The sequence below is a fragment of the Adiantum capillus-veneris genome, chromosome 12 (assembly GCF_014529385.1).
Source record: "Adiantum capillus-veneris isolate H3 chromosome 12, ASM1452938v2, whole genome shotgun sequence".
In the NCBI taxonomy this organism is placed as follows: domain Eukaryota; kingdom Viridiplantae; phylum Streptophyta; class Polypodiopsida; order Polypodiales; family Pteridaceae; genus Adiantum; species Adiantum capillus-veneris.
In genome coordinates this window covers 14895404-15039582 of record NC_140942.1, presented here as the reverse complement: position 1 = coordinate 15039582, position 144179 = coordinate 14895404, and the positions used below count along the sequence as shown (strand labels likewise).

The window sequence follows — 144179 nt, the reverse complement described above, 5'->3', positions numbered from 1 at the left end:
AAGAAGGATCAAAAGCACGCGCCACCAACAACAAAAAGAGAAAATGTGCCGCAGGCATGCCCCAGCCGACTCCGAAAAGAAGTACGCTCGACATCAACGCACCTGCAGCACACCATTCGCCGGCAACACGCAACTACAATGCCATTCCAGTAATTTATAGGTTATTTTCATCATTATCTTCAGTTTTCACCTGAGCCATTGTAAATTTTCATTTTTTGTAAATATCCTCTTTCTAGGTGATGGTCACAAAGGCCCACCTAGAGATTCCCATCTTTTAATAACCTCCCAAAACAAAGCAAGGGTCAACCACACCAGGCTCACCACTTGCTTTGTCTCCCCGATTAAGCTTACCCTAACCACATTGGGATTACCATAATCCAAGCAGCCAACACCTATAAATTGGCACTGAGAGGTCACTATCAGGGGGGGCAATTCATGAGGAGCCAAGCATTTGGTAGACTGTAGTGGGAAGGATTGACACTATCACCATCACGGGGAGGGGGGCTTGTGTGTTGGGTTTTCCTTGGGAATTTCACCATGCGAAGGGAACCACATCCATCTCTCAACTCCAATGGTCGATGCACACACGTAGACACGCTCTTGGTAGTAAGTATTCACAATCATTGAGTCGTCTTAAAGAACGCACCAAGTAGGTTTCACCACCTCCTCTCCCTACCTCTCTACCACCACGGCATGCCATTTTTTAAATATTGCAAAAATAATTCACCCTCACACCCCCGAGGGTTTTCATCATTTGCAAATCTCTCTCTCTCTCTGTGTGTGTGTGTGTGTGTGTGTGTGTGTGTGTGTGTGTGTGTGTGTGTGTGTGTGTAAGTTTGCGGTGTTCATATCATCATGGTTTGCGTCCTAGCCGCTCATAGCTAGGTGGTGCCCCCTGTTCACTTTACCGTGGCAGGCTTGAGGCGCGCCATTCGGCCCCTGGTGTTTTAGAGGTCGTTGGGGTTCAGGGTCCGCTTTGCGTCCGTCAGTGCTTAAAAGGAACATCAAGGTGCCTGAAGTAAAAACCCTACCCTTACCACCACCAAGGCATTTACCTAATGCATTCACCTTGTTCTTTGATGGAGTGTTTAAGAAGGCTACAGGAAAAGAAGGGGGAGGGATTGTGTTGCTTAATTCAAATGGTGAGGTTGTTATGAAAGAGCATGTGAATTTGCCCAATTCCACGAGAAACAATGAAGCAGAGTACGACATACTAATCCATGGTTTACAGATGTGTGTTTCTCAAAAGATACCGCGTCTCATGGTAAAAGGGGATGCACTTCTCATTGTGAAGCAAATTCTAGGTATTTGGGCTTGTAAGAATGAAAGGCTAAGGCAAAAGGTTCATGCCATCTGTAAAATCTTCAATCAATTTGAAGAAGTACAATTGTATCATATTCCTAGGAAACAAAATGAAGATACTGATTTGCTTGCCCAAAAAGTAGTTGCATGTGTTGAGAGTGAAGTGCGGGTCATCATGGCAGCAACAGTGATAAAGCAACCAAGGTACCAGGGGATGGAGTCATTGGCTCCCATTGTGAGCTACATTTTAGAGGGCGAGTTTCCAGAGGGCTTTACAAAGGCTCAAAAGCAGAGGCTCATTAAGAAGGCGAGTTCGTATTTGTTTTTGGAAGGTTCCCTCTACCAAAGGGGAAAAGATCAAGTTTGCAAGAGAATACCGACAACCAAGGAGATTCCAGCCATTCTTGAAGGTTTGCATGAGGAAACGTGTGGTGGTCATTTTGCACAGGAACTCACTGCAGAAAAGATTTTGCTTGCCGGATATGTTTGGCCAAGCTTGCACATTGATGTTCAACATTGGTGTAAAAGCTTCCACAATTGTCAGATTAATGGAAACAAGCGCCTGTTACATGGTTCACGTCAGTTAGTCCTTGCAAATGGTCCGTTTGAAAAATGGGGCATTGATGCTATGGGTCCATTGCCTAGGACTAAAAATGGAAAATTGTATATCTTGGTGGCCATAGACTACATGACTAGGTGGGTAGAAGCTCAAAGTGTGGCAAGAGTAAATGAGAGGACAGTTAGCAAGTTTGTGTACACTCACATTTGTTGCAGATTTGGCACACCTTTGGAGATTGTTTCTGATAATGGTCCAAGACTTAGGAAGGGCTTGCTCACGGATGTTTGTGATGAGCTTCACATTCTACATCGGCATAGCACACCCTACTATCCTCAGTCAAATGGTTTGGTAGAGAAGGCTAATGGCATCATTGTAGGAATCATCTGAAAGATGGTAAAGAACAAGACAAAGCGATGGGATGACTTCTTGGATGGAGCATTGTGGGCCTATTAGACTACCTACAAGGAAGCGACAGAGTTCACACCCTTTCACCTAGTCTATGGTCAAGAAGCTTTGCAACCCATCAAGCTCAACATTCCAATGATGCGACTTCATGGAAAGGTGGCACAAGGAGAAGAAGCACCATGGGAAGATTGCCTTCTCACCCTAGCAAAACTAGAATGGAAACGGGAGGCGGCTTATGAGTGCTATACAAGAAAGGCTACGCAAATAAAGGACAAGCTCGACAAAAAGGTCAAAGACAAAGGTATCAAAGAGGAAGACCTTGTACTAAGGTATGACAATCGACTTGATAATCGGTTCGATGCCAAGTTTGAAACCAGATGACAGGGACCATACATTTTCAAGAAGATATTCAACTCTAGCTACTATCAGCTCGTGGATTTGGATGGAAAGGAGCATGCTAAGAAGGTAAATGGCTACCGATTAAAGCCATATTTAAGCCGCCTCCTTCCAAAGGACTTAAAGAACCAACAATGCAAGGAGAAGTCTAGGGAGGTATGCTACTACTATTGCTCTCTCTCCCATCAAGAAAAATCATGCTCTTCATATGTGAAACATCAGAATGAAAAAGTATCAAGGGACAAAGGAATGATGGACGAAGCACTACATAACCACCCGCAATTAGCATTCCAATGTGCACCAAATGATGGTACATGAATATACCATCACCCAAGGGGAGCGCTGAATGATAGCCGTTTTTTGGCTCTCAAAAATTTTGTTTAATGAGCCACTTGACACCATAAAAACACCTTAGCACGATGGCTAAGCTTGCTCTTGCATTGTACATAGGCGTGTGTGTGTGTGTGTGTAAGGACTCTTTTCCATATTTTCTAAAAAATCTTCATGGAGCTAGTCATCAGGCTAGGTTAAAAAAATAAAAATAAATATATATATATATATTATGGTCCTATTCGTGTATAATATATTTCCTATAAAGGACCTAAGTATAGCATTATTTTCTCAATTTATTCGGTAATTGTGTAAATATGTAGACTTAAGTGTGCATTTTTTCTAAATCTCTTTGCATCCTTTCATGGCATGAAATATTTCTATGTTAGTGTGTACATATCCCATAATATTTATTTTTACAAAATAAACCCATGCATTTCATCCCGCACCCTTGTGGAAGTCGAAATTTGTTTCTACACTGTCACTCACTTTCACTAGATATTTTGTCGCTTTCATATTTTCCTCTTTCACCCAAAAACAAAACAAAATACTCCTATCATGATATTCCTTCATGGGTCATGCACATATTGTTTTCCATACACCATGTGCTCATAAAGACAAGGGTTAGGAAAAATCCAAGCACTAGGTCTATCATGTGCAATTTTTTTTTATTCTTCAAAATTCATCATCCATGCATGTGGCAAGGGCCACTTGGATTCCTTAGGTCATGGCATGGCTCATGGGGGGCTCACCTTTGGATGTATAAGGAGAATTCAACCAAAAAGGGTCCCACATAAGCACCTTTGCAGTCCCACAATAACACCTTTTTGGCGAATTTTGGCACCCTTCTATCATCCGAATCAGCAGAAGTTGTAAATATAAAAAATGAAGCTCATGAGCTTAATTATTTTACATAAATATTTCAGCTTTTTTGGAGAAAAGCACGAATTGTGGTGAGTTGTTTGCTGTGACCCAGTCTCCCATTCTATGCATACAAGGATCCCCTCACTCTTCTCTCACATTTTCACACTCCCACCCACATACACACTCATCCCTCTCGATAATCCTTTCAAATTTACAAATTTCCATGCCCCTCTTACCTTCATCACCATCTCTCCTTCCCCTCTTACCACCATAGCCTTCAACATACACATATGCTCTCATACCGCTCTCTACTACCCCCAAATTACAATTTCATGTTAACTCCTCTAAAAGGCATGAATTTTTAGCACTTTATCCTTGCATAACCTCTGCAAATCAGAAGTTTTTCATCAATAACCCTTATCTTCACCCTGGAGATCAATCGTGAAGGCGGCACAAGAAGCAGAAGAAGAAGAAGAAGAAGAACCGGCGGTCATTTTCATAAGGGTGAGTCCATAATTCTTGGAGGTTTCACCAATCTCAAGAGCTCATCCACCTCATTCACCGTTGGTTCCTCGACAATCAAGTCATCATCACTTTTGTAAATATGCCACTAACATTTTCTAGTGATCACTAACAACTAACCCTTCTTGTAAATTGCACCCTCTACTATCTACTAGAGTAGGCACCTCCACGTTACTCACCTCTCTCTCCTTTCACTCTCAATAATTCTCCCCCCCTTGAGCCCACATCCATGTGGCTTAAGGGATAAGGAAGACCCACTCCCATTTAAAAAATCAAAATATTTTCTAATCTCTTGTTTTGTCAATAACATTGATTAGGACTAATCCTAATCAAAGCTTCCAAAAACCTAACTGGAGAGTTAATCTCAACCACTACTGTATTTCATACATTGCTGATGTTCTGATTAGGTCTGTTAATCTGTAACAGTATTGTCCTCAGATGTTGGTCAATTTACGCAAAAAAGTATGAATTCAGTCTTTGCTTTGTCAAATGGGCAAACAAGGTCCAATTTCACTTCTGAAAGAAGTTCTGGCACCCTTAAGCCAAATGGAATCTCACTGTCTATTCCATGTCAAATTTTCTTTGCAGTATGCCCCAATAGACATCCTACGCGTAGGATGTCTCCTACTGTGTTTTTCCTGGATCTTTGCACTGTGGTTTCCCCTTGTTGTGCTGAGCTTATAGCTGCTTTTACTTTTTGAATTGGACACCTATTAGCTGGTCAATGAGTCAGAAATCTGTTCCGACAGCCTGTTGCTGATATTGATCAGTCTAATCAACTCCAAATTGGACCAAAATTGACTAGGAGGCTTGCCTTAGGCTATATAACACTTTACTATGCTCAAAGTCAAAGTCTGGCTTCAATTTCTTGCTTTAGACATCCTACGCGTAGGATGTCTTTTTCATCAGAATGTCTTCAAACTCAAAGCCCAGGTTCCCCTTGAGTTCCTGATCACTTTGGTATACTCAAAATTTAGTTTGGAGTCCAAAATCACTCGTAAGACATCCTACGCGTAGGATGTCTTTTTAGCCTGTTTGACCCCAGACTTGTCCCATAGCTTCCCCTTGATGTCAGTAACTCAGTGGTATGCTTAGATTTTGGTTTGGATGTCAAAAATCCCAAATTTCAGCTGTTCTTGCCTTTTTCAGTCAAAAGTACTAAAGTCCGCTTTGAATCCAATTTTCTCACCCCAATGAGGTGAAACCCCTTTCGGTCACTCAATATATTATGCACGACATGCTCATGCAGCCATCTAATGGTTTTGGTCTCAAAATAATATTTTGGCACTATTTGGGTAGGATGTCTGGAAATTTCAGTCTATTTGGCCTTATCCTGTCAAGATATGGCCAAATTTCCACTTTTCAGTTGAAATTAGGGTAAACCCTACCTTCTGAACACACTGGTCAACTCAAAATCCCAAAATTCCTCCAAGATTAGCCTGTAGACATCCTACGCGTAGGATGTCTCCTGGCTTAAAATTAATTTTTTTTCTGACAGAAATGCTCCTGATGCTCTATAGATCTATCAAAGTAACTTTTGTACTTCAATTAGGCCTTCAAACATACTTTTGCGTATTTTTGCATCTTTTACAAACTTGTAATGACTTTACCAAGCAAGTGTACATGCATGAAATGCTCTAGATCCTGAGTCATGATGTCCTACTTACTCTACTCCTACCTATCATGTGAAATGGTGATAATGGTGTTTTTGGTTGCTTTTTGGCCTCCCCGGACTCTCAAGCTCCCCTCTCATCGCTTCTACCACTCCAACTCCTACTCTAGAACTTGACTACCACCTAAAACTACCTAAGTCAAAGGATCTAGGCCAGACACACTCTTCCTAGACTCCCTCTAAGACCTAGAGAGTCCTCCACCCTCTGATCCTATCTAAATGTAAAGCGAGACTCTTGGCAAGAAAAAAATCCCAATCCTCAAGGATTAGTCTCGGTCACCTACCTAAGGTTTTCGTCCCCGACAGCAGCGCCAATGTTGGACGGATACGCCGCGACGGACGTCAGCACAGCGAGAACTCACCTAACATGTAATGTCAGCTAAGGACGAAGCTCGACCCACAGGCGCGTGGAAGCAAGCATAAGGTGTCAACCTACACTCGACCGACTCCTAACTAATTCCTACTGAGGTCTCTACCAATTGTCTAAGTCACAGCCTTCAAGAGTGCATAAGAGGAAACTTCCTACAATGCTTTCTAGAGCCGAACACCCATTAAACAATCTTGAAACACCATAGAACTTGAAGGAGACCCTACTAATACCAATAGGTCGATCTCCCTAAGGACTATGAACCAAAATCCCAACCCAAAACACCTGGTGCAGAAACACGTAGGATGTCTGGTCGAAATCTGCACGTCTTCGTTTCCGAAATCTAAAGTGCCTAATGTGTAGTTCTACTCAATGTGAACGCATGGATATGCTGCAATGCAAAATCGGACAATGTATGCTCACCCAAACATCCGATGAAGCTCGTAGAAGGAGCTCGCAAAACCGGACCGTACGCGCGTAATGTAGGTATTGGTGCGTAGCTCTCGTCGGGGGCAACACGCTGCACTTCTTCGCACTCGATTCTGACAACCGGAGCACACGTAGTGTCAAGATGAAACTCACACTCTCTCTCTCGTACACAGTACGCTCACTCACAAACTTCAAAACTTATTTTAAAAATGACAAAAGGTTTTTCCATTAAGGTCAAAAAGTGGTACATATACCTTACAATTTCTCAAACCCTAAAGTTCCAAAATCAACCATCTACTCAATCTAACTATCAAAACAAGGATACAATCTGGAAACTTTTGTAAGTCCCAATAATTACAAGGTGAAAAATCAGGTTTTCCTTAATGAATGAATAATTACAAAAAATAATAATCCTCCGAGTAGTTACTGCTGTGGGGTGTGTCCAACTTCTAACAATGGATCGCAACCCATGTACCCCAGAGACCAATTTTGTAGGAACGAGTTACATTGTACATCAATGGGATATCGCTCTGATCAAGTTTTCTAGAAAGAAAAACTCAAAAATCACATCAAAATTGGCTGTTAGGACAAAAATAGTGAAACAAACATTGCAAACAGAAAAATTGGGATTTTTTAACTTTTTGGGATTCAAATCAGAAAAAGGGGTGAGATTTGGCTTCTACAGGGAATAGAGAACCACCAGAACAAAACTCATGGAAAAGAATGCTTCCAAACATGGATCGCAATCCATGTACCATTTGACATTTGGGACTAATATTTGACAAGTACATCCCTGATAACTAGTGAAACAATTTTGCCAAAAGGGACCATAGCAAAAAATTGGCAAAAGTTGATCAAAACACCAAAATTCTACGAGATAGCCAAAAACCATATGGCAAACAAAAAAACTCACTTTTAACTAGGAAAAGTTGTGCAAATTCAAAAAGAAGTGGAGTAGACTATTGACACTGCACGTAATCATCAGGCCAAATCTGGTGTTCAGATATGATGAAACATGGATCGCGATCCATGTACCTCGTCATGAATTTTGGTGAGATTTGCACACTAGGTAGCTAAGACATAAACAAAAACTTTTCCCAAAAGAACCTTAACTTAACATAATAATTTCCACGACACCTTTTTTCTAATTTAATTAATATCATTTTTCAAGAGTCTAGGTTTTTTTTAAGGATTATAATATTATAGGTAATATTTTTAGGTACACCATTATTATCCTAGAATTTAAGTACCTTGATTTAACCCAAAAATTTATTACCTAAATTTTTGAGCTAGTTTACTAGTTTTTCCTTCTAATTATTAGTCAAAATTAGTCAATTTTAGGCATAATAATATTCTAAATTAATTATATGATATATATTTATTTATTTTTCATGCATTTTTAATAAAAAATTTAGTCAATTTACTAATTTTTCTTTTTCCATGAGTGCACCCTACAAAACAAAATTTCATGCAAGTGAGGTGGGATGTATCCTTGGTGCTACTGTGCTTGCAAGGTTGGGACTAACCAAGCAAGATGTGACCCAGTTTTATTGGCTATCCAAGACAGTGTTCTGCTACAAGTTCTAGCAAGTGAGGTGGAATGAATTCTTTGTGCTGTTGGAGCTATATATGGCTCACTCTACTGAACTTGGTCTCACCTATATATTTGTATCTTGTCCTCAATATGAATCAGTCTTTGGGAGCATATATGGTGTGTCTCTTGTCTCATCTCTCTCTCTTTCTCTCTACATATCAACATGGTATCAGAGCGGTAACAATCATGCGCCGATTCAATTCATGGTGACACAACAGTATGTGTATGCGATTCGCATGTAAGATTCAAAATTGCTACAAATTTTATTTTTGAGCGTTGATTCTTGTTAACTGTGGTTGTTTTGTGTTAAGAAGAATATGATTAGTGTTTTATGTGGCGTTTATTTCAAATCAAGCTAATCGTTGATTACGTTTTCTTGTTGATGACACCCTGAACTTCATCTCAATTTTTCTTGCTGTTCTGCTCAAAATTTGGAGAAACGGGAAAAGTGCAATGGCAGTTTTCATCCAAAACTTGTTCGTCTCCTCGAGCTCTTCGATTTGAGTTCTAGGTTTGCGTCAATCGGAGTTCGCAGCAGAAAGTTATGTTGTTTTTACTACAATTGCGCTTGACGCAGCTTTCTTCGTCCTACTTCTTCGTGAAGCGTCCACGATTGTTTTTCTTAATTTGGCATTAACTTTTTCGAGAAGATTTAGCTTTTTTCTATTCGTATTGTGGCCGTCAATCTTGCGTCTCACGCCACTCTATTTTGAGGACTCGTTTATTATTAACGTCTCCTTTACCCTGCCTTTTTTGGGTGACGTCTCTCACATCTTTGGACGTTCCTTGAGCATCCTTCTTACGTTTATCGTTGACAGAACGCAGTACTCATATCTCTCTCATTATCAATTGTGGCCTTCATCATATATGGTGTGCAGATTCTGTGATCTTATCTTATACGTCTTCTCGCAACAAGATATGGCTATGAATATTCTCGTCAACGGCTTTCCTTCTGGCCAGCGTTCTGTTCCTCCTTTCCAAGGTCAAGGATTTCCAGGCTGGAAAGCAAAGATGTTGTTAATTCTTGAAGGCGATCAACTCTCCGATGTTGTTCTTGGAAATCGTGTTTGTCCGCCTCAGCCTGTTGATACGGATAATGATAACGTGCTTATCACTGAAGGACCTATATTTGAAGATTGGAATGTTGCCTATACGGATTGGCAACGACGTGATAAAGCAGCTCGTCGGTATATTCTTTCTGCTCTTACTGATTCCCTTTTGCTTGATATGTATGAACTGCCTACTTCCCACGACGTATGGAAGTATCTTATTGCAAACTTTCAGAAGAAATCTGTTACAGAAATACTTTATTTCAGAGGGTTTCTTAACAAGTTACAATATGAAGTTGGTACTGCCATGACGGGACATACTGAATCGTTCAAATCTATTATTAATCAACTTGCTACTGCCGGTGATCCTGTTCCACAAAAGCAACTGATTACACTTCTCCTTGATACGGTGAAGGACTCTTCTTATGATAACATTGTTACTATTCTCTCTAATAAAGATGGTCTTGATTTTGACCAAGCTTGCATGTCTTTAATTGAATACTCTCAACGTCAAGAACGTCGAAATGCTGGTCACGATACAGCTATGATTTCACAAGAGGAGACTGAGTCACAACAGATGGAACGTGCTTTTTATGCTTGAAGGCATCCATTTCAACAAGGAAACCGCAGAGATGGCCGTCGCGGTAATATTTTCTCTCGTCTCAGATTTCCTAATAAGCAATGTTCTTACTGCAATAGAAATGGCCATACTGAAGATGATTGTTGGGCACGTCAATATGATGAAGAACACAATATTACCACAACACAACCACGTTTATCTAGAGACTCTTCTTCTTCTTGTTGTGAATATTGTGGACGATCTGATCATCCCACTCATATGTGCTATAAGCGTCGATTCGACACAGATCGGAATAGAGCATATACTACTGAACATTGAAACAACATTGTACCAGAAACAAGCTGTGTCCTATGTTCAGTTGCTCCAGACAGAATACTTCATGTACGTGATGGATCACTTTTTATTGTCAATTCTGGTGCTACAGGAAATATGACATATCAGTCTAAGTGGCTCCATAACTATCATCCACTGCCAGTTCAACGTATTGTTTATCTTGTTGATGATACTACTTGTCAAGTAAAGGGTATTGGAGACTTATATCTTGGTACCTTATCTTCTTCCACTCGAATTTTGCAAGGAGTATTACATGTACCAGATCTTCAACGTAATCCTCTTTCAGTTGCTAGATCACTTGTTGATCTTGGTCTGTTTGTTGGATTTGATCATACCAAATGCCGAATTGAGAAAGATGGACAGACTATAGCCACTGCTCCTCGGAACGGTAATTTGTTTGAACTCTCTCTCAACGATGGTGTAGCAAATATTTTCACTGCTCCAGGTGATCATGATTGCAAAGTATGGCATCACCGTTTTGTTCATGCTGATTTCTCAAAACTCCTTGATCTTCAACGTCGTAATCTTGTTCATGGCATGGATCTTAAAGCCCATCCCCATATGGGAATTTGTGAATTTTGTGCTCTTGCGAAACACAATCGTAAACCCTTTCCGCTTTCAAATACAACTCATTGTCATGACATATTGGATCTTGTTCATACTGATATATGTGGACCTCTACCTTCTTCGAGATCACAATATCGCTAATTCATTACTTTCATTGATGATTTCTCAAGGTATACGACTGTATTTCTACTTAGACAAAAATCTGAAGCCTTATCTGTTTTCAAACAATTCCACAAGGCTGCGGAACTTCAAACTGGTCGTCGCCTTAAGAAGCTTCGTAGTGACAATGGAGGCGAATATGTTTCTCGAGAGTTTGTGAGTTATTGTGCTGACAGTGGAATTCATCATGAATACACTATTCCATATTCGCCTCAATAGAATGGTGTTGCTGAACGAAAGAATCGTACTATTCTCAATGCTGTAAGATGTATGTTGATTCATTCTGGCTTATCTCGTGTTTTCTGGGCTGAAGCTACTTTGACAGCAGCATTTATTCAGAATCATCTTCCTACTACTGCACCCTCTGGTAAGATACCCATCACAGCATGGATAGGTGACATTCCTTCTGTATCTCATTTTCGAATCTTTGGATGTATTGCTTATATTCATGTTCCCAAAGAAACACGAACAAAGCTTGATGCTCCTGGTCTTAAAGTTATTTTTATTTGATATTCTGACACTTCCAAAGGCTACAAATTCTATGACCCTTCCTCCAAGAAAGTAATTGTGAATCGTGATGCTACTTTTAACAAACAGCTTATGGGAGGCTCATGGTCCATGGATGATTCTGATGATACTAAATCATTGCTTCAAGCTTTTCCATTTCTTTCAGAAGATGAAACTCTTCCTATAGAGCAACTTTCCTCTTCACAACCATCCATTCCAAATGTTGCGAATGATGATATTGATATTTTTGTTGATCTGCCTATTGATTTTGAATATGGCTCATGTCATGTTTATGATGACGATATTGCTGATAATGCTTTTTCTACTTCTGAAGATCCCGTTACTTATGATGAAGCTATCTCTTCACCAAAAAAGGATCAATGGAAAGAGGCTATGGAAGCAGAGTACGATTCTCTTATCTCTAAAGGTACATGGATACTAACTGAATTACCTCTCCTGGTCGTACAGCTATTAAATGTAAGTGGGTGTATAAGACAAAAGTAAAAGCAGATGGATCTTTTGACAAGTTCAAGGCGCGTTTAGTTGCAAAAGGTTACTCCCAAGTAGCTGGTGTTGATTATCAAGAGACTTTTTCACCAGTTGTTCGCATTACAAGTGTTCGAGTTTTATTGGCATTTGCTGTTCAATTTGATTTAGAAGCTCAAATGGATGTGCGAACTGCTTTTCTTAATGGTGACTTGGAAGAGGAAATTTATATGGAACAACCAGAAGGGTTTGTTATTCCAGGTAAAGAAGACCTTGTTGCTCAACTCCATAAGGCACTATATGGTCTCAAACAAGCTTCGCGAGCCTGGTATACAAAATTTGATCTTTTTCTCACCTCTAAAGGATTCATCTCTTGCTCGTCAGACCCTAACTTATACATAAAACGCCAAGGTAGAAGTTTTGTGATTCTTGCTCTTTATGTGGATGATACCATCCTTGTTTCCAATAATTTGGGATTTCTTTAGCAAGTGAAAAAGTTATTGTCTTCTGCATTCGATATGGTGGATCTTGGAGAGATTCACTCTTGTCTTGGCATTCAAATCCAACAGAACCGTACAAAAAGTATTTTATTCCTTCGACAGTCAAAGTTTATTGCAGATACTATTCAAAAATTTGGTATGGAATCTGCACATTCAGCCAACACACCTTGTCTTGCGAGCTCTACGAAGAATACTTCTGACAATGGCGGTCAACTTGTCACAAATCAACCTTATGCTAACTTGATTGGATGTCTTCAGTTTGTTGGCATGAACACTCGTCCTGATATTCTGTTTGCTGCTAATTATCTTGGACAACATCTTGCATGTCCTTCTCTTAAGCATTGGTCTGCTGCAAAGCGTGTATTGAAATACTTGAAAGGCACTACAGATTTTGGTTTAGTCTATCGACGACAACTCACATCGGATTCTATGCAATCTCTTTCTCTTTTGGGTTACACAGATGAAGACTGGGCAAGCTCACATTTATCTATGCGATCTACTAGTGGAAATCGCTTCTTTATAAATGGTTGTCTTGTTTCTTGGACCAGCAAGAAACAACGTTGTGTTGTAGTTTCTACGACTGAGTCAGAATATGTTGCGGCATCACTTGCAGCTCGTGAGTTGATTTGGCTTCAACAAATGCTGGTTGATATTGGTCACTCTCCTCTTTCTAGCACACCCTTGCGGTGTGAAAACCAAAGTGCTATTAGTCTTGCAAAAGACTATGTTCAACATAATAAGTCAAAGCACATTGTTGTCCATTATCATTATGTCAGGTATGAAGTACGCAAAGGAACCATTATGGTTGAAAACTGTCCAAGTGACCAGATGATTGCAAACATTTTGACCAAAGGCCTCAATGAGTCACGTTTCATCCTCTTGCGCTCGGAGCTTGGAGTTGCTTCGGCCTCACTCTTTCTAGATTAGCTTCTTTTCTATTGTAATAGCTTTGTACATATGACATTGTAATCTTTTAGGTACCATGCACTATGCACACTCCACATTTGCACCTTGTGATATCTAAGTCACTTGAATATTTGTACATAGATGCACAATTCACTTTCACATCATCACCACTGGTTCATATTTCACATTGTATAGGGGCTTGGGTTTTTCCCTTGAACTCCCCAAGGGTTTTTTCATCCAAAGTTAGAGACCTTTGTTTGAGTGGGGGTGTTAGAGCTATATATGGATCACTCTACTGAACTTGGTCTCACCTACATATTTGTATCTTGTCCTCAATATGAATCAGTCTTTGGGAGCGTATATGGTGTGTCTCTTGTCTCGTCTCTCTCTCTTTCTCTCTACATCTCAACAGGTGCTACTGTGCTTGCAAGGTTGGGACTAACCAAGCAAGATGTGACCCATTTTTATTGGCTTTCCAAGACAGTTTTCTGCTACAAGTTCTAGCAAGCTGGTTTGGGGATGCATGGGCACTCCCAAACTTTGGGGAAGATCATACTGAAGTGTTTTTCTTTGGGGTGATTTAGAAATTCAACACCAAAATAGTCAAATTCACTTGTAGATTTGAGGGTGATTCAAAGTTGTACCCTACAACATGGGATTCTCTTATCAACAGTGTTGTTCAAACCTCCATGTGGATGCTTTTACCTCAAAATCCACAACAAGTATGTCAAAATTACACCATCATGCAATGTTGAAGCACATCATGCAAGTGGTTGTGAAATTCTTAATTTGAGTGTCGAGGATACTTATAGGAAAAGGGGTAGACCTAACGCTACTCCTATGCATAATACTGAACAACACTCAAATCCCTCACCTTAATTCAAAAGAAACATAGGAAATCCATGCAAACAAAGACCAAACACACTCAGCAGAGAGACTTGGAACCTCAACCAACCCATATGAAGAGGCTGAGGTTGATGATGATGTTGATGAACATGCATCAGAGGGTGAGGATGTGGAATGTGGGGATTACAAGGTCTTAAGGATAGAAGGGCATATCCTTGATGATTCTTCTAAGGCCAACTCTACTCTTATTGATGTTGTTCCTCCCAAATGGAGGAGTGGTGATAGAGTGGAGCAAGAGCCCCCGGAAATTTTGGCATCTCCCTACCTTCAATGGTTTAGTTGGTCCAAATTTTGGCACTTCACTATATTCCCAATAATCCACAGTATTGGAAGGATGACATGATGGGATCCTTGCACTTTCCAAACTTTGGTGAGAAGATGAGCCTCACATATTTCCAACAAAGTAAGAGATTCTTGCATCTTAATTGATTTCAAGGATTTGAAAGAAATATTGAAATATTGCTTTCAAGGATTTGATTAAAGAAACACTATAACTAAAAATTGAAAGGAACCTTTAGCTTAAGTGATAAAAGAATGTCATAGTAATTAGAAAATTAAAAATCATGTGTAATTGCAAGGTGGTAAGTGGGGATCAACTAAGGTTGTCGATCATGTGGATGGGTGGACTTGATTGGTCATGTAACTATGCATTCTTGTTGCCTTAACATTTAGTTGACTCCTTAGCCCATTTGTCGAGGTTATAGGGTCAAAAATAGTTTAGATATTTTAGATTTTTTCATGTCTCTGCTTGCAGAGATAGAATTAGGTCTTTTTCTAGGGTTATAGACTCAAGGCATTGCCAATGGTAAGGGCATGTTCCCTAGACTTTACCTATCAAGGACCCCATCACGACTTTAGAGTCAGTGGGTTGGAGAGCTCTCAACCCAGATAGGATCTCATGTCCCTTCCTACCCCAAATTTGAGCCAATTTGTCATTTTAAAACCTTGGCTAAGGTATAAATGGCATTTTTTGTAAAAACATTATAAGTTTTGGATAATAAATTGTACCTTTCTTTCTCTACGCATTGTGTACTCTCCCTCATTCTACCAATGCTTGTATCTCTCTCGTGGATTGTTCGTTTGAAGTGTCATATGCTTGTATGTGTTCACAAATGAAAGTTGTATGTAATGATGTTATTCTCTCATGACGGTCCTTTGACATTTCTATTGTTAATCCCCTTGCTAATTAGCTCATAAATAAAAAATTAAGCATAAAAAGAGCATTTTGAATATAAGAGGGGTATTGGGACATCAATGTTAAGCTTTTGAGCGCATCTATGCCAAAATGGGTTTAGGCCAAATCCTCCTTCTAGATAATAAGATTTTTTTTACAAGTGGATGAAATGTGAATTTGAGACTTTGCGCACTTGTGTTTAGACTCTATCTACTCTACTTATGAGTTTGGTGATGTTTGGAACTCGTTTGCTTGGTGAGCTATCAAGATTTCCTTACCGATGTATGTTAACACCATTTTCACTACGAAGCTTCTTAAGGTGACGACCAGTTTGAAGTTTCGCAGCCTTGTGGAATTGTTTGGAAACAGATAAGGCTTCAAATTTTTTTCTAAGTAGAAATACAGTTCTATACCTTGAGAAAGCATCAATGAAAGTAATGAAGTAGCGATATTGTGATCTCGAAGAAGGTAGAGGTCCACATATATCAGTATGAACAAGATCCAACATGTCATGACAATGAGTTGTATTTGAAAGAGGAAAGGGTTTACGATTGTGTTTCCCAAGAGCACAAAATTCACAAATTCTCATATGGGGATGGGCTTTAAGATCCATGCCATGAACAAGATCACGACATTGAAGATCAAGGAGTTTTGAGAAATCAGCATGAACAAAACGGTGATGCCATACTTTGCAATCATGATCACCTAGAGCAGTGAGAACATTTTCTACAGCATCGTTGAGAAAGAGTTCAAACAAATTACCGTTTCAAGGAGCAGTGGCTATAGTCTGTCCATCTTTCTCAATTCGGCATTTGGTATGATCAAATCCAACAAATAGACCAAGATCAACAAGTCTAGCAATTGAAAGAAGATTACGTTGAAGATCTGGTACATGTAATACTCCTCGCAAAATTCGAGTGGAAGAAGATAAGTTACCAAGATATAAGTCTTCAATACCCTTTACTTGACAAGCAGTATCATCAGCAAGATAAACAACACGTTGAACTCGTAGTGGATGATAGTTATGGAGCCACTTAGACTGATATGTCATATTTCTTGTAGCACTAGAGTCGACAATAAAAAGTGATCCATCACGTACATGAAGTATTCTATCTGCAACAACTGAACATAGGACGCAACTTGTTTTTTGTACAATGTTGTTTCGATGTTCAGTAGTATATGCTCTAGTGCGATTTGTGTCGAATCAACGCTTATAGCACATATGAGTGGGATGATCAGATCGTCCACAATATTCACAAGAAGAAGAAGAAGAGTCTCTAGATAATCATGGTTGTTTCGTGGTAATATTGTGTTCTTCATCGCATTGACGTGCCCAACAATCATCTTCAGTATGGCCATTTTTGTTGCAGTAAGAACATTGCTTATTAGGAAATTTGAGACGAGATAAAATAATACCGCGATGGCCACCTCTGCGGTTTCCTTGTTGAAATGGACGCCTTTGAGCATAAAAAGTACGTTCCATCTGTTGTGACTCAGTCTCCTCTTGTGAAATCATAGCTGTATGGTGACCAGCTATAACATTTAATGGCCTAATAACTTGTGTGTAGCAGAAATTAGCATGAACATAGTGGGCATTATTTCATTAGAATAGATTCCTAATGAGAATTACAAGAGTGCTTGGGTGGAGAGAGCAACAAAAATCATAAAACCTAGTTAGATAGCATCAACAATACTTTCAAAAGAGAGAGAAAGTAAGCTATTGACAACAGTTGAGGACTGGATTTGCATGGAGCCGGTCCCCCCTCCAAAAGCCTTTGTATTATGGTTTCTCCCATCAAAAGAGACATTGTATAATACAATTCTTTGTGTTCCTTCAAGACTAGCTAGTGCAATGAAGATGAAAGCTTCATGCACCAAGCAAAACACTTAGCAAACACAACTTAAATTATCCCCGTTCTCAGACCCAAGACCTCACACACCTTCGAAGATGGTGAGAGCTAGCAGGGTATGAGAGTAGATTGAGAGGAAGAAGGAGTATCTTACGAGAAAGATGTACATCTCCTCACATAATCACTCATATTAGCATAGTTTTAGCTTAGTAATTAGCTTGATAGAGGAGATGAGCATGCATTGAATCTTGGCTCTTGGTTGGATTTGCATCTACATGCCAAGAGTGGGTCGATGTAGGCTTCTATCTCACAAGCTTAGAGTAGGTGATGAGCTCTCCATTAAAGCTTGGGAAGAGATAGTCTTCTTTTCTTCACACATAGACTATGTGTGAGTGTGTGTGTGTGATAATGCCTTGCAAAAATCAGCCCCCTCTCTCTCTTGGGAGAGCCCTCTTGCTATTTGCTCTTGCTTTTCCCCCATTGGACCTCCCCAAGTCAAGCCAATGGCTATTAAGCAGCATAAGTGATAGCCTTATGACACGTGTCCCCCTTTTCCCTTTTGTGAGAGCTTTAGGTAACTTAATAATTAAACTAAACTCTCATTGGACCCCTTTGCCTCCTGGCCAATAGGAATCAGGCAAGCCATTAGGATCCTGAATTCTCATTGGACCCCTTGGGAGACTGTCCAATAGTTTTCTAGAAGACTTAATTCTCACTGGTTCTTTTATTAAGTGTTTTTAAATTAATTAAACTAGATTTACTCTAGCCTAATTCTCATTGGTCCACCTCCAAGGCCATCCAATAGGAATTGGGCACACCTTGTGGGCATCTAGGCTAGGGAGTTGACATGTGTCCCTCATTCCCTTTGTGTAAAGGGATCTTGTGTGTGTGTGTGTGGCTTTCTCTCTCATCCCCTATAAGAAAGGCTCGCCCCCTCCTATGTCGGGATATGCAAGACTTTTTTGGTCACACACAAAGCATCCAATTCCTTAAGGTTGACCTTTGGACATAACCTTTGAATTTTGGAACCTTAGCATTCTGGAAGTCTTCATGGGCTGAACCTTAGGATCTTTTTAGCCCATTGTTTCACATGGATCTTTTACAGATGGCCCCCCCTTTGGATCCCTATTTTCCCTCCTTTGGATCCCTATTGTGGTCGGTCTGCTAGCTTAACCAATATTCCAGCTTTTTCTCCCCTGGCACTTTCCCACATTAAATGATCAGTTTAATATGAGAAAATCATTTAGGAGAATTAGATATTGATTATTATGACATTAACTCTCTCTTGAAATCATAGTCGTCCTCGACTATGGTGTAGAGAAGATAAAGCATATTCATGAGTCCTTTTCTTAGAGGGTACAGGATCCCTATGTTAACCTACGACATCATTCCACAATGGATGACTAGTCCATTTGGCGCTTGAGAGCCTGAGGCTGCCCCAAGCATGTCTGCACATTAGTCCTCTCAATCTTCCATAGTAGAATGACAAGCTCTACTTGGTGTTTGGGAGACGTCGTCTCCGCAAACTTGATCTAAGCATGCATACTACTTCATTTTTGTGAACAATAAAGAAAAAGAGAGTCTTATAAGACAAAAAATTTGTTCACTTTTAACATTTTGTACATTTGCTTACTCTTGGGAAGCATTGTAAGCATTGACAAGGTTTAGGTTATCCTTTAATTGTATGCCTTGCATCCATCTAGCATCTTCAAAAGGATAATTCTTAAACTTAATAAGATATCATCGGATAGTCTTACCGCCTCTTAGTACCTTGTCTTCATGTTGCAGAATGGACTCGGGCTGCAGCACCTCCTCTTGGTCCTCGATCTCCGGTGGGTCTTCAATAGTTGGTTTTTGAGGTGGCTCTCCTTTGTAAGGCTTTAATAGGCTCACATGGAAATCATTGTGTATGAGCCAATGATTGGTCAACTTGAGTTGATAGGCCATCTCATTGATTGGCCTAAGAATCTGGAAGGGACCATAGTACCTTTTGCTAGTTTAGCATAGTACTTTTGGTGGCCCGTAGGATTCTTGCCCGTCGTGTGCCTTAATCGAGCCTTGGGAAACTTTAACAAGACCTAATCGTTTTCTTCAAAGGCTTGGGCTCTTCTATGCTTGTCAGCAGTAGCCTTTTGCCTTTGCTATGAGATAGAGATAGCATCCTTAATCTTTTGAAAAGATTCTTGTAGGTCTCGGCTATACTCATCTGCAGCGAAGATCTTCCCATGTACCTTAAGTAGCAAGGGACTTTTTGATCTTCCCTCAATTACCTCAAAAGGTGCTTTTCCCATGGAAGTAATGTACAGTGTTATTGTAAGCATACTCCACTAAGGGTAAGTACTTCTCCCATTGGGATCTTTGATCTACTTCCGTTGCATAGGCCTTTAGTAGATCGAGAATTGTTAGGTTAGCTATTTCACTTTGGCCATCCGTTTATGGATGATAGGCCAAAGAGAAGTTTAGCCTTGTTCCTAAATTCTCAAAGAGACCCTTCCAAAAATTACTGGTCATTCTAGGATCTCTATCCGACACTATAGACATTGGCAGGCCATGGTACTTGAAAATTTGTGAAATGAAGAGGGTTGCCATTTGATGGGCTTTGATAGTCTTTTTGACAGGTATAAAATGAGCTTGTTTACTGAACCTGTCTACTATCGTCCATATTCCCATATTCCCATGGATAGACTTAGGCAATCCAAAGATAAAATTCATGGATATGCTCTCCCATGGTGAATTAGGAATTGGCAAGGGTTGAAGCAATCCAAGTTGCTTCCCTCTATCAAATTTTGTCTTTTGGCAAACCACACATTTAGAAACATACTCTTGTATGTTCACTTTCATGGTAGGCCAATAGAAATATGTTTCAATTCCCTTTAAGGTAGACTGAATCCCTCTATGCCCCGCATACGGTGGAGCATGAGATTCATACATTACTTTCTCACGTAGTGAGTTAGTAACGCATAGTCTATTGCCATAGAGAAGATAACCATCTTGTAAAGTAAATGGTTCTTCTTACTTCCCTAATGCAAGGGTTGAAATCACATCTCTAAAATCGGGATCAATAGCGTACTCATCTATCATTGAAGATAGATCATTGTGAGTTGCTATGGAAACCGTATTCACTCTCGGCCATCTTGAGAGTGCATCAGCTACTTGATTATGCTTGCCAACAATGTGAGCAATATGAAAATGAAATTGCGAAAGGAAATTTGCCCACCTCATTTGTTTGTCGGAGAGCTTGGTCTGTGTCATGAAATACTTAAGACTTTGGTGATCCGTTCGCAGAATGAAAGGAGTCCCCAATAAATAGTGCTTCCATGAGTCTAAGGCATGTAGAACTGCAAGGAGTTCCTTTTCATATATTCCTAGAGCTTGCTCAACAGGGTCAAGCCTTCGACTCTCATAGCCTATGGCGTGCCCTTCTTGGAGCAAAACAGCTCCAAAGCAATCACCATAAGCATCAGATTGGACCTCAAATGGTTTTGAGAGATCCGGTAGTGTAAGCACAGGTTGAGAGATAAGATTTTTGAAAGCATTGTTCTCCTTAGCAGACCATGTATACCTAACGCTTTTCTTTGTTAGGTCATGTAATGGTCCCACAATTTGTGACAACTTTTCTATGAAGCGTCTATAGTATGCACACATACCTATAAAGCTTCTTAGTTCATGAAGATTCCTTGGTTTAGGCCATCCTTTTATTACCTCTAACTTGGATGGATCCATTTGGATGCCATCTTGAGAGATAATGTGACCTAAATATTGAATCTCTTGCAAGAAAAATTCACTTTTCTTTCGATTAACATAAAGTTTATTCTCTTTCAAAACTTGAAATATTACCTGCAGGTGTTGCTTGTGTTCGTCTAATGAATTAGAATAGATGATAATATCATCAAAGAACACTCCAGTGAAGGTTCGATGAGGCCTGAGCAGCTTCTCCATCAAGCGGTTGAATGTGGCCGGTGCATTGGTCAAGCCAAAAGGCATGACAATGTATTCATAAAGACCAAATGTGGTGCAAAATGCGGTCTTTACAATATCTTGATCAACTATCCTTATTTGATGATAGCCACTTTTTAGGTCAATCCTATTGAAGTAGGTCAATCCTTGTAGCTTATCAAACAGGTCTTGTACCCGCGGAACGGGAAACCTATTTTTGATAGTGATCCTATTTAGTGCTCTATAGTCGACACACATACGATATGTGCCGTCTTTCTTTTGCACTAATAGCACAGGTGAGCAAAATGGAGATGAGCTAGGCCAAACCATGCCCTTCTCAACTAACTCATGCACTTGCCGCATAATCTCCTCTTGTTGAGCTTGAGAAACTCTATAAGGAGGTTTGTTAGGCGGTGAACTTCCTGGAAGAAGTTCAATTGCATGGTCATCATTACCTCATTTAGGAGGTAGCTCACAAGGGATGTCGTCCATAAAAACATCTTGAAACCCCTTGAGAAAATTGGATAACTCTAATTTCTTTTGGTTGCTTTTATTTTCTTTTGTTATAATATTAGGTTCATTTTGAGAATCTTTAACAAAAATCATGTACACGGAAATAGAGCTCTTTATTGACTTGTTGAAAGCTGGTGTATGTACAATGGGGATAGTGTTACCCATTTCCTTAGCATCTATATACATGTCTTTTTCCCTGAACTTAAAGGAGATTCTCCTTTCAGGAAATTTAACATCGACAGTCAGGCGGTCAAACCATGGTGCCCCTAGGATTACATCCTCATGCTTGAGAGGAGAGATAAAGAAGTCCTCTTTGTCCACATAGCCTTGGACATGAAGCCTCATTTTCCCGATTAACACTAGGTTGGTAATGAGACACTTTTATGTCCTGTTAAGTGACCATTTTCCTTGAATTATGTCAAGAGTTTCAAAATGGATTTTGAGGTGCTATCTATCTAGAAAGTTGTCTCGTGAGCTGAAAAAAACTCGACATTTTTTTGGAATATCAATTCCATCTTTAACCTTGTCCTTGCACAACATTTCACAACCTAAACTGTGTGAAAAAACGGGTCCAATTTTTGGCTTTTTTCAACGTTTTCCAACTATACCACTCTAGAATTCATTTTTGTGAGGTCTATAATGCTAGAGAGCTATCTTTAGTAGTCTTCAACATGTCTTGATGCTTCTAGGGAGAAATAAATATTAAATTTCTAAGTTATGACCAAATTACAAAAATTGTCAAATCCTATTTTTTAGCCAATTTTAGCTCTTCTATGATTTTTTTGGTGGATTTCATGATATCCAAATGCATTTTTGATTTTCTATGTCGTATATTGTAACATAAAGCTAATATTCCTTGAGTTTTGGGGCACCTAATACCCTATTTTTCATAGTACACAACGATGGTTGATTTTTTCAATTATAGTATAAAACGAAACATTCTAGTATATCAAGTATAGCTTTTTCAATATTGTTAGTTTCTTGTGACAACTAGATGCATTTGTAATAGTAACCATATCAAGTCATAAGGATCAAATTTGGCTAGATATTGAATAGTTTCTATGGGATTCTACAACTCATAATGTTGAACCCAGTTTTTTCATGTTTGCTGTATTTAGCACTTCATCTTTGTCCCCAAGATTCCCCTTGGTAAGAGATGTATTATTCTTTTGACATGCTCCATGGCTCCTTATGAACCTAAAGGACAATAGGGAACTAAGAAAACATGCATATATTATTTGTATTCAGCGTGACTATAGAAACTTTGATGATAGGTTTGCAGAATGGTAAAAATTCAACTTTTTTGTACCTATTTCTTTTGGCAAAACAAAAAATAGTGAGTGAGAAGAAATCATATGTTCTGATCACCAACCCATTGAAGTTAACTAAGGAATTTATATCAAATCCTACAAAAATCCCTAATCTTATTTTTAAACAAAAACACGTAAGAAATGACTGTTTTGATGAAAATGTACTGGTCCATCAACTTTGGAGGCTTGGTGTGACCAAAAGATGAGAAATTTTACAAGTCTCTTATTTTTTCAATGTGTAGTAGGCCTTGAACTATAACCTCATGAAAGGATTTTACAAAATGAGTGGATCTACTATGGTTTTGGAGGTTTTTTTCAAAACCCTGAAAGGACACTTTTATGTCCTGTTAGGTTACCAACCTAGTGTTAAGGGAGTGACTGAAGCTTCTTGCCCCTTGAAGGCACTGTCTGCGGGTAGGACGTCTCCCATCTCATAGGATTGTATGCCTAGCTTTGTGGCCCACTCTATAGATATAAAATTGTGAGTAGAACCAGGGTCAAAGAGAATAAAAGCATCATATTCTCTTATCTTTCCCCAAGCATGGCATAGAGGAGATTCTTTGTGATCAGTTTGGTGAGTCTCCTCCTCTTGGATTTCAACCAAGGAAGCTCTAGGAGGATCTTGGTGGTTGTTCTTTTGGGGACAAGCGCGGTACGCATATCCTTCTTCGCCGCACTTGAAACACCGGTTATCCTTCTGATAATGCTCAAGCTCTTCAGGAGAGAGTTTGTTCTTACCTTGGTAAACTCCCTTCTCTTTAGCTTTGTTGGAGTTTCCCTTAGGAGACTTTTGGACATTTTCCTTCCCCTTAGCATTTCATTAGAATAGATTCCTAATGAGAATTACAAGAGTGCTTGGGTGGAGAGAGCAACAAAAATCATAACACCTAGTTAGATAACATCAACAATACTTTCAAAAGAGAGAGAAATTAAGCTATTGACAACAGTTGAGGACCGGATTTGCATGGAGCCGGTCCCCCCTCCAAAAGGCTTTGTATTATGGTTTCTCCCATCAAGAGAGACATTGTACAATAGAATTCTTTGTGTTCCTTCAAGACGAGCTAGTGCAATGAAGATGAAAGCTTCATGCACTAAGAAAAACACTTAGCAAACACAACTTAAATTATCCCCGGTCTCAGACCCAAGACCTCACACACCTTCGAAGATGGTGAGAGCTAGCAGGGTATGAGAGTAGATTGAGAGGAAGAAGGAGTATCTTACGAGAAAGATGTACATCTCCTCACATAATCACTCATATTAGCATGGATTTAGCTTAATAAATAGCTTGATAGAGGAGATGAGCATGCATTGAAGCTTGGCTCTTGGTTGGATTTGCATCCACATGCCAAGAGTGTGTCGATGTAGGCTTCTATCTCACAAGCTTGGAGTAGGTGATGAGCTCTCCATTAAAGCTTGGAAAGAGATAGTCTTCTTTTCTTCACACATAGACTGTGTGTGAGTGTGTGTGTGATAATGCCTTGCAAAAATCAGCCCCCTCTCTCTCTTGGGCGAGCCCTCTTGCTATTTGCTCTTGCTTTTCCCCCATTGGACCTCCCCAAGTCAAGCTAATGGCTATTAAGCAGCATAAGTGATAGCCTTCTGACATGTGTCCCCCTTTCCCATTTTGTGAGAGCTTTAGGTAATTTAATAATTAAACTAAACTCTCATTGGACCCCTTTGCCTCCTCGCCAATAAGAATCAGGCAAGTCATTGGGCTCCTGAATGCTCATTGGACCCCTTGGGAGACTGTCCAATAGTCTTCTAGGAGACTTAATTCTCATTGTTTCTTTTATTAAGTGTTTTTAAATTAATTAAACTAGATTTACTCTAGCCTAATTCTCATTGGTCCACCTCCAAGGCCATCCAATAGGAATTGGGCACACCTTGTGGGCATCTGGGCTAGGGAGCTGACATGTGTACCTCATTCCCTTTGTGTAAAGGGAGCGTGTGTGTGTGTGTGTGTGTGTGTGTGTGTGTGTGTGTGTGTGTGTGTGTGTGTGTGTGTGTGTGTGTGTGTGTGTGTGTGTGTGTGTGTGTGTGTGTGTGTGTGTGTGTGTGTGTGTGTGTGAATTTCTCTAGATGAGAGGCTCGTCCTCTCCTATGTAGGGATATGCAAGACTTTTTTGGTCACACACAAAGCATCCAATTCCTTAAGGTTCACCTTTGGACATAACCTTTGAATTTTGGAACCTTAGCATTTTGGAAGTCTTAATGGGCTGAACCTTAGGATCTTTTTAGCCCATTGTTTCACATGGCTCTTTTGCAGATGGCCCCCCCTTTGGATCCCTATTTTCCCTCCTTTGGATCCCTACTGTGGCCGGTCTTCTAGCTTAACCAATATTCTAGCTTTTTCTCCCGTGGCACTTCCCCACATTAAATGATCAGTTTAATATGAGAAAATCATTTAGGAGAATTAGATATTGATTATTATGACACCAGCATTACGATGTTCTTGATGTTGAGAGTATTCAATTAAAGACATGCAGGCTTGATCGAAATCAAGACCATCTTTATTAGAGAGAATAGTAACAATGTTATCATATGAAGAGTCCTTCACCGTATCAAGGATAAGTGTAATTAGTTGCTTTTGTGGAATGGGATCACCGGCAGCAGCAGCAAGTTGATTAATAATAGATTTGAAATATTCAATATGTCCCGTCATGGCAGTACCAGCTTCATATTGTAACTTGTTAAGCAACCCTCTCAAATAAGGTATTTCTATAATAGATTTCTTCTGAAAGTTTGCAATAAGGTTCTTCCATACGTCGTGGGAAGTAGGCAGTTCATACATATCAAGAAAAAGGGAATCAGTAAGAGCAGAAAGAATATACTGACGAGCTGCTTTATCACGTCATTGCCAATCCGTATAGGCAACATTCCAATCTTCAAATATAGGTCCTTCAGAGATAAGCACATTATCATTATCCGTATCAACAGACTGAGGCGGACAAACATGATTTCCAAGAACAACATCAGAGAGTACATCGCCTTCAAGAATTAACAACATCTTTGCTTTTCATCCTGGAAATCCTTGGCCTTGAAAAGGAGGAACAGAACGTTGCCCAGAAGGAAAGTCGTTGACGAGAATAGTCATAGCCATATCTTGTTGCGAGAAGACGTATAAGATAAGATCGCAGAATTTGCACACCATATATGGTGAAGGCCGCAATTGAGAATGAGATAAATATGAGGACTACGTTCTGTCAACGATAAATGCAAGAAGGATGCTCAAGGAACATCCAAAGATGTGAGATACGTCACCCAAAAAGGCAGGGTAAAGGAGACGTTAATAATAAAAGAGTCCTCAAAATAGAGTGGCATGAGACGCAAGATTGACGGCCACAATATGAATAGCAAAAAGCTAAATTTTCTCGAAAAAGTTAACGCCAAAATTAGAAAAACGATCGCGGACGCTTCACGAAGAAGTACGACGAAGAAAGCTATGTCAAGCTCAATTGCAGTAAAAACAACATAACTTTCTGCTGCTGCGAACTCTGATTGATGCAAACCTAGAACTCAAATCGAAGAGCTCGAGGAGACGAACAAGTTTTGGATGAAAAGTGCAGAAGACCCCCAAAAATTGAGATGAAGTTCAAGGTGTCATCAACAAGAAAACGTAATCAACGATTAGATTGATTAGCAATAAACACCACACAAAACACTAATCATATTCTTCTTAACACAAAACAACCACAGTTAACAAGAATCAACGCTCAAAAATAAAATTTGTAGCAATTTTGAATCTTACATGCGATTTGTATACACATATTGTTTTGTCACCATAAATTGAATAGGTGTGTGATCGTTAACGCTCTGATACCATGATTAGATGTAGAGAGAAAGAGACAGAGAGAGACGAGACAAGAGACACACCATATACGCTCCCAAAGACTGATTCATATTGAGGACAAGATACAAATATATAGGTGAGACCAAGTTGAGTAGAGTGAGAGATATATATCTCCAACAACTGTGAGGTGACCTTCTGTTGTGTGTGTGTGTGTGTGATGGAGATGGTTAGGCATAGGGGGCGGGACAATCGCGTCGAAGGTATGGCCGCCCTAGAGAGAAAGCAAGACTGAGAGCCTGTCGAAGCTAGAGAAGATGATGAGGCCCACATTGGCATCGCACAGAACCAAGAGTTCACGTGCCTTTTTCACCAGTCCCACATTGGAGAGAGAGAGAGAGAGAGAGAGAGAGAGAGAGAGAGAGAGAGAGAGAGAGAGAGAGAGAGAGAGAGAGAGAGAGAGAGAGAGAGAGAGAGAGATTAAATTATCATCCACGGAGGTCATATATGACCCATGGGACCAAAAAGCCCAACATTACAACAATTCCTTCCCAGTCAGGATGATACATATCAGTTAGGGACCAAGGGTCCATCAAGTGGATAGAGTAGGGGAAAAGGGAGAACAAAAACCTAAGAAGGGTCGGCTGAGGGGAGAGCCAATTTGGGATTTCGAAACTCCTCGATGATCGCTTTGCCACCTCGGTAGACTGCCCATTTGCCTTGGATAAGTGCTTCATGCATCTTCTTGAGCTCGCTCACTTTACTCTATAGTTGATTCATGGTCAATTCTTCAGCAGTCCAAATCTTTTTGCCATTGAGAAGTCGAGATTGACATGGTAGCTTCATACACTGTCAAGAAGTGCGCAGTGCGACCAGGAAAGCGTCAAGCCTCTGACTGTGAGGATTCGTAGCAAAACCAAGCAAGGCGTAGATGATTTGAAGCTAAAAACACACTAAAAAAGAACAAAAATCCAGCCATGAAATCTCCACTTTGAGAAAGAACCAATACTAACTCAAAACTCGTGTGTGTGTGAAGAGTAGGTGTAGCCTCGCTCCCAATTGCACAGATGCAGTGCTCATTCGACCTGTTAAAAACCCTAAATACACGCTTCAATTCTTTGTAGTGATGATTTCATGGAAGCTTTAGTACTTAATTGGAGAAGCCGAAGTAGTTATTTGAGGAGGGGAAACCCTAATTGGAGGCCTCACAGCCTCAACCATGCAATGGAAGCAGCACGGGACTGCACTAGCACCCTGTAAAGCAATGGTTGTATCTCCTTGCTCATATGTCCAAATGAGCTCATTCTTGGCTCTAAAAATTCCCACACAACTTGAGCAACGACATCACCTTCATTGATGTGGCACTTTGAGCTATTTTTTATCATTTTAAGGACATTTTTAGTCATTTTTGTCCAAAAATGCCTTTTTTGTCTGTAAAAGCCCAAACGAGCTTGGAAAAATCCCTAAAATTGTGGAGAAATCCCATTGGTCTCAAATCTCATGTTGAAATTCATTTTTCCACTTGGTAAGCACTTTGGATACGTCTTTTACGCCAATGTACGAAACCTGCTATTTTTGACCGAGATTGCCCGCATTGAACTTTCTATGCAAAACGAGCGTGCCACTTAGAAACACTTGACATTTGTACATTTCTAAATCAAATTAAGCATATATTTATGTGAAAAAGCATTCCATAGCGCCACGTGTAGGGCCTTGCCCGCCCGGTAAGGTATGTACACGGCTGCAACCGTGGCATTCATTTTCGCATATATCACACTATGTACATTATAGCATTTGGTCCCACACAACATAAACATTAAGAGTGAGGTAGATATTTTAATTTCACATTATGAACGTGCCATGGCACGACATCCACCCCCTCTAAACCTGAACATCCCCCGGCATGTGCCACAGATATCTTTTGCAAGTTCAGTCTTCATTTAAGTCCACATACATGTCGACTTCATCATTGTTTTCAACAAAATCTAGCACATCATCCTCTTGTTATTCATCCACATCTATACCATTTTCATCATAGCCTTCATCTGACCTTCCTGTGAATCAAAGGGATATGTATCACCTCTTCTTTTGAATAACTTGATTCTTTTCCCTACGATGGGAATCTTCATTGTTTGTCCCATCTAATTCATGCAAGGTATAAATTGCATCCCCATGTACATGTTGAATCGAACCACATAAGGACCAAACCATCTCTTTGAAAGATTTATTATTGTTGAATGTTGGTTTTCAAGAATACTGTCATACACCAACACCCAATCACCTTCCTCAATAGCTTTAGGTCTAAGCCTATGCCTCTTATCAAATTTGTCCTTATTCTTTAACCTTGCATCTTTCAATCGTGTAATTGCAATCTCAATATTTTGGGGCCTTCTTTCTAATTGTTTTACGCACAAAGCAAGAAGGACTTCCCTACTCATTTCATCTTCCCAAGGCAATACATTCCATGTGGGAATTACATCCTTAATTGGCATTATAGGTTTTTGACCATACATCAACTCAAAAGGCATATAACCAGTAACTAAGCTATGAGTCATACGATCAACCCATAAAGCATAAGGAAATAACCTAGGCCACTCTCCCATTTTACCATTGCAAGCCTTAGCCAAAGCTTTAATGATAGGAGGATGCCCACGCTCCGATTTTCCATTTCCCTCAGGATTATATGAAGTAGTGAGAGCCAGTTTAATGCCCAATCTAGAGAAAAACTCCCTTTCTTTATCAACATCCAACTCATCCTTGTCCTCTATTATTTTCCCAACACAACCATAACGGCTAATTACATCATCCAAGAGGAACTTACATACCCCTTCTGTGCTTTTTTTTCTTAGAGCACGACCTTCAACTTGGTTTATTAAGTCTTCTCGTGCAAGCACTATGTATCTCATTGGCCCGGCATAAGCCCAATGGCATTGTAACCACATCTACTACCCACTTATAGCGCATGGACAATGGGCATGTAGGGTGCAACCCATCACGATGACGTACATTTGAATACCTTTGACAGGTTTCACAGGATTCCACAAAGTGAGATACATATTTATACGTACATTTCCACAAATACCTCTCTTTCATTTTAGTAAAGGTGGCCCATACACCTCTGTGTCCAGCATAAAGACTCTCATGAAACTTTTTCATAAGCTCATTTTGAGCGTCCTTATCATTCACCACTCTCATCGGCATTCCATTTCTTTGTTTTGGACGCTTTCATAAGTACCCATCTTTCAAAAAGTATCCATAGGCCTTTCTTCGTATTCTTTTGAACTCTTGATTAGTCCACCCTTCTTGCCTTCTCAAAGTGCTTAAATAGCGTCCAATGAGCAACCAATCACCTTGATATAGGTCCTATGTAAATGACTCAAGTGCATTTGACTAACAAACATGATTGCCCTTGGCATGAGAGATACTATAGAACTGTGTGCCTACATCATCACCCTCGACAACCATGTCTTCTTCATTTTCATACCTTGCTCTTAAAAGCATATCCGCAATTGGTTTTTTTTTTTCTACAATATGCTTAAATTCTGGATTCAAGGACTTCATGTAGGCAATCCATCTCAACATAGAAATGTCAGGAGTTGAGCAACTTGTGATCATTCCAAGAAGGGGTAGACAATGAGTCTTCACTATTACATTTGCTCCTATCAAATACTCTTTGTCACATTTCAAAGCTATGACTACTCCCCATATCTCTCTTTTTACCTGTGCATAGTTGCGTTGATGAGCACTTAGGACTTTTGCTCCAAATCTCACTACATATCGCTTGCTGTCATCATTATCTTGCCCAATCTCCCATCCAATTCCTGTGGGGCTAGTAGCCAGTGTCACAATTACATATCTTCCACATTCATAGTTTGATTTCCTCAAAGTTGGAGACATACGCAACAACTTCTTTAAATTTCCTCATGGCATGTGTATGCATTTCTTCCCATTGAGACTTTTGGTTCCTTCTTAAAAGTTGATACAAAGGTTTTGCCACATGCTCATAATGTGGAATCCAGATAACATAGAACACACATGCACCCAAGAACCTTCAAACCTCAGTTACATTAATACATGTCTCTTTCATTCTTTGAAATACATCAATCTTTGCAGGACAAGGTCTTCTACCATATGGCCCGCACATATGTCCCACAATAAGAACTTCGCTCATACCAAACACTGACTTTTGGCTAGACAAGATAAGGTTCACCTCTTCCAACCTGACAAGATATTATCACAATCATTGATATGGTTTTCCACATACTTGCGGCACCCCCTCGAGTCTAAAGCCACATCGATCTATATCGCTTATATCACATCCTTTGATTGGCACATCATCAAGGAAAGGCATTGTAGTTTGTGGTATGAAGTCACGTAGGACTTTGTTCATACCATTCATCATATGTGCAACTGAATTAGTTTCCCCCTGAGGTAAGGTGCACATCCTTACTAAACCCAAGGGTGTCCTTATGGTAGTCAGGTCCCTACTTGCCATTGCTAGTTGGAAGTGATCATACCATGAGTACAAGTCTCCCATAGAATATATTGCCCTTCCTGCAAATGCCTTTGCAAATTCATCTACAATTGGCCATGTACCCACATCTCTTATTGTCACCTTATTTATAGGTTGCATATCCTGAATAAAGCGTACAGAACTATTTTTCTTCGGAACTGTGAACCACTTGTTTGAATACGGAGCACAAGAAGGCTCCAAGATAACCATCTTGATCTTTTCATTTTAAGCAACTCAATGAGTTTTGTCAAATGAGCCTTTGGAACAGGAATAGGCCTCAAGTTCCAAGGTACATGAGGGATAGTAAAGATCACCATAGGAGCCACAATGGATGGATCAACACACCCTATCTCGTAAGGCTCAAATGGAAAAGCTTTTCCGTGTTTGGCAAGCATGTCTTCAAAGCATAACTTTTCAACTTTTGTCAAACTGTCCTCGCAACCAACCTTTAACACTAGGTTGGTAACCTAACAGGACATAAAAGTGTCCTTTCAGGGTTTTGAAAAAAACCTCCAAAACCATAGTAGATCCACTCATTTTGTAAAATCCTTTCATGAGGTTATAGTTCAAGGCCTACTATACATTGAAAAAATAAGAGACTTGTAAAATTTCTCATCTTTTGGTCACACCAAGCCTCCAAAGTTGATGGACAAGTACATTTTCATCAAAACAGTCATTTCTTACGTGTTTTTGTTTAAAAATAGGATTAGGGATTTTTGTAGGACTTGATATAAATTCCTTAGTTAACTTCAATGGGTTGGTGATCAGAACATATGATTTCTTCTCACTCACTATTTTTTGTTTTGCCAAAAGAAATAGGTACAAAAAAGTTGAATTTTTACCATTCTGCAAACCTATCATCAAAGTTTCTATAGCCACGCTGAATACAAATAATATATGCATGTTTTCTTAGTTCCCTATTGTCCTTTAGGTTCATAAGGAGCCATGGAGCATGTCAAAAGAATAATACATCTCTTACCAAGGGGAATCTTGGGGACAAAGATGAAGTGCTAAATACAGCAAACATGAAAAAACTGGGTTCAACATTATGAGTTGTAGAATCCCATAGAAACTATTCAATATCTAGCCAAATTTGATCCTTATGACTTGATATGGTTACTATTACAAATGCATCTAGTTGTCACAAGAAACTAACAATATTGAAAAAGCTATACTTGATATACTAGAATGTTTTGTTTTATTCTATAATTGAAAAAATCAACCATCGTTGTGTACTATGCAAAATAGGGTATTAGGTGCCCCAAAACTCAAGGAATATTAGCTTTATGTTACAATATACGACATAGAAAATCAAAAATGCATTTGGATATCATGAAATCCACCAAAAAAATCATAGAAGAGCTAAAATTGGCTAAAAAATAGGATTTGACAATTTTTGTAATTTGGTCATAACTTAGAAATTTAATATTTATTTCTCCCTAGAAGCATCAAGACATGTTGAAGACTACTAAAGATAGTTCTCTAGCATTATAGACCTCACAAAAATGAATTCTAGAGTGGTATAGTTGGAAAACGTTGAAAAAAGCCAAAAATTGGACCCGTTTTTTCACACAGTTTAGGTTGTGAAATGTTGTGCAAGGACAAGGTTAAAGATGGAATTGATATTCCAAAAAAATGTCGAGTTTTTTTCAGCTCACGAGACAACTTTCTAGATAGATAGCACCTCAAAATCCATTTTGAAACTCTTGACATAATTCAAGGAAAATGGTCACTTAACAGGACATAAAAGTGTCCCATTACCAACCTAGTGATAACTCTTTCAAAGAATCCTTTGTGAACTTGTGTCCAATCTGGATTGGGTCACAAAGGCTAGGTTGCAGAGCAGCTTGTTCCATCTTATTTGTGCACTCTTTTGGTAGAGGTAATGCCATTGGTTTCACTTTCTTTGCCACGGACTTATACTTAGTCTCCACTCGTACATCAACACCTTGAGCATTGTTGAAATCCTCAATGACCTTGTACATTTCTATTCAGCATGCTTTCATGACCTCACTTCCCATACACAAATTGCAATCCATTAAAGACTCCAAATCTTGCATAGTATCCACAAACGAACACTCATCAAACACACCTACAATGCATTCATCATCTTCTAGCAAACCATTCATCTTCAAACCTCTTTGTACAATATTTACATGTTGTCGTTCACCCCGCTTTAAGTCCTCATACTTTGTAAAAGCAATAGATCCATAGTCTGCTAATCCTACAAAATCTACAAAAAATGTTTCCTTTGCGTATACATCATGAGATAACTTTTCTCTTCTTGTACCACTGCAATCTCGCTCTACAATGGTACATGGCCAAAACCCCTCATATCCCTGTAGTCCTTGAATTCTTTGTTATGTGTTTGGCAAGGGTTTCACTCTAAGACTTTCACGATTCCTTTCATGGTCCACACAAATAGTCAGGAACTGTACTTCACGCTTCCCATCCCTGCTCCTAATCCTTGCATAAGCTGACTCATCATCCATCACCTTGGTTTCCATGCGAGTAGAGGTGATGTATGGCTGCCCAAGGATAAGAGGGTATGTAGACATCTCATGTACAAAGAAATTTTGGTCATCTTTCACATATCCTATAGTCACCTTAGCATTTGGACAAGCTACGTACAGCTCCCTTGATGAGTTGCTTGCTGCACACATCATCCATCCATGATTTATATCAATTGGCCATTTTCCTTTTTGATAAAGACTATTTGACATGAGGTTAATTTCCGACCCATGATCTATCAACGCAATGTATGGATCTTCCAAGTCTCCCACTTTTACCAGGGTCTCAGTAGTTGCTCTTCCAAGTCTCCCACTTTTACCAGGGTCTCAGTAGTTGCTCTTGCCCAGTGACTCTTCAAGTAGTAGCTCTTATGAGTGGTCTCCACTTCATCTTCATCATCCAAGAAGTGAACGTGTTTTACTCCTCCCCTAGACTTGTAGCATCCAACAACAGTTTCTTCACCTTGCTCGCCATAGACCTGTATGCCACGTGCATTTAAAGTCTCCTTTTCACCCTGTACATGGATAGATTCAGTAAGAGACTGCCACTTCTTCTTTATGATATCAATTATTTCTTTGTGGAATTCCTGCTTTGTTATACCAAGGGCCTCACCCAAGGTAAATTCCACCTTACTGTTTAGAACCCTCTCTTCCAAACCTTTTTGAGATCCGTTGTTGCCTCTATATTGGATCAGAGTCTATAGGTCAGACCCTTTTCTTTGGATTTTGTTGCATCCTTCTTCTTTTCTTTAGAGGCTTCTTACATAGGCACTTCGGGGTCAGGCATTTGTTGCGGGGAATGTGATCTAGGAGGCACTGTGTCATTTCTACCTCCACTCCTTGTAGCCCGCTTTGAAGGCCCTTCATCCCCATTCTCGCACCTACATTTCTCTTCAACAATGGCCTCATTTGCTTGACATTTGGCAATGTATGCATGCACTGACGAAGAGTCCACAACGTCAATCCAACCTGTTTCAAGTCGAATGCAATCTCCAACTTCATCATGTAAAACCTCTTAGTCATTTTACCCTTCATAACAGACTCTATAGCGCATGGCCATAGCTCTCCAATACCATTAGATTCCTCTTCTCCAACCTTGACTAATCCTTTTTTCTTAATTGGATCCACCTTCAACCCATAGGCGGTTGCCTCAACCATCGAGATGGCATGGCTAGTAGCCATGTCCTCAACTAGTTTCTTCATCCCGCCTTTGCCAAAGTTTGTTCCCAAGATCTTACCTGTTTCACTTAAGTGAATTTTTCCATCTTTAGAGAACACGAGCTCCTTTGTCAAAGCATCTTAAAAACTTTCACAATCCCCCCTTCCGTGGTCAGTACTATCGCACCATATGCATATATTGACAAATCCTTCTCTGGTTTGAATTCGTTTCCCAGTAGATGGACCTAATGGTTACCCCTTTTCTTCTAGCCTTGTAAGATTTACCTTGATCTCTTGCATTCCCTTGACAATATCATCTAGAATGGACTTGTCACTCTTTGGAGCCACAATAACAGGCTTTATAGGACTCTCGGAAACACTTGGGACTTGAGTAGGGTTGACTATCATCTTGTCTCTTTGTCGTTGTTGCTTAGCTAGCAGTGAAATGGCGTCTTAGACCTCATTCCCATTGTTCTTCAAACCTTGTTCCGCATACTTATCCTCAAGTAGTAGCTCTAACTTCTCTTGAATCTCCTTACTTACAACCTGCAAAAATATCTTTGTCCTCTCTGAGTTTAGGGTATCCTTTTCAATCCTTGAAAGTTGATCATAACGGCATTCAAATTCCCTTAGCAGTTCGGTAGTCGAGAGCCCCTCTTTTAGCCGAACTACCCACTCTAAAAAAGTCCTCTTTGTTACCCTTTCGGAGTCCTCCATGAAATACTCTTCCTTCAAGTATAATTTAAATGCTTCCCAAGATGCCCCATGCTCATTTCTAATTCCCCTTACATGCTCTCTAATCTCAGGAACCACAGCAAGTTCAAAAGTTTGCACCATCTCTACTTCGGGCACTCAATGAAGCTCCATCTCCTTTACATATCCACAAAGATACGTTGTTACATATTTACCTTTAAATTGGTCCATTTTCCTCACCACAGATTGAAGCACTTTGGTTGAGGAGAGCTCCCTCCTTTTTGCAACCTGTTGTTGCTGCATAAAAACTGCAAAACCTTGAAACATTTGCATTGTAACTGGATCAAACCGAACCCCTTGTTGCTCTTGTTCCTCCATAGCTTTAAACCTTGTTTTGAGACCTTCAATGAAGATTTTGAACACTCACCCTAGCCTACTTCGAATCGGGTTCACCAAAAATGTGTCAAGAAGTGTGCAATGCAACAAGGAAAGCGCCGGGCCTCTGACTGTGAGGATCTGCAGCAAAATCAAGCAAGGCGTAGATGATTTGAAGCTAAAAACACACTAAAAAAGAACAAAACTCTAGCCATGAAAGATCCACTTTGAAAACGAACCAATACTAACTCAAAACTCTTTTGTGTGTGAAGATTAGGTGTAGCCTCGCTCCCAACTGCACAGATGCAGTTCTCATTCGACCTGTAAAAAACCCTAGATATACGCTTCGATTCTTTGTAGTGACCATTTCATGGAAGCTTCAATACTTCATTGGAGAAGCCCAAGTAGTTATTTGAGGAGGGGAAACCCTAATTGGATGCCTCACAGCCTCAACCATGCAGTGGAAGCAGCATGGGACTACACTAGCACCCTGTAAAGAAATGGTTGTATCTCCTTGCTCATATGCCCAAATGAGCTCATTCTTGGCTCCAAAACTTCCCACACAACTTGAGCAGCAATGGAACCGTCGTTGATGTGAAATTTTGAGCTATTTTTAGGCTATTTTTTACCATTAAGGCCATTTTTAGCCATTTTTTTCCCAAAACACCCTTTTTTGTTCGTAAAAGCCCAACGAGCTGGAAAAATCCCTAAAATTGTGAAAAAATTCCATTGGGCTCAAATTTCATGTTGAACCTCATTTTCCCACTTGGTAGGCACTTTGGACACGTCTTTTACACCAACACACGAAACCTGCTTTTTTTTTGCCGAGATTGCCTGCATTGAACTTTCTAGACAAAACGAGCATGACACTTCGAAACACTTGACATTTGTACATTCCTAAAGTAAATTATGCATATATTTATGTGAAAAAGCATTCCATAGCGCCACGTGTAGGGCCTCGCCCATCCAACAAAGTATGTAAACGACTGCAACTGTGGTATTCATTTTCGCATATATCACACTATGTACATTATAGCATTTGATCCCACACATCATAAACATTAAGAGTGAGGTAGATATTTTAATTTCACATTATAATAGTTCCATGGCACGACAACGCTCATCGTTTTCCTTGAAAGTGAGTATGCAATGCTCGGGTGGCACATGTCTACGTGTATCGTTGATCCAAGCAACAATTTCGGGCTTGACGTAGATAGGTTGAAGAATGTCATTGAGCTTGGTGATTGCTTCCTCAAGGGTGTCCTCCGTGGTACACCACGGTGAGTGTATCCCCCCAATCCTGACCTTGAGGCCAAGAGATTCTTCTAGCCGGCATTCTCGTAGGGTTGCCTATATCTTGGTGTCAATCTTCGATTCTTATGTGTTGCTTCATGTGATTCTTTCTACGCTGCCATGATAGTTTCAGTGAGTGGCTTCGTTTGCGTGTGTTTTTTCAAGAAGAGATTGGCTCTCTACTTCCTTTACATCTTCAAGCTTCCGTAAACATCTTTGAGACTCTCATTCTCCTTGACGAGTTCTTGAATATGAGCCTAAAGGACTGTGATTCGTGCTTCCTGGCGGGCGACGGGGTCCTTCCTTGGTGCCGCTGCCACTGCAAGAAAGCGTTTGCGCATAGTAGGGGTACCAAAGGACCCCATCGAGCTAGAAAAGGGATTTCTGTTGAAGCTATGTGAGATCCAGGGCTTACTTGAGTTTAATTTTTGAAATAGAAGCCTTAATCCAAGCTCTCTGTAAGTGGGATAACAGAGAAGGAAGCTTGTGGACAAGCTGAGAGAGATGGGGAGAGCGAGAGTCTCTTGAACCCGGGCCCTTGGTGTGCTGACAATCAGGCACCAAGAGGTCGCATCAAAAGCACAGCAGGAGATCGTAGCAGAAATGCAACAGAGTTGTAGTGAAGACACAACAAAGTCGTAGTAGCGCTCGAAGGTTGCAACAAAGTTAGGCTTGGCAAGGGTGCACAACTTGTGTGTTAACGCCCCCCACAGGGCCACCCTCGCCCAGGGGGACATGCAGAAACAAAGCTAGGCTAGGGTAGAAACGCTGCCGAGAGAGAGAGAGAGAGAGAGAGAGAGAGAGAGAGAGAGAGAGAGAGAGAGAGAGAGAGAGAGAGAGAGAAGGAGAAGAAGAAAATCTCAACGTCTTAGGAAACTATCCCAAGAGACATTAAAGATCTATTCGACACAGCCCACATTGGGGGGGGGGGGGGGGGGGGGGAGAGAGAGAGAGAGAGAGAGAGAGAGAGAGAGAGAGAGAGATGAAACAAAATGAAGTAAAATGTTATATCCATGTCTCCAAAAAGGCCATTATGACGCAAAGTACAGAGAGAGAGAATACTTTTCTTGATTTGCTGTATGAAATTTGCGACGAGAAAGGGGTTTGAGGGTAAGAGAGGCCATGCCGCCGCAGAAGGCGGCACCGTTTTACTAGTAATCTTAAAGGCCCTATAAAAATTCCTTTGTATACCCATAAGAAGCCTTTCATGCGGTGAGTCTCAAAAAGGTGTTTCTAAAAGGACTAGTATGTGACTCGCGCGTTGCTACGGCCAAGGAAACAACGCCTCTATTCTCATAGGGCTATCTTCTCTTCCAAGTGGAACACTGTCAATACTCTCTTCGTACATGTATAGTCTATCGCATTGATAAAAGTGATGCATGGCGACCTCTTAATAGATGTTGCAAAGCATTCTTTGATACCAAGATTGGAAGCTTCTCGTAGACATTATTTTTCATGAGGTGCTAGCCCTTGTTCAACAATGAGTACTTGCTACTTACCCATCACTTTTAGATTTCAAACTAAATGACTTCTGACTTACCCTTCACTTCCAAGTTTCTTAAGGTTCTTGAAATGAAGGAGAGAGTGACACATGGATGCCCTCTCCTTCCTTTAAAATTTTAAGCTCAACGTTCATCGGCTAAAGGTTATAGGTCTCTTGTGATCTTCTTGTTCTTCTTCTTCTTCTTCTTCTTCTTCTTCTTCTTCTCTCTCTCTCTCTCTCTCTCTCTCTCTCTCTCTCCTAACTTGCTATGCAACATGGCGACCTGTTGCCAACAATGTTTGGATTGGATAAGGTTTGCCTAAACTTAATAGCTGAGAGTCAATATTAGTCGATCTCAAGATTAACGGGTCTCAAACCACGTCAGTAGGAAGAAAAATCTATCTCTCTCTCTCTCTCTCTCTCTCTCTCTCTCTCTCTCTCTCTCTCTCTCTCTCTTTTGTCTCTCTGTCTCTTTGGCTGCATGTCTAGTTTGTAGTAATAAAATGAAGCATGTGAGAGGCTAAGAGCCTGGTCGCGTGTACCAGCAAGCCTGCTTTCTGCCCGGTCACGAACCGGCTCTTCTCTCTCTACCTATCTAATCGTGTTAGTTAAGAGCCTCAAAATGGGCATAGCATTTCACATGGTTGACTTTTGAGGCCCTCTCAATTAGCAGGAATGTGCTCAAGATCTGTCTCATCACTCAGTCAAATCAAGCATTTATCTTTGAAGCCACCAGTTTTCTTGACTTGCAAACAAAGCTGGAAGGCTATTTAGCCGTTCCAAGGTGATCGGGCTCTAAATGTAATCAAAATGACAAGGAGGTAGTCCTACAATGGAGGCACATGCATCGAGGCAGCCCTATTGTAAGAGATCGAAGATATCATTTCTAGGGGAGTCAAAGGGCCCACATTAGGTATGCAACACCAAGGAGGATCCAAATGAGCAAAGGATTGCTAACTCCAAGACCAAGCCCAATACCCTCGACTGGCAATGATCATCCTCCAATGCAATCACATCAGTGTTCTAGAAAAATCATTTTTTCAAACATATAAAATTTCTTTTCTTTAATTTTTTAAGAGGAAATTTAGAAAATTAGGTTTAGTTTGCAGGTTTTTAACTATTTTTCTCTATTTTGGGGTGGAATCTCTCCTTTTCTCCTTGCCCTCAACCGGCATTATCGAAATTGAAACTGGCATGATATTATGCGGAGACACATTTTTCCCAAACACTGAATCGGAGACCCGCCTTGCACGACCATTGTCGTGAGCAGTGTAGCAGGAGGCAATGCCATCTGTCCCCTTGCAGAACCCCTCTTTTCTTGCCTATGTCAGGAGTTCAAGATGTGAAAAGTTGGGAAAGCTAAAAAGCCTAAATGGTCACGTTGGAGCTCTCAACATTGTAGCATCCGGCTGACTGACCAAAAAAGGACAAAGAAAGTGTGGAGACGGATGTGGGACTCTCTCTCTCTCTCTCTCTCTCTCTCTCTCTCTCTCTCTCTCTCTCGTGGTGTGGAGGGCTGCAGCTAGGCAAAAATGGAGCTTGTCGGGATCAAGGGAGCCGAACAGGCAGCGATCGAGGAGTAGGTGGCTCAGCAAGCGCTTGTGAGGAGTGGGACATATATTGGATCCATAGTCTTGACGTCCTCAACTGTAGAGTATTGAGGTTGTATAAGGGTGTGGGGCTCATGGCGGATCAACTGTTGGCAGCTAGCGGTGTCAATAGAGGAGACTACATGAGGTTTGTTGCAGAAACATATGGGAAGTTGTACATGAAGTAAGTGATGGGTTATGTTCATGATTGAGTTTGGGGGGGGGGGGGGGGGGGGGAGGGGGGATTCTCTGTCAAGCGCCAAGGCCAATCAATGGCAATCTTTCTCTCTTTCAAACAGAAATAGACACATACTCCTCAACAAGACTGAATGGGATTGGACCCCTCTCTCTCTCTCTCTCTCTCTCTCTCTCTCTCTGACCTGCGACACACATGGCGGTGCCGTAGAAAATAAAACCTGACCTCTCTCTTTGAGACGTGCAATGTGTCGCATATTTCTCTCTCTCTCTCTCTCTCTCTCTCTCTCTCTCACACACACACACACACACATGTACGTGTGCACACACACATGCGTGCACGTGCACACACACACACATGCACATAGGTTTGAGGTGGACCAACTTATCGACGCATGACACATCTCACTGCTTGTTATTTTCCCAAGCTGCGAAGTAGAGCCACCCTTTACAAAACAAAAGTAATCACCCTTCAAAATTAAAGGCGGGAGTAAAATTCCATGGCCTTGCTTAAAAGTTTAAATAATATAAACATATATATAGTACTAAGTATTGTGACTTTTTGACCGAATTGAGAAGTCAAAACTAAGTCTTTTCATTTTCTACCATTTAAAGTACTTGGTACTTACCCATCACTTTTAGATTTCAAACCAAATGACTTCTACTTACCCTTCACTTCCAAATTTTTTAAGGTTCTTCAAATGAAGAAATATGTCCCCTCTAATCTTTTCCGCGTTTCTTTTATAGAGAATCTAACGTAAAACTCAAGTATTGCAAGACAATGGGTTTTCATTATAAAGAAATTGACATTTTTAAAGGGTAAACATCGTGAAGGCGATAGATGGACGAGAGAGAGGAAGACGTAAGCATCACTCATCGCTCAATGGTAAGGCAGGAGCAGACGAAAGAGAGGAGCGTCCCTATATCCGCGCTATCAGACGAGATAGCAGAGGGTAATTCCTGAGTCGATCTCTCTCTCTTTCTCTCTCTCTCTCTCTCTCTCTCTCTCTTTGCATGCAGGATCTGTCATGCTGATGTCCTGCTCTTCTGCTTCGCCTACTTGCTGTCCTTGTCCTGTGCTGCGCGTAGGGCTCAGTTGAGCCTATCCTGGTGTTGCAAGTGCCTCCATGGCCAACTTCTGTTTGCGACATCGGCCGGCTGCTCACTATCGTCCATGACCTTGGAGCTCATTGCTAGTCGACACAGTGAGTGTCTTGAGCAAGGATGGCGTGAGAGGTACGACGATGCTCACCATGAAGAGCCTGTGCGACAGATGGCGCACACAACAGACAGAAGGTAAGTGGTCGGTATGGTAGACGATGCAGGCAAGGCTGCAGGATAAGGGAGCAAAGCAATCACCAAGCATCCCTTGTCGTGCAGGAGTGATGGTGGGCTGCTTTTCTCAGGCTTCTTAGACAGAATGTATGTAGGCTTTGTGAAGAGAGACGCAGACAAGCTAATGGCGGGGCGCTCCCCCGGGCGAAGGGGGGGCTCGATGGCGATAGCTGTTGTTCTTTTCCTTTTGAATTTAGAAGCATGATGCGAATTTTGTGACTTAATTAATTAATGAAGTTCAAAGTCAACCCAGTATATAATGAAGGAGAAAGTGACACATGGATGGTCTCTCCTTCCTTGAAAATTTTAAGCTCAATTATATATACTATAGATATAAATATAGATAGAAGTAGTGGAATGTTTGTGAAAAACTTAGCCAACATATTGTTCATATTCTTATGTATCTTCTCTATCTTACTGGCTCTACAACTTTTGTTTTTCATTACATAGAATCTCCCCAAGAACCTTTAGCATCTCCAATTAGCATGTCTATGCACGTCACCATTTAAAGCCAATGTTAATGAGTAGCATTTGAACTCATCACGTACATACTATGAAACTCAACCTAAACCACTAGGCTATATACCTGCGCTCATCCTTGAATTCCCTTTAAGCCATTAAAAAAAGGATACAACCCCCCCTCCCCACACACACACACACCCCCTCCCCCCTTCTTCTTTCGCTTTTTTTTCTCGCCCTTCCCTTTTCTTTTTCTTCCCTCCCTTCCCCCCCCCCCCCCCCCCCCCCCAAAAACTAATTAATTAATGACTACTGAAAAAGTAGTTTTGACTCCCTACCTAGTTTGAGTAGATAGAGTAAAAGTAGTGTTCCTTTTCATAAAACTTTTACAAAATGACAAGAGTTTATGAAAAGGAAAGAAGCTTGACTTTCTCTCACAAGTATAACACCTGATTAAAGCAAAGATACCTAATTTTTTAGTATTGGATATTTTAAAAGTGGAGGTTCTATAACGGAAGGGCATGTGCATGAACGTAACACTATTTGTAAGGACTCCTTTAGAAATAGTTCTGAAACTCATTGTGTGGATGTCCTCTAAGCCCTTCAAAAACAAGTTTCCAGTAGTTTGCGCCTTAAAATTGGGAGGGAACTTTCTCTTTTTGACTTATTGACCTTCTATACCAAATTACTAAGGAGTTTCTCAAGTGTAGGGGGTGGTAGAAGACTCCTTAGAGGGCTCCCCCATAGGCCCCTTAAAGGGTGGTCCTATTAGAGGGCCCTTGGCCATTTAGCGGGCCCTTCATTTGTACAATTTTTTGTGAGACATTTTAGGTGAAGGGCCTTTCACTTTTGTGAAGGCCTATGAGACATATTATTTTTTGAACGGACCCCTTAATAGCACCTTTGGAGGGTCTATGGAGGAGCCCTCTTAGGCCTCTATCCCACACATTCGCTCTAACCTGTGGGGATGCCGTGGCAAAAGATGGTTGGATATAGAATGTGTTCGCTACTCTCCAAATAGGTTCTGTTCAAAACCCTCGGCAATCTACCCTCACTGGTGGATGTCCGCAAAATAAGTAACGCGAAGAGTAGCGAGAGAACTTGAACCCGACACGATAGCCACAAACCACGAAATGCGTACCACTTGGGCTATGGCCATTACATGATGATGTGCACATAAAATATAAGCGTGAAGTGTGTATGCCTTGTGTGACAAGCAAGATGTCCAATTTGAACTTTTACAACCCTATCTGTCACCCTTGGGTGACACGGGCCTCAATGTCTTGCACCATAGAGGGACCTGGCTCTAAGGTCCTTTCTTGATATAAAGGGTGCATCCGCACGATCATAATTGAACCCCCGTCGACATGTGTCTTGTAAAGCTGCCCTCCTTTTTCAAGTTGGGATAGTTGAGAAACTCCCTTATATACCCCCATCCTCCTCAAATGGCGCTCCCTCTTGCCCGCTTCATTTTACAGCTCCATGCAAAATCTGCTAACACATAGTAGGGGAAGAACCCGCGCTTGTGTGAATCCGCCCTAAAGTAATCGCTTTTAAATTTCTCCTTTTCGTTTGGAATCTTGGATTGACTCTAGAATCCAACCGTCAAGAAGAAAATGCCAAAAGGGAAAATCCACTGCAGTAGCCTGTAGTGGCCCTGTACAGTGTATTGAAGAGATGCTCATTGCTGATACACTTTGCATGGCAAACATGTGAACGTGTGCATGCAGACTCGCAGACTCCAGAGTCCAGAGAGCTGACAACAGTTGGGACTCGGGAGTGGCGGCTCAGTGGCCCACCGTCTCTCTCTCTCTCTCTCTCTCTCTCTCACACACACACACACACACACACACACACACACACGCACGAACTCAAAGTCGCACCCAACTTGACACAACTTGACACAACCAAAGATCAGAAAGAGTCATCAGTGTAGGACTCTCTACCTGCAGTGGTCCTGCACTCAAGTCGCACAAAAGTAGGGAATGACGCCTACAGTGCACACACACACACGCACGCGCGCGCGAGAGAGAGAGCGAGATCAGAGAGAGTGTGTTCACAGAAAACCGGCTTTTAGTTGCTTATAATACACTGCACAAGAGTACTTGTGCCTTAAGACAGGCTCGCGCCATTGTGTTTAAACCTTCTACAACATGTTTGCAGTTCCCAGCTATCAAAGACTCGTTACTGCACAAGAGAATTTCATTACAATTCAAACACTAGCCAGAATATTTGATTTCCCAGCTATCAAACACTAGCCAGAATGTTTTGTGTGCCTTAATCAAGATCACAATAAAGTACTCGCGGTAGTTGCTTATAATATACTGCACAAGAGTACTTGTGCCTTAAGTACAACAGTGTCCTTAATTACAAACATGTTTCGTGTGCCTTAATCACAACAGAGTACTTGTAGTCTCATACTCCTTGTGCCTTAATTACAGCAGCATCCTTGGCATGATTCTCGACCAATCAGTACTTATCAAATGACAATTGAATCGGGATTAATGCCAGCTATAACCAAACAAAGCCTCATACACCTGAAAGCTGGCTGTAGGCTACAAACATTGTCTCATGTGGGGAAATGGAGTTTAATTATTAGATGTGAGTACCCTCATGGTAAGCATCAGAAGACAGAAGCTGGGAATCTTATTTGGTGGATGTTCTGTGGAACGTCTGCAGCGAACGGGAATCTTATATAGTGGGTGTTCTATGGAGATGCGGAAGAGGGGAGCTCATATAAAAATATAGTTCATAGGGGTGGAAGGAGGTCTGGTTGCCGGTGAGGCGGGGCTCCCGCGGAAGCAGCAGCTGAAGAGGGAGCGGAAGATAGCGAGCTTGACACGATTGCGAGGAGCTGCGAAGCTATGAGGGATCTTTTTCTTTTGCTGCCGCTTCTTCTCCTTGTACTGCTTCGGGGCGAGCTTCTTATTAATAATATGAGAACGGGCAGGAGGCTGGATAGAGCTGGGTGTGGGCCGATGATGGTGTCCTTCTTCTGTTGCGTCCATTGTTTGTGTATACTATAACTGCTGCTGTGTGGTGTTTGGGCGATGTCGGTGGGTGGATGGTGCGCGTGGATATTTATGAGGGGAGGTGACGTGCCGGCTTCCTGGAAGGCACCTGACTCCTGAGCCGCTTGTTTCTTGAATAATGCATCCTATATTCCCGCTAGAAGATTGACGTCAACGTCAAGACTCAAAATAGATCAAGCCGTCAACGTCAAGACTCCAAAATAGATGTGTGGGGTACATGTTGTACGTTGCACGTGTTTTTTTCCTCTCTTGGCTCAGTTCCAAGTACACTGTCAAAAGCTCCACGTGAACATGAAGACAAATGGAACCAGGTGCAGAGTAAAAAATCATTTCTCCAAACATACACAATTCCCTTTTTGAATTTTCCAAGAGGAGGTAGCGCCACTAAATTGGGTTTATTTTTTGGGTTCTTACACTAAATTGTCTCTATTTTGGGGCGGAATTTCTCCTTTTCCCCTTCCCTTCAACCAACATTTTTGAAATTGAAAACGGCACGATATTAAACTGAGACACATTTTTCCCGAACACTGCGATGGCCTCAAGGAGGCATTTCTAATAAATAATTATATAACACATTTGACATGTTAATGGACCTGTGTTCATGAAAAATGTGATATTGTGTTGTTTTCAATTTCAAAAATGTCAATTGAGAGTAAGGGGAAAAGCAGAATTTTTGCTCCAAAACAGATAAAAATAATATAAAAACCTCAAAAATAAATCTAATTTTAAAAAAAATCTTCTAAGAAAATTCAAGAAAAGGAGTTTTATATGTCTAAAAAATTGATATTTGTTGAACATTTTAAATAGAGAGAGATTAGAGAGAGAGAGAGAGAGAGAGAGAGAGAGAGAGATGCACGTGGACACACACACATGCTCATTTTCATAATGAAAATATTCAAATGAATATAGTAAGGCATGAAATGACTTGAAATGTCACCTAGAAAAGCTAATGTGAGGGTGACCATTTGATGGTGAAAAAATTGCACGTTTTTTTCTATCACTTCCCTATGGCCTTCTTGGCCAAAAAGTGTCCCTCGTTTGATTTGGAGTAAAACAGTCCCCTCTTTTCTGTCTCACTTACTTTTCCCTTGCGAGTCTCTTTAAATAGAAATTTCTTCCTCCCTACTTAAAGAAGGCGTTGTAGAAGGAGAAAAAGGGAAAGAGAGAGCGTGATTTTCAAACCCTAGCCATGGCGTGAGCAGGAACTGACGCACCCTGTCTTGTCGAGCTTTACTCAACCTAAGGGGAGATCTCACCTTCCTTTCGGGCGGCCTCCCTCATCATTCGTTGGTACAAATTAACTCACCAACCGACCTTGGCACTGGAGTTGGTGGCTTCATCCAGAGTCCGTATTCGCTCCATAGTCCTGCACAACTGCAACTTTTCTTCACGGAGGTGAACATCTTACTGGCTACGATAGCATCGACATGCTTGATGTTGTGCAACTCCTACGACATGGCGTCGTGTGCTACACACAGCTCCCTCCTCCCCTCCCATCGGCAGGGGTACATCCTGGGCCTTTTGAGGGCTCTGCCGGCCCTGTTGATGTGTCAGTCTCTCAAGCAGAAGGAAGCGGTGGCTCTCCTGCACGAAGCTCTCACCAAGCTCCAGGCGGTAAGCCTACTGTTATATTGCCTGCTATTCAGATTCATCAAACTCAGAAAGATCTTCAGAATAGAGCCCTCATTGGCTTAGTGACTGGCCATAAACCACCGGCTGAGGTCCTTAGGGGTTGGATTTGAAACCAATGGGGGGCCATCGGGGCTGAAGTCGAGACTATCCAGGCTCTCCCAAAGAATCAGTATGTATTCGTGTTTAGGACCGCAGACATGGCTTTTAGGGTTCTCAACACTGATCAATGGCTGTTGCGCACCACACCGCTGCGCCTTTTCAAATGGAACAAAGACTACAACCCAGCGAGAGATGCACTAAATCATTTCCCTCTTTGGGTAGAATTCCCCATTAGGGCCAAAAACGACTCAAAAAGGGTTGTTTGTTAATCTAAGGATTAAGGAATAGTCCAATAGTTATTTGACACGTATACAAATGTATGGTACTCTTGTCTCCTCTATTGTGGGTTTTGGTGGTCCTATTTTGACGGAGAACCACTAAATGTCTTGATCATAAGGCTGAAACTGCTATATTTGGGTGCTTTCGACGAGAGAGCTCATTAAATTTGCGGCTCAAAGTAATGAAGTCTCGCCTTTTATTCTATTTTATATTTCACAAAAGCATTGTCAAAAGATACGAAATCTATGTCAGAAGGCTCTAAAAACAAGGGCATATATTGATGACAAATCACCTACTTTTTCCAAACGTATATCTTTCTCGCTCTCTAGTTTGTGAGAGGTTTTAAGTCTTTCCGTCTATACTTTCTTTCTTCTTCTCTAATCTTTGAGTTTCCATGGCGTCTTTTGCACGTCGTCCTTCACATAACATAAGTTCTTGTGACTTTCATAACGTTAGAGAGGATGGTCTTTGGAAGCCCATATCTTTTCGTGTGAATGACTAGGTAACAATGCTTCCTTCATGCAAAGGTGTACACAGAGTGAAGAGAACTAAACGCGATAAAGTAAAAAACCATTGGAAAGGTCGTGTTCTTGCTTTCAAAGTGACCGACGATGGCTGGCTAGCTAAGGTTCAACATGTATACATGGCCAAAGATATGGTGTTAGACTGGGAAGAACATCCCACACTGCATTCTTACTGTAAGTACAAAAAGACTATTTGATACAGTGAATTTTTTTCATTATCCCATTGTTTTTCTCATTTTTTGATTCCATTCCAGATATATTTCCTTCAACAGTTGTGGAATGGCAGCCTGTGGAGAGCTAAGTGGGACGTTCAAAGCAATGCATAAAGGGATTGCATATGCTATGTATGCTGACAAGCCACCTTCCTTTTACAAAACAATGGATTTGTTTGTCTATTTTGGAGAATACAAAGTTCCATCACGAGAAGGTGCATATGGAGAACTACATCAGTTACCCGTTCCCACCATAGGTTCACTTGACTGGGAAGCTCCTGATGCATGGACTAGATCAAGCTTCAAATCCAAGATCAAAGAAGACATCCTTAAAGCTATGTCTCCCGGCAGGATATCAAGAAGGATTAAAGTTCAATGGTTCTTGCCTATACATGTCTTTAAAGCATGTTTCAAAACAATGGATTTGCAGAGGACAAAGACGATGTGGCTTAATAGAAGACTTTCTATGACTGAACTGGATAATGTTCTTGGAGACGGATGGAGCACCAAAGAAACTTTCCATATTGGTGACAATATTAGTTGTAGAGTAAGCCCAAATTCTATATCTATCTCATATCAACTATGTCGTCAATCATTAGTTCTAGGCTACGACTATAGGAGATGGAGAAGAAAATTAGGTAGCTAGGTTCCCCTCGACTCTGAGAAAAATTGTCCAGAGTTTGAACTAAAGGTCACAATCCATCCTCACACCGAGTATAGAAGACTGATAGTAACAACAAATTGGAGACTAAATGATGTTAGATATTCTCTTGAATTTCTTGATGAAACATCTCCCGAGTATAGATTCAAAGTGGATGAAATTGTGGTGAGCACAAGGATGGAGAATTCAACCTCTTGCATCACATGCCTTCCCCCAAAACGAGTTGTATTTGAGCCACTTGCAAGGACTTGAAAAAACAAGTTCAATATTGTAATCATTTTGCAAATATATTTATCTTTTCTCTACCTTATTGTGAACATTACTTTTTAAACTTACATGACATCATGATGGACATTTAAGAATCGACAGTTGGTATTAAGTATTTGAAGTAAAAAATTATGAATCACCAAAGGGTATATATATATGTTCATATGGACAAAATGAAAAAAAGTGTATATAGCTTTTGTGGACTAATCAATCATGAAATTCCACTTTTCTTTTTGCGTGAGAGGATTCTACATCCTCAGAGACCCTTTTCCTTTTGTGTTCAGAAGGGGGTGAAAGTTCAGGAGTGGGTGGTGGTGGTGACTTGGCAGGGGTTGGTGCTTTGGGCCCCTTAGGGATTGGCATGGGTGACTTGGCACGGGTTGGTGCTTTGGGCTCCTTAGGACTGGCTGGCTTGGGTGATTTGGCAACATGAATGGTAGCTTGAAAGGTGAGCTAGGTACCTCCCCCTTACTGTTCTTAAGTGTACGACGCTTTTGAACCTTGAATTTCAATGGTGAGTGGAATGGATGGCCCTTTGTATTTGCTCTTTTTTTGCAGGGCTCTTAGTGGGACTCTTCCCCTTGGGACTCTTCCCCTTGGCAGGACTCTTCTTGTGATCCTTTTTCTTTGTATGCATCTTCTTTGCACGACTTTTCTTCTTTTGATCCATTTTCTTTGCATCCAAACCTTTGGTGGCTCTACCTTTCTTTGGTGGCAAAGGAGATTCTGGATCATTTGGATTTATTGATCTTTCCAAAACCATAGAAAAAACCTTCTCTCTCACCCACGTGACCCAAGACTCTGGATAGTCATGCAACTGAAAAAAATAGAAAAAGGAACTAAAGGACATGAGTACATACATACATAAAACATCAAAATAAATACATGAGCCACACTTACAGTGAGTGTAGTCATCCGGAACCTTGACTCAAGATATGTCCATGCATTTGCAAGTACCCTCCATCCACAAGATGTTGAGTCTGTCTGTAAAGGCACTTTTTGATTGTAGTACTTGAAAGCTTCTATATTGTAATCCTTATTTGTGGTACTCCGGTGACCAACAAGAAGTTTGGCAGCACTGCAAGAAGACATTGAATCAAAAAGCTACTAATAGAAAACAATGGGCGATGCATCATCAAGCATAGATTATGCTTCATACTTACAGTTTACTTTTCCCATAAATACTTGACAATGAATTCATAAATATAATATCTTTCTCCAAAATATTGAAGATAATAAGACTCCAATGTCCTCTACAAAATAAAAAACAAATAGCTAAGAATACCAAAAAATGTTAAAAATAACATGTAAGGAGTTAAGAATTACCCTTCAACATAGGGGTATAATATGTAAGTGCAGGTCAGCATGTTAAAATCATCAAAAAAACTTGAAAGGGTGGTTCCTTGCTTGTTAAAAAGGCACTGTGTCACTAGAGGGTCAAGTATGGAAATTTGCATAGCTAGAGCCTCTGGAAGATCCCTCATAAGACACCTGGAAAAGAAAACACAAGTCCCAATGAGCCCCTTGTGCCTGTCTGCCCTGCACATGCACTAATAATTAGCAAAGGAGCAACACATACCTGAGACAGATATAGAGCACAGTGTCACCAAGCTCAATGTTGGGATTTACAAGCATACTTGTGTCTTGAGGGAATATGTCCAAATACGCCTTAGTATCTCCAAACAAGGAGACATCCACCACCATTTGGCCTGTGACTTTCTCATAAAGAAGAGAGTTGGATGCTCCTGGGCCTTTCTTGTCTCGTACTCATGTGTAACATCCTCAATGACAACCCCAGAATCTTTCTGCTGCCTGGAAGGAGGGATGTTTAAAATTTGGAAGGCTCTAAGATCCTCACTAGGAATGAGCTCAAGAGCCTTATCAAACTTGTACCTTAGCCTTGACACAAGCACAAAATCTTTGCTTATAAGTGTGACCCTGTGAGAAAATGCAGCTACAATGTAGCTATCATTCATAAAGTCTATGAGAAAATCCTCAGCAGCTTCCTGAAGGCACATCACAGCTTGAGATTGCCACCTTACTGAGACAAAAGTTTTGATATTCATCATGCTTACAAGTCTATCTGATATCTCTTTGACAACTCTCATGAAAGAGAGCTTTGGAATCAGTAGACAAGTAGACTTTTGTGCTTTTCTTATTTCTCTTAGGGATTTCACATGATAATTCAATCTTTTTCTAGCATTGGGCCTCTGACGAGGTAGTGGAGGGGGTGCTTTCTCTGCATTTTTCTCAACATCATCTATTCCTGGATCAATTGGGGCTTGATAGACCTTCCTTGCAGTCTGCTTAGTCCTCGCCATTTGGGTAAAAAAACACAGCACCACGCGATAGACGCGTCACCCACAACCTACAAGATGTTTCTATCATGCCGTGTGTAAGGAGAATGGCATTGGGGAGAGATAGAAAGGTGACAACAACACGACGCGATAGAAGGGTGACCCACGCTCTAGAATATGTCTATATCGCATCGTATGTGAACACCGGAACCTCCAAAGAAAAACTCACAAAACATCCTGTACGACGCGATAGAGGGCACACCCACACCCTAGAACATCACCGTATCGCGTCGTATACGAGCTCTGGAAACTTTTAGTAAGCCGAGAAAAAACACCCGCAGGATGAGAGGCTCACCTAGACTTTGCAACATGCGCGTATCGCGTCGTATGGGATGCTTAGAGCATTTCAAGAAATAAGACCTTCACGAAGCGATAGAAGGTGCACCCACATGCTTGGGCACATCCGGGTCGTGTCGTTTGAGAAGAAGCTTGGCTTGGCTTATTGGACGTTTACGCACAGCGCGGAAGAGTCAAAAGTGCAGGTAGTTTAGGACGACACGACGCGAATGTGGAGTATGGGCGAAATCAAAGAATGAGCACGTAACAAGGCTTTATATACATAAGACCGTCTGTATGGCGACCGTTGCACGCAGGCCACATGGCACGTATGCATGGCTGACACGTGTCAATAACGGTCACATTTTGGATCCTATATAAAGCTTGGTCTCCAATGTTATTAATGTTGCACGTTTACTTGTCCCATACGATGCGAGTTATTACTAGTTTTTGTGTACTAATCCTCTCGTCCTGCAGGACGCGCCTGTTTGCATTTGCACATCGGTGGTCTGTCCTCTATCGCATCGCTCGGGGTTCTTGTTCGCTTTGGTGTGGCTTTGTCCCGTACGACGCGCAGGTAGGCAGTTCCACAGTCGGGGTCCAGCGCATATTGAGTGGTTCGGGGTTCTTGTTCGCTTTGGTGTGGCTTCATTCCGCATGACGCGCAGGTAGGCAGTTCCACAGTCGGGGTCTAGCACATATCGCGTGGTTCGGGTTTGTCATTGGCACTAGTACTCATTTGCAAATGTTGGGTTCAGCCTCTCATTGTCACCGACACAACGCGATATGAGCAAGTTGCTAGTCTTGGAACCCACCCCTATCGCTTCGTGCTAGTGAGGTTCTGAGACCCAATGTCGGGTGCTCTGTTCTCAGTTTAGCCCTCACCCTCCTCGCTCTATATTTCTTTGGGCATATTTTCGGACTTTGTACCTAGCTTCACTTGTCGACTTTTCCTCTACCATGAATGTCGAAGGCCGGGAGGAGATTTTGGAGGAGAGTCCAAGTGAGAAACTATTGGTGGCTGTGATGGATGGTGGTGACATGGATGTGTACACCAAAGCGTATGAAATATTCAACCCTGTGTTTGATCTTGCAGCTTTGTTAGACCATTTGAAGGACTTCTTGGCAGAAGAATTCAAAGAGTTTGAAGATGCAGTTGAAGGCAAGTGTTTGGTTTTAGATGGCAAGACTTATTGTCATCTAACCGAATATACTACAAACTCAATTGAGAAGAGCAAAGTAGTAAGGAGGTTTGGAAGATTTTCTAAGAAGACTTCCTTTGTTTGTTCACCTACCATTTCTTGTCAATTACATTTAAAACCTTGTAACCTTGTTCCAAAAGAAGTTGCTTTTCTTTTGTTTTTGTTCCTTAAAGTTGACATGCAAGGCAAAGCCGATGAAGTGAAAGATACATTTGAGGCAACAAATAAAAATGTTTCCACAGTTTTGCAGCTTGAGAGAAGTGAAATTTTAGAAGAGGAGGAAGTTGATGTTGCAGATGAGGAGCAGAAGAGTGCAAATTTTTAAGGTGGCTCAATTTAGAGCTAGTACTGTCATTGATGAGCCAACAGATGAGGTAGAGGTATTTGAAGCTTCCCTTACTATTCAAAACCTTGCCTACTTCTTTATCAATGGGAAAGAGTATATCCCTCTCCATCATATCCATTGTCTGCTTAATATGAGGGAGGACTACTATATTGCAACCATTTTTGAAGCTTCTGAGGTTGCCAAAGATTTTATTGACATAGAAGAAGAGTCAAAAGAGGAGTTTTTGGCACTTGATCTTCATACATCCAATAAAGATTTTTTGACTGCTCCTGATGCACTTGCTCTATGCATGAGAAGAGTGGAAGAGGAAAAACCTTCCCTCAAAGATGAGGATTTTGAGAAGAGGCTTGTTAATCTTGGCATCCAATCTTTTGGCAGAGACTTTAAGCTGAAAAAATTTGGAAAGGAAGTTGACATAAGAGAGATGACCGGATCATGCAATCTCCTTCAAGAAAAAGTCATTGCCGAAGATGAGTTGCAAAAGGTGATCTCCCTACTGAAATCTTTCTTTTTTTTCAAGTTTGTTTTAATTACTCATTGTCTTGTTTTGCAGATTGAACTCCTTGACAAAGACAATTTTCTTGGGAGAGCTAAAGGCTCGAGAGGGAAAGCAATAGAGGGCTCTTCAAGAAGGGATGCCTCCTCTCTCATGCACTACATGCCTACATTGGATAGTGCCACCTTCTGTGCTTTCCACATGCAGTATTCTGAAGATCCTGAGTTGCCAATGTAATTTGCACTGAAGATATTGTCACGGTTTTTAGGGTACACTCCCTTCAAATCAATGCAAACAAGATCATGCTACTTGAGAGAGCAGGAGCACTTCGAATGTTTGGATATGCTGCAGGATTCAATGCCTCAAGAGCAAGATACTTTCTTTGCTACTCTAGCTATGCAGCAGCAGCTGAGGAGACAAATGTTAACCTTCTTGGGGGCTATAAAAGAAGAAAGTTTTTGAGATATAGGGGTGACATGCCTAGAGATATTAAAAAAATAAAAAACTGATGTAAATTTGACAATTTTTTGCACCAAAATATCTTTCTTGAATTTGGATCTCTTTAGAAATATTCAGTACAAAGTTTCAAAGTGAAGCATTAATCTCCATCTGTGGTTGAGCAGCATGGTTGTTTGATCTCATCCGTTGTTGTAATTGCCTTCTATAGAACCAATTGAATAATTCCTTTAGTGCATTGCTCCTTCTTTGTCCACCTCCCTTTCTCATACATTTGAAAAAAGAAGTCCTCGCTTGATAGTGAGATTTTTCTATTCCCTGAGTATTCCATGTTGCAAGGGGTCCTTGTTTTGAAAAATATGGTCCATGCAGGTACAGAATATGCTAAAAATAAAAAAAAAATTAGTTGAACTCAATAAGATGCAAAGTAAAATACTATCCAAACTTTAGAAAGTAATTGAATACTCACCAAGTAATATGTGATGTCTTTCGCTCCCCAAGCATCTGTAATAGCAGCTATTAAAAGCTTTATTGTCTTTTTAAAGTCATCTGCATAAGTTGTTGTCTCAAAAATTTCAAAAAATTGTCAAGCTTCTTCCACACTTCCATGCGTTTGTTGGCTACATCTGGTCTACTTTTGACATTGGTTGTTATAACACAAAGATCCTTCCAACAGTTCCACATAGCATCAACTTGTTTGTTGTCATGGTTACTCAAAAATCTTCTGGATTTTGCTCCACCCATTGAAACATCTTGCAAAACATCACCGGTTCCTTTTGAAAGAGTGGGATCTTTTTTTAGATGCACTTGACCACCATGAAAACCCATTTGAGAGAGCAAAGCCTCGCATTTTTCTATGCACTCGTCTACAAGTTTAGTTGGCTTAATAGAATATGCATAGTCAAGATGGAGTCGAAGCAATTTGTCCAAGATTCTAATCTCTACATGCATTGTGCATATATGTACATTTTTAAATCTATTGTTAGAATTGGATCCCAAATCATAGAAGACGATGGGTAGTCGTTAACGTTAACACTACTCCTCGATGGTGCTTTTCCAACCTCGTGTTCTGCAAGCCATCCTTTTGTTCTAGTGCTTGCCATGCAATATAGACATGGATACTTGGTATTGGCACCTCCACATACACCAAACATGCACTTTAATGCTTTTAGGTCGGCACTCAAGTTCCATTCTACAAAAAAGTCACCCATGTCATCTACACAAAGTTTTTCACCTGCATTTTGGTCCTGTATAACAAAAGGGATATCGGTCTGCAAAAACAGTCATTTCAATGTATCGTGATTTTCTATTGATATTTGAGCTGCTCCGATCCACCAAAGTTCCATTTCTGATTGAGTTTTGTGGTATGGGGAATCAAGCTTACCCTGGCTATAGTCCAATGCTCTATTCATAAGGGATATGGATACTCTTTCCATTTTTTGACATTTTTGAATTTTAGCTTCATCCAATTTCAGAACAAATATAAGTTTTCCTTCACAATCTACTTCTTGCATATTATAGTATCTCACCATAGCAGATTGAACATTTTTTATACTCATCCAAATGTTATTAAAAACATTATACTCAAAAGAAGATTTTTTTTTCTGTTTTTCATATGGCATCGTTCCTTCTATATGATAGTACTCTCGAAAATGTTCGGGTATTTCTTCGTTTAATAGAGTCCTAACTTTCCCAACATTATGAGGCCTAGGCAACCGAAAAGCTTTAATCTTGTAATACTTTAAAACCTGAAACCAGGTTTTAGAGATGGCCTTGTAACCCCTTCTACTCACCCCCACTGTGTCACAAACTTCTTGCATTTGAGAAGGTTGGACCAGTAAACCCATATCTTTCAGTAAACTTTGAAATGCCAATTTTTTTTTAGTTTGATTTTCAAGAAGTTTCAAAAGTTTAAGAATATCACTTTTGTTCATTACCTCATTAAAAAATCTCACCCTTTCTTGAACATTGGACATATCAAATCCTAAAAGACTAGTGACATGTTCTCTAGTAATCTTTAATCTTTTTTTTCTTTGTTTAGAACCTTCTGTTAAGTTTACTACATCTCTCATTCGTTTTACTCATGCTCTTAATCCTATTGGAGTTTCTTTTAAAGTCCGAAGTTGGTGATCTTCTTGTTTTAGAGATGCTATTTGGTTTTCAAGTTCTAAAATTCTTGTTGCATTTGAAGACAAAATAGTTTTGAGATATTGAATGTAATGTGTATGATCAATGTGTAAATGAGATAACCTAGAACTATATCCTAGTAAGCCATCAACCCCATCACCAACAAATCTCATCAAATCATGAGGTGTGTGAAAATATGGATACCTTCCAGTGCTAGGATCCGGTGGATACAAGCTCCCATCTATCCATATATCAATGTGTTTCTTTCCCTCGTTGTGAAGTTGTTGTGCTTCATTTGCAGTTGTAATTGGTCTTTGATAGACACTCCGTGTAGTAGCATATTCCTGGCTTAGCTTAATGTTCAAGTGAAACTTGCGGTTATCACTAATGGAAGATGTATTAGTCATTGTAAGTAATGAAGGAGAAGAAAGTATAATGGAAATAACGTAGCAGCAGAACAAGGTGCATCAGAGAAGAAGAGATAAAGCTTGTGAAAGGTGAGAGAAAAAAGAGAGATTCAAAAGTGGAAACAACTATTTGCCGCCAAGTGAAGTAAATGAAAACAAATTTCGAGGTGAGCCACAAAGGAATGTGAAGAAAACGATATCTTTTTGAATATTTAGAGATATGTACCTAGATACACTTTAGATTGCGTAGATATGCTTTAAATGACCAAAACGGACAAATTTGGAGCCGTTTTGACCAGAAATGGCTCTGCTAATTACTAATTTAACCAATTCCTTACACAACCCTTTTGAGTCGTTTTTGGCCCTAATGGAACCTGCCCTTGCATTTCCATAACCACCTGAGGGTCATTGGTTCCCAGCTTGGAAAGGTTCTAGGAGGCCGTCCTATAGGGGACTATATCCCGTCTTGGCACCCACTGGCTTTAATCAAGATGGGCATCTCGAATGGCCTCCCCATAGGTATGGTTATCGCCCTGGATGACGGAGAATGCTTCGGGCAACAACTGAACTACAAATATTTGCCTAAGGTCTGCTTCCATTTCCGCACCAAAGGGCATTTTGATCGAGACTGCCCTTTCAAGAACCCTAAACCACTGCCGAGACCCCCTAGCCAGACACCACATGAGGACGAGCCTCAGCTTGAAACTCAACAAGCCCCACCCCATCCTGCAAGAGCGGAAAGGCATACAGCTAATAGAAACAACATAGAATGAAGCCGCACTCGGACCCCGAATAGGTTTTCTTGAGTGGGAAGACTCAGAGGTAGCTACGTCCGTGGGGTAGGATTCAGATGAAAAGCTGGACAACGAGACTCGACTAGAAATCAAGGTCAACAAGGCAGACCTAGAGGCAAGCACTAAGCTAAATAAGACCACTACTAATCCCGAGCTCAACAAGGAGAATGAGGCACCTAACCTAATCGAATGTGCAACTATATGTCCAACTCCTATGGAGGTGCAAAAAGACAACAAGCGCACACACCAATCAATTACTCACCTCTCCCAGAGGTTTCAAAGCAAGCAACGCAAAGACCGTCAAAGTAACCGATGAGAATTCTGACATGGAATGTAAAAGGGTTATCAGACCCTTCCAAGACTAGTAAGAGGATGGTTGGCTAACTACCCAATAGATGTAATAGGGCTCCAAGAGGTGAAGACAATGGGGGATGAACTCACCCAAAGACTCCAGGTGGTCTCTAAAGTTCACCAATGGCACACTTCCTCCCACTCCAAATGCTTGGGGGGCAATGTGCTAGGGATTCCTCAGGATTGGAAGGTTCACCTCCAGGATTCCTCAGGACTGGAAGGTTCACCTCCAGGATTCCTTCATTAGTGAATATTGGGTAGCAGTACGTATAGAGTCCCTTATAGAATGTACGCTAGAATCGGTCTATGTTGGTGGCTCAGTCAAAGATCGATCTCAACTCTGGAGGCAACCTCGTTCGATTTGTGGACCAGTAATTTTAGTTGGGGACTTTCACATGGTGGAATCACTGGACGACCGTTTTCGATCTAAGGGCCAGACCTTATGGGGGACTGAACTGCAGGAGTGGGAATTATTCAGAACACACCTGGACGTGTGGGACCCAGGCAACCCTAGGGAATTTACATAGCAGAATTACTCTGCAAGCCCTAACGCCAAGAAATCTAGGTTGGATAGGTGTTACATTAGTGTTTGCCTTGCCAACAATTTTAATAGAGTGAAAGAGAAATCCAGAACTTCATGCGTTTCAGATCACTATCAAGTGGTCATCACACTGGACGACAAAAGTAGCAAAAAACCTCAAAAATAAATCTAATTTTTAAAATATTCTTCTTAGCAAATTCAAGAAAAGGAGTTTTATATGTCTGAAAAAATGATATTTCTTGAACACTTTAATGGAGAGATATTAGAGAGAGAGACAGAGAGATGCACGCGTACACACACACACATGCTCATTTTCATAATGAAAATATTCGAATGAATATAGTAAGGCATGAAATGACTTGAAATGTCACCTAGAAAAGTTAATGTGAGGGTGACCATTTGATGGTGAAAGAATTGCACGTTTTTCTCTACCACTTCCCTATGGCCTTCTTGGCCAAAAAGTGGCCCTCATTTGATTTGGAGGAAAAAACTCCCCTCTTTTATGTCTCACTTACTTTTTCCTTGCGAGTCTCTTTAAATAGAAATTTCTCCCCCCCTACTTAAACAAGGTGTTGTAGAAGGAGAAAAAGGGAAAGAGAGAGTGTGATTTTCAAACCCTAGACATGGCGTGAGCAGGAACTCATGCGCCCTGTCTTGTCGAGCTTTACTCAACCCAAGGGGAGATGACTTCATCGGTCATCTCACCTTCCTTTCGGGCGGCCTCCCTCATCATTACTTGATACAAATTAACTCACCAGCTGACCTTGGCGCAGGAGTTGGTGGCTTCATCCAGAGCCCGTATTCGCTCCATAGCCCTGCACAACTGCAGCTTTTCTTCACGGAGGTGAACATCTTACTGGCTACGACAACATCGACAAGATTGAGACTGCGCAACTCCTACAACATGGCATCGGGTGCTACACACAACTCCCTCCTCCCCTCCCATCGGCAGGGGTACATCTTGGGCCTTTTGAGGGCTCTACCAGCCCTGTTGCTGCATCAGTCTCTCAGGGAGGAGGAAGCGGTGGCTCTCCTACACAAAGCTCTCACCAAGCTCTAGGCGATAAGCCTACTATTATATTGCCTGCTATTCAGATTTGTGAAACTCAAAAAGATCTTGAGAATAGAGCCCTCATTGGCTTAGTGACTGGCCCTATACCACCGGCTGAGGTCCTTAGGGGTTGGATTCGAAACCAATGGGGGGCCATCGGGGCTGGAGTTGAGAGTATCCAATCTCTCCCAAAGAATCAGTACATATTCGTGTTTAGGACTACAGACATGGCTTTTAGGGTTCTCAGCAGCACTTCTCAATGGCTATTGCGCACCACACCGCTGTGCCTCTTCAAATGGAACAATGACTACAACCCAGCGAGAGATGCACTAAATCATTTCCCTGTTTGGGTAGAATTACCTAACCTACCCTTGCATTTCCATAACCACCTGAGGGTCATTGGTTCCCAGCTTGGAAAGGTTCTAGGAGGCCGTCCTAGAGGGGACTATATCCCCTCTTGGCACCCACAAGCTTTAATCAAGATGGACATCTCAAATGGCCTCCCCGCAAGTATGGTTATCGCCCTGGATGAGGGAGAATGCTTCGTGCAGCAACTGAACTACAAATATTTTCCTAACACCTGCTTCTATTTCTGCTGTTCGAGACTGCCCTTTCAAGAACCCTAAGCCAATGCCGAGACCCCCTAGCCAGACACCACATGAGGACAAGCCCTAGTCTGAAACTCAACAAGCCCCATCCCGTCCTCCAAGAGCGGAAAGGCATATAGCTAATAGAAATAACAGAGAAAGAAGCCACACTCGGACCCCGAATAGGTTCTCCCTTCTGTCCACCTTGCTTGAGTGGGAAGACTCAGAGGTAGCTGAGTCTGTGGGGCAGGATTCAGATGAAGAGTTGGACAATGAGACCCGACTAGAAAGCCAGGTCAACAAGGCATACCTAGAGGAAAGCATTGAGCTGAATAAGACCACTACTAATCCCGAGCTCAACAAGGAGAATGAGGCACCTAACCTAATCGAAGGTGCAACTATAGGTCCAACTCCTATGGAGGTGCAAAAAGACAACAAGCGCACACACCAATCAGCTACTCACCTCTTCCCGAGGTCTCAAAGCAAGCAACACAAAGACCGTCGAAGTAACCGATGAGAATGTTGACATGGAATGTAAAAGGGTTATTAGACCCTTCCAAGACCAGGAAAGTAAGAGGATGGTTGGCTAACTACCCAATAGATGTAACAGGGCTCCAAGAGGTGAAGACAACGGGGGATGAACTCACCCAAAGACTCCAGGTGGTCTCTAAAGTTCACCAATAGCACACTTCCTCCCACTCCAAAGGCTCGGGGGGTACTGTGCTAGGGATTCCTCAGGATTGGAAGGTTCACCTCCAGGATTCCTTCACCAGTGAATATTGGGTAGCAGTACATATAGAGTCCCTTGTAGAATGTACGCTAGTCTCGGTCTATGTTGGTGGCTCAGTGAAAGATCGAGCTCAACTCTGGAGGCAAATCCGTTCGATTTGTGGACCAATAATTTTGTTCCGAACACATTGGTGGTGTCAAAAGCCTCAAAATCTATCACTATTTGACAATTTGTGACTTTTCAACTTTCAGTGATGACGTAAGCTGCATTGAATGCGCCGCACGTGCCTCCTGAAAAAGACGCTCACATTAAATAAAAAAGTGATCGTTTTCAAGGACGATTGGGAATATAAATCTACTTTTTAGAGTGTCTAGTTGTCCATTTGGACGTACTCACAAGGTGCAAGTGCATTTTAAAAAAAGTTTTTAGAGAGAGAAATAAAATTTCTTACAATGCCCTCCAAATGACCTCCAAAATTTTCTAATGTTGGATAGGTGTTACATTAGTGTTTTCCTTGCCAACAATTTTAATAGAGTGAAAGCGAAATCCAGAACCACTTCATGCACTTCATATCACTATCAAGTGGTCATCACAGTGGACGACAAAAGTAGAAAAATAAAAAATCATTGGTTTCACACAGATAACTCCGTCTTTCAACTTGGTGAGGTCCAAGCCAGTGTAAAGGCAATATGGATGCAAGCCTTCTCTAAAGGCTTGACCCGGGCCAAAGCTTGGGAGCATTAGGAAAAATGTAGACTCTCCTTGGGCCATATAGGATTAATGTTAATTAGGCTCCAGCCAATAGAAAGAGAGCAATGTATATAAGTCTAGAATCTAAGAAAGTAGAGGGAATAATAGGGTTGTCCACTCATTTATTGCTTTGTCTCCTAGAGGGAGGTGGATGGATAAAAGGGGGAGGGGGAAAGGGGCGGGGGGGAAGTGGTGGGTCCACAAATACGTTTTTGCAAAAACCCTAAAATTTCAAAATTTTCAAAAAAACTTAAATTCAAAATATCCCATCCAAAACTCCCCCCAAACCTACCCTATGATCAAAAAGTCATTTTCTCACTCTAGAACCTCTTTCCCAAGACTCCCTTCCTCCATAGCCCCTTTCCATAACACAAAACTCCCACTCTCTCTCTAAACTCTTACACCCTCCTCCTTCCTCAAGCTCTCCATTGCAACTTTAAGCTCCCATTCTCTCTTTAAACTGTCTCTCTCCTCCTTCCTCAAGCTCTCCATTGCAACTTTAAGCTCCCACTCTCTCTCTAAACTCTCTCTCCCTCCTCCTTCCCCAAGCTCTCCATTGCAGTTTCAAGCTCCCACTTAAGCATCCATGGCCAACAATGGTCAAAATAGATGCCTCAAACCCATCATTCAAAGTATGGTTCTCCACAACTCGAAGAATGAGGAGCAGCAATGGGAACCTTAGGTTTTTCAAGAAGGTGCTTGGGTCTACATGCAACCTTCCGCAATCGATCCCCATTGTGTTCGTGAAAGAACAAACATTGATCTCCATTGGAAGGGAAGACTAATAGGCTTCAAGCAAGTAAGAGACAAGGGTACGGTGGCAATCGTTCAACATGTCTTCATGTTTGGACACATGCGTCTACGAGGGATCACCAACCCAAGGGATTTTCCTTGTAATTGTATGTCCCTTGCACTTCAATGGTTTTGGTGGTAAAAAAAATGGACTTTTTATATCTCGCGGACTGTTTTCTTTCTATGTAGATGTTTTTATTTCTAGCCTTGTGGAGGAGCAACCACTCTCGTGCCTTTCAGGCACATTTACGGCCATGCATGCAGGTCTTGGGGATATGATCTTCCCCAACACAACTTCATCAAACCTTGCACAACAAAAAGTGTTCTTCTACACCCACAAATACATTGTACCTACAGATGAGCAAGGCTACGGAGAGCTACAAGCTGTGGAGGCTACAATCTTGCGTAGCATGGAGTGGCCAAAGCCAGATGCATTCACTGTCATGTCTTTGAAAGCCAAGATTGTAGCTGATGTGAGAGCATCATTAAAATTTGGAAAATCCTCGCGTTCCGTTGGGCTTGGATGGTGTTGTCCTGCTCATGTCTTCGCCTTTGCCTTTCGGATCTTTGCCTTTCCATCATACAAACACTATGTATGTTTGCAAAGATCTAAATTACGATACATTAAGAGCCATCCTTGGAGAGAAGTGGGAGTATCTTGAAGGAATTCACAACGGAGATCGCTTTCGGTGTCAGGTTGGAAGTTTCCGCATTGCTATCCGTTTCATCAAGGTGCGCTCCACCCTTTACGTGCGTTACTTCTATGAAAGATGGATGTGCAAGCTTGGTGAATGGATTCCATTGCAATCCACCGATGCTACAATTGAGGTATTTGAAATTGCAATGAAATTGTTGAGTGGTGTTGTTGAGACCGTCCAAGTGAACAAGCATTGGAAATTGGCCAATGTGTGGGAGCACTAAGTGATAATGGGTTTAGAGCATGGAGAAGCTACAAAGTTTTGCATTGGACGACGTAAGTTGAATGATCTTTCTCTCTTAATTATGCAATCTTTATGTTCTTTGGAGTATTCCTCACTCATAGGTGGGTATGCTATTTCTTTTTTTTTTTGCTAGACTGGTAGCCGCATGGAGAGCACGATTCAAATTGAAAAGGTGTGGATGACGGAAGAGAATCTGATTTTATCATTAGAGTAGTTATGTTTTGTACTTAAATTTTCTATAATATCACAATTGTAAGTTCAAACAGTTTGTATCAGAGTTTGGCAATGCACATTATCTTAAAGTCGTAGTGATGTGTTTTTCGAGTTAAATGATTGTAATTTAATTTGAAAGTTTTTTATAACTTCTTGTTATTTGTGTTACTGTGTGAAAATTGTTTAATATTTTAATTATTGTTATTATTTTATTTTATTTTTTGGGGGGGGGGGCGCTATATAAAGCCTCCTAAATCCTACCATTTTCATAATTCACCTACATAGCCTGCTCACACTCTCATTTGAGCTCTAGCACTCTTTGCATTCCTACCTTAGCAGCTAGCATCATGGCATCCTCCTCCACCCCTCCCGAAGCCACGGTGTTACAACGCTTTCAAGCGTTTTTACAAACAACCGAGTGGCAAGATCGTGACGATCTCCACAATTTCTTCACCCAATTCCCTGATGTGAACGCAACTATTCACCTAAACATCCAATCTTTTCAGCCTATCTTGGAATTTTTTGAAATTTACATCGACAAGTATGCAGTACCAATTGTCGGACAAGAGGAATTGTGGATTCCATGCGATTTGCTTCGCTACATACACAAAGGCGATGGGCCTTTCACCCAGCGGCTACAGCGATTTTGTGTAATTGCAGGTGAGGCAGGTCAGTATATTGAAGATTCACGTTTGATAAAGAAGAAGGTCGGCACCCAGTTTCTAAGTCTCTTGGCGACTTTTGTGTTTCTTCTTGCAGAGGAACCTGAAAGATCTGAGGTGATTTTGCCTCATTTGCGCCTTGGGGTGGTCGTCAGGGACACAAAGGAGCCCACTACAGCGCCCTAGGATGCAAGCAAAGAGGGCAATATTCTTCCCCTAACCTACCCAAGAGGTGTCATGGATCCCGCAAAATCCATGGGTGATAAGGGTGAAGAAGCATCCTTCAAGCCCGCTGCAGATGCGATGGAAGAGACATTAACTCCGGAGGTTTTTTTTGAACACCTCTCCCCAATTGTCATAAATGGGGAGGAATATTTGTTTTTACATGATCTTGAAAAAAATTTTGACATCCGCATGGATGAGTGCCTATCCATCCTCTGTGCCACTGTAGAGTCCTCTGCCATTGACCCCTCCTCCAATCCACTGGATCGAAGCCTCCTACCCCTTGGAGAGAGTGTGGTAGATACAATGGAGTTGGCAATGGTGGCAGTAACAGATGCACAACACTCATCTGTGTCGGAGGATGAGTTTTTAGCTACACGCGCATTCCTTGAAGCCCAACACACTCCTATGCCTGTTCATATGGATGAACTTGATAGTGTCGCTATGGATCCCAATTCATCCATTTCTTTTGACAACAAAGGTATAAACGATGAGGACGACGAAAACAAGAGGTATCAATTAATTTTTCTTTTGTGATTACGTTAATTTTCATTGTTGCATTCTGAAATCTTATTTACCTATTGATTTCTTTGTAGAATGTTGTGGAGCTGGATGAGCATGCAAGTCGGAGAGGAGATGGTAGGCACCAAGCTTTCGGATGGCAGTCATCCCTTGCGCATTACCTTGGCAAGCTCCCCCAGGACGGCTTTGAGATAATCCACAAGGAGTACACTCCTTGTGGTCAAATTTGGGTGTCAATGATGAAAGCAATGAGCCACATCGTATGCTTGTTAACCATATCTCAAGCCTCCCAAGTCATTTATCTTGTAAATAAATCTCTGGCCAGTGCTGCATTTGCGACACACATTCGTGGTCGTGTACTTTGTAACATGGCCTTAAGCCAAGCTGTAGGTCTAAGCAATGTGGAACAAATTGCTTGGGATGTGCTGCACATACAGCTTCCCTATGCCCAAGAGCGACGAGAAAACATTGCTCGCCATATCTTAGATGGCTCAAGCACTCAATAGATGCATATATCTTGTAATTAACTCTTTCAATTTTGTAATGGGATATATCACATCTTTGTACTTTGCTATTTCAAATTTGGAATGGGACTTGATTTTAATTGTGAAATTCTATATTGAGTTTATGTACGATAGACAGTAGGTGATTGGCTCTATATTGTGGTATGATTGTGCAATTCTCTGAACCAAGATTAAGAATTTTTTTTTCATATAAATAATAAAAAAAGTCATAATATCAGTGCATCCTGATAAACCTATCCAAGAAAAGGTGAAAAAAACTATCTCGGAGCCTGCCGCGCAGAGGCGCGTGGGAGGGCGAAAGTAATTGTTACTTTTGCCCCCCCGCGTGCCTCTGCGGCGGCAGGCCCCCAGACAGCTTTTTTTCACCTTTTTTGGCTAGATTTGTCAGACTGCATTGATATTATTCCTTTTTGGTTTTTCAATTAACCACAATCGGTTATTTTATAATCTTGAAAATCTCAATCGATGAGAAAATGCAGTTGATTCAATATTCTATCTATGTATATGCAGCGACTGGATACAATATTTCATTTTGCTAAGACTCAGGACATTCGCCAGGCTGACAGATCTTTTAACTACCTTCTATCGACATCTCTCTCTCTCTTTCTCTCTCTCTCTCTCTCTCTCTCTCTACCTAGTTCTACTTAAAATCATTTTTTCTTTGAAAGCCATTTCAACCACAAGAACTCACTTTTGAAAGAAACAAACGACATCTAGAATAAATCTCACAGCATCATATCACTTATAAACACAAATGTTGAGTACGATGGAAAAGAAATCACTAAAGCCACAACTCGTTATATTTGAAAAAGATATCTTTACATTGCCAAAATTGCATAAAAGTCAAATTCAGTTTCTCTCCTTTGATTCGACGTGCAAGAGCTATATTCTTGGGCATTATTGTCACCCGTTTTGCATGAATAGCACAAGTTTGCGTCTTCAAAAAGAGAAACTAGTTGATATTCTACCGCTTCCTGCAGAGCTTCTATGGCGATACCTTGAACTCGCTACGTCATTGGATAACTTTGCATGATCTCTTTTACCGAACATGCGAATGGTGCCTTGCGGATGAGAAGGTCTGAAGTCTTTTGATAGTGACGAATCTCTTGCAAGGCCTTTGGAATGCGTCACTTCACAGCAGGAGCCCGTTGTTGAGGGATGGTAGGATTTGGGACATGGGCCTTGCGAGGGCGAACCTTGAAAAACTTTTTCTTTCTACGAGAGGGCTTGCGATAAGGAGCTTGCGCATATTCAAGCCACCGTGTGCTCCGACTGGCTCTTCAACTCCACCGTGCGCTCCAACTGGCTCGTCTTCTACATCCTCAAAATCCTCTGGATTTAGTAATCCACGATCGCGTCTAGGCTCATCTGATGGCAGAGCTCCGAAGCCACGTGGCAATGTCTTCCCAGCCAGGACTCGATGATTGCTTGGGATCTCCTGTCCACTCCATGGTGGGCTTGGTGCTTCGCTATCCGTCTCGGTTTCAGTGTCTGAAGTCACTACCCATTTCTTCTTGCGTGAAGGTTGTCCATCTTGTTGGTCTTCACCTGACCATTCCCTCTCCATCTCTGCTAGGAGCTCTTGTTCGTGTATCCAAGGTGGTTTTTGATCACCTTGGACGGATGAGAGAGGGAAAAAAAAGGTTGATCTTTTCTTGTTGTTTGCTTTGTGCGTGCCATTATGTAAGAAGGGGCAATATTGAAAATGAGACTCCCTCTTCTCTAAAAGCTCCCTATTTAAAAAAAAATAGGTCTCTTCACACTTGAACAGGCCACTTAAAAAAACTCTTAATATCATCAAAATATAAAAAACAAAAAATGGATAAATGGAGAAGTATTATATGCAACTCAACAAAGACATCTACAAATATAAACATTACATTGGATAGCATCATTTGTTTTACATGTTGGGTAACCAACGTTTGCCCACTCTATGACGATTTTCACACCACCTAGCATGATTAATGGGTCCGGTGGAGTTTCTCCATTTCTCTTTAGCATTAAGTCGAGATTGTCTCCTAACCTCCTTGGCAAGAATAGAATTTTGCGCTCGCTCTATGGCATGACATCTCCCCAAAGAACAACGAAAGAACCAATCAAACATCTCCTTCATGTAGTTGGATCTCGTAGTTCCACCACCGTGATGTGTATTTTTAAAGTAAACACCTTTGTCTCGATAATGTGATTTCTCCATTCCTTGAGTGCTGCACATGTCTAATGAACCATATTTTGACATAAAGAATTCTCCATGCGCATACAAAATATGCTGCATCAAGAAAAAATGCTTAGATCAAATGAATGTTTATGTATAGCATCAAAATTTGAACTGAACAAAGTAACTTACCATGTAGTGTGTGATATTGCTCTCTCCCCACGCTTGCACAAATGCTTTAGTGAAATTAGAAATGTGATCTTTGAACAAATTTTGTTGCTCGCTTGTGGTTTGGGGTTTCCACATGATTTGCAGCACTAACTCAAAGTGGTGCCACACTTGCCTACGCAGATACACAAGCACGGGATTTGAATCTTGATCGGTCGTACACTTGCAAAGCGCTTTCCATAACTCCCATGGAGCATCCTCCTCACCCCTCTCCTTTCGCATCTCTGGTTTCTTGAAAAACCTACATGCTTTCACACCATTCATAGATACTTTTTGTGGCACTTCATGCATATTTTTCACCTCACTGATGATAGAAACATTGCCACCATGACATTCAATCAAATTTAGAATTGCTTCCACTATTCCAATGGCTTCCACGAATCTAGAAAGTAGTTTCATTGTGAAAGCGTACTCTATGTGAAGCTTTTACAAGCGATCAAATATACGCATGAAGGCATGCAAAGTGCAAAAGTGTACATTTGTAAGTAGAAAATTGATAATGGGATGCCATGTTCTATCTTTTGTCGACTGATTGGGGACCTCCATGATAGGAAACTTCAACACCGAGCACACCCATTCCCTTGCATCATCATCCATTGACCTTGTTGCCTGATTTCCCTTGACACTTTTCTTTGAAGATGTGGAGACACGAGTACTCTCCTTGTATCCTTGTACACAATATGGACAAGGAAGAAGTGATGAAGCACCTTGTTTACACCCAAGTATACATTTGATTGTTTTTAGATCACCTCCTAAGTGCCACTCAACATCAAATGTACCTACTCCATCTACTTCTAGCTTTTCTCCCTCTAGTTATGCCTTAATAACCTCTGTGATCCACGGGATCATAGAGAAGACCCATGCCAACACCTCATGAGTCTCTTTCAGAACTTCAAAAGCTCCTAACCACCATATTTCCTTTTCCGATTGTACACTAAATGATGGTTTCTGAGAATGATAGCATCGACTTTTGCAAAAAACATTGCCTCATTCATGAGTGTCACACTCATACGTTCCAATCTCCGTTCTTTGACAATTTGACATTCATCTAGCTTAAGAATAAATATGAGCTTCTCTCCAAGTACTGAAACAACATAGGAATTTAATTGTTATACTAAATGATATTCAATACATATAAAAAATGACATTACAATTTGTATTACCTTGTGGAGAAAAAGCATAAAATTTAACCATAGCTCGTTGTAGTCGTTTCAAGTCAACAAAAATATTGTTGAATTGATGATAACCAAAAGAGTTTGCCCCATTAGGAATAGTACTGGCCCCCTTTATATTACCACGTGACTTGGAACTTGTGGAAGAGTATATCATGGATCCTTCAATGTGTTTGTATTCGCCAAGGGACTCCCAAACGAGATCATTGTTTTCTTTTTTTGCAAGTCGGACCCTATGTGGAATAGGAAACAAATTCTCGGTGATGCCTTGCTCTCATAATGCATCTTTCATCAATCCATGAAGTGCATGGTATGCATTTGTGCTGATCCCAACCTCATCACAAGCTCTCTGGACATCATCCTCAGACACAAGGTTAGAGATCTTTTTTAGGATCTCCTTTGTGATGGCATCTTTCATGTGTTTGGCCTTTTTGAAACCTATGATGTAAAGTATATCTTCCTTTGAGATGCATCCTAGGAGAAGATTGCAACGGTTCTCTTGTCTAAAACTTCCACACACATCTTGTATATATGTCCTAGTTCAAAAGGTGAACCGAGTTACAAATTGATGGAAATTATTATAAGTGATGAACACTTTCAATTAAAAAAAATACCTGGTTGCCGTGATTCGCTTCTTACGTGCCCCTCCATAGAGGCTAAGTTTTCAATGGAAGAGAAATCCCTCTTACGCTCACGCATGCCAAATGGAGTGGCTTTTAGGTGCATCATTGCAATCTGTAGCTTAGTTACCTCTGTTTCTGTAGCTTTCATCTCCTCTTTAAGATCTTTGAGTTGTTTCTCTGTGGAATGTAGTTGTTGTTGGAGATTTTTGGAATGAATGTGTAACACTTGACATTGTTGTCGTAACCATGCCGACACACCTGCGTGATTCGAGTCCAATCTGTTACAATACCCAAGAAGACCACGTTCTCCTTCTCCCATATATTTGATTAAGCTTGGGAGTGTACGGAATGTCTGATGACAGCCCACGAGCAGATCTTTTGGATACAACCCTCGATCAAGCCACAAGTTCTCCTCGAAACCGTCGTACGGATGTCGGTTGAGATGCTTTCTCGTCATTTTTTTTTGTGGGAGCAATTTCGATCTGTAGACGCAGATTGGCATTAGTTGACCTAGTAGATGACAGCGCAGGTGATTCATTGGTTATGTCGTGAAGAGACATGGTGGAAAGTTATGATGGGGAAAAAAAATAGATAAGATATACTTTTTGGGATAAACAGATAATTTTTGGGATAAAAAGACTGAAAAATATATTTTTTCATATGTAGACATATATAGGTTCAATTTTTGAGCTCAAAGGAGGGAAATTTTTAAATTTTAAAAATTTCAATTTTTAGGCTTTATTAGATGGAAGTTTTGATGATGTGGCATTATCTATTTATTCTTGGAATTAATGTAGAGAGGGGCCCAAGGAATTTTAGATTTGGAGCTTATAAAAGCTAGATTCTTCTAAAAAAATACTGGTATATATATATATATATATATATATATATATATATAGGGACCTTTTTAAAGCTTAAAAGATCCATTTTGAAGATTTTATAAAAAAATCCTTTTTTGGGGTGAATTGATGCACGAGCTGAAAAGTGGATTTTGTCATAACTACTTACTCTCTTTGTTTGGTGATAGGTAGAGAGAGAATGGTTCTTCTCTCTACTTTTACTCCTCTCTCTCCTTTTACCCCCCTCTCTCACCTACTTTACCCTCCCTCTTCCTCCTACTTTACCACCCTCATTCCCTACTTTCCCCCCCTCTCCTATCTAGAGAGAAGTTAGAGAAAGAGCTACAAAAGTAGCCCTATTTATTGTCTTTGTTCCCTCCATCCCCTACAAAATTAGCCTTAATCTCTTAAAATTAGAAATCCTTACATGGCCCCAAGGGGGCCCAATTTTTTCCTAATGGGAAGCCATCTCCTCTACACAAAGCTCAATAGCCTACTTCAGGAAAAAGGTCACAAAAATTAGAAGAAGGAGGAAAGATAGCATCTATAATGAACTGATTGAACTGGAATCCTGTGGTGCAATGATTCCAACTTCTAGGAGAAAATTTCTCTGCTTAGGCAGCAACTAAGAGTGGAAGAAGACATTACTATGCTCCACACATCTTCTTTCTTTAGGGAGTGGTGGGCGTGGAAATCAGAAAAACCAATGTTCCGAAGCCTGAGGAAAAAAAACCAGAAGGAAGCTGTCCCCCTCCTCCAGGGCCCCAATGGCAAGGCGTCGACCAAAGTAGATAATCTCAAATAGCAAAAGACCATTTCTCCCAGCTGTTTATCCCTAAAGAAAAACCCGATGAATCTTTCTCCCTTGCTAGGGAGCTAATCTGTAAATGCAAGACTAAGGTCATTCCCCCCCACATGGAATCTCAACTTGACTCGGATCTATTGATTTGGGAGATCAAGCGCTCGATTGAATCCCTCAAACCCAGGAAAACCCCTGGCATTGACGGTCTCCCGACCGAGTTCTTCCAAACATTTAAAGAAGTTATAACCCCGGTACTGGTTCGGGTCTAGGAGGAATCGGTCAGGTATGGAGCGCTTCCAGCTCAACTGAATATGGGCATCATAAAACTACTCCACAAGAAGCGGCCAAAGGGCATTCTCATAAACTGGCGACCTCTCACAATGTTCAATGCTGCATATAAAATCTTTGCCAAAGCCATAGCTTTAAGAATTTCCCCGGCCCTCTCGGAATGGCTGTGCGCTGAGCAGAAAGGATTCATTAAGGGCAAAATAATTATGGAGGCGGTCATTGAAATGTGGGAAGGAATCGAATATGCAGAGGAGATTGGGCAAGACTATGTGTTCATCAAAGTTGACTTTGACAAAGCCTATGATAGACTAGAGTGGGCATTTCTTCTCGATTGCCTGGTCATGATGGGTTCTGGTCCTACCCTAGTCGAGTTTGTAAGAACCCTACTAGGGAATTCCCATGCTAGAGTAGCAATTAATAAGTCAATCTCATAACCCTTTCCCCTAAACAGATCCGTTCGGCAAGGGTGTCTACTAGCGCCCCTACTATTCTCCTCCTCAGTTGACTCTCTCAACTGGCTTGTAAAAACGAAGATAGCAGTTGGCCAACTCAGAGGTATTACGCTTCCCAATGGCAAACAACAATGTCTCTCCCAGTTCACTGGCGATACGAATGGGCTTCTACACAATGATGACTCTTCCCTTCAAGCCTTTTGGGAATGTCTTAATGTTTTTTTTACAGCCTCAGGCTTACGCATCAATCATTCGAAAACGGATATCAGAGCGTCTCTATCACCTCTCCCGGATTGGGTAGAAAGCCAGGCTGCTCTTACCTGAAGGATGGTGTCATCTTCAGGCTCCTAGGTATTCCTTTCGGTTTTAAGGTCACAATGCTACAAAGGTGGCAATGGGTCATGGAAAAGTTCTCTACCAAGCTAAACCGATGGCTGAGATTACAAGCTGATTTAGCAAGAAGAGCTGTGGTAATCAAGCACTATATCTCCTTCTAGTTGAGAGAGAAAGAGAGAGCACAGAAATAGAACCCCAAAGTGTGTAGAATACACACATGAGATGATGTATATATAGAGGGGACCTGGGTGCCATATATAGAGAAGCCATATATTGAGTAGCTTCACATATAAGCTCAACAGCCCCGCTCAAATAAGGGTCCCTAACTGTGGATGTAGAAACCCTTGGGGGATCAAGGGAAAAACCCACAGCTCTGTATACACCCACCGTTATATTATTAAAATCATTGATTATACAAATGTTGACGAGGAGCTACATCACTCCTTTTACAATGAATATTTTATGAGGACCTACATCACTCCTTTTACAATGAATGTTTTATGAGGAGTTACATTACTCCTATCCTATCAAATACAATAATGAATACAAAGGTTCAATGAAGAGGTGTAAAGGCTATCGATTAGCTCGTAATCAGAAGTGTCTCTAAGAATCTGCTGTGTAGCTATCGCATCACCAAACATATCTTCATGTTGTCATCAATATGGCATCACCAAACATGTCTTCATAAATATTTTATTGTCACCAAGTTTTTCTTCATGAAATCAATTCTTTGATCAATCCTACATAGATCATAGACTAAAAAAAAAAAAAACATAGTCATGAAAATTATTAGCATCGTTAGTAGTGAAATAATTACGTTCACAATGTCATAAGAGATGGTTCGCGACGCCACTCTTTTGACGACATATATACGCACGACAGCATATGGTACATAAAGTATGAACGTAAAAGTACAAGATGCGTGATTATGTGATGCAAATGATATGTGTATATACTACATAAAACAACATTTATCAACGTAGTGATCAATGAATATTATCAAAGTATTAAGAAAACATCATCATTGTATCAATAAAAATGAATAAATCATCATGGTATCAACGAAAAGCATCATGATATCACCGAGAATAATCATTGTATCAACGAAACAACATCATGGCATCACCGAAAATAACCATGGTATCAACGAAAGAACATCGTGGTATCACCGAGAATAACCATGGTATCAACGAAACAACATCATGGTATCACCGAGAATAACCATGGTATCAACGAAACATCATCATGGTATCAACAAAAATCACCATGGATCAATTAACGAAATATCATCATGGAATCACTGAGAATAAGCATGGTATCAACGAAACATCATCATGGCATCACCGAGAATAACCATGGTATCAATGAAATATCATCATGGTATCAACGAAAATCACCATGACCAAAGTACTAACAAAACATAATCATGGTACCATCAAAATCACTATGGTATCAACGAGAAAATCAATAAACCGACATAAACTATATCTCTAAAAGAATAATTATACGAGAATCAATGAAAGAGTATATCATATAACAAAAGATCATGTACCAACAGTAGCTCGATAGAATTTGGACGATCATCAACGGCTCGACTGAATCGGAACCATATGTAACTGGCTTCTGCAGCAAACTTACGTCAGTAACAAATATATGATTGATGAAGAAAAAATATAATTTAGAAGTTTTCATTTATGAGAAAAATCAAAAGCAAAAAGTAAAATTTTGCTTTCAAACATATTCGCAGTTCAAGACGATAACCCAAAATCGGTGTAGAATTTAAAAAAACTTCTTTCTGCAAAGTTGTAGACCACATCGATTCCAATCCCCCATTCAAGTAGTTTCTGCAAAATCGTTTTCAATCAGCAGAGAAATCAAAAACATAAAACGAAACTTGCTTTTCGGACATGTACGCAGTCCGCGAACGATAACTCAAAATCGGTGCAGAATTTGAAAAAACTTCCTACCGCAAAAATGTAGACCACATCAATTATGTTCTATATCGCGGGTAGTTTTTGCAAAATCGTTTTCAATCAGGAGAAAAATCAAAAACATTAAAGCGAAAGTTGCTTTTTGGGTATGTACGCAGTCCACGAACGATAACTCAAAATCGGTGCAGAATTTGAAAAAACATTCTTCTGCAAAGTTGTAGACCACATCGATCCCGGGCCCTTTCGCGAGTAGTTTCTACAAAATCGTTTTCAATTAGCAGAGAAATCAAAAACAAAAAGCGAAAGTTGCTTTTCAGGTATGTACGCAGTCCGCGAACGATAACTCAAAATTGGTGCAGAATTTGAAGAAACTTCCTTCTGCAAGGTTGTAGACCACATCGATTCCGACCCCTGGTGGGCGGGTAGTTTTTGAAAAATCGCTTTCAATTAGCAAAAAAATCAAAAACAAAAAGAGAAAGTTGCTTTTCAGGTATGTACGCAAACCAAGAACGATACCTCAAAATTGGTACAGAATTTGAAAAAACTTCCTTTTGCAAAGTTGTAGACCACATCGATTTCGGTCCCTCCCATGAGTAGTTTCTGCAAAATCGTTTTCAATTAGCAGAAAAATCGAAAACAAAAAGGGAAAGTTGCTTTTCACGTATGTACGCAGTCCGCGAACGATAACTCAAAATTGGTGTAGAATTGGAAAAAACTTCCTTCTGCAAAGTTGTAGACCACATCGATTTTCGTCCCCCTCACGGATAGTTTCTGCAAAATTGGTTTTGATTAGAAGAAAAATGGAAAACAAAAACGTACTGCTCTGATACCATGTTGAGAGAGAAAGAGAGAGCACAGAAATAGAACCCCAAAGTGTGTAGAATACACACATGAGATGATTTATATATAGAGGGGACCTGGGTGCCATATATAGAGAAGCCATATATTGAGTAGCTTCACATATAAGCTCAACACTGCTATGTACTGTTTTTTCTCTCATGCTGGAGACCCCAAGATTCCCACTTAAAAGATGTCACCAAAATATGTAGGATTTTTTTGTGTCAGGAGACCCAATCAGGAAAGGAATGGCAAAGGTTAAATGGGACATGTGCTGCCTTCCAAAGGATCTAGGGGGGCTTGGCCTAACAAAATTTAAAGTTTAGGCTAACAAGCTCGCAGTGAAACTTATTATCAGAGCCCTTGAACAACCTGAGGAGGAGTGGGCTTCGCTACTTCTCCGTAATGTCTGCAAATTCAAACTAAAGGAGGCCAAAGGTTGGGATAACCTTCCTTGGGTCTCATTTTTCCTCAACTTGTTTGAATTCCAAGCCAAAGGATCCGAGCTCCTCAAGTCCCTTTGGAAGGCGTGGAATAGGTATAAAGAGTATCTCCGAATCAAGGCATTCTTGCTAAACACTCAATTCTGTTATGGATTATCTTACATAAAGCCCTATGGACTAGCCACAAAATGAAAGTCGCTGGCTTAGGTGATGGAATATGCACACGGTGTCAAGCTAACGAGGAGGACTTACCACATTTGTTTATGAACTGTCCTAAAAGCCTTGCTATTCTTTCTCCACTTGTGAAATGTCTCGGGTTCCCCCCGAGTTGGAAATAGTTATTGCTTGGAGACTCTGTCTCAATCTTCTCTGCTGTGTGGAGTAAAATAAGGGGGGAATACTTCTGGATTATCTAGGTGGATAGGAATGAAAGGTTATTTAACAGTTCTTACCAGACTAAAAGTTTGAAAGCCTATTTTGCCCATTTCTCCCTACAGGTGAGCTAGCTAAAGCTAGAGCAATACAAAATTTATGAAGAAAATCACAGGATCCTAATGGACTGCATGGGGTACTACAATAGCGCTAATATTAACAAACAACAGGAAATTGTGTTGGATGGATCCTACACGCATCTTCAGTGAATGATGGATGAAAGCCGCATGGAAGGGGAGAAGCTCAGAAGACAACATGCTAATGGGCTGCGACTCATCGCCCTTATCTAGGATGAGATAAGTGATCTGCCTGGATCTCATCCTCCTGCAAACTCCAACTGAGTGGGTCCCTGTTTGATGTAACTACATGGTGGAAGTATTTTGTGTCAAACCCCCTTTTTATAATTATGGAGTTAAAGGAAAGTCTACCCATTGATCCAGTGGTCATGTCCAATGTAATTTTGAGCTTTCTAATATAATTTCTCGCGCCCTTTATGGAAAAAAAAAGAAATTCCTCCCTTCTACGTTCTCTCTGACGTTTTGCAACCTGTTGCCTTCCTTACACCCACATGGGGTTTCCCTCCCCCTTCCTGGGACCTCCCTCAACTAGGGTAAGAGAGCCTGCCCATAGAAGCCCTACAACCGCATCTGAGCAAAAGGGCTGCCAAAAGCAAGCGGCTTATTTTCCTATGGTTATGCATTTCCATACACCAAGCCTACAGCCGGTTGAAGGTGTTGCTGGTGCCTGACTGTGTACAATGTTTCCTCATTATTGGCTTCAAAGATCAGTTTGACTGCCTACATCCAATTTCGGGTGCGATTCAATGTTTTAGAGGGCGGTCCAACGCCCCTCCACATTGGAGGTGAAGCGTGCACCCTCCGAAGTTCATTAAGAAGCATGTTCAACAAGTGTACGGGAGGGGGTGTGAGAGAACGAAGGTCCTTTAAAAATACCGATAGCAGTCGTATGAGAAGGCTCTCTAAGGGAGCCAGTTTAGAGGCATTTGTGGAAACATGATATCTTTGGGAAGAATTTTGTAAATCTCATCCATTTTAATATTTACGTATTGCACGAGATTCCTCGTGAAAAGACCAATCAAATGATACCAAAATTAATATTTTTTAGATTGTGGATATGTGTCTAGCCTGGGGGTCAAAGTTTTTCGTCTCTAAATTGGCTCCCTTACCCTATATCCAACACAAACATGGGATATGGGATCAAAGCTATCAATCTAGGGTGGCATGGCCTCCACATTAAATGGGTGTCGTAGATCTTGTAGCAAAAGTAAACTCCGATACTCGAGTTTACAAAAACATTCGACTCTCTCTCTCTCTCTCTCCCTCCCTCCCTCTCTCTCTCTCTCTCTCTCTCCCTCTCTCTCTCTCTCTCTCTCTCTCTCTTTATACATTTGCACCTCAAATTTCCATGAAAACATCCACATCCCAAAAGTGGTGTGCACGGGCAATGTGGATACATCACAAGTCTCTCATCCCACAGGTTGTGTGTTCAGTCTTTCCAGGTGGGAAGGAATGCCCAAGGGGGAGAAGTAAACTCGTACTTTGCCCAATTTTTCTCGAGATCTACAGTGTTCAATCATCCCCACCGTAGATCTCATCTCCTCCCAAATATAGGTGAGGGATTCCCTCCCCCTTCGTGAGGGAACATGGTATCTCTCCCCTTTAATATTTTAATTCAAATGTTTACTTATTGCTAAAAAAATAAGTGAAAGGGTCATGGTGGCTTTCTTAAACAGTAAGAAAGCTAAATAATTAGGTTGAGTTTAGCTAGAATTATATAAGGTGAAGCATTGTTCGGGAATGTCTCTTTATTAAGCGATAGATTTTTCTCCTCTTGCAAAGAAGCAAACTGTAAATACTAGAAGAAATTTGAAATGTGCAGGACTTTTGAACTAAGTTCTCACATATTTCATCGGTTTTTCTTCCTTTTACCACAGTTTGCTCATATATATATATATATATTATTTATTTATATATATATATGTATGTATGTATATATGTATGTATGTATATATATATATATATATGTCTCTGTGTGTGTATATATATATATATATAATAAAAAGAGCTCAAATATATACATTAGTGAGTTATATATATATGTATATGTATGTATATAGTTTACTAGAAGCACGTAGTATTAGCTGAGAAGGATGGATATAACATTGAGAGAGAGAGAAAGAGAGAGAGGACACTATAAAGAGAAAAAAACGCTAAATTGAAAATAAAAGAGAAGAGAAATACCTCTTTATATGGACACAAAAGGTCCTTTGACTTTCTACCTTCATATGTCAAGATTTTGACTTTCCACCTTCATCTGTCTTTTCAATTCCTCAACTCACCCTTCACTTATGGGTATAAGCATGTTAACTTGTAGACTTGCTTTTTGGTGTCCCGGAAAATGGTAGCAAGAGGTGCTTGTTAGCATCTATTCAAAACCAAAGAGCAAGTGAAGTTTGAAATTTTAATAACCATAAGATATATTATTTGTTCCCTCCCATATGGGGTGTGGCCTCTGTTTTCAGTTACGATGAGGACGTGGGGTGTGGCCTCTGCTCTCTCTCTCTCTCTCTCTCTCTCTCTGTCTCTCTCTCTCTGTGTCTCTGTCTCTCTCTCTCTCTCTCTCTCTCTCTCTCTCTCTCTCTCTCTCTCTCTATCTCTATCTCTCTCTCTCTCTCTCTCTCTCTCTCTCTGTGTGTGTGTGTGTGTGTGTGTGTGTGCAGCACAGACTCCCTCTCTATCTCACTCTAAGACCAGTTTCCAGTTTGCCTTGTTCCTACTCCCTCCCTCCCTCCCTCCCTCTCCCTCTCTCTCTCTCTCTCTCTCTCTCTCTCTCTCTCTCTCTCTCTCTCTCTCTTGCATTGATTCTTACCTTGAAGTTGAGTTGTCAAAGCTTAACAGACTTGCAGATATGGAAAACCAGCAAAAAACATTATTGCCACTAGAAATGGAGGTAGAAGGGAGCCATTACAGGAAATGAATCACAACTATCAGGAAATATGAGAAAGTGTAAACAGCGGGAGCACCGATGGATGACAACTAAATGAGGACATCAACGATGAGGAGAAAAGGAAAATCTCCTTCGAGATTGTGAAAGCTTTCAAGAGCAGGACTGAAGGTCTCAACAAAGAAGCAAAGTGTGAAATCATAATCTTGTTGCTCAACATCCGCTTGTTTGGGCAATCCGTGATCAGTCTTTAGAGGAGGAGGCTGCTGTGCAGAGTGCAATTGTCTCCAATGTCCGCAACACACTAGCTATCGTCAAGCAGCCAGCTTCTAACGAGGAGTTGTTTTTGAAGAATGCATCATTGGAGAAACATGCCTATTGCCAAATTCTCTACGGTCCTAAATGTCGACCGTCGCAGCTTGTTCAAAGAAAAATCATGGCAAGTGAAGTCTGGTGTCAATGCTTCACTGTTTTGATTGGCTGGATGTCACAAGCAACACCGTCATAGCCCTATCACAGATGAAATTAAGGAATTGGTCTACACATTTTGAACAGAGGAGACTCGTGTTTCACCCAACAAGAAGGATGTTTGTCGAAAGAGAGTGGGAAGGAAAAGCTACATAAAACACCCTCCGCACCTCTTGGATGAGTCTTAGGTGATAAATGACATACTTGCGCCATAACTTATGCATTCTAGCATGCTAGTAATCTACCTAGCATACAGAGCATGCTAGTTATCACAATATGTTATGCTATGTATGCCCCCTAGCATGTGTGCTAGTTAGCATAGTCTCACTCCTAGTATGTTGGGTATGCTATTTAGTATGATAAGTATGCTGTCTAGCACAATATGTAAGCTACTACGACACCCTTTATGCTAGTTATCATACCTATTATGCTAACTAGCATGCTCAGATTGTTCTTTGACACAATGAGTATGCTAGCTACCTTTCGTAGTATGCTAACTAGCATAATGGGTAAGCTGGTTTATGGTATATGCTAGTTAACATTCCTGTATGGTGGGTATGGTGTTCAACATAAATCTTCTACTAGTTAGCATGCCTAGTGATCTTGAGGACTACGTTGGTTAGCACAATATGTATACTACTTTAACACCTTTTATGCTAGTGTGTTGGCTATGCTATTCAACATAACAAGTGTGCTGGTTAACACAATATTTATGCTAGTTAGCATACCTTCTATTATTCATAGCACACTTTGTGTGGTTAACCATGACTCATATGTTAAACTACACACTGATTGTGCTTGTTAGAACAGCTAGTATGCTAGTTAGCATACTCAGCTGTGCTAGCTAGCAATATAGCATGTTAGCAGGCATACTCAACTAGCTAACTAGCATGCTAGTTAGCACAGCTAAGAATGCTAAGTAGTATAATGGGTAAGCTGATTTATGCTAGTATGCTAGTTAGCATATTCAGCTATGCTAACTAGCATACTCAGCATGCTAACTAGCATGCTCATGAGTATGCTAGTTGTTGAGCTTATATGTGAAGCTACTCAATATATGGCTTCTCTATATATGGCACCCAGGTCCCCTCTATATATACATCATCTCATGTGTGTATTCTACACACTTTGGGGTTCTATTTCTGTGCTCTCTCTTTCTCTCTCAACATGGTATCAGAGAAGTACGTTTTTGTTTTTAATTTCTCTGCTAATTGAAACTGATTTTGCAAAAACTACCCGCCAAACAAACCGGAATCAATGTGGTCTAAGACTTTGCAGAAGGGAGTTTTTTCAAAATTTCCACCGATTTTGAGTTATCGTTCGCGGACTGCATACATGCCTAAAAAGCATGTTCTGCTTCTTGTTTTTGATTTCTCTGCTAATTGAAAAGGATTTTTCAAAAACTACCCGTCGAAGAGACCAGAACCAATGTGGTCTACAACTTTGCAGAAAGAAGTTTTTTCAAATTCTTCACCGATTTTGAGTTATCGTTCGCCGACTTTGTACATGCTTGAAAATCATGTTACGCTTTTTGTTTTTGATTTCTCTGCTAATTGAAAATGATTTTGCAGAAACACCCCATCAAAGGAAACTGGAATCGATGTGGTCTACAACTTTCAAGAAGGAATTTTTTTCAAATTCTTCACCGATTTTGAGTTATCGTTCGCGGACTGCGTACATGCCTGAAAAGCATGTTCCGCTTTTTGTTTTTGATTTCTCTGCTAATTGAGAACGATTTGCAGAAACTACCCGCCAAAGAGATCGGAATCGATGTGGTCTACAACTTTTCAGAAGTAATTTTTTTCAAATTCTTCACCGATTTTGAGTTATCGTTCGCGGACTTCGTACATGCCTGAAAAGCATGTTACGCTTTTTGTTTTTGATTTTTCTACTAATTGAAAACGATTTGCAAAAACTACCCGCATGAGGAATCACAATCGATGTGGTCAACAACTTTGCAGAAGAAACTAGCCGTTGGAGGCATCGGAATCGATGAGAAACTATTCGCTTGAAACATCGGAATTGATGTGGTCTATAACTTTGCGGAAGAAAGTTTCTCTAAATTCTGCACCGATTTTGGGTTATCGTATCGCGGACTGTGAATATGTTTGAAAAGAAAAATTTTACTTTTTGCTTTTGATTTTTCTCATAATTGAAAACTTCTCAATTATATTTTTTCTTCATCAATCATATATTTGTTACTGACGTAACTTTGCTGCAGAAGCCAGTTACATATCGTTCTGATTCAGTCGAGTAGTTGATGATCGTCCAAATTCTATTGAGCTACTGTTGGTACATGATCTTTTGTTATATGATATACTCGTTGATTGATTCTCGTATAATTATTCGTTTAGAGATATAGTTTCTTCGTTGTATTGATAATTTCTCGTTGATAGCATAGTGGTTTTGATGGTATCATGATGATGTTTGGTTAGTACTTTGGTCATGGTGATTTTTGTTGATACCATGATGATATTTCATTGATACCATGGTTATTCTCGGTGATGCCATGATGATGTTTCGTTGATACCATGGTTATCCTCCGTGATTCCATGATGATATTCGTTAATTCCATGGTGATTTTTGTTGATACCATGATGCTGTTTCGTTGATACCATGGTTATTCTCGGTGATACCATGATGTTTTTTCGTTGATACCATGGTTATTCTCGGTGATACCATGATGTTGTTTCGTTGATACCATGGTTATTCTCGGTGATATCATGATGCTTTTTGTTGATACCATGATGATTTTATTGATACAATGATGATGTTTTGTTAATAATTTGATGATATTCATTGATCATTACGTTGATAAATGTTGTTTTATGTAGTATATACACATATCATTTGCATCACGTAATCACGCATCTTGTACTTTTACGTTCATACTCTATGTACCATATGTTTTCGTGTGTATATATGTCGTCAAAAGAGTGGCGTCGCGAACCATCTCTTATGGCATTGTGAACGTAAATTATTTCACTAACGATGCTAATAATTTTCATGACTATGTTTTTTTGAGTCTATGATCTATGTAGGATTCATCAAAGAATTGATTTTATGAAGACAAACTTGGTGACAATAAAAGATTTATGAAGATATGTTTGGTGATGTCATATTGATGACATCACCAAACATATTGATATGTTTGGTGATGTCATATTGATGACAACATGAAGATATGTTTGGTGATACGATAGTGATGACAAGCTACATAGCAGATTCATGGAGACACTTCTGATTACGAGCTAATCGATAGCCTTTACATCTCTTTATTGAACCTTTTTATTCATTATTGTATTTGATAGGATAGGAGTAATGTAACTCCTCATAAAACATTCATTGTAAAAGGAGTGATGTAGCTCCCCATAAAATATTCATTGTAAAAGGAGTGATGTAGCTCGTCATGAACATTTGTATATTTAATGATTTTTATAATATAACGGTGGGTGTATATAGAGCTGTGGGTTTTTCCCTTGATCCCCCAAGGGTTTTTTCATCCACAGTTAGGGACCCTTATTTGAGCGGGGGTGTTGAGCTTATATGTGAAGCTACTCAATATATGGCTTCTCTATATATGGCACCCAGGTCCCCTCTATATATACATCATCTCATGTGTGTATTTTACACACTTTGGGGTTCTACTTCTGTGCTCTCTCTTTCTCTCTCAACACTAGTTAGCACAGCTGAGAATGATAAGTAGGATAACGGGTAAGCTGATTTATGCTAGTTAGCATTCGTAGTGTGCTAGCTATGCTATTCAACATAATAAGTGTGCTGGTTTACACAATATGTATGCTAGTTAGCATACCTTCTATTGTTATTAGCACACATTCATGTGGTTAACAATGACTCATATGCTAAATTACACACTGATTATGCTTGTTAGCACAGCTAGTATGCTAGTTAGCATATTCAGCTATGCTAACTAGCACACTCAGCATGCTAACTAGCATGCTGATGAGTATGTTAGTTAGCATAGCTAGTATGCTGATGAGTATGCTAGTTAGCACAACTAATATGCTAGTTAGCATAGCTAATATTCTAGTTAGCACAGCTAGTATGCTAGTTAGCACAACTAATATGCTAGTTAGCACAGCTAATATTCTAGTCAGCACAGCTAGTATGCTAACTCAACATGCTAGTTAGCATACTCAGCATGCTAATGAGTATACTCAGCATGCTAATGAGTATGCCTCGTATGCTAAACTACACACTGATTGTGCTTGTTAGCACAGCCAGTATTCTAGTTAGCATACTCAGCATGCTAACTAGCATGTTGATGAGTATGCTAGTTAGCACATCTAGTATGCTAACTAGTATGCTGATGAGTATGCTAGTTAGCACAGCTAGTATGCTAACTCAGCATGCTAGTTAGCATACTCAGCATGCTAACTAGCATGCTGATGGGTATGCCTCGTATGCTAAACTACACACTGATTGTGCTTGTTAGCACAACTAGTATTCTAGTTAGCATACTCAGCATGCTAACTAGTATGCTAGTTCAGCATGCTAGTTAGCATACTCAGCATGCTAACTAGCCTGTTGATGAGTATGCCTCGTATTCTACACTACACACTGATTGTGCTTGTTAGCATAGCTAGTATTCTAGTTAGCATACTCAGCATGCTAACTAGCATGCTTAGTATACAATGTTATACCCAGTTACATGCATGTTAGGACCATACAATGTGCTGTTTAACACACCAATTTGTTTCTATGGTGGATGTATTAAGTAGCAATGCGTATAGTCCTGTTTGGATTATTTTTCCTAGTAAACATAGTGATCAATCTGGATATTGCAGGTTGAGCTCTTTCAAAGATTCAAACAAAAACATCCATATTGCAAGATTGGCATGAGGATGTTTGAGATGTTAAAGCCACTCTTTTGCAGGAGGCTGAAGGATAGGTACACATGCTGTTGCGAATACCATGTGCAGATGACCTTTTTGAAAGACGCATTGAACCACATGCGCTCTCGTGCTTTTGGGATGCATGATACATGTTGCAACTGTGTATGCAATATCTGTGCTACAGGCAAGAACATTAGGGCTGCCTGGCTTCACATCACACGTTCAAAGGTGTTACACAGATGTGGGAGTCCGTTCTCTGTCCAAAGCCAGCAGATGCAGTTTTCCATAGAAGGGAATGCATGATGGGAGACTGTAAGATATGTGGAGTAAAGAAGTTAGAATTATGTTGCTTAGAAATAGCAAAGCCAGGTAAGAGTATTAATGTGAAAGTATTTGCGTATGTAGAAGCAAAATAAAGGCATGTAAACAGTAAGAAAAGAAAAGATTTATTGCATAAAGAAATGCAGTGCTGGGAGTTTCTTCGACTGTTGAAGACCAAGTTGAATCTCTTCATCACTCATAACTATGTGGCATGATGGCAAGGACAACAATTTAAGGATTGTATACTTCTCTTTCTGGATGATGTCATTGTCTCAGTTGTTGACTTTGCTGAAAATTACGCCTTCAAGGAGCAAAATGAGATTCAGTCAATGCATTGGCACTCTAGTCAAGTAACTATTTTTGTACACATAACGCACTACTGCAAGGTAGGGGAGGTAGTCAAAACAATCCACTTCTTCATATCAAATGATAGGGTGCATGACACACTGTTTGTGCAACATTGCTTCATGATACACCGTGACTGGTTACAACAAGAGGGTGTCACTTCTAAACAACATTGGGTGTGGTCAGATGGTGCGGCCTCGCAATTCAAGGGAGCCAGGCCTTTCTATTTTGTTGCAAGATATGGTGGACTTAGAGGGATTGGGATGAGCTGGTTCTTCTTTGGATCAGGGCATGGCAAGGGCGAGCATGATGGTGCAGGAGCAGTTCTGGAAAGAACCTTGACCCATGAACAACTAAAACCTAATGGATCTTTATTGCAGTGTGCAGTAGATGTGGTTGCTTATTGCCAGGCCAACCGATCTCGTAGGGACCACTTGCATCATATGCTTCAAAAGAAAGGGAATGTTCTTGTGTGTTCTGGGAGGTTAAAGAGGGAGATGTTAATAGGAAAGTTAAGTGGAATTGTGTCACTGTGGCAAAAACTTTCTCTTTGCATGCTATTCGTGGTCACAACCCGCAGGATCCAACTTCCCTTGAAAAAAGAAAGTTGGCATGCTGCTGTGATGCATGCATGAACGGAAGGTGGAATCGTTGCATCAATAAAGCTCACGTGGAGGCTTGGGATTATCAGATTCTGCAGCCATTACTTGAGCAAACAGATGAAGTTTTGATAGAGGAAGTTGTTGGCTATGATGACTTCACATACGAAGGTCATCATGATGTGTTGAGTAGCGCTCTATGTTCTAGAGACACATTTGCTGTAAATCCAGATGCTTTAACCAATGCTGAAGATGTGGATATCTATCTGGTCAAGTGTGTTTCAGAAAAGGAGAAGGTGGAGAAGGGTTACATTGATGAATGGAGAAATGTAATTGACAGAGGCTCATATGTTGTGGAAGGATTGTATTACAAGCAATTGGATGCATACACCTTCAAGCTAGACCACAAGCAGCCTATCATCCACCTACTTTCACATCTGGTGTGATGTATCAAAATACCCATGGAGCATGTCCCAAGGAGAAGGCAGGTGTACACAATCACTCCAGAAAGCTATGAAGCAATCTGTAATAGCATGCCCTTCAGCTTTTAAGTTGTATCCACCACTGGATTTTCTATATACCACTTTGCTGTAAGGGTATGCAATTTTATTATAAAGTTGGTTTTGTGTCAGCATGCTAACTATCAAAATGTTTACATTAATTGCCAGCATCAAATTATTTACATAGGGTTAAATTTTACAATGACAGTCACTGCCCCCAAAACCCTTAAGGCCTCCTCGAAGGGCGCTTGTAGTGACCCGGCTGCCCTTCTCGCTGTTTGTCGTCTTCCTGCTTTCTCTTTGCTTCCTCCTTTCTCTCTGCTTTCTCCTCTGCTTCTAGGTTGGCACTATGCTGCTCACTTTCTCTTCTTTCCCTCTCCAGCTTTTCTTCTCTCTTTCTGCTTCTAGGTCACCTTCCCACTGTTTGCGATGAATTTCTTCCAGTCTTTTAGCCTCTATATCCATCTTTTGAATGTCAAGAAAACGTTTGATGAGTGCATCAGAAAACTCATCTGAGACTGTCTCAAACACATTATCACCAAGATATGCTTCCCAATCATCCGTTTGCATTCAAAGAAAAAGCCAGGCCTTCAAAGTTTCTATAAGGAAAATTTTCCTCTGCTCAGCGCTCTAGTGCTCTAGACTGGGAGTAACAAGCCAAGTTTGTGGTGGGTTCTGAAACACTTTGTAGAAGCTATTATCGATATAAGTATGTTTTGGGCGTTGTACTTCGGAGTGTGTTTCCAGAACAAGGATAAGTATTTCATAAACACAGGTTTTCTCTGGATCTGCCAGGATTGCCTTGTACAGTGCGCTTGAGCAAAAAACCCAGTAATCTTTGGCACCTGCTCTTTAAAAATAGTACGGCAAATACTCATGACTTTGCTATGGAGGCTTGTGCTCCATATAAACACATTAAAAAATTGCAGGAACCAGTCCAAAAAAAAATGGATGTCCTTGCGATAGAACACCTGCTTATCAAGTACATCGTATTTCAGCATTTCATCTGCATATGCCGGGGGATTTTCACCAAAGCGAGGCTCTACCACTGCCACCAAAAGACCGTTCAGGTCCAGCACCAGAGCCCTTTTTTCATCACATAAATGCTTAGGCACCCATATTGGGTCTGGTAGAGGATACCATTCAGAAAAAATAACCGGCCCACTTGGGTGCACATAATTTAGGCTCTCAATAATACTACGGGCAAGCTGTGAATATCGTTCAAGGTGTTTTTCAATCTCCATTTTCTGTCTTCTTAATTTCTTGCCTTTGTGGACTCGCCATCTCCGTAATTTCTACTATTGCATGGACGCAGTTGCATCAGGCATGACAATTAATGCCTGTTTCTCTTCCTCTGCAGGGAAACAGCGATACGAAATGAAAAAGTTAAGAGAAAAAAACGCAAAAATTATAATGAACTATTACAATGAAGTGCTGCTCAGATTTATATTGCACAAAAATACATTTTCATTGGAAAACAAAATGCATGTCAGTTACAATACGCATTTGGGTTTCAAAATAGTCTAGCATATACAGTGAAGGGCACAATCGGCTAGGGAGCAATAAGTCTTAACACAATTTTTTACAAGCTCTTGAGCGGGTGGCTTTCTTTTCACCTTTGGAGCTTTCAGCCTTGTCCGAACCACAGGTTGTGCTTGCAATGTCTTCGGGTACCTCTTCAAGGCCAACTTTTCTTTTCAGCTGAGCTTTACGCAAAAAACTCTCGAGAGGGCTGTTGTCACCAACTTCTTGCTCATCTTCTATGTTGTCATTCTTTAAAGTTTCCCCTGAGCCACTAGCCACTGTCTGCTGAGAAGATTTTGCTTTGTCAGTTGCAGCAGGCATCGCTGGCACACGAGGAGCCATGAAAAAATCATCTTCTTTTTCATCTTCTGAGTTCCTGCTCACATCACCGCCTTCCTCCGTTATTTTCATGCTTTCATTTGGCATCTGCTGGGAGCCCTCATCCACCCCTTCACTCCTTGCATCCAGCTCAACCCCCTTCTCCGTCGAAGGGTTCTCACCTGTATCCAGCTCATCACTCTCCTCGATTGAAAGGTCCTCCATTACAGCCTTTCCCTTGCCCTTCATGTCATGCACACTGCCCACATCACGGAGGAACTACCACAGGCCTGCAACAAAAAACGTGGATTAAGACTCATATAAGCATGTCATGTATGCTAGAAAATGTTTGATATGCTGTGACTATGTGTGCGGCCTGGCATACATTGGAATCCATTATGCTGACAAGCCCAGTATGCTAATTTGAATTGCTGAGTATGCTAACTAGCATATCCAATATGCTAGTTTGCATCTGGAGATGGTAGCTTACTTACTAGATTTGCCATTATGACAAACTTACTCTAGTCTGTACATTGAGCACAACTATGCTAATTAGCATACAAGATATGGTAATTAGCATATCCAGTCAACACACTCAGTATTCTAGTTAACACTGTGGGTATGCTAATAAGCACACCTTGTACGCTAAAAGACAGTCCCAGTATGCTATTTAGTATTCCCAGTATGCTAATTAGCATTCCCAGTATGCTAATTAGCATACCCAGTATGCTATTTAGCATATCCAGTATGCTAATTAGCATATCCAATATGCTAATCAACATACATAGTACGTGAATCAACATACCCAACATGCTAATTAGCATTCCCAGTATGCTATTTAGCATACCCAATATGCTAATTAGCATATCCAGTATGCTAATCAACATACCCAATACGCTAATCAGCATACCAAGTATGCTAATTAGCATATATAGTTTGCTAGTTAGCATTTGGATATGGTAGTTAACTTACTAGATATGATAATATGCCAAACTTACTCTAATATGTACAATGAGCACAAGGTATGCTAATTAGCATACAAGATATGCTAATTAGCATATCTAGTTAACACACTCAATATTCTCACTGGGTATGCTAATTAGCATATCCAATATGCTAATTAGCCTACCCAGTATGCTAATTAGCATATACAGTATGCTAATCAGCATACCCAGTATGCTAATCAACATACCCAGTATGCTAATTAGCATATCCAGTTAACACACTTAATATTCTAATTAACACACTGGGTATGCTAGTTAGCACACCTTGTACAATATTACCAGATGTTGGTGTGATTGGATGTCTTTGCCCTCTGGGTTTCCAACACCATTCTTGTGGTATCCTTTACTGGCAGGTCACAACTCTACATTTCGACAAGGAGCATGCAGCTGCAAAGCAGAGAAAGTGGTAGCTATGCCCACAGGGAATCTTGATCGTGGCATTGGTTCCCTTTACTTCAAGTGGAAAACTACAGCCATTGCACGGGTTGATCATCATCCCATTGCATACCCCTTCTATACTTTCTGTAAAAGTGCCCATAGCCATATTACACAGGGCAGTGGGAATGGAGGAGCCTTGTAGCATCTTGCTCATGTGCATTAGGAGCTACAGTCCACCTTCACATGCATTCACTTTTTCTTTCATAACCTCCACATTAATCTGCACACCAAAAAAAAGAGGAGCATGGTAAGTACATAGGTTTGTTGTGCACATATTCCAATCATACGGTGGAAGCATAAAAGTCACACACTTACACGCTGACAAGTTGAGTTAGTAGCAAGAGTGTCCTCACTGTCAGGAAATGCCAAACCTTCCAATGTCTCTATTTTTACTTTACACTCTATTTCCATCTTTGCATCCACGCTGTCGCTTTGTAGTAACCTTTGTAATTCATTTTCAGCATCGTGAAGCTTTTGTCTCATAGCAAGCACAATTGGGATGACCCTAGCATTGCTTGCTTGGACAACCCTCGCAACTTCAAACTCTGATTTTGCAATTAGAAGATGTTCTTTAGCATCTTGCAGTTGTTTGCTGAGAATTTCAGAGGCAGCCTTTATGTGCTGCAAATTCTCAACGCCAAACAATGACAGGCTTTCAGCCTATTAGTGAGTGCTGTGGCGAGAGATGGGTGTCTCCTTGGTATCCTCCTTCATTTCATCTTGCGCCTCCTTGATGTTTTGACATACATTGCGCATCCTCCACTTTTTGACATGGGCCTCGTGGTACCCTTTCTCTTGGAGGTCCTGCAAATGCTGGACAACAAATTCAGCCCAATTGAATTGCATGGCTGAGCTACTTGCAATTGCCGCCGGGCTGAATTCTTTTACAAACCCCTTGGCGAATGCAGAGTTGATCTCCATGTTTGTTGGGGGCTTCTGGTACACCTTGTAATGCAGCTGCATCACCTAGTCGAACATATCAGTACGCAAACAACTGCATTGAATGCGATAGTGACTACGATTCTTTGACTCTCTAAAAACACTGAACCACTCCACATCACTGATCTGATCCCACCTCACTAGTTTGGGGTTGGCACCAGCCAAGGAGAGGCCATGAACATCATTGAACTCTTCTGTTGTAATACAAAACTTGCTCTGTACTGGGACTGTAAACTTTGGAGCTTTCCATCGGCCTACACATCACAAGATTAGCAGATTTTTCTATTTGTTGGTAGGTAAAAAATAATGTAGCCAGGAGTGTGTTAACAATAGGAAAGTGCAGTATTGGGCACTTCCTTCCAATTTCAAGGTTCAAATCAAACACTAGTTTGTGCTTCTTGAGCCAAAATTTGACTTGAGCGATTGTATTTCAAGTGATTATTCACAAGATGTCCTACTGCTAAAGCCGACATCAAGGGACAACTCTCCAGCCAAGACAACACCAACAACTATCCTCGCAAATCATAATGAGGTAGAGAGAGAAAGAGAGAGATAGAGAGAGAGAGAGAGAGAGAGAGAGAGAGAGAGAGAGAGAGAGAGAGAGAGAGTACCTGAGTCATCCTTCCCCTTTGTATGCAAGGTCTTTTCCATTAGGGATGCTGGGGAATCAGAAAGCTTCACCCTTTTTCGGGGCGGAGAAGAAGCAGCAGAAAGTTCAGCCCTCGACTTTGTTTTTGGTTCTCTCTTACCTCTGGCCCCTGCGCCCCGCTTCTCTCAATGCATGTTGACTACCCCTCTCCGCTTCTCTCCATGCATTTTGACTGCCCCACTCCCCTCAGAGTAACACTACGTAAATGGTCAGGAAAGTGGATTCAAGGTGGTCCCCCTATTTTGAAATATTTGATGGATTCCCACACGTTTGAAAATTTACACTCTCATTATGCTTACAAGATATGCTTGTTGCCACATGATAACTAGCACAAAAAGTATGACAAGTTAACATGCTTACACCCTTATGCACTTAATATGTTTTGAAAGAATTTTTATTTTTCTGAGATTGGGGAGACCTAATACATTAATGAGTTATATAAATATATGTGTGTGTGTGTGTATAAATCTAAATAAATAAATAAATAAATATGTAAATATATGTATGTATGTATGTATAGAATTTACTAGAATGATGCAAGGTGAAGCTTCACTTCAACATTTTCAAAAAATGCAATTCGAGAGAAGTCAGGCCATGTAGTAAGGATGTGAAATGAAAGGTGAAATAACAAGTGAAAGTGTCAGGGTGTCTTTCTAAAACAATAAGAAAATGATAAAATCATTAGGTTGAGTTTAATTAGAATTATATAAGGTAAAGCATTGTTCAGGAATATCTCTTTTATTAGGGAACTGAATTTCCTCCTTGCAAAGAAGCAAACCAAAAATAATAGTCAAATTTTTGAATTTGCAAGATTTTTGAACTAAGTTCTCACATATTTTACCATTTTTTCTTCCCTTTACCATGGTTTGCTCATTTAGTGTGTATATATGTGTCTGTGTGAGTGAGTGTGTAAAATAAATAAATATATGTATGTATGTATATATATAGAATTTACTAGAATTATGCAAGGTGAAGCTTCACTGTAGCATTGTAAAATAATAGAATGCAAGCGAAGCCAAGCGGTGTAAGGATGCGAAATGAAAGGTGAAATAGAAAGATTCATTTAATATATTAAAATGGAAATAACATTTAAGGTAAGTCTTGTGGGACGCATGTCTAACCTCACCATCCTATCTTATTGTAGTATTAGCGACAACCACTATTAATTTGTCAAACCATGGGACGAAGCTAACTCGACTAGTGCATAGAGGCTACAAGAGATTTTCAATCTCTCGGAAAACAACTAACAACTTGCATCTAACTCAAGCTACACTTAAGTGACTGAGATGACCAAAATCCAATCGCTCATCGGCAAGCAAATCACATCCGTTACAGCATCAAATGACATCCAAACATAAGGAAACTTCTAGGACAAGTTTATAAGACCTAAGCTCACATGCGTATGGCCTCAAAACCCACTAATTTTGGTCAAGTTCCAAACTCGTGATTATTAACAGAAGTGGATTTTTGACCTAGTCATTTTCGACCCAGAATGCATCTAAATGCTTAGCACTAATGCCCCAATACCCCGCCTATGCTTAGTTTTCGTTTAAAAGTGTAAATTCCTAGTTACGATGAAATTAGGCTGCGGGTCGACAACGACAAAAGCTACAAAATATTGCGAATGGCTTACGTCAATGCATAGAGCTCTTACCTGCATTTGCAATGCAACAAATGCATTCACAATGCGACAATCGAAGAGGGAGTAGGAAGCGTGAGACGGAGAGAAGTGAGCGCCGTTAACTCACGCTGTGTATTTCTTATCCAAAAACTTACAAAAATTGGCTTTTATACCTTAGCCAACGTTTTTGGGTGGTCAAAAGTAATAATTTGGAGTTCTACCAAAGCTGGGAATTGAATGGCTGATACAATTTGGAAGCTTGTAGCCCCGGCTCATTAATTACAAGGTTTATCAAGAAAAGAGGAGTTACAATATTCCCAATTTATCAAAATAATAATTGTTTTACAAGGAGAACTCAGAAAATGGTGTCCGTGTTAGCTTGCTGCTAACATTCCCCCCCTCGTTGTTTGTGTTGTCCCTTGACACAGCTTTATGGGCTGAAGTAATCTTTGGGTTGACGGCGGGCGAGGCGGTCCTTCAGTGCTTCCAGTGCTTTTTCATATTTGATTTTGCGTTCTTTGTCTGGCACTTGCAAAAACTACATGGTGACTTTGTTTTTTAGTTCCACTGTCGAGTAACCTACAAATCTTGTTGTGAGGTTGCTTATCACCGGTGAAAATATCTTCGTTTGCCAGGTGAAGAAGCCAATGTAAAATGCCTCCTCAAAAGCTAGCATATTGTGTGAGGGCAGAAACATGCATCGGGCATAAAATCCATAAAGAACTTCTTTTGAGGGCTACCCACTTAAATCATAGCAAAGACCTTTGTTCCCTTCCAAAAATGAGAGCCATGGGGCTCCTGTTTGCTCAGGATCATTGAAGACCTGTATGCAAGTAAGTAGCATCCTGCAGATTTTGTATAGCATTGCGCAGGAGAGATCTAGCAGACTTTTGAAGAATGTCATGGCGCCCGTTAGGGTTTTCACCATGTATTCTTCTGTTGCTTGGCCTATCTCTAGAGCTGGTAGCCTGGGAAAATTTAGCCATGTTGGCCTCCTCTTCTACAATGCTTCGTGTGCTTGCCACGTCCTTAGTCGCGGTATAGGACAAAATGTTGGATCTTTCTGTATGGCCGCAAGTGCTCTTGTGAACAGAATCAAATATCTTGGATTCTTGTTCAGCCAGCTTAGCCTCCACTTTGGGTGGTCTTGATCTCCACCATTCTTGGATATCCTTGTATAATCTTTCCTTTACCTGTAAGAGTTCAACCTTGATGAGAGGGTATGGCAGGGATTGTTGGTGCCATTGAGCATTGATTTGATTGGGAATGAGCTGTGTGATGTTGACAGAGTGTAATACTCTCAACTCCCAATCCATAGCTGCCTTCCATTGCTCATCTACCTCCAAGGAAATCTTTTCTTTCAGTGCATCTTCTTCAGCCTTTGACAGCTGGACCATCGTCACTATGTCTTCCTCTGTGATTTGGACTTGAAAATCTTCTCTTTCACTTGGCTTTGCTGTAGATTGCATCTCAAATTCAGCAAATGAGATCGAGGGGCCGGGATTTCCACTTGGGGTGGCTCTGAAGTGCCTGCCTCTTCCTGTATATCCGGCCTTCCATCTCTGAGGAGTTGGTTCACTCTTTTCAATTCTACAATCTCTGTAAGGAGCTCCTCCTCTCTTTGGAATCGCATGAACTCCAGGTCTCTGCGTTGTGACTGCTCCAGCTTCAACTCTAGCTCTAAATCTTTGTTTTTCTTTTCAAGTGATTTATACACCTCATCTATTCCCTTGATCGAGGCCACGACTGGATTTTCTCTTAATTGCCATAAGAAAGTGGCCTAATCATTAATTATTTGTTCCGAATACTGCAGAGATGCGTTTGCTACATCTAATTGTACTTGAATCTTCTGAGTGGACAAAGAGGTGGTAAGAAGTTCATTTGTCACCTCTGTCAACTGCTCATCTTTCACTTTGGAGGCATAAGACAACTTAGTTAGGAGGTCGCCCAACTCTTCCATTTCCTTATGTTGGTTGTCCCTGGCTATCTGATGCCGTTCTGCTTCAGTCTTTAGCTCTTTTACTTTCCTTTGGAGATCAATGATAGTAGCCATTTGGTCATCGAGCTCGCCTTGAAGAGCATCGATGACCATTTCTAATTCTTTGGCTTTAGTACTACGGTTAAAGGCTATTGAGCGGAGTTTTTCCGTCATGATTTGCATCTGCCTTGCATACTCATTCACTTGTAGAATGACTTCATCATTGGACTGCCACTCCTCCTATCTTGCAAGTTGAGATGTGCCGGAAGCCTCTTGTTTCGCTTCTTGTTGTGTTGTTATTCCTGGTGTTTCTAAAGAGATGGTTGCTTTTCCTTTGCCATCCTGAGGTTTTGAAACCTCGGCAATTTCTAGTTGAGTGGAAACACCTTGTGTAGTCTCAACCCTTACAATTTCTTCGGTTGCACGCCTTTCCGCCTTCTCAATCCCATTTTCTTCCTCATGTGTAGTGGTTTGCTCTTTTTCTGTATCTTGCTCTTTCTCAGTTTCATCCGCCTCCTTGTGAGTATCCTCCGATGTCTGCTCTGGTGCTGGTTCAGCTTCCTTTTCTTCATGTTTCTCGGCGTGGTAAGTTTGTTGTGTATCTTTTGTTTGGTGGGTGATACTCTTTTTCCTTGTCAGTCTCGGCCTCTTCAGTGGTATCTTGGCCTAGCGGTGATGATGGTGGAGTGGGGATGGGCTGGTCCTGTTGTTCCGGTGTGGCGGTGAGGTGGGTCGGGGAGATGCCTGGCCTTGCCCTTGAGTTGCTACTTCCTCAGCTTTCTTGGCCACTTATTCCTCCTCTTTCAGCTTCAAGGCCTCTGCCTCTTGGTACATTCTTTCTAAATGATCCTTGGGAGCCGCGAAAAATTGAATGGTGTTTCGTTCGAAGTCCCTTCAAGCCGGTGGGTACCCACTTTTTTGGGTCTTTTCCCTACGCTTGCCTTGTGCACTGATACGCCTATTTTTCTCTTTCAAATTTCGCTTGATTTTGAGCTGGCTCCTCTTGGTGGGAAGCCACAACTATCCTCTTTAACTCTTCCCTCCTAGCTCTTTTTTCTTCGTTGTCAGAGATTTCCCTACTATGCTGCTCTGATGAACTATCATCGGATTCATCACCTGATTTAAATGATCGCTTACCAGATCTGGTCGATCTTGGAGAGGGTTGAGATGCCAAGATCCATGTGTTCTGATCCGGGGTAGGCGGTAGGTTGTCAGCTATGCCGATGGCATGATAGGCTATTCTGGTCAATACCTTCGGTCCGCCCAAGTATGTTATCTTTCCATCCTTCTTGGTGGCCTTCAATGTTGTCAACAGATACTACGCGTGGTCCACAGGTTGTCTAGTGGTTGACTTCAGAACTTGTGTAAAAGTGGTGGCCACAGCGTGATTTCGTGTCGTGTACCTTGGTGGCCTTTTCGCCAGGAAATGGAAATGTTGGTGGTACAGACGGGCTGGCTCTTCCACCTTCTTGTGGATGAGATTGGAAAATGTAGCCGCAAATGTTTCCTTTGTAAACGTGCTCGATGTTTTCCTATCTCTTGCCCGCATGGTCATCCCTTCAGTGGGCAATCTGAGTGCCTCTGCAACTATTTCCTTTGTCATTACAACCTCTACCTTATTTCCTTGGTTGTCTGAGATTTGGGCAGTTCCGTCTTCCTTGATGGTGGACAGAAGCTCGTAAGCTTTCTAAAAGTCTACTCCGCAGGGCTCTTATTCATAGAAGTATCGGAGTCCCAACCTGCTGATGGGGGCTTTTTACAAGCAAGGCTCCCATACCCCTCTTCTCTCTTCCCCACCCCATGGAAACCCCCTCTTAGGGAGGGAGTAATAAAAGGCATTGGAAAACTAAGAAAAAAAATAAAGTATGAGTATGTAAATAAGTGAGAAAGGTAAAATAGGCCACCTCGTGCCTGCGGGGCAGCTCATCCCCACCCTGCCTCCTTTTTCTTCACTATTGCCCCACCATGTGTCCCTTTTACTCTCCTCCACTCAAAAGGTCAACCCCCTCTCTCTTCCCTTTGTCCTTTATCTCTCTCCTCAAGCTACCCCACCCCCTGTCCTTACCAATAATGCACCCTAACTCACATGCACCTCTCCTATCTTCCAAAACAGTATACCCCACCCCCCTTTTCTCTCTCCTATCATATCCCATGACCCAAATATCCCCCTCTCTCTCTAAAGGGCACCATGTCTCTTGTCTTGTAGCCAAATAACCTCCCCCACACTCACACACACTCAGTTTCACTGAAAAAGGTGCCCACAGACCCATCCCCACCCGGTGGTTACCTGATTTTTCTTGTGTTCACACACATCTGCACACAAATTCACCTCTGAACACACTCCCCTATCTCCCCTCTTGTAATTACTTTATTCTCCATGTCACCTCTCACTTTTTTCATCAACCCATCTCTCTCTCTCTTAGTCTCTCTCTCATGAGACTACTGTTCTGGCGCATATACATGTAGCCAGACAAGTGGGACCCACAGTCACATGGCTTGTGTAGATAATGATTTCTTCATTTCTAAATTTAGAATTTATCCCCCCTCCTTCCCTCTATAAATAGGGGTCACGATCACACTAAGGATACACACAACATCACCAAAGAGTACACTATGCACTCTGTGTGCCCACACACACACACACACACACCCACACCATCACCATCACCGCAATCACCATGCTCGACTTGAGCATGAACTCTACACCCTTGGGCTATGGAAGATGAAGGGCAGCTAAATGAAGGATGATGGACATAACCCTTGTGATAGTCTTCGCCATCAGCTCCCACCTATCCGCCATGTGCTCTACCACTCTCTCCTTTCACTTTCCCCTACCCTATGCTCCACATTTCATTGCCTTATTCTCTAAATAAAGCTTGAGGTTTTGTGAGTATGTTTCTTGCAGTGTTTTGCCCATGTGAGGTGTGTGGAATCGCCACCTAGTCTTGTGTTTGGAGTGAGCTTGTGTATGTGTGAAGGGTGTGCGGATTTGCCATCCTTCTGTGGTGCCTAAGTACTAAGCCGCTATACTCTCTCTCTCTCTCTCTCTCTCTCTCTCTCTCTCTCTCTCTCTCTCTCTCTAACTTGATCTCATTCCCCTTCCTCTCTCTCTCTAACGGATGAATCCCGGGTTAGAATCTTTAAGCATATCATGAAGCTAGAAGCTAGATCATGGTACAATGCACTTTCACAAGAAACCAAGGATGACTGGGAGCCCTTAAAAACTGCTTTTAAGAGGCTCTTTGGGAGAGGTACCACTTCAGAAAAGTTGTGGGACAAGTTGAGAGACTTCAAGCAGGAGGGTCTTTTAGAATATGCTACCTATGAGTCCAAATTTGTGGATTTGTGGGAACGGTGGGTTGAGTCATTGGCAAGGGAGAAAGCTGCACCCGGTTTTCTAAAAAAGGATTGGTTCATGCATGGCTTATGGCCGCTTCTCAAGGAGAAGGTGAAAGGTAGATTCCCGGCTACGTACAAGTTAGCCGTTGAGATTGCTCGCCTTAAGGACAAGAAGCTGCGAATGAGAGCCAAAGAAACCGAGTCAACAGAAGCAGGAACATCGCGTCGACGAGAAACTACGACAACCACCATTCCACCACCACCACCGGCTCTTGGAGTAAGAGATGACCAACAAGATATGTTGGCCCATATTACTAACCAGCTGCAGAATTTGTCTGTCCACTTAATACAGCAAGGGAGGAGTCAAGAAAGAGATCAAGACCCTGGAAGAGCACGACGACAAAACAGGGAGTATCACTGCTACAACTGCGGAGAAGACGGTCACAGTATGTACTACTGTCCCAAACCACAAAAAAACTATAATAGAGGCAGTAGGAGGAACCAATTGTCACCCCCTAGAGAAATAACATCCCCAGGCCGAGCACCAGCCCCACAAACACAAATTCTACGTCCACCCCAGACACCACCACAAGCATCCATCCCACCTCTTCCACCAGCACCACCACCTGATCGCCTTGTAAACATCATAAGGCTAGAAGAGAAAGGAAAAGCCGTAGTGGTGGATCCACCAAGAGCAAAGGAGAGGGACAAGGGTAAGGAGAAGGTAAAATTTTTAGAACCACTTGAAGCCATGACTGTGAAAAGAGCTAGGAGGGAGAAATCTACACAATCAGATGATGAGAGAAGCATGAGAGAATAGCAAGAGGCCATCCAGGCCACGACGGAAATTGGGCATCACCGACTTCCAGCTAGGGGAAAGTTCTAAGCCCTATGATCTAACATTGGATGTGGCAGATCAAGGACTAAAGATTACATGGCCACAATTGCTACATCTTGCACCTAAAGTAATGCGACAATGGTCCAAAATGGTAAGCACAAGACGCTCCAAAACAAAGGTAGCCGAAGCAATTTCGGGTTGCAACATGGACGACATCCTTCCAATTGTTGACGTAAACATAAATGGAAAGAGGGTTGGAAACACCTACATTGATGGAGATGCTTCGATTAGGGCTCGAGGTTGACAGGCCTTCTCCATGCAAGGCAAAGATGGAAAACAAGGCAAAAGTAAAGTGTGTGGGTGTGGTAAGTGCCATTAAAATAAAAGCTTTCAACACTGAGGTAGAGGTAGATGTTTTTGTAATGCCTACTAAGGGGGAGGGCTATCCACTAATCTTGGGAAGGCCATGGTTGATGGCCATGAAGGCAAAACAGGACTAGGGTACTGGCCTTCTACGCATGACCGGTAAGAAAGGGGAGACAATCTACTTGAGGATTGGCAAACAGAAGCAAATGAATCTGGAAACATCGATAGATGAAACCACTAGAGAATCTTCCACTTCTGAGGAGGAGACCACATCCACCGATGAAAGTGACAGTTCCATTGATGTGATGGGTATCATTTTGAAGGATCCGCAAAGGGTAAGCACAACTGGTGATCCATCACCAAAAGGGCAACCTAATGAAGACGAGAGCAAATCACCTGGCCTAGGAGGAAGTAGGTTGAAGGGTATGATGTCTACGGAATTAACACTTGAGGAGAAAGATAGTTTCTTGCAAATGTTGATGGGATTTCCTAACCTGTTCATTGAAAACTATGAAAGAATCACAGGCATTACAGTGGTGGAACATCATATTAAGCTGAAGGAAGGGATAAAACCAGTTGTGCAAAAGCTACGATGACTAGGGGTCATACAAGAAAAGGCACTCTTGGCCGAGGTAAGGAAACTGGGAGGCGGGATTCATCTATCCTGTAGAAAACTCAGAATGGGTGTCACCCGTAGTGGTGACGCCTAAAAAGAATGGTAAGTGGAGGGTCTGTGTTGACTACAAACCACTAAATGTAGCTACAATGAGAGACCACTTTCCTCTCCCTTTCGTGGATGAAATTATGAATGAAGTAACGGGTTTTGAATGCTATACCGTCTGTGATGGTTATTCTAGATACTTTCAAATACGCATAGCCTTGGAAGATCAGCTAAAAACCACTTTTATCACGCCATGGGGTTGTTTTGCATACGGGGTTATGCCATTTGGTCTCACAAATGCATCTGCCACATTCCAAAGATATGTCACATATGTTTTTCAACCGTTCTTTGGAACATCCATAAGAGTGTTCATTGATGATTTTTGTATATATAGCTCCCGTATTTCACATTTAGAAAAGGTAACTGAAGGTTTGGCCAGGTTGTAGAGCCTAGGCGGGCAATTAAATGTGGATAAATGCCACATTGGGGAGAGTAAAGTCATTCTACTAGGCCATGAAATTTCAGCAAAAGGTATCAACGCCGACCCAAGTAAGGTGTTCGCACTCATAGCCCTACCTTCACCAACGATGTCACATTAACTGGTCTCTTTTCTACAGAAGGTGAGGTACTTAAGTAGATTCATACATCTACTATCACAACTTGTTCTACCACTGCAACAACTCACTCAAAGATCAACTTTCACTTGGGGCGAGGAAAGCGAACATCCCTACAACAAGGTAAAGGAGGTCTTAGCCACTCTGCCGACTATCTCACCACCTAAGTGGGATGACAAATTCTATGTCACCTCAAGTGTTGGTGATGACTCATTGGGGGCTGTGCTACTCCAAAAGGATATGACGACATCTTTCATGAGGCCAATCTACTTCTCTAGTGGAATTCACTACAACAAAAAAAGGTGTCATCGATGCAGATATTGACGCACTGCGTCGATGTCTATGTCCCTGTAAAACTGTCGCTATTTGCGTCGATATCAGCGTGGAAAGGCTTTATTTGCGATGCAGATATGGACACAGTTTATAGACGCAGATATGGACGCAGATAGCGATAGAGATATGGATGGATATATAGACGCATATATCGACGCATATATCGACGACCATAACAGAAAAAAAAATTCTTGGGCAGAGCACAGGTAGCCTGGCCTGTACCTAGTGAAAAGATGGACACAGCCACAGCCAAACTTCCTGCTCTGTGCCCAAGAAAGCGACCAGGACCAAAATCAACCGTGCTCCCGCGCACAGAAATTTCGGCAGAGCTCCCTTTGTTTTTACATAAACTTTTCAAAAAAAACCATATCATGTATACGCCTCCTACATGCTATCCATGTAGGATCTCACATGAGATTTAAGGCCAATGAAAGAAATGAAATGAACTTTGTGCAAAACTATAACCGTACCAACTTAAAACCATAACCATAACAAACTTAATTGTGCAAAACCATAACCAAATTAAAACCATAACCGGCCATAAGCATATTGATCAAAATCATAATTCAGATAACCATAACCACAAACAAAACAATAACCATAAGTATAACCAGAAAGTTAAACATAACCATAAACAAGCCATCCTTCAGCCATGCTACCCTCAGGACGAGCTCTTTGACGAACGAACCCCTTTAAAGTCTTCATGAATCTCTCCAAGAAGAACATACATCTGCTGTTGACGGTTCCAACAACTACAACTTCATTGACCACAAGTACAAGCAAATGCATTTGGATGGTAAGAATGTTCGTTGGAAAATACTTCTCCACCATACACACTGCTTCGATTGCATTCAAGTGAGCTGCATCTATGTTGTCTTTTCTTATCTCTTTTGATGAGATCCTGTTGAGCTTATATGTGAAGCTACTCAATATATGGCTTCTCTATATATGGCACCCAGGTCCCCTCTATATATACATCATCTCATCTGTGTATTCTACACACTTTGGGGTTCTACTTCTGTGCTCTCTCCTTCTCTCTCAACATGGTATCAGAGCAGTACGTTTTTGTTTTCGATTTTTCTCCTGATCAAAATCGATTTCGCAGAAACTACTCGCGTGAGAGATCGGAATCGATGTGGTCTACAACTTTGCAGAAAGAAGTTTTTTCAAATTCTGCACCGATTCTGAGTTATCGTTCGCGGACTGCGTACATACCTAAAAAGCAACTTCCGCTTTTTGTTTTTGATTTTTCTGCTAATTCGAAACGATTTTGTAGAAACTACCCGGGTGGAAGACCGCAATCGATGTGGTCTACAACTTTGCAGAAGGAAGTTTGTTCAAATTCTGCACCGATTTTGAGTTACCGTTCGCGGACAGCGTACATACCTGAAAAGCAACTTCCGCGTTTTGTTTTTGATTTTTCTGCTAATTAGAAACGATTTTGCAGAAACTACCCGCTACATAGACCGGAATCGATGTGGTCTACAACTTTGCAGAAGGAAAAGTTTTCAAATTCTGCATCGATTTTGAGTTATCGTTCGCGGACTTCGTACATACCTGAAAAGCAACTTTCGCTTTTTGTTTTTGATTTTTTTGCTAATTGAAAACGATTTTGCAAAAACTACTCGCGCAAAAGACCGGAATCGATGTGGTCTACAAGTTTGCAGAAGGAAGTGTTTTCAAATTCTGCACCGATTTTGAGTTATCATTCGCGGACTGTGTACATACCTGAAAAGAAATTTTATCCTTTTGTTTTTTGATTTTTCTGCTTATTGAAAACGATTTTGCAGAAACTACCCGTCAAAGAGATCGGAATCGATGTGATCTACAACTTTGCCAAAGAAAGTGTTTTCAAATTCTGCACCGATTTTGAGTTATCGTTCGCCGACTGCGTACATACCTAAAAAGCAATTTCCGCTTTTTGTTTTTTATTTTTCTGCTTATTGAAAACGATTTTGTAGAAACTACCCGCGTGAGAGACCGGAATCGATGTGGTCTACAACTTTACAGAAGAAAGTACCCGCGATGGGGATTGGAATCGATGTGGTCTATAACTTTGCAGAAGAAAGTTTCTCTAAATTTTGCACCGATTTTGGGTTATCGTCTCGGACTGCGAATATGTTTGAAAATCCAAATTTTACTTTTTGCTTTTGATTTTTCTTATAATTGAAAACTTCTCAATTATATTTTTCTTCATCAATCATATATTTGTTACTGACGTAACTTTGCTGCAGAAGCCAGTTACACATCGTTCCGATTCAGTCGAGCCGTTGATGATCGTCCAAATTCTATCGAGCTACTGTTGGTACATGATCTTTTGTTATATGATATACTCGTTCATTGATTCTCGTATAATTATTCTTTTAGAGATATAGTTTACGTCGTTTTATTGATAATTTCTCATTGATACCATAAGCCAGTTACACATCGTTCCGATTCAGTCGAGCCGTTGATGATTGTCCAAATTCTATCGAGCTACTGTTGGTACATGATCTTTTGTTATATGATATACTCGTTCATTGATTCTCGTATAATTATTCTTTTAGAGATATAGTTTACGTCGTTTTATTGATAATTTCTCATTGATACCATAGTGATTTTGATGGTACCATGATGATGTTTTGTTAATACTTTGGTCATAGTGATTTTCGTTGATACCATGATGATATGTCATTGATACCATGTTTATTCTCGGTGGTGCCATGATGATATTTCGTTGATACCATGGTTATTCTCGGTGATTCCATGATGATATTTCGTTGATTCCATGGTGATTTTTGTTGATACCATGATGATGTTTTGTTGATACCATGGTTATTCTCGGTGATACCATGATGTTGTTTCGTTGATACCATGGTTATTCTCGGTGATGCCATGATGATGTTTCGTTGATACCATGGTTATTCTCGGTGATGCCATGATGTTGTTTCGTTGATACAATGATTATTCTCGGTGATATCATGATGCTTTTCGTTGATACCATGATCATTTATTCATTTTTACTGATATAATGATGATATTTTGTTAATAATTTGATGGTATACATTGATCACTACATTGATAAATGTTGTTTTATGTAGTATATACACATATCATTTGCATCACGTAATCACACATTTTGTACTTTTACGTTTATACTTTATGTACCATATGTTGTCGTGCGTATATATGTCATCAAAAGAGTGGCATCGCGAACCATCTCTTATGGCATTGTGAACGTAATTATTTCATTAACGATGCTAATAATTTTCATGACATGTTTTTTTTGGAGTCTATGATCTATGTAGGATTGATCAAAGAATTGATTTTATGAAGACAAACTTGGTGACAATAAAAGATTTATGAAGATATGTTTGGTGATGCCATATTGATGACAACATGAAGACATGTTTGGTGATGCGATATTGATGACAAGCTACACAGCAGATTCACGGAGACACTTTTGATTACAAGCTAATCGATAGCTTTTACACCTCTTTATTGAACCTTTGTATTCATTATTGTATTTGATAGGATAGGAGTAATGTAACTCCTCATAAAACATTCATTGTAAAAGGAGTGATGTAGCTCCTCGTAAACATTTGTATATTCAATGATTTTTATAATATAACGGTGGGTGTATATAGAGCTGTGGGTTTTTCCCTTGATCCCCCAAGGGTTTTTTCATCCACAGTTAGGGACCCTTATTTGAGCGGGGGTGTTGAGCTTATATGTGAAGCTCCTTAATATATGGCTTCTCTATATATGGCACCCAGGTCCCCTCTATATATACATCATCTCATGTGTGTATTCTACACACTTTGGGGTTCTACTTCTGTGCTCTCTCCTTCTCTCTCAACAGATCCAACGCACTAGCTCACTAATTTTATAAATGGTACATCTGATGTCATTTGGTCAGACAATCTTTTATGGAAATTGCTAAGATAAACTGTAAAATTAGTGCCAATCATGCGACTTAAGACCACTAAGATTGTCATCTCTAGTAAAGGCCATATTCAAACATCGCATGCACCCAGTAGGAGTCTGGAAAGAAGATATGGTCTTCTTCACTTGTTGCTCTTCAGCACGACTCAAAACCCATGGATCTTTTGGAATAGCATACGCTCCATTGGACTTTAGTCGAGGCCACATCTCTCGCATTTGACCCACAGCCTGTAGGTCATCTCTCTGAGCTTTGCTCTCCCTTTTTCCAGTAATGGTCTTCCATATGATCTCTCCCACATTCTTAAAAATGTGCATTGGGTCCAGCAGATGATTAATAAGCAAATCACTCCAGTACGGCAGTTCGTGAAAAATAGACAATCTCTTCATGCCGAGTGGGTTAAAATCTCCACTTTGTCTAGAGGTGCACAGAGATCAAGACCACCGGGTAAATCATGTCTTTATTGGTCAAATTAAAGCCTATATTTGTGGGTGCAACATACGTACACACACACAGACGTGCTCTTCAGACAATCCATGTAAACGGTCTCAAAAGTTCTCGTTTTATCTTCGGATCCGGATTTGACCTACGACTTGTGTATTTGGCGTTTTTTCTATCCGTTTGACCTACAGCTTGCCATACGCGCTCTTGACATTGCCTTAAGACTATCTAATCGACTACAGATGATTTCCGTAACCGTAGAATCAGTTTCCGAAGTCTGTTTGCGTTTTTTCGTAGAAAAACGTAATCGTATCTGATCAATCTCTTGTGCATTTGGCGTTTCTTCTATCTGTTTGACCTACAGCTTGTCATACACGCTCTTGACATTACTTTAAGACTACCTAATGGACTACAGATGGTTTCAGCAGGCATAGAAGTCATTTTCGAAATCCGTTTGCGTTTTTCCGTAGAAAAACGCATTCGGATTGGACATACGGCTTGTGTATTTGGCGTTAATTCAAACCCATTGACCTACGACTTGCCATATACGCTCTTCACATTGCTTTAAGACTACTTAATGGACTACGGATGGTTTCGGTAGGCATAGAAGCCATTTTCGAAGTCCGTTTGCGTTTTTCCGTAGAAAAGCGCAACCGGACTTGACCTATGGCTTGTGTATTTGGCGTTTTTTCTATCCGTTTGACCTACGGCTTGCCATACGTGCTCTTGACATTGCGTAAAGACTACCTAATGGACTATGGATGGTTTCAGTCGGCATAGAAGCCATTTCCGAAGTCGGTTTGCGTTTTTTCGTAGAAAAACGCAATCGGATTTGACCTACGGCTTGTGTATTTGACGTTTCTTGTGTCCGTTAAACCCACGGCTTGCCGTACACGGTTTTGACATTGCCTTAAGACTACTTAATGGACTACGGATGGTTTTGGTAGGCGTAGACTCAGTTTTCAAAGTACGTATGCGTTTTTCCGTAGAAAAACGCAATCAGATTTGACCTACGGTTTGTGTACTTGGTGTTTCTTCTATCCGTTTGACCTATGGCTTGCCATATGCACTCTTGATATTGCTTTAAAACTACCTAATGGACAACGGATGGTTTCAGTACGCATAGAAGTCATTTCCGAAATTCGTTTGAGTTTTTTCGTAGAAAAACGCAACCAGATTTGACCTATGGCTTGTGTATTTGGCGTTAATTCAAACCCATTGACCTACGGCTTGCCATACACGCTCTTGACATTGCTTTAAAACTAGTCAATGAACTACGGATGGTTTCGGTAGGCATAGAAGCCATTTCCGAAGTCCATTTACATTTTTCCATGGAAAAACGCAACCGGATTTGACCTACAGCTTGTGTATTTGGTGTTTCTTCTATCTGTTTAACCTACGTCTTGCCATATGCGCTCTTGACATTGCTTAAAGACTACCTAATCATCTACGGATGGTTTCAGTAGGCATAGAATCCATTTCCGAAGTTCGTTTGCGTTTTTCCGTAGAGAAACGCAACCGGATTTGACCTACGGCTTGCGTATTTGACGTTTCTTTTGTCCGTTTAACCTACGGTTTTCCATACACGGTCTTGACATTGACTAAAGACTACCTAATGGACTATGGATGGTTTTGGTAGGCATAGAATCAGTTTCCGAAGGCCGTCTGCGTTTTTCTGTAAAAAAACGCAACCGGATTTGACCTACGGCTTGTGTATTTGACGTTTCTTCTGTCCGTTTGACGTACGACTTTCCATACACGCTCTTGACATTGCCTTAACACTAGAATGGTAACAGGACACTTTTATGTCCTTGGACACTTTTGTGTCCTGTTAAGTGACCATTTTGCTTGATTTATTTGAAGAGTATGAAAATGAATTTCTAGGTGCTATATATCCACAAAGTTGCCCTGTGAGCTGAAAAAAACTTAGCATTTTTTTTTGAGTATCGATCTCACCATTAACCTTACTCTTGCACAACATTTTTGAACCTAAACTGTGTGAAAAAACGGGTCTTGTTTTTGGCTTTTTTTCAATTTTTGGCAACTATATCACTCTAAACTTCATGTTTGTGAGGTTTAGATGGCTAGAGGTTAGGCCTTCATAATTCTCAACATGTTTTGATGCTTGCAGGGAGAGCTAAGTGTTAAAATTGAAAGTTATGACCAATATACAGGAATTGCATAATCCTGTTTTTTTGGCCAAAATTAGCACTTTTATGATTTTTTTGGTGGCTTTCTTGATATCCAAATTCAATTTTGATTGTGTAAGTGTAATGTATAACATAAAGATAATCTTCCTTGAGTTTTGGGGGACCTAATATGCTATATACCATAGTATATGATGATGGTTGAGTTTTTTGATTGCTGAAGAATACGATACATTTTAGAGTAGCAAGTATAACTTTCTCAATATTGCTAGTTTCTTAGGCCAATTGTGTGTATTTTGTAGGTAGTGACCATATCTAATCATAGACTACAAACTTGGCTAGATATTGAGTAGTTTCTATGGGTTTCTAGAAGTCATAATGCTAAACCCAGTTTTTTCATGTTTGCTGTATTTAGCACTTTATCATTGCCCCCAACGTTCCAATTGTAAGAGATCCATTATTCTTTTGACATGCTCCAAGGCTCCTTTTGAATCCAGAGGCCCAAAGGGAACTAAGAAAACATGTATATAGTATCTGTATTGAGCGTGACTATAGAAACTTTGATGATAGGTCCGCAGAATGGCAAAAATGCAACTTTTTTGTACCTTTTTTTTTGCCCAAATAAAAATTACACTACAAGAGGCTATTCATATTAGCGACGCTCACACAGTGACGCTCAAAAAAAAAAATCCCGGCGTCGCTATGAGCGTCGCAAATTTCTTTGTAAAGAAATTTACGACGCTCATAGCGACGCCGACTGGGCTAAAAAAATAACCGAGCGCGCCCAAAAACTCAGATCTCGGATCTGAGTTTTTCGGCGCCCTCAAGCAAGGAGCAGATAACGCTCTCCCTCTCTCTCTCTCTCTCTCTCTCTCTCTCTCTCTCTCTCTCTCTTTTTCTTCTCCACACACACACACACACACACGAGGAGAGGAAGGAGAGCAAGGTATGCTCCTTCCCTCTCCTCATTCTCATGTTCCCTTCCCCTCTTTCTCTCTCCCTCTCTCTCTCTCTCTCACACACACACATACACACACACACATAGTGTTTTTGAGAGGGGGAGAGAGAGAGAGAGAGAGAGAGAGAGAGAGAGAGAGTACAAACATAAACAAAAACGCACACACACATATATAAACAAAGAATGCACACACACATTGAGAGAGGAAAAGAGAGAGAGAGAGAGCATGCATAAACAAAAAACGCACGCATTGAGAGAGGAAAAGAGAGAGAGAACATGCATAAACAAAAAACGCACACATTGAGAGAGGAAAAGAGAGAGAAAACATGCATACGATCCAAAAAAACGCACACACATTGAGAGAGGAAGAGAGAGAAACTAGTTTAACGTCGTAGGAAACTAATTAAAATTAAAAGACCTAAAGATCTAGCCGACGAGGAGTTGAACTCAAGACCTATTATTCAAGAGGGAAATGGCATAATCAATCTATCATACTTGGCATGGGTGATAGAAAGGTTATACCATTTATCTCTTTTTATTGGCACACACATCCACACACGCGCACACACACAAGAAGAAGAGATTTATAACGTCGTAGGAAACTATCCTAAAAGACGTTAAAGATTAGGTTAGATGTAGACTTACGTTAAATTAGATTTAGGTTTATTTAAGTTAAATTAGATTAGATTTAGGTTTAATTTTAACTAGATTTACGTTTATTTACGCTAGATTTAGATTTACGTTATATTAGATTAGATTTAGGTCTCCATAGACTGCGATGCCTGCATGAAGCGGGTGAAGAAAGCCCTCAATGGAATATAGGGTATTGCTGCCTTCACTCATGGTGGGCTCCGTCGATCCAAAAGTACTGGTGAAATGTCTTCAGAAGATAGGGAAGAAGGTGGATCTTCAGGGCGGCAAGAGTCACTACATCCCCGACACAATGACCATCTAGACAACCTCTAGTCATTCAACAACAACTTCAAAGTTAGTAACAAGAGCAAGAACGGTCTAAAGGGCCAATTGCTGTCGTCAGATGTGGATGGAGATGAGGCAGCGTCACCGCCGGAAGTTAACTCTCACATCTTTAGTGATGAGAATGCCAACTCTTGCCGAGTTATGTGAAAAATTATGTGTTAAATCAGTTTTAAGGTTCTTATAATCCCTGTTAGTTTAGTTCTTTGTTTTTAATATAACATAATTTACGTTAGATTTAGATTTATGTTATATTAGATTAGACTTAGGTTTATTTAGGTTTACCCACACACACACACACACACACACAAGAAGAAGAGAGTTTTAACGTCGTAGGAAACTATCCCAAAAGACGTTAAAGATTAGGTTAGATGTAGACTTATGTTAAATTAGATTTAGGTTTATTTTTAGTTAGATTTACGCTTATTTACGTTAGATCGAGTCCACGCAAGAATTACTTACGGTTTAGGGTTTAGAGTTAGACGAACAGTGAAAAGATCTACTGCGAAAAGATGTTAAGATGCTGTGAAGTGCTACAGCTAGAGAAGAGGCAAAGGGGTTTTGTCCACTACATGCAGTATCATATAGACGTGGGTGTGTAGATTTCTTGTATCCACAAATATAGGTATTAACCAATAAAGACGAAATAATTATAACCCGGTGGTTCTGATCTCCGTGCACCTCTAGACCGAGGTGTGCAGGGATTGGACATGACTAGAGAATGTGAGGTAAAGAGAGAGAGAGAGAGAGAGAGAGAGAGAGAGAGAGAGAGAGAGAGAGAGAGAGAGAGAGAGAGAGATAAGACGAAGAATGCCAATAGAATATTAAATTTGTTGTCCAGGTTATAAGATTTTTATCCTCATTATGAGTAGTGACGAGGATGTGGGACCGTCCAACCGAAACACCTATCTCTCAACGAGGGTCTTATGTCCTTGTAATCAATGCAAGCATGCTGTGTGACGGACAAGACGTGTTTCTTTGCAGCACGTTCGCGAATTTGGCAAGTTCGATCCATCTATTATAGATCGAGTTGTTGCCAATTATAACTCGTCAGACTCTGACGCTGGCCAACAAGCAACAATCTTGCAACCCAATAGACGTGTTCGCAGGCGCTTTGGTCAAGCAGCATATGTGAGGCCACAAGAAGTAGCCTCTGACAGCTCGGGGGATGATCATGCAGAGTACATTCCCAATGAGTCAATGTTTGAGTCCGAGATTGATGAAATGATCGAGACGATCATGGATTAAGAAAGGCTTATCTATGATGATATGAAAAGTGAAGCCGATACGCCATTGTATAATGGAGCACGTATGTCTAGATTGAAAGCACTCCTGGTTCTTCTCAACATGCAGGCAAAGTTTGGATGGAGTGACACTAGCGTCACAGCGCTTTTCAGGTGATCTATTACAATTAGTTTACTTTAATAAAACTCTAAATGTATAATGATCTGATAGATTTTTACACGACTGTATCGTATTTTTATGTTGTGTAGATTGCTTAAAGAGCACATACTACCAGCTGACAATGTGATGCCAGATTCCCGAGATGAAGCAAGAAAGATTTTGCGAAACTTGGGGATGGATTACAATTCTATCCACGCTTGTCCTAATGACTGCATTCTTTTCAGAGGGGAATACATAGACATGGAGAAGTGTCCGAAATGTGATTCCGAAAGATATCGAGTAGATCTCCACGGGACAAAAATTCCACAAAAGGTTTTGCGACATTTTCCTCTGCTTCCTCGCATCAAGCATTTCTTCGAATGTAAGTCCATGGCCGCCCTAGCATCATGGCATGAGGAGAATAAATCTTCGGATGGTGTGCTATGAATTCCTGCAGATTGCGCAGCCTGGAAACATATAGATGGAACATGGTCGGATTTTGCCAGGGAAGCTCAAAATTTGCGCTTAGGCCTGGCTATGGATGGCGTAAATCCATTTGGTCAAAGATCAACATCTTACAGTGTATGGCCCGTTGTCATCGTCAGCTACAACTTTCCCCCGTGGTTGACTACGAAGAACGGGGACCTATGGCTAAGCTTGATTGTGCCAGGGCGATATAAAGTGGGGAATATGGATGTGTATCTTCGTCCACTATTGGAAGAGCTACAACAATTGTGGATTGGCATAGAGGTGGTGGATATGAGCCGACACACAGGACGACGGAATGCTTTGATCAGAGGCATTCTAATGTGGACCATGCATGACTATCCCGGGCTAACAGAATGCTCAGGTGATCTATTGACACTCCTCACTCAGACACTGTAAATCTTGTTTTTTCCCATAGTTGATCTATTATCATGTGTATACATGCAGGGCTTCAAACAAGCGGATACATAGCATGTGTCACATGTGGACCTAGACTGAATGCACGTAGGGCACCCTCACTGAAGAAGCAAATCTACGAAGGTCATCAAGCGTATCTTCCAGAGAATCATGTGTTACGCGACGGCTTTTTGGGAAGAGAGCCACCAAGGATGTCTACACAAGCATGGTTAGAGCAGAAGGAGATGTGAGATGACAGATTGCCTCCAGGGATGAAGAGACTATCTCTATGGTACGAGTTACCATACTGGCCCCGACTCATGATCAATCACTTGCTCGATCCAATGCACATATTCAAGAATGTGGGTAATCTACTATGGGATATGTGCGTCAAAAGGCACGTCAGGAGGGTAGCATGGCAAGAGGTTGGTTGGTATCAGAGTCCCTAGTGTACATTGGAGAGTGGCTAGACGGATTTGATAAAGCCCGGGACACGCTATGGCGAACCATAGATCATGAGCTTAAGATGGTTGCACAACCAATTGAAAAGTGCACAACAATGCGGTGACGAAGTGACTAAGGAAGAGTGGGAGTACTCTCGGGGTTGCGCGACCAAGGTAAGTTTGCAATGTATGACTAGCAAGTGACTTTATTTATAAACGTTTGAACGGCCACTCATAATCTTTGTTCGTTGTAGTATAAGTCATACACAGCAGCATGGTGTAAAGGTCGACATTTTAGGGTGGAACGAATCGACAAAAAGCATTTTACTCAAGATTGTGGAATCATGGCAAAATTTGAACAGTCTAGTCGACGACGTTCCTCTGATGCAGATCCTGTGGTGGCGGAACTCACTTACTTCGGCACGCTGCAAGAGATTTTGAGGATCGATTACAGAGGATTTTTTGTCGACTTATTCGACGTGCAATGGTTCAAGATAATCATGGAGGGTCGCAACGCTACTGTGCGTAGAGGAGAGTCTGGTTTTCTTGAGGTGGATTCTACTAAGAAATGGACTCACCTAAGAGACACTTTCGTACTACCCGAGCATTGTGAACAAGTAAGTATGTAAATAGTTAACATCCCCCTTTTACAAGTTATGTGCTTGAAAGCTCTCATGTAAGTTATGTGGCTCTGGCAGGTAATATTTCATCCTACAAAGTCTACATCAAACTGGTGGTACGTCATAGAGGTAGCCCCTCGTAGTGCAAGGACGTATGAAGGCTACCATGTGCCAATCACAACGGCATCAATGGAGGAGATCAGAGAAGATGCTCAATCAGAAGCCGCTGCGGTGGTGCCAGACGAGCATCAAGATGCTACTACTCTATATGGGGTGCATGCAGAGGAGCTACAAAATGAAACAGAGGATATGTGTTTAAACGGAGAGCTCTATATAGATATAGGAAGTTATGCTGAGTTATGCGAGGATGAGAGAGAGATCTCTTAAAGCCACAAATATTGTATTTGAACAATTTTGCTCCGTGTTGTAAAAGCTCTGGCTCTCTAAGTACCTTCCATGGTGTATAACGCTCTTTTCTACTCGCGCTCACTCTTTTGATTGAAAATTCTGAGTTTTCGACTTGCCTCTTCTATCACTCAATTCATTGTATCATTGTATTTATATGCGTCATTACGTCATTGTATTTAATGGTCTCTGCGTCATTGTCTACTCTATTCATTCAATATTAAGTTTAAATATTCGTGTGTTTAATGCAGGTATGGATGATGAGGAGTTTCTTTCTTCTTTGTCACCGGAGTAGAGATAGTGGTACGTGGAGCGTCATCGCTCTGGCGCATCATTGCGCGTTCCTACTCCATCTGCATCTCCCTCTCTTTCGGAGCATTCGGCGCGCTCCGAAGCTTCGGCGTCGACGAGACGAGCTTCACACTCGTCTAGACACCGGCGCTCTAGTGGTGGCAGTGGCGGTTGTTGTGGGGATTCCGCCACCGATGCCTCCACACCGCCTCGTGTTCAACAAGGCTCTTTACCCTCCCCTTCTTTGCCCGCCCCCACACCAGCCACAGCATCGCCATCTATGCCAGGTTTTGCACGGCTGACTGTTCCTAGAAGCTACACACCTCTACCTACTCCGCCAGGAGCCACCCCACTCGACACTCCTCGCTTCGGCGCCCAGACGCCGGTGGAGACACCTGACGTCCGTACCCCCATCGACACGCCGCTAGAGACCCCTGCCGGGACACCCAGGTTCACGCGTCACCGGCCAGAGGGCTTGTCTTACTCCGTCGACTTCAGCGGCGGCATCATCATGGATGATGACGGCAAGAAGGTGATCTCGCGCATGCGTGGTCTTTGCTCTCAGCTGTTTAGACACTACATACTAAACAAATGGAGTGAAGTACCAAGTGATTTAAAAAACAGAGTCATCAGCATACTTCATGATGAGTTTGCCGTTCCAACACGGGATTAGCGGTTCAATGAAGACCTCATGAAGATTCGAATGCGCGAATACTGCAAACACAAGCGTTCCGAAGTGCAAAAATCAATCAAGAATGGGTGGAATAGGCCAGATTGGCTGGCCAAAGAAGATTGGAAGAATGCGAAGAAAGCAGCGCGCGAGAATCCCGACAAGTGGAAGCAACAAAAGGATGCAGCCAGAGCGCGAGTAGAGGCAGGGAGCTCGCACCACTTGGGGAGCGGTGGATGGGCATCATTTGAGGCCGATTTTGTAAGTCTTTTCACATTGCTCTTTATGCATGTTCGATAGTTTAGGGTTTATGAGTTTTTTAGTTCTAACATAATGAAATCTTTGTATGTTTTGACAGTGGTCGATGACAGGACGTGATCCCACACCGTACGAGCGCGAGTACGCAGGCAGGAAGGGCTTAAACGCCCTGATGGACATTCTCAGTTCTCGCGGCGGCATGGTTAGTATTAGGGTTTACTCTTTTTTATTTTTTGTATTGTTTTATAAATGTCGTTATATGTTTATATTTACTGAAAACTGTCTTATTGTCTTTTTTTGCAGAATCCGACAGATACGCCGCTTGGACGCGATGAGACGTCTGACTAGACGACGTCACTTTAGCCGTAGCTAGATAGAATTAGTTTAGGGTTTCTCATAGCTTATGTATCATGAGACGGATTTTATACTTCTTTTTGAACCATGTATATTATTACATTTGTCACCGCAGTTCCTTTTGCCAATCAATTCTTTATGCCTATGATGTTGTACAATTGTCATTATTACATTTGCCAATCAATTCATTTTGCCTATGATGTGTACAATTGTCAATTTTGCAAACAATGTGTCTTGTGGGTGACTATTTTGGGTCTATTATCTACCCTTGCACTTTTTTTAAAAAGTGAATCAAGTACAATATGGTTGATGGGTGGCAGGGCATTCAATGCCCTGCCACCAAAAAACAATTCTCTCGGGCGTCGCTGTAACCGTCGCTATTTATGGCTCTGTAGCGTCGCTATGAGCATTGCTATAGTCTTCTGTGTAAACGTCGCTATGAGCGTCTCTATATAGCGACGCTTATAGCGATGCCTATAGCGACGCATATAGCGACGCTCTCGTAGCGACACTCGTAGCGACGGTTTTAGCGACGCCGGGGGTTATAAAAAACTAGTGTATTTCCGTCGCTAACAGCGTCACAAGAGCACACAACCTCTTATAGTGTTAGTGAGGTAAAAGCAACCATATGTTTTGGTCACCAACCCATTGAAGTTAACGGGGCATTTTATCTCATGTCCTACAAAAATCTCCACTCTTATTTATATGCAATCAACCGTAAGAAATTGTTGTTTTTGGCAAAATGCACTGGTCCATCAACTCTGGAGGCTTGTAGTGACCAAGGGATGAGAAAAATTACAAGTTTCTCATTTTTTCCATATGTAGTAGTTATTGAACTATAAGCTCATGAAAGGATTTTTCAAAATGAGTGGATCTACTATGGTTTTGGAATTTTCTCCCAAAACCCTGAAAGGACACTTTTATGTCCTGTTAGGTCACCATTTTAGTGTTAAGACTACCTAATGGACTACGGATGGTTTCGGTAGGCATAGAAGCCATTTCCGAAGTCCGTTTGCATTTTTCCATACAAAAACGCAACCGGATTTGACCTACGGCTTGTGTATTTGGCGTTTCTTCTATCCGTTTGACCTACGGCTTTCCAAACGCGCTCTTGACATTGCTTTAAGACTACCTAATGGAATACGGATGGTTTCACTAGGCATAGAAGCCAGTTCCGAAATCCGTTTGCGTTTTTCCGTAGAAAAACGCATCCGGATTTGACCTACGGCTTGTGTATTTGGCGTTAATTCAAACCCATTGACCTACGGCTTGCCATACATGCTCTTGAAATTGCTTTAAGACTACTTAATGAACTACAGATGGTTTCGGTAGGCATAGACGCCATTTCCGAAGTCGGTTTGCGTTTTTCGTAGAAAAACGCAACCGGATTTGACCTACGGCTTGTGTATTTGGCGTTTCTTCTATCCGTTTGAACTACGGCTTGCCATACCCGCTCTTGACATTGCCTAAAGACTCCCTAATCATCTACGGATGGTTTCACTAGGCATAAAAGCCATTTCCGAAGTTCGTTTGCATTTTTTCGTAGAAAAACGCAACCGGATTTGACCTACGGCTTGTGTATTTGACGTTTCTTCTATCCGTTTGACCTACGGCTTGCCATATGCGCTCTTGACATTGCCTAAAGTCTACCTAATGGACTAAGGATGGTTTCGGTAGGCATAGAATCAGTTTCTGAAGACCGTTTGCGTTTTTCCGTAGAAAAACGCAACCGGATTTGACCTACCGGTTGTGTATTTGACGTTACTTCTGTCCGTTTGACCTATGGCTTGCCATACACACTCTTGATATTGCCTTAAGACTATCTAATGGACTACGGATGGTTTCGGTAGGCATAGAAGCCATTTCCGAAGTCCGTTTGCGTTTTTCCATAGAAAAACGTATCCGGATTTGACCTACGACGTAGAAGCCGTTTATGAAGTCTGTTTGCACACACACACACACACACACACACACACACACACACACACACAAATTGTGTGTGCTTTACATGGTGTCACTAAGAATGCCGAATGATGACAGTAAGATCCAAAAGTTTTTCGTTGGTCATGCAAGGATATGCAAACTTTTTGTTAATGTATTTAAAGCTTTTTTATTCTATTTTTGGATATCCAAAACCCTAAAACTAATTAATTTTAACCCTAAAACTAATTTCAAGAAACCCTAAAATACAATTAACAATAACAAATTTGAATATAAAATTAAATAACAATAAAAAATTAAAATTAAACAACAATAACAATTTGAATTTTAAAATTAAATAACAAATTTAAATATAAAATTAAGCCAAAATTAAAATTAATGTGTGTGTGTGTATGTGAGAGCAATGAGATTGTGCACTCACATACACTCGTATGTGTGCACAAAGCTTCTAGAGTAGCTTCCACATCTGCAAAAACACACACACACATTGTGTTACCCACATACACACACACACACACACACACACACACACAAAAATAACCAAAAAACAAGGACAAAAGGCTTACCTACAAGTAGAGAAGATGTGATGGTGTTTGCCCAAGCCCGTAGTAGTCCAAAGGTGCAGATCTGGCCGCGAGTTGAGTGAAGAGAGAGAGAGAGAGAGAGAGAATGAGTTTTTGGAAACGTGCAGAAAATAAGCCCGCGGTTTTGTTTTTACCAGTCGGCGTTGGTATACGCTGTTGTATACGCCTCGGTATAGACTGTTGTATACGCGTCGGTATACATTGTTGTATACGCATCAATATACGCTACTGTATACGCGTCGGTATACGCTACTGTATACGCGTCGGCATCTGCGTCGGTATACGCAACGGAAATTGAAATTTGAATTTTTTAAAAAATCTGAGCTCTCTCCAGTATTGCCGATGCACGTACCGACGCCCGCCAATGACGTTGGTAAGTTGGCGTTGGTATTCAAGTGATCTCTAGTAGTGTCTCTCTCTCTCTCTATATATATATATCACTCTCTATCTCTCTATTTCTCTCTCTGTCTACGTACCCTCTCTCTCTCTCTCTCTCTCTCTCTCTCGATCTCGCTTTCGCTATCTCTCTTTCTCTCTCTATTTCCCTATTTCCCTATCTCTCTCTCTCTCTCTCTCTCTCCCTACTTCCCTATCTGTTTATTGATCGAACGAGCGACTGAGCTAGGGAGATCTAGATGCCCACGACTGCAGAGGAGTACACAACATCGAAAGAGGCTGCATCAGCAGATCCAGGTCACTTTGGCTCAACAGGCACAACGCCCGGTCAAACTACTGACCATGGAGGAGATTGATGAGATCCGCCAATGACAGATGTTGGATCTCCTATGATCTACCTATCCCAGCTAGTTGTTTTAGCTGTTTAGTCCACACCCAACAGTTTAGGATTCCATAATATTTTATTTTGTCATTTTGTCATCTTTTTACTACAACTTTGTATCAAATCCACCACATTGTAACTTTCTTGTCTCATAGGTCACTTTGGCCTTTCTAAGATGTTAATATAACATTTCATTTCATTTCTCTCTTTAATTTTTCTTTCTTTAAGTTTAATTTCTTACGCATACATTAATTCTCTCTCTCTCTCTCTCTCCTACACACACACACACACACACACACACACTTCTCTCTCTCTCTCTCTCTCTCTCTCTCTCTCTCTCTCTCTCTCTCTCTCCTACCTACACACCCACACACACACACCGCTCTCTCTCTTTCCTACACACACACACACACACACACACACACACACACACACACACGATGTAGAGAGAGAGAGAGAGAGACAGAGTGAGAGGGGTTGGGGGGGGGAGGGGGGGGGGGAGGGTGACATAATACCCACGTAGCAGGTTTCGGCCAAGATTTGAGCAGGCAAAAATAGCCCCTGCGCGTGCGGGTTTCCTTTTCTTCCCCCAAATTTTTTTGCATTGCAAATTGCGTCGATATACCCGTGGGAATTTGCGTCGATATAAGCGTGGCAAATAATGCCTTTTCAAACGTATATCGACGCGCATTGGGACGCATATATTGACGTGCTCTAATTACGTCGATATACGCGTGGAAAGGCATGGCCGTCGATATCTTCATGTTATGTTGTAGTGGAATGATGACAGCGGGAGAGAAAGGTTTCACTCATGTGGAACACTTAGTCCTAGCTCTTAGATTCGCAACTACAAAGTTTAGGTCATATTTGCTGCCTAAGCAATTTGTGATTCTAACCACGGATGAAATATTTCCCTATGTTGTAGAACACATGGATGTGTCTGCTAGGATTACTAAATGGCTAGTTCGTCTGCAAGAGTTTGACTACGCGGTACAGGTAGAAAGCACGACAAGGGCAAGTTTGGGAGGACTCATGACCTACCAAGTCTCTGAAAGGAAGGAGAAGCAATCTAAGGGAGGAGAAGTCCGATTACCTCCAGTACCACCGATGGTAGAAGGATCATACTCTCTCTACTTTGATGGATCCTACAAGCGAGCGTCCGACAAAGCAGCTGTAGGCATAGTGGTCTTTGATGACAAAGGTATTTTCGTTGGGCCAATTGTTAGATTCACATTGTAACAATGAAGCTGATATGGAGCACTAGCCAAGGGTCTACAATGGTGCGTCTCCCAAGGTGTACAATGCCTTAATGTATTTGGGGATGCTCTACTTTTGGTAAGGCAAGTAAATGGAGCATGGACATGCAAGAATCCTAGTTTAAAGACTCACTCAAGTGGTGTAAAAACCTTGTTGGGTAAGTTTGAAGAAGTTCAAATACACTATATCCCAAGGGCTCAAAACCAAGAAGCAGATGCCCTAGCAAGTGAAAGACTACAGGAAGTGGTGGTTGGAGCAATAAAGCTAAAGCTCCCTCTATTTCAAGGTAGTGACACCTTGCCTGAAATCATGCATTTTTTGGAAATAGGGTAATGCCCATCAAATCTAACAAAGGGACAGAAGCACCCGGGGCAGTCACTTATCAAAAGATCCCTATATCACGTGCGTTCAAGAGGTAATTAATAATACCCCAATATACATACTATACTTACACTGTGAGACTATTTAAAAAACCCCCACCCCCCTCTGTATGTATACATTTTGGTCTTTCAATAATCCTCTCTGGTTAACTCATGTGATATCATACACATTCCAAAAAGTGACCGCCCCGGACAGAAGCAATGGCTGATGCGGAAGGCCACAAGGTATCGACTCATCAATGACGGTTTGTACTGTAAGGGTAAGGACCAAATACTCAGGAAGGTCCCTCTCTCTCAGGAAATCACGGGAGTAATTGCTAGCTGTCTCACGACGGGGTTTGTGGTGGTCACTTTACCCTAGACATAACAAGTAGGAAAATCTTGCAAGCAGGCTTCATATGGCCTAGCCTCAATCGTGATGTACACCACTGGTGCAAAATGTGAAGTTGTGTCAAAAGGCCGGCACTAGGTCACTTATGCCTGAACCACAGACACCTATTCTCTCATATGGCCCATTTGAAAAATGGGGTATCGATGCCATTGGGCCATTACCGAGGGCCAACTCAGGAAAATTCTACATTATCATGGGGGTCGACTACATGACTGGATGGGCTGAGGATACAGCCACCACTAGAATCACAACGGTAGAGGTAGCTAAATTTATCTACGAGCACATATGGTGTAGGTTTGGCACACCTTTAGAGATCATCTCTGATAGAGGGCCAGGTTTCAAAGCAGACTTGGTAGGAGAATTAATGCAGAAACTAAGCATTACAAAGAGGCACTCTTCACCATATTACCCTCAATGTAATGGCCTAGTTGAAAAGGTAAATGGAATGGTTTCTAAAATTATTACCAAGCAGGTAAACAATCATCCTGGAGACTGGGATAAGTACCTACTACCAACTTTATGGGCCTACAGAACTTCATTCCGTACATCCTTGGGATTCACACCGTATCATTTAGTATTTGGTAAGGAAGCAATCTTGCCCATTGAAGTACAACTACAAAGTCTCAGAGTAATGACAAGCCAACTTCAACAACCCAACATGAATTTGAGAGATCACATCATCGACTTGGAAAGACTGCAGCTGGATAGAGAAGAAGCAATAAGTTATTATGAGGCACAAGCATAGCATAGACTGCTTAGCTTTAACCAGCATCTCCGGAAAAAAGAATTGAAGAAAGGAATGTTCGTGCTCCGCTACGACAATCGTTTCGACACGCGCAAGGATAAGAAACTCCTACTCCGATGGGAAGGCCCTTTCATCATCAGGAAAAAGTATGCCAATGGAAGCTACCAGCTTATGGAGGCTGATGGAAAACTTCATAAAACGAGGGTAAATGGTTGGTGACTTAAACCTTATTTTCTTCGATTTGACCAGGATCCACCTATTGAAATTCCAGATGAGGAAACACCATCAGCCGCCACCTTCGACGATAATGATCAAACAGATGAGCTAGAGACATGAATGCCTCTAGCCAAAAGGGGAGGGCTAATGATGGGGGCTTTTCACAAGCCAGGCTCCCATACCCCTCTTCTCTCTTCCCCACCCCATGGAAACCCCCTCTTAGGGAGGGAGTAATAAAGGCATTGGGAAAGTAAGAAAAAAAATAAAGTATGAGTATGTAAATAAGTGAGAAAGGTAAAATAGGCCACCTCGTGCCTGCGGGGTAGCTCATCCCCACCGTGCCTCCTTTTTCTTCACTATTGCCCCACCGTGTGTCCCTTTTCCTCTCCTCCACTCGAAAGGTCAACCCCCTCTCTCTTCCCCTTGTCCTTTATCCTTTCTCTCTCCCCTGAAGCCTCCCCACCCTCTGTCCTTACGAATAATTCACCCTAACTCACATGCACCTCTCCTATCTTCCAAAACAGTATACCCCACCCCCCTTTTCTCTCTCCTATCATATCCTATGACCCAAATATCCCCCTCTCTCTCTAAAGGGCGCCATGTCTTGTCTTGTAGCCAGATAACCTCCCCCACACTCACACACACTCAGTTTCACTGAAAAAGGTGCCCACAAACCCATCCCCACTCGATGGTTACCTGATTTTTCTTGTGTTCACACACATCTGCACACAGATTCACCTCTGAACACACTCCCCTCTCTCCCCACTTGTAATTAATTTATTCTCCATGTCACCTCTCACTTTTTTGGTCAACCCATCTCTCTCTTAGTCTCTCTCTCATGAGACTGTTGTTCTGGCGCATATACACACAGCCAGACAAGTGGGGCCCACAGTCACATGGCCTTTGTAGATAATGATTTCTTCATTTCTAAATTCTAGAATTTCTCCCCCCTCCTTCCCTATATAGAGAGGGGTCACCATGACACTAAGGATACACACAACATCACCAAAGAGTACACTATGCACTGTGTGTGCCCACACACACACACACACACACACACACACACACACACACAGCCACACCATCACCATCACTGCAGTCACCATGCTCGACTTGAGATGACCTCTACACCCTTGGGCTATGGAAGATGAAGGGCAACTAAATGAAGGATGATGGCCATAACCTTCGTGCGAGTCTTCGCCATCAGCTCCCACCTATCCGCCATGTGCTCTACCACTCTCTCCCTTCTCTCTCCCCTACCCGATGCTCCCTCTTTCATCGCCTTATTCTCTAAATAAAGCTTGAGGTTGTTTCTTGCAATGTTTTGCCTATGTGAGGTGTGCGGAATCGCCACTTAGTCTTGTGTTTAGAGTGAGCTTGTGTATGTGTGAAGGGTGTGTGGATTTGCCATCCTTCTGTGGTGCCTAAGTACTAAGCCGCTATACTCTCTCTCTCTCTCTCTCTCTCTCTCTCTCTCTCTCTAACTTGATCTCATTCCCCTTCCTCTTCACCATTAGTCCCAAGCATCCATCTCTCTTGGATGAAAACATTGTTATGGTGGTGTGTTGTTTGCGTCCTAGTCACTCAAAGCTAGGTGGTGCCCCATGTTCGCTTTACCGTGACAGGCTTGAGGTGAGCCATTCGACCCCCCGCGTTTTAGAGGCCGTCTGGGTTCGGGGTTTGCTTTGCTCCTGTCACTGCGGTTAGCCTCTTTGGTTTTTGGCTTTGGTGCGACATCATAAACCTCTTTAGGCAAGAGCTGCAACTCCACGGGATGCCCTTCTTCACTCTTAAACCTGCCAGTGAAGACTGTGGTGTGGTGTTCTTCTAACTGCTCTATAGAAAGGTAAGATGCCTTTGCAGCTTTTACTGACTCGGGGTCCAGTTGATACAGGGGAAGCTCTTGCAGTTTCTCCTTTTTTTTTAACTTTTTCTTGGCTTTCTACGCGGCTTGCATTGCTCCTGTTCAGTGAATAGAGTGCAAAGTTAGTGGAGTTGTCAGATTTTTCTCCAGAATGTCCTTTTAGACTGGAATGCTGATAATCTGGTCCAAATTTCTTCAAATCAATTTTTGAACAAGCAGAGATGCATAAAATCATGCAAGGAACAAAATTGTATGGTCAAAACAAAAAATTGCAATGAAAGTAAATAATCGTGATTATTTACAACTGGGAAAAATTTCAACTTTTTTGGAAACTTGGCTTTATAGGCTTGAAGTATGTGCCAATTACATGCTCTGAGGGAAATATGGGCTCATTTGAGTGACAGGGTGAAAATGGTACCAGATTTTGGCTTTAGGTCTCTGAAACAATAGATATAAAGAAAATTTGAGATTTTGAAATCCAAATTGACTCAAAATTGGCTAGTGGGCTTATCACAACATGTACTTTGGATGTATGATGACAAATTTTCCAAATTGCCCCATTTTGGCCAAAAAGTAAATAATCGCGATTATTAACTTTTCTTCCAAAATAAACATTTTTTGGAATAGACTAGTTCTAGGCATGGTATAGACCTTGGGTATGAATTATGAGATGATTTGGATCAACAAAAGTTGTCCATAACCCAAATTTTGGCTTACACAGACTTCTTTGCGTTTTTTAACAATTTTGCAAGTAATGGGTGGTCATTTTGGCTCATACTTGATTTTTGGCATGTAATAGGTGTGTACACATGATAGGTGAGGTGGATTGACAATTTTCATGCAAAAATTTTACAAAAGTAAATAATTGCGATTATTTACAACAATGACAAAAACTTTGTATTTTCCATGAATTTTGACGTAAACATGTTTCATACACCTAATACAAGTCCTAAATTGAATTTGGTCAAGTTTGGTCATGCCGGAGTCACTTTGTGCTCTGTTGACTCTGAAATCACCGTTTGTTGTGACTACTCTGTCTGTTGGGTTGGTCGATCAACTTTGAGGCTTTGCACTTGTTCGTAACATCATCGTGAAGCTACCTGTTTAATTCTAGCTCATTTGGAGTCAGTTTGGCCTCGTATGTCAAATTTGATGCTTTGTAACCTTCGAGCCGTTTTTCGCTTTTCAAGGACTTTACTTGATGGATTTCTCCAAACCAATCATATACATTGTATATGAACCTCATTAGCAGGCCATCGGTGGAGTCAGGTCGGAATTCTGGCCTTTCCCAAAAAACCCTAATTCTCTACTGAGGACCCACTTGACCCTAGCCAAATGATCATCTGATGGTATGGAATGGTTCTATTATGTTAGGGCATGCTATGGTTTAAATCCCATCTGATTTGGTCAAGCTGGCAGGCCGCTATGGTCACTTTTAGGTCGTAGGTCTTCGTGCACTGCTCGGCTTCTAGGGTTTTTTCTAGGGCTTTAGACTAGCTACCGGCTGTACAAAATGGATCATTGATTAGTAAGGAACTTACCCCTCATGTTTCGTATGAGATGGCACTGAAAAAGGTCAAATGTGGGCTCCGAAAATGACGCACGAAAGAAGCCGAAATGCTCTCTCTGCAAAGCTCCAAGTGGAAATGAGGTGGTTTTAGCCTAGGCTGGATATCTATACCTGGATTTCCCGAACCAATTTTCCCAGAATTTCCCCGTCAGTCCTATTTAGGCCGTGAAGTCTATGTTAGGCTCAGAAATTTCCAAAATCGGATTCTTGTAGCTCATTCTACAAAAAAATTGCAGAAGTAGGCCTGGCCGCATAATTTGGGCTTCCCGCTTCCATCTTCTGATTTTGTTGAAATGTTTTGTGCTTATCCACCTTGTCTTTCTGATTACCCTCGTGTCTTTCGTTTTTCCATCTAAGCTTTCCTGGTAATTATTATTAATTTTGTAACTTTTCATTGAAAAAATCAAAGAAAATAGAAAAATGCTCTAAAAAAGCAAAGTGGAAATCCAGTAATTAAGAAAATCCAAAACACAGATTTATTGTTTTTTGTTGGATTTCTCCATTTTTAAGCTTTCCTTTCAGCAAAAATGATAAAAAATACCCAAAAAGGGACTATTTTTGATGATTTTTTGATAATATATACACTATTTACACTCATCGGGAAGATATTATCAATGACTTTTTCCCAGTTGATGAATTATAAGGGCATTATTAGGTAATTTTGTAAAAAATCACATGTTAACATGAAACTTTTTCCTCCCTCTTCAAACATTGCCCCTAATTACTTTGTATTTAGTAGTACCCTTCCACCCCTCCTAGATGGCGTTCTCTGGGACGACTGTGTGCATGGGTCGAACAATTGTGTCTATGCATAGCCGTGATTGGATCTACCATGATATGAAGATTAGTGCAATTCAACTCAGTATGATGTGCAAGAGTTGGGTCTTGAGTAAATAACTCAAGGGTTTCCGATGTCGAGGTTTGCTGTTGGTATCTTCCAAAGAGAAAATCTTGTAGCCTTTGTGCTCTCTTCTTGATAGTACCACCAGGGTGTTTAAGCACGTTGATTGCTTGAGTTGTTGGGAGCACTTTAGACGGTTGTCGAGCTTTTTCTCGCCATTGGTAACTCAGTCTGCTTGGTGCATGGTTTTTGAGAGTCTCTTGAGACTTAACTTGCCATTGTTTGATTGGTTTTGCGTTGTGTGGAGAAGATAAGTGCTCCTTTTTCTTCCAAACCTTTTTCATGTTAGGTTCCTTGATCACAGATGCTCAAATCCTTGGAACAGTCTTCTGTTTCTTTGGTGAAATTTTAGGCACCCAGATTTGATTTGGTTTATCCACAAGTTGTGCTTTTTGGTACCCAAATTTACCTGACTCCTTGCATGCTACTTGTAGCATTAATTTGTCAAGGGGATGGAGAATATTTTATTCGTGGATTGGTCCTCTGATTACACCTTTTCCATTCCTCTTTGCTTGGTGCAATGGGAACAATGAGTTGCCCTCCTTTAAGTGATAGCTTTAGCTGATTTGCATCCCAATCTAGTACTGCTTTGTATGTTAGCATCCAAGGAATACCAAGAATCATAGTCTCATTCATGTGTACATCTGGCAAGAAGACAAACTGATGCGTACATTAACATCCATGTACTACCACGTTCAAGTTGACCACTCCCAATGTTGGAGTCAGATTCTTGTTGCATCCTTTGATTGTCGTTATTCTTGTGGTCAATCCTTGACTTGTTTCTTTCTTGTATGTGGATTAACTGACTACATTCACTCTAGATCTTGTGTCTACCAAAGCATTGGTGCTATGATTACTGATCTGTGCTTTGATGGGCAGATCCATTCCATCTAACCAGGTGTCATTTGTTGAAACTACGTCTTTAGGTAATTTCCATTGTCGATCATCTAGTTCCAAAGCGTTGATGGGAATCGGTATCTGTTGATTCTTGAGAGCATCTTTAAACTTGAGTATCCAAAATCTAGCTTCCTCTTGGCCTTCATCAATAACCTGCTGTCACTTTATCTTCCTTTGTTTGGCTGCATGTATTCTCTCTAGCAATTCATTGGTTAGTGGCAAATTGTATTTATTTAAATGACATCCACTAATCCAATTAGCCATTGGTTCACCATCCAAGGTTGACAATTTTACTGCTCCACTTGGAGATACATCTTCAATGATAAATGGTCCATTTCCCTTTTTTTAAAACTTGGGAATGTGTTGCTTAAGGGAAAAGACTAGAACTAAGTCTCCTTTCTTGAAAATTTTGGTGATCAAGTGGGAATCAAAAAACTGTTTTTGTTTTCGCTTTTATGCATAGATATGAGCTATAGCAGTTAGCCTTTGTTCATCTAGCTTTTCCAAATCTTCAAGTCGTTCTGACAATTCATGTCCAATCCACTCAAGAGTTTGTGCTACCCTTAATGTCGGCAATAGAAATAACAAGGTTAAAGGGTGTAGCATTTAAAGCTGTTTTGAATGAAACTCAATAAGCCCATAGAGCAACATGGAGATTCATTTCCCAGTATTTCCTTCCTGAACTAACCACTTTGGTCAGTACTGAGCTAAGAATTTTATTCGTATGCTCAGCTTGTCCGTTTGCTTGTGGGTGATAGTGAGCTGATTTGTTATGGATAACCATAAACTCATTTAGAAGATACTCTATTACCTTGTTGAGGAAATGAGTTCCCCGATCATTGACAATCTCTATTGGCAGTCCATAACTTATAAATACATACTCATATAAGAATGCAACAGTGGTTCTGGCATCATTATTTTGAGTTGCTTTAGTCTTGGCCCATTTGGTCAAATAGTCCATAGCTACAATGATATATTGAGCTTGGGTTCTATAAGCAGGTGGCTATATCTGTCCAACAAAATCTATACCCCATTTTGAAAAGGCTCTAGCCCCCATCATTGGTCTTAAGGGTATGCTGTCTACTCGTGTTGGCATTTTTGCTCGTTGACAAGCATCACACCTTCGAACATATTCTTTGGCATCTGCAAAAAGTGTTGGCCACCATATGCCTGCCATCAAGATTGCTCTTGTGGTGGTCTCACTAGAAAAGTGACATCCAGCTAATCCAGCATGTGCTTGTTCTATAATCGGAATATACTCGTTTTCATTTGCACAAAGACGCAAATGTTGATCTTTACCTCGCCGATATAATTGGTTCCCAATAAGAGCATAGTCTCTTGATTCCATTCAATTTCTCTTTGACGACATTTACTCATATCCTTAGGAAATGTTTGGTTTGATAAGTAAGTAACCAGATAGTTACTCCACTTCGGAACAAGTGACATTTGAAACAATGTTACATGAGGAATGGGTTGTTTTTTCTGACATTGAGGGAAATTTTTTGCAAAAGATCGACCATCTCTCCTCATAGTGGGCCAAAATAATTCAAGTCTTACGATTCGTTGCATAGTTTGGTCTTCCGCAAAGTGAAGTCCTACTATGGTAACATGTGCTTGACTTAGGTACTGATCCCTTTCTTCAGGGTTAATGCATAAAATCAATACCCTATCTTGACTTCTTTTATATAGACTCCCAGCTAGTAATTGATACGTAGTCGATTGCTCGATTAAATCAACTGTGAAAGGGGGTGGTGAATCCACTTGAGGTATCGTCATCAATGACACAATTTTTTCCACCCATATAGGTATCATTTCCATGGAGAACAAATAGACATCTAGTAGATCATCATCTACCCCTTTAGGTGATTCCCCCGAAACAATCCTGGACAAATAATCTACTTGGTGATGTGTAGTGCCTTTTTTTACAACCACAGTGAAATCAAATTCGAGAAGAATGATGAACCTTCTCACTATTCTCTCTGTGCTGCATGGTTTGTTGACCAAATATAACAAAGCTTGGTGGTCCACAAAGAACACAAATTTGCTGGCCAATAGGTAATGTCTATAATTTTTAACGGCATAGATCATTCCTAGTCCTTCTCTTTCAGTGGTGGTGTAATTCTTTTCTACCATATTTACTTGTCGGCTAGCATAAGAAATAGGAAAGTCAAATTTTCCATCTCCTACTTGGGCTAGTATACAACCAATAGCAAAAATTGAGGCATCTACGTATACATGGAATACCTTATCCGATCGGGTGCTTTCAATATTGGAGATGAGGTGAGAGCTTGCTTAAGCTTCATGAAGGATTCTTCACATGCCTCGGTCCATTCAAAGTGCGTAATCAAGCTATACATGGGTTTTGCAATTATAGCATACACGTAGATGAACCGTCGGTAATATCCACAATGTCACATGAAGGCTTGTACCCCTTTAACTGTTGTTGGTCTAGGCAAATCAGCAATGACATGAATCTTTTCAATATCGGTAGCTATGCCATTTTTAGACACTATGTGTCCAAAGATTTTCCCTTGTCTTCCCATGAATGTGCACTTTTTAGGGTTTAAACAATTCCTGTAAAGTCTACATTTCTCGAATACCTTTTTGAGGTGTTCAAAATGATTAGCTCGGATTGACGAATGTACGTATAAATCATCCATGTATACTTCCAAGAATTACCAAAGATACTCTTTGAAAGCATGGCTCATCAATCTCTGAAATGTGGCTGGAGCATTAGTTAACCCAAACGGCATAACCCGATAGACAAATATACCCCATTCTGTTTCAAAGGAATTTTGTGCTGATATTTTGGGTCAACCAAAAGTTGATTGTATCTCAAAAAACCATCTAGGAATCTGTAAGATTCTTTTCCTACCACTCGTTCTAAAACGTGCTCCGTTATCGGAAGAGGAAAGTTGTCTCTAATGGTAGCTGCATTCACTTTTTTGAGATTAGCGCACACTCGTAATTTCCCATTCTTCTTAGGTACTACCACAATTGGGGACACCCAATTAGTGTGTTCAACTTCGTAAATGAATTCAGCTTCCTTTAGGTTTTCAAGCTCTTCTTTGATCTTCCTGGAAAATGTTTCGTTATAAGTGTATGGTCTCTATCTACTTGGTTTCACATCATCTCTCATGGGTATAGTATGTTGACAGATTTCTGGATCAACACCCTTGAGATCCTTGTAAGACCAAGAAAAGATATCCTGGTATTCCTTTAACAAGCTTACCAAAAGATTTTCTTCTTCTTCTGTTAGGTCATTTGCAATGTAGGCCGGTCTAGGATCTTCTCCTGGTTCAGCCAAGTCTACCCTTTTAGCGTATTCAAGTCCTTCGTAAGACCTGCCTTGTTTTCGTAGTTACCTAATAGGCTGTTCGATTATGATTTTATGATCTTGGAGAGTATACTTTTTGTAATGATATGGAACATGCATTACATCCTTCCCATCCTCTTTTGTGGTTTCCACTTCGGTGGTGTATATCTCCTTTAGAGATTTTTTCAACTCTTGATATTTCTTTTTTTGCTCGACTCTGGTCATGAGTGTTTTTTTATCCTGATGTTCTTTGTGAGTACCCTTCCTTGTTTTTCTCGATGTCTGAGACATTTTTGAGACTCCATTTGAAGGATATCTGCCAGTTATTTTGTCCTTGACACAATCATTAGCATCTATCTGCATCAGGAATTGTGTTTTACTGGAGACTGATGGCATAGGTCGTGCTTTCACAATTTTAGTGTCCCTTTTGATCTATACCATTTTTGTCTTCTTGATTTCTGGTTTGGAAAGTCAATTTTTTTTTCCTCCCTTCCTTTTTAGAGTAGTTGAGATCTCGTATGTTCTTTTTTAGATCCCAAATCTTTGGAGGTAGCTGAGTGTTCATCCAACTCATCAGTTGCATCGTAATAAGGTCAGAAAATACTTGTTGAGCTTTCATCAAGTCCTTTGTTTCCTCATCCTTATTTTCAATGTTAAGGACTGACATCATTTGGATGGGAATTATGTCGTATCCATACTCATTACAAACTTGAGTAGGCATAGACGTATTCACAGATACATCCATTGTCTCTAAGATTTGAGTCCACTCAAATGGTTCAAATAAATGCTCTGGGAAGGGTTCAGGTATGTAGGCTTCGTCTGTACAGTCCCTTTCTAGGATGCATTCCTCTCATCTTAGGCTTCCATTTTCAGAAGCTTGCACATCCAAATAGGAGTGTCTTTGTTTAGCCGAGATGGCACTACAAGAGGCTCTTCATATTAGCGGACCCCCACTGGCGTAATGCACTCGCTCCGAACGTGTTTTACTAAAGAAGGAAAGCTTACCGGTTTGAAGTCACACGATTGGCATAAAATGTGTCAGGTACGTTCATAGTGGACTTTAATATCATTGCATAAAATGTGGACTTTAATATCATTGCTGCACATACTTTACAGTTTATTTTACCGGTTGCCATTGAGGGATGTTTGTCTCTCGACATCCGTAACACAATCTACAAACTTGCAAAGCTGGTGCAATGGATCTCACAAAAGGAGATCGACGTACGTAGACTCCATACCATTCGCCAAACTAAATGCTGCAGAGCTTGTGTGCATGTTTGAGAAACATTTTCCTACTACAATACTAACCATTCAGGTGCATCTTCTTGTTCACATAGTTGATGAGGTGGAAATAGCTGGCACAGTTCATTCCAGATGGATGTTCTTCTTAGAGCGTTTCATGAAAACGCTTAAGGGATATGTGCATCAAAAGGCACGTCCGAAGGGTAGCATGGCAGAAGGTTGGTTGGTATCAGAGTCCCTAGTGTACATTGGAGAGTGGCTAGACGGATTTGATAAATCCCGGGACACGCTATGGCGAACCATAGATGATGAGCGCATATCTGGGATTGTCATGTGCAATCTCGGTGTTGAGAAGAAGATGACGGAAGATCTAGAGGCTAAAATACACCGATTCTGCATGCTTCACAATCCAGTGATGCAAAAGTGGATTTCACAATATGAGGATGCAAAGCAAGAGCGACAAAGGGCACGAATCGAGTGGAGACGGGGAAGACGACCACCAATGCACTATCCAGCGGTTCTGGAGAGCCTACCAACCTTCATGAGCTTAAGATGGTTGCACAACCAATTGAAAAGCGCACAACAATGCGGTGACGAAGTGACTGAAGAAGAGTGGGAGTACTCTCGGGGTTGCGCGACCAAGGTAAGTTTGCAATGTACGACTAGCAAGTGACCTTATTTATAAACGTTTGAACGGCCACTCATAATCTTTGTTCGTTGTAGTATAAGTCATACACAGCAGCATGGTGTAAAGGTCGACATTTTAGGGTGGAACGAATCGACAAAAAGCGTTTTACTCAAGATTGTGGAATCATGGCAAAATTTGAACAGTCTAGTCGACGACGTTCCTCTGATGCAGATCCCGTGGTGGCGGAACTCACTTACTTCGGCACGCTGCAAGAGATTTTGAGGATCGATTACAGAGGATTTTTTGTCGACTTGTTCGACGTGCAATGGTTCAAGATAATCATGGAGGGTCGAAACGCTACTGTGCGTAGAGGAGAGTCTGGTTTTCTTGAGGTGGATTCTACTAAGAAATGGACTGACCTAAGAGACACTTTCGTACTACCCGAGCATTGTGAAAAAGTAAATATATAAATAGTTAACATCCCCCTTTTACAAGTTATGTGCTTGAAAGCTCTCATGTAAGTTATGTGGCTCTGGCAGGTAGTATTTCATCCTACAAAGTCTACATCAAACTGGTGGTACGTCATAGAGGTAGCCCCTCGTAGTGCAAGGACGTATGAAGGCTACCATGTACCAATCACAACGACATCAATGGAGGAGATCAGAGAAGATGCTCAATCAGAAGCCGCTGCGGTGGTGCCAGACGAGCATCAAGATGCTACTACTCTATATGGGGTGCATGCAGAGGAGCTACAAAATGAAACAGAGGATATGTGTTTAAACGGAGAGCTCTATATAGATATAGGAAGTTATGCTGAGTTATGCGAGGATGAGAGAGAGATCTCTTAAAGCCACAAATATTGTATTTGAATAATTTTGCTCCGTGCTGTAAAAGCTCTGGCTCTCTAAGTAGCTTCCATGGTGTATAACGCTCTTTTCTACTCGCGCTCACATCTTTTGATTGAAAATTCTGAGTTTTCGACTTGCCTCTTTTATCACTCGATTCATTGCGTCATTGTATTTATATGCGTCATTACGTCATTGTATTTAATGGTCTTTGCGTCATTGTCTACTCTATTCATTCAATATTAAGTTTAAATATTCGTGTGTTTAATGCAGGTATGGATGATGAGGAGTTTCTTTCTTCTTTGTCACCGCAGCAGAGACAGTGGTACGTGGAGCGTCATCGCTCTGGCGCATCATCGCGCGTTCCTACACCATCCGCATCTCCCTCTCTTTCGGAGCATTCGGCGCGCTCTGAAGCTTCGGCGTCGACGAGACGAGCGTCACACTCGTCTAGACACCGGCGCTCTAGTGGTGGCGGTGGCGGTTGTTGTGGGGATTCCGCCACCGATGCCTCCACACCGCCTCGTGTTCGACGAGGCTCTTTACCCTCCCCTTCTTTGCCCGCCCCCACACCAGCCACAGCATCGCCATCTACGCCAGGTTTTGCACGGCTGACTGTTCCTAGAAGCTACACACCTCTACCTACTCCGCCGGGAGCCACCCCACTCGACACTCCTCGCTTCGGCGCCCAGACGCCGGTGGAGACACCTGACGTCCGTACCCCCATCGACACGCCGCTAGAGACCCCTGCCGGGACACCCAGGTTCACGCGTCACCGGCCAGAGGGCTTGCCTTACTCCGTCGACATCAGCGGCGGCATCATCATGGATGATGACGGCAAGAAGGTGATCTCGCGCATGCGTGGTCTTTGCTCTCAGCTGTTTAGACACTATATACTAAACAAATGGAGTGAAGTACCAAGTGATTTAAAAAACAGAGTCATCAGCATACTTCATGATGAGTTTCCCGTTCCAACACGGGATCAGCGCTTCAATGAAGACCTGATGAAGATTCGAATGCGCGAATACTGCAAACACAAGCGTTCCGAAGTGCAAAAAGCAATCAAGAATGGGTGGAATAGGCCAGATTGGCTGGCCAAAGAAGATTGGAAGAATGCGAAGAAAGCAGCGCGCGAGAATCCCGACAAGTGGAAGCAACAAAAGGATGCAGCCAGAGCGCGAGTAGAGGCAGGGAGCTCGCACCACTTGGGGAGCGGTGGATGGGCATCATTTGAGGCCGATTTTGTAAGTCTTTTCACATTGCTCTTTATGCATGTTCGATAGTTTAGGGTTTATGAGCTTTTTAGTTCTAACATAATGAAATCTTTGTATGTTTTGACAGTGGTCGATGACAGGACGTGATCCCACACCGTACGAGCGCGAGTACGCAGGCAGGAAGTCTTATTGTCTTTTTTTGCAGAATCCGACAGATACGCCGCTTGGACGCGATGAGACGTCTGACTAGACGACGTCACTTTAGCCGTAGCTAGATAGCATTAGTTTAGGGTTTCTCGTAGCTTATGTATCATGAGACGGATTTTATACGTCTTTTTGAACCATGTATATTATTACATTTGTCACCGCAATTCCTTTTGCCAATCAATTCTTTATGCCTATGATGTTGTACAATTGTCATTATTACATTTGCCAATCAATTCAGTTTGCCTATGATGTGTACAATTGTCAATTTTGCAAACAATGCGTCTTGTGGGTGACTATTTTGGGTCTATTATCTACCTTTGCACTTTTTTTAAAAACTGAATCAAGTACAATATGGTTGATGGGTGGCAGGGCATTCAATGCCCTGCAACCAAAAAAATATTCTCTCAGGCGTCGCTATAAGCGTCGCTATTTGTGGCTCTGTAGCGTCGCTATATGCGTCGCTATACTCTTCTGTGAGAGCGTCGCTATAGGCGTCGCTATAGGCGTCGGTATGAGCGTCGCTATATAGCGACGCCTATAGCGACGCTCTCGTAGCGACGCTGTTAGCGACGGTTTTAGCGACGCCGGGGGTTATAAAAACCCAATGTATTTCCGTCGCTAACAACGTCACAAGAGCACACAACCTCTTGTAGTGTGGAAGTTTAGTTTCAGCCAAAGAGATTGAATCAAACTCTTAGATGGGTGTTTTCAAGATGTCTCTATAGGTGTGGTTCTTTAGATTGACCCTTGTTATAGATCCCACCTGCTTTAAGTACAGATAGTCGTTTCCCCAATCTTGGATAAGCTATACCTGTCACATGAAAGGTCTTCCCAATATGATTTCATAGTTGAGTTTATTTTCAAAGTCTACTTTGGCAAAAGTGTGTTGATATTCAATTCCACAGGAGTTGACTATCACTTTTTCTAGTAGCCCTAGTGGTCTTTCAATGTGTCCGTCAACCAACTGCAATTTCATTCGTGTTTGTCTAATGGTTGGCTATCCCCAAGATTCCCATATTTTTTTAGTTGCTATGGCTATGCCCGCTCCACTATCCAGTATTGCCATGGTTTCAATGTCATTATATTTCACTCGGAGGGTAGTGTTTCCTTCTTCCCCCTCATAACATTCTTCGACCCTGTTCATAGGAATTGATCTTATCTCTTTGTATTCCGTTTCATTTTTCGAGTTTCCTAGATTCTTAGAGATTAACTTCGCTATACCCACCTTCTCTATGGTGTTCTGTAAATCATTCCATAAGTATGAGCTGAGTTTCAGCAGTTCTCTCAAAGTAAGAGTGCATTGGATAGGTGGAGACATGATTGAGTGAATGTTTTCCACTTCTAGGGTCTGTTTGTCTCTTTTGACTTGAGTGGTTTTACAATGATAGATTCATCTTGGTTATCTCCCAAGTAAGAAGGTAATGTTTTTAATGTCAAAGGTTTAGATATTCCTGAAGCCTCTAGTCCACAATCCCCATACAAGGACTATAAATCCATGTTCATATCAGATGGTAGGTTATCTAACCAAACTTCTTCTATAGGAGCTGACTTTAAAGTTCTGGCTAGTCCTCCTCCACGAATGGAATTCCATCTAGGGCATCTTCACTGTCCGGCACTATGATCTTTGGTTCATTTGTTTCAAGGTGGGGTTCTGCCACCACATCGGATTTTGTTTTCATTTCTCCTACCGCAAGCTCTTCCGGTTTTGCAATACTTTCAAGCTTGGGTGTCTGTTTATCCAACATTTCCTGCTTGATTCTTACCAAATTTTGATAAGCTTCCATCTTAGCTGCTTCCATGTATGGGGATGGATAGTTTTTCCATTTATTTTCCATGTTTTGGTCTGCTTTTAGTCCGGCTTGGTAGGCTTCCAAGGCAGCATTGATAGGCTCAAAATTTTTATCAACCAGAATGGATCCTCTAGATTTCACAGTTGTTTCCTTAAATTCACTGCCAGTTTCTTTCAACCAGAATGGATCCTCCAGATTTCACGGTTGTTTCCTTAAATTCATTGCCAGTTTCTTTCAACTTGTCCTGGGCTAAAATTTTTTCTTTCTCTTTGTTTTCAACCCGTTGTTTTTGTTTTCTCATCTCATATCTTTTTATTCTACTCCTTTTGAATCTTTGAGAAGAAACTTTTGTGTTCTCCAAATCATTAGAGGAATTGTGTTTCTTTTTCTTTGCCTGGGCTCTAGTGATTACCTTGATTGGAACAATCAGTTCGCTCTCTGATAAGCTACTAGGCATCACTTGGACTACGTTGACTACAGTTTTCCCTTGTTCAAAGGGTTCTTAGGACAATCTTCCAGAAAGTGTCCTCCCCTTTTGCAACATTGTATGCAATAAGCTTCAGTTGGTTTGAGGTTTTTGTCAGGATCTGGACATTTGTTCTTCCAATGGTCATCAGCACCACAATTATGATAGTTTCCTATTCTGGGCTTCATCATGGATCTTCCCATGGGAGCTTTGACACCTTGATTAGCTACATAATACATTGCTGCGAGCTCTAGTGGAGCATAAGTCATGGTTTCCTCCATTGGTGGTGACTGTGGACTATACCAATCTCCCTCTACCATTGTTGTAGATGGAATAGACTCTGCATAGGTTGTAACATGCACTAATGCTTGTTCATCTATGACTCCTTCTGAGTGCATGTGCTTTACAGGCACCGCATTATGTCCTGGATAAGGAGGTTTTTGTCCCAACACAAGTTGAGGTCTCTCCATACCCATTGGTGGTCTTTGAACTTGAGCCATATTAGGTTGATATCTGTACATGGGTTGTCCTTGTGGCCTCCTGGGCACATACTAAACATTCCCATCATACTTTGGTCTGAAGTAGCACTCGTGGGCCTCGTGGTGCGTCCATTTATCCTCGATTGCACACCATTTTTGTGGCCTAATTGGTTGTCCTTGTGGGGATATCCCTTGTAGTGGTCCCCTCATAGGTGCTTTTTGCATATTGTTCATCATGTCATTCATCCTTTTTAGCATATCTTCGATGGCTGAGAGTGGTGTCGCAGCAGTCGTTCCCACTTGTGCTGGTTTTGTGGATGTTTTCTTCTCGCTTTGGTTATCCTTAGGGACATCCTCTTCATTGAAAATCTCACAATTGTCTCCTAGGTCGATAGAATCCGACACACATGCCTCTAGGGTTGTATGATTTTTACTATAGAGTATAGCATGAAGTTCTTTGTTTAGAAGTCCCTCTAGAAACAATGAGACAAGTCGCTCTTCTACAGGTATCTCCATCTCTGGGCATCTGGCAATGTATTGTTTCATTTGAGTTGCACAATCCCTAATAGACTCACCATGTTTCTATTTGAAGCTGTAGATTTGAGCTACCGTATTATGTTTAATCACCGTTTTAGAACAAGCAACTACAAATCCTTGAGCTAATGTATTCAAATCCATGATTGACCTGGGTGGAATGTTTTGGAACCATGTCAGAGCTTTTCCTTCTAATGGCATTACAAACCCCTCGAATTGAGTATGGAAATCGAATATATGCTCTGCTCTTAGCACTTGCTTGAAGCTTGCTAAGTGGTCATATGGATCCCCTGATCCACTGTATTTTCTGACCCATTTTTGGAAATCACTTGGTCTGACACGTCTATTTGGTTCAACTCCAGGTCTTCTAGGATTTGGTCCTGTTCCGAGTCCTTCAAACCAATCTGTCAGAAATAGTGACTCATGTAGCCCTGGGCTGACCTTAGTGTCACCCGTTTTTCTACGTGATGAGGTGGTTTCTGGTTTCTTCACATTACTCTTACAATGTTCATCTCTTGGAGTGGTTTCTGGTCCTTGACCGAATATCCAATCCCGTATGGAATACCCCTGGTATTTGGTTTGTTCTACTTCCTCAGAAGTCATTATAGAAAAATTGTTGTTATAACAATCCCTAAACAAGTAAGTTGGTAGATCCGTAGATACCTTATCTTTGATTTTGAAGATATAGATGATCTTCATGGCGGTTAATTGCCCTGGTCTAGCATGATCAGTCCACAAAAGATTTTTTATGTTTCTATCTTCCCAACAATAGACTCCGATCCTAGGATTATCCGTACTAAGTTGTTTCAAAAGCTTCAAGTCTACTGGATCGTATCCGTGGAATTCCAAGGTTGGTGGTCCTTCTTTTGCTGACATATCTAGGATTATAGTGTTTACTTTTAATCCCCATTTGTCTATCACATCCGGGTTTTCGACTTGTACATATTGAGTTCCGTTTCAATCCATGTATATTTTTCCTTGTTTGTTTGCCCTAACCTCTTCTTTGAACTCAATACCATAATCATCAATGCGAACAACATACTGTTCATTAGGATCCAAGTAAACCTAGGTTCCATGACGATTAGTCTTGTAAAAAGAGAGTATATGCTTATAGCGCATTGTGGTTCCGGTTTCAAAGTGAGTCGAGTAAGAAGACATTTCGGATGTTGAATCTGAAAAGTGTCCGAGACTTGTGTCCGAGACTTCTTTAGGAATTGTGTGTAAGGAATTGCTTTGATTCACGCTTTCTTCAATGGATACTCTACTGGTGTTTTCCCCGAATTAGCCTTGATTTCTTATTACACGACTGGATCTAAGGTTCATATAGACGTATGAAGCCCTGGATAGAGTACTCACCTGGGATTGACTTGTCGTCAATGTCCACTTGATTCAATTGCAACTTTCTGTCAAGCCACCGATTCCTCGTCTGCAACCTGATTCCTGTACAAAATTGATCAAATTAGCTATTTTTCTATAAGGACAGTAGATCTCTTGAGAACTCCAGTGATTGGTCTCTGTATTTCACTTCAATTCGTGCTATGGAAGTCAAAATTTTGACTTTCAGATTCAGCTTAGCAAAATCAAAGGTTTAATCTGCAATCTGTAAACTGAGTGTATCTGTATTAATTTTGATCCGATTGAACCCAAAATTTCCCTATGGCTTTATATTATGCTGGTCTAACACTGTATAAGCCCAAAGGTCAAAATTGAAGTCTCTCAATGGCAGAAGTAAATAATCTCTCAATTTACTTTTGTTACTTTTTTCCACTTTTTGGATTGGTTTGGCAAGTGTACAACTTGTTATAGCCCTTGGGAAAGTTTCAACCAGTTTGGACAAAATTTGATCAAGTTTACCCACTGTTCCGTGTCCGCAGACTCTGATTTTGAGAATCTAGCGTAAGCCTTACTTTTGTGGTCCAAATTTCATCGAAACTGACATGTGGGGTCCAATTGATGTGCTTGACCTTGTGGTATACTCAAATTTGCAAAATCACCAAGTTTTGAAGCAGATGTAAATAATCGTGATTATTTACTCCTAAAATTTTTTTGCAAACTTTTGTCCCAACTTTGACACAAATCTGTTAAGCACCTTATGTTAAGGTCACTACCCAATTTTCACCAAGTTTGGATAATTTTGAATCTGGCATCACATTGTCAGCTGGTAGTATGTGCTCTTTAAGCAATCTACACAACATAAAAATACGATACAGTCGTGTAAAAATCTATCAGATCATTATACATTTAGAGTTTTATTAAAGTAAACTAATTGTAATAGATCACCTGAAAAGCGCTGTGACGCTAGTGTCACTCCATCCAAACTTTGCCTGCATGTTGAGAAGAACCAGGAGTGCTTTCAATCTAGACATACGTGCTCCATTATACAATGGCGTATCGGCTTCACTTTTCATATCATCATAGATAAGCCTTTCTGAATCCATGATCGTCTCGATCATTTCATCAATCTCGGGCTCAAACATTGCCTCGTTGGGAATGTGCTCTGCATGATCATCCCCCGAGCTGTCAGAGGCTACATCTTGTGGCCTCACATATGCTGCTTGACCAAAGCGCCTGCGAACACGTCTATTGGGTTGCAAGATTGTTGCTTGTTGGCCAGCGTCAGAGTCCGACCAGTTATAATTGGCAACAAATCGATCTATAATAGATGGATCGAACTCGCCAAATCTACGAATGTGCTGCAAAGAAACACGTCTTGTCCGTCGCACAGCATGCTTGCATTGATTACAAGGACATAAGACCCTCGTTGAGAGATAGGTGTTTCGGTTGGACGGTCCCACATCCTCGTCACTACTCATAATGAGGATAAAAATCTTATAACCTGGACAACAAATTTAATATTCTATTGTCATTCTTCGTCTTCTCTCTCTCTCTCTCTCTCTCTCTCTCTCTCTCTCTCTCTCTCTCTCTCTCTCTACCTCACATTCTCTAGTCATGTCCAATCCCCGCACACCTCGGTTTAGAGCTGCACGGAGATCAGAACCACCGGGTTATAATCTCGTCTTTATTGGTCAATACCTATATTTGTGGGTACAAGAAATCTACAGACCCACGTCTACATGATACTGCATGTAGTGGACAAAACCCCTTTGCCTCTTCTCTAGCTGTAGCACTTCACAGCATCTTAACATCTTTTCACAGTAGATCTTAACATCTGAGATCTGAGTTTTTGGGCGCTCTCTGTTATTTTTTTAGCCCAGTCGACGTCGCTACGAGCGTCGCAAATTTACAAAGAAATTTGCGACGCTCATAGCGATGCCAGGAATTTTTTTTTTGAGCGTCACTGTGTGAGCGTCGCTAATATGAATAGCCTCTTGTAGTGCTACTATTTACCACTAGCTCTAACAACCTCACATTCTTTAGCCATGCGTGATCCCCGCACACCTCAGTCTACACCTGCACGGAGATCAAGAAAACCGTATAATAATCTCATCTTTATTGGTCAATGCCTATATAATAGGGTTTGATATACGTCTGTTTTTTAAATCTGTTTGTGCTTTTGAGTTCTATGTGTGCTTTTGAAGTATGATTACGTTATTTTACTTTGTTTGTCGAAGTCCTTTTGTGTTTTTTAAGTACAAGGTCACTTCTGAAGACTGTTGCATTTTTGAAGTCTGTTTGCGATTTTTCTACTATTTGCCGCTAGTGCTAACAACCTTATATTCTCTATCCATGTCAGCTCCCCGCACACATTAGTCTAGAGGTGCAAAAAGATTAGGACCACCGGATAATAATCTTCTCTTTGTTGATCAATGCCTCTATATTAGGGTTTGACATACGTTTTTAAAAAAATCTGTTTGCATTTTTTAAGTCTATGTGCGCTATTGAAATCTGATTATATTACTTTACTTTGTTTGTTGAAGTCTTTTGCATTTTTGACGTACACAAGCCACTTCTAAAGATTGTTGCGTTTCTGAAGTTTGGTTACTATTTTTCACTAGCTCTAACAACCTCCCATTCTCTATCCATGGCCGATCCCCTCACACCTCGGTCTAGAGGTGCAAGGAGATAAGAACCACCAGGTAATAATCTCGTCTTTATTGGTCAATGCCTATATATTAGGGTTTGACATAAGTCATTTTTTAAATTTGTTTGCGTTTTTGAAGTCTGTGTGCGCTACTAAAGTCCGATTGTGTTATTTTACTTTGTTTGTTGAAGTTCGTTTATGTTTTTGAAGTACACAAGTCACTTCTGCAGAGTGTTGCATTTGTGAAGTCCGTTTGCAATTTTTCTGCCATTTTTCGCTAGCTGTAACAACCTCACATTCTCTAACCATGCCCGATCTCCGCACACCTGGGTCTAGATGTGTACAGAGATCAGGAACACTGGGTAATAATCTCCTCTTTTATTGGTCAATGCCTATATATTAGAGTTTGACGTAATTCTGGTTTTGAAGCTTGTTTGACTTTTTAAAGTCTGTGTGTGCTATTGAAGTCCAATTGAGTTATTTTACTTCATTTGTTGAAGTCCTTTTCCAAATAACACTAAGTGGCTAGCCCTAAGCGTAAAGCCTTCAACGACCTAAATACGGAGTAGTCCGTCCTGAGCGATAATGGACTAAATATCTAAGCCGTTACCTGTAAGGAGTAAGCCCTAATAAACCGTTTGAATACCAATTAAACCAACGCGACTAGCTCTAAGTCGCTAAGTGACTAATAACGAACTAGCCGAAGTGCGTGTAGGACTAAGCGTGCTTGACTAAACGATTCATGTAAGCAGCTAGGCGCTCTAATTAAGCGGCTAACCTTCACTAGTTTAAATACGGAGTAGTCCTAAGTGATGAAACGACTTACTACTTAACGTTAGTGTTAAAAGACTAAACCTAATCAAGGGAATAGCCTACGATAAGTCACAATTACAAAAATAACAATATAATTTTTTAATTCCTAAATTAATTTACACAAAAACAATAAAACTAATTATAAAATAGCATAAATTAAAATAAATCTTTCATTTAATGATAAAATATCGTTATCTTTCTTTGTTATTGATGATTCTTAATTAATATTATGTAAAAAAGAACAATTTAATTTTTATTTATTTTTAATTATAAGATGTGTGTGTGTGTGTGTGCCGTATATAGTGTGTTTATATTGTTTAGTGTGCATTTTATTTACTTGTATGCATGTTTATGTGAATGTGTGTGTGTATGTGTGTATGCAATTAAAAAACAAGTTAGAGCACTCACATGCGGCCTATTTGAGAAAGAAACAAATGAGAAAATTTCCTCAAACCTACAAAAAAAAACACACACACACACACACACAAAAGTAAACAAATCTACAAGGAAACTTGAAAAGAATCTTACCTTGTCGATGGGGAGCAGCCTACGAGTGAAAATCTCAACTCTGGCAAGTCATGAGGTAGCACATCTGCAGCAAGTGAGGAGGAGGAGGAGGGCAAGAGAGGAAGAGAAGAAAGGAACAAAATGCGTAGGAGAAACCCGTGATTTTGTTTTTACAGAATTCACCGGTACAAGTGCCGGTATGTGCGTCGGTATAGACATTGACTTGCACACCGGTATGTGCACTGTTATACGCGTCAAAAATTTAAAAATTAAAGTTTTTGAAAACTTGATCTCTCTCGAGCTTTACCTACACATATACAGACCCCTGCCGTTGACGTCGGTAATCTGACATCGAGATTTAAGCGATCTCTTGTAGTGATTTGTTTTGTTTTAAAAACAAATACGTGCTTTGAATTCATAAGAGAGAAGCAAAATTACATCTGATCACCCATGGAAGGGGTAAAGAGTTGGATACATCAAGGTATAAGTCCATAGGCCTAAGCAAAGTTTCATTTTGTCTAACTCTAAAGCTTGCATCTTTACAAAACAGGCGCCTGCCATAATATGAGGGATACAAAGGGGCCACAACAGTTAACTTGATAGTAAAAGGCCAACTCTAGCACTTCATCCTTCATCTCTTGCACCCAATTATATACCACAACTAGAGAGCCATTGTCATCCAGCAAACCCTACAGGTCTTCAGCCCTTCTTGCATAAAGCTCAAGAGAGTCTTTCAGGATTGAGACTCTATGCCCATTGCCTGTAGATTCTCATTTGTTCAAGCTTGAGGTTGGCATCCTGCACAGAGCATCCATCAAATAACATTTTTAAACTAGGAGCTTGAAAGTTAGGAGCAAATAAGAAAGAATTTTTGAGCTTTCAAATAATTCACAAAAATTATGCTCTAAATCTATTCCAAAAATCTGAGAGAAGGGCAGATGAGTCCCCTAAGAGCAGTTGTTTCCAACCCATTTTTGGTGGTCTAGGGTGTTGACTAAATGGGAGAGGGTGGGAATGTTGGTTTGGCAGTTGAGGACTAGGTGGGGATGTCTTCTACTAGTCTTTATGCATCTACCATCACTCTAGTTGGCTTTTCTACTTCCAACCCCTATCCAAAGAGCTTTATGAAGGATGAGCCATAGCAGTACAAACTGCTTGGGCTAAATACTTCTGTTCGAGATAGATTGGAGCTTGAAGTTCCACTACTTCCTGTCAAGCTGCATATTCCATCTTTTTTTTACGTGACATGGAGGGGGGGGACCTCTTCAATTGTGAAGTCAGGGGGGTTCTTAAGAGCTATCCCCCCATTCCACTGTATGCATTTGGTAGATGGAGTGACATCGGCGTCGAATATCCGTTGATATCCTTGGGGAAACTGTTGTATCCTTCATTCTACTAATCGAACTTCCCAAGGTTGTAGCTGGCCTGTCATGATAAGCTGCTCTGAGGTGAGCTAGGAGTTGTTGGTTTTGCTCCACAAGTCCTCCCAAACAACCCTTCGTGATGAATTCTCCTGGTTGTTCTGGCATGTTGATTAGTGATTTGGGGAATTGGGTCCTTGGATCATCAGATGGATTCCTCTCTTCTGATTCCTTGGTCTTGTATGTGTTCTTGGATAAGCCCTAGCATGGGCCTCCCTCTCTCCCATGCTTGCCATACCAATTCTATGGGGGTTATCTCTTGAGTTCCAAAGAATACTGTGATCCAAGGGAGTTGGCTCCAAAGTCTTTGACCTTTGATGTGAAAGCTTGCCAGGGGTCTGAACAGAAGGCACGCCCATTCATCTTCTCGTTGTTCCAGGGCCCTAATGAAGTCTTGATGGCTAGTTTGTGGGCCCAAGCGCTGACATTTCTAACTCCAAGACCAAGGCACACAACAAACAATATATATTACTCAAGGCACACAACAGAGAGTATATATTACTTAGTGTGCAATGGAAAGATAGATAGCCCTAGACTGATGGGTGTATATGCAATGCACGGGGGGGGAAACCTCTTAGAGAGGGTAAAAATGC

At 41.1% G+C, this 144179-nt stretch overlaps 1 pseudogene; it reads right to left on the bottom strand.

The window, feature by feature from the left end:
- Nucleotides 1–45060: 45060 nt before the first annotated feature.
- On the bottom strand, nt 45061–45614 carry LOC147445341 (uncharacterized; annotated as a pseudogene).
- Nucleotides 45615–144179: the final 98565 nt, after the last annotated feature.